At 39.3% G+C, this 140116-nt stretch overlaps 3 protein-coding genes across 6 annotated transcripts in view; 1 reads left to right on the forward strand and 2 right to left on the reverse strand.

Annotated features, from left to right (window-relative positions):
- Positions 1-7964: 7964 nt before the first annotated feature.
- On the forward strand, positions 7965-89635 carry LOC133617678 (Rieske domain-containing protein). 3 transcript variants are annotated; one of them, XR_009817050.2, is made up of 7 exons: positions 7965-8269; positions 8655-8770; positions 16919-17100; positions 28712-28807; positions 48874-49015; positions 85874-85953; positions 89087-89635. XR_009817050.2 is itself a non-coding variant. In XM_061977812.1 (3 exons), the coding sequence occupies exons 1-3, from the start codon at positions 8089-8091 to the stop codon at positions 17015-17017; spliced, it is 396 nt and encodes a 131-aa protein (XP_061833796.1). In that variant the 5' UTR covers positions 7965-8088; the 3' UTR covers positions 17018-17259. The 3 variants fall into 3 exon arrangements, 1 of the variants encoding a protein (XP_061833796.1); XR_012050946.1 differs by lacking the exon at positions 28712-28807; XM_061977812.1 differs by lacking the exons at positions 28712-28807; positions 48874-49015; positions 85874-85953; positions 89087-89635 and having other exon boundaries at positions 16919-17259.
- cilp2 (cartilage intermediate layer protein 2) lies at positions 31978-107349 on the reverse strand. The gene is made up of 10 exons (XM_061977407.2): positions 107286-107349; positions 62192-62266; positions 56764-57033; positions 56495-56677; positions 48835-48990; positions 48457-48774; positions 45186-45294; positions 42651-42808; positions 36885-39307; positions 31978-32902 (listed from the first exon to the last, which is right to left on the reverse strand). Exons 1-9 carry the CDS (start codon positions 107347-107349, stop codon positions 36897-36899), a joined length of 3744 nt encoding a protein of 1247 aa, XP_061833391.1. The 3' UTR covers positions 31978-32902; positions 36885-36896.
- A 22605-nt stretch (positions 107350-129954) lies between these two features.
- The window catches only part of yjefn3 (YjeF N-terminal domain containing 3), a 121484-nt gene continuing 111322 nt past the window's right edge, over positions 129955-140116 (reverse strand). For both annotated transcript variants that reach the window (XM_061977815.1, XM_061977816.1), the window contains exons 6-7: positions 133789-133939; positions 129955-130436 (exon numbers count right to left, since the gene is read on the reverse strand). In XM_061977815.1, the coding sequence (XP_061833799.1) occupies positions 130240-130436; positions 133789-133939 (348 nt within the window). In that variant the 3' untranslated portion in view covers positions 129955-130239. The remainder of the gene's footprint in view (positions 130437-133788; positions 133940-140116) is intronic.

The raw sequence follows: 140116 nt of genomic DNA on the forward strand, positions 1-140116 counted from the left end.
ATTTCCCAACTCATATGGAAACGGGGTTTGTATGCGGTATTTGCTTTTGTACTGTGCATCCCTCACTTATAGGGGATCAAGTCAAAAACAAAGCTTTGCAGAATCACAGTCATCCTCCATGGAATACTTGGCTAAGTTCATGAAAATAAACACCTGGTGGGTTTTTTTTCAGATTAGCCATTTTGTATGAGCCGTGCAAAGCTTGGACGACATATCTGTGCAGTCATGCCATAATATCACCACATGTTTTTCATTGTTTTCTAAATGTTTTTTTGTCTGCAGGAATGGCAGGGTTTCTTGCTGATTTAATATTAGTCAAAGATCCTCTATATGACAGGAGCACTCTGCTGTTTTTAAATACCCATCATAAGAACACTAACGTTTCGGCACGGATTACAGGCAGTTTGCAGGTAAAATGACGATTTAATCCAAAACACAAGGCGGAAATACAACCAGCTTGCCGCTGGGAAATTGACCAAGCTCTGGAAGCTAATTTAGCACAGCATGTCAAAGAAAAGAATAGGCATATGCTTTAGGCCAGTGGTTCTTAACCTGGGTTCGATCGAACCCTAAGGGTTCGGTGAGTCGGGCTCAGGGGTTCGGCGTAGGTCAAAACACACCCGACTCATCATGTAAATACAAACTTCTCCCTATCGGCGTATTACGGATACGTGAGTTTATGCACTATGTTGGTTTTGTTCTTTGAACAAGGTGATGTTCATGCACGGTTCATTTTGTGCACCAGTAAAAAAAAACATGGTAACACCTTAGTATGGGGAACATATTCACCATTAATTAGTTGCTTATTAACATGCAAATTAGTAACATATTGGCTCTTAACTAGTCATTATTAAGTACTTATTAATGCCTTATTTGGCATGGCCTTATTAGAACCCTAACCCTCTAACCCTGGCCCTAACCCTAACCAAATAACTCTAAAGTAAGTCTTTATTACTTAGAATATGTTCCCCTAGTGTCCAAAAAACTCTTCATTAAGTCTTTGTTACTTAGAATATGTTCCCCAAAGTATTACCATAAAAATATAACTTTGTTTTGAATTTGAAAAAAAACATTTTATTTTTCACTAATCAATCAATCAATCAATGTTTATTTATATAGCCCTAAATCACAAGTGTCTCAAAGGGCTGCACAAGCCACAACGACATCCTCGGTACAAAGCCCACATAAGGGCAAGGAAAAACTCACCCCAGTGGGACGTCGATGTGAATGACTATGAGAAACCTTGGAGAGGACCGCATATGTGGGTAACCCCCCCCCCTTTAGGGGAGACCGAAAGCAATGGATGTCGAGTGGGTCTGACATAATATTGTGAGAGTCCAGTCCATAGTGGATCCAACATAATAGTAAGAGTCCAGTCCATAGTGGGGCCAGCAGGACACCATCCCGAGCGGAGACGGGTCAGCAGCGCAGAGATGTTCCCAGCCGATGCACAGGCGAGCGGTCCACCCCGGGTCCCGACTCTGGACAGCCAGCACTTCATCCATGGCCACCGGACCTGTGCCCCCCTCCACAAGGAATAGGGGAGCAGAGGAGAAAAGAAAAGAAACGGCAGATCAACTGGTCTAACAGGGGGGCTATTTAAAGGCTAGAGTATACAAATGAGTTTTAAGATGGGACTTAAATGCTTCTACTGAGGTAGCATCTCTAACTGTTACTGGAAGGGCATTCCATAGTACTGGAGCCCGAATAGAAAACGCTCTATAGCCCGCAGACTTTTTTTGGGCTCTGGGAATCACTAATAAGCCGGAGTTCTTTGAACGCAAATTTCTTGCCGGGACATATGGTACAATACAATCGACAAGATAGGATGGAGCTAGACCGTGTAGTATTTTATACGTAAGTAGTAAAACCTTAAAGTCACATCTTAAGTGCACAGGAAGCCAGTGCAGGTGAGCCAGTATAGGCATAATATGATCAAACTTTCTTGTTCTTGTCAAAAGTCTAGCAGCCGCATTTTGTACCAATTGTAGTCTTTTAATGCTAGACATAGGGAGACCCGAAAATAATACGTTACAGTAGTCGAGACGAGACGTAACGAACGCATGAATAATGATCTCAGCGTCGCTGGTGGATAAAATAGAACGAATTTTAGCGATATTACGGAGATGAAAGAAGGCCGTTTTAGTAACACTCTTAATGTGTGACTCAAACGAGAGAGTTGGGTCGAAGATAATACCCAGATTCTTTACTGATTCGCCTTGTGTAATCTAAAGAAGGGTTCAGTGAATGCGCATATGAAACTGGTGGGGTTCGGTACCTCCAACAATGTTAAGAACCACTGCTTTAGGCGTAGCATGGAGCCAAACATAAACAGTCATATAAGGCGAACAAGAATCTCAAAAAAAAATTAAGTTTCTCAGTTTGAACATTAAATATCTTGTCTTTACAGTCCATTCAATTGAATATAAGTTGAAAAGGATTTGCAAATTATTGTATTCTGTTTTTACTTACGAATTACACACCGTGCCAACTTCACTGGTTTTGGGTTTTGTGACTGCTATTGCAGTGATATTCAACCTTTTTTGAGCGGAGGCACATTTTTTGTGTTGACAAAATCCGGAGGCACACCACCAGCAGAAATCATTAAACAACGAAACTCAGTTGACAGTAAAAAGTCGTTGTCGCAATTGTTGGATATGAATTTAAACCATAACCAACCATGCATCACTATAGCTCTTGTCTGAAAGTAGGTGTACTGTCACGACCTGTCACGCCGTGACTTATTTTGAGTTTTTTGCTGTTTTCCTGTGTGTAGCGTTTTAGTTCTTGTCTTACGCTCCAATTTTGGTATTTTCCTGGAGCAGTTGCAGGTCTTCCTTTGAGCGATATTTCCGATTTTGTCGATTGTCATGTCATGTTCGGATGTTACATTGTGGACGCCATCTTTGCTCCACAGTAAGTCTTTGCTGTCATCCAGCATTCTGTTTTTGTTTACTTTGTAGACAGTTCAGTTTTAGTTTCATTCTGCATACCCTTCCCTAAGCTTCAATGCCTTTTCTTAGGGGCACACACCTTTTGTTTATTTTTGTTGTAAGCATTAGACACCCTTTTACCTCCACGCTGCCTCCCGCTGTTTCTGACATCTACAAAGCAATTAGCTACCGGCTGCCACCTACTGATTTGGAAGAGTATTACACGGTTACTCTGCCAAGCTCTAGACAGCACCAACACTCAACAACAACACATCATTTACAGACTATAATTACTGGTTTGCAAAAAATATTTTTTACCCCAAATCGGCGAAATTAGATAATCTCTCACGGCGCGGCACAGTGGTTGAAAAACACTATGCTATTGGGCAAAGGTGCGTGTCCCAATCAACCAACAAGGGCCGGTGTGTTTAAATCAGCGCCCCTAGCAACCAAATATAAATAATGTGGGCTGAAACTGAACTTAAGAGAACTATAACAGGAACCTAAATAAGACATGACCTGTAGGCGCAGGTCATAACAAACATTAGTCAAAGATCCTCTATATGACAGGAACACTCTGCCGTTTCAAGTACTTACAGCAAAAACATGAGTCCAAAGAGGGGTAAAAAAAAGTTTACAGGCTTTACTTTGAAATGTGCTGGTCATTGAATTTCTTCAATGTGTCCCACACGACCCGTTTCTTTCAATAAGCAGCATCTTCCGAGAGTCAGGTTTGATCTACTGAGTCAACGATTATTTTGAAAAATGTTTCCCCAGTCAAAGAAGGCGTGACGCCTTTGACAGTGAGTTTCAACAGGAACGCCAGCTGAGACGCGGCGCTCCAAAACAGCTTGTGATGTTAAGCGGTGCAGTGGAAAGTTAAAGGCTGCCATCAACAGAACAATAACGGGCTTTATTTTGGTGAACGCGTAATTACTTTTCAACAACTATTGTTTTCTCATTTACCTCGCTCTTTAGGGATCCGGTCCAGTTTATCCAAGCAGGCCACCGAGAAAGCCTTCAGAGGGAGACTGTGTCATAGACTGACCTCCACAGAGGGACAGGAAGGGTCTGTCTGGGGGTAATAATGCAACATGTGCACTTCAGAGGAGCAGCAGCAGGCCCAAACGTTTGGGTCGTTGACCAATGTTTGGCATGCGACTGTTTTGGCTGCTGCGTGTTTTGATTTCTACACCAGCTGTTTCCCCAAAGTGCAGCAGTGAGTCTCTATCTATTTATCATTATAATGAGCTTATATTAGACACACATCTCAGACTTCTGAAAAATATATCTACTAAATAATAATAATAATAATAATACATGTTGGCCATTTATCCGCTGTCCTCAGCTGACTCATCCTTGCTCAATCATGTTTACTGTACACATGTCTATGTGCTGTTATTCCTGATTTTGTGGCTTGTTTTGAGTAGCTCTGGTTATTTTGATACAAGGCAGCCTGAGGTCCACACTGAATTACAAGAACATGTTCCGTTTTTTCCGGACTATAAGGCGCACGTAAAATCTTTTTTTTTTTGTCAAAAATCGACAGTGCACCTTATAACCCGGTGCGCCTAATGTACAAAATAATTCTGGTTTTGCTTACCGACCTCGAAGCACTTTTATTTGGTACATGGTGTAGTGATAACTGTGACCAGTAGATGGCAGTCAAACATAAGAGATACGTGTGGACTGCACTATGATGGCAATATGACGCAAGTAAACTACACCAACATTGTATATGTTCCATTGAAAATATAGAACATTACACACGGCGCTCAAAAATCTATCAAAATATTTTAGTACGACTTTGGTAAGCTATGAAGCCGCACCGCTTGATGTGCTTCTTCAAAATACAAGTATTATTGTGGTGTGTGTATAAGGTAAGACATATTATCTGGCGTTTTGTTTCGCAATATTATGAAAAGCAACTTTTCTTACCTTCTGGTACCTGCTGATCTGTATTTTGGATCTGCATAAATCCTGAAAAATTGCGCGTGTCTGCCTTTGTAGTCCGTGCCGACACCGTAGTTGATAAGCTTCGTCATTTTCTCTATCTTCTTGTTATGGGACATTCATCCTCCGCTGTTGCCATTTCTAATATAAAGTAGTGTAAAGTTCTTACTTACATCTGTCAGTAAACTCGCCATGAAAGCACTAAAACATACCGGTGTAGTGAGTTTACATTATTCACCCAAGGAACTTTAGTTATTAAAGAGTTACGGTCGGACGTTTTTTTAACGGGACACGATTCTGGTGTTTCCGGATGAGGAGATGCTGCTCCGTTATTGATTTAAGTAAAGTCTGAATGTCATTAAAACAGTTAGCTCCATCTTTTGACACTTCTTCCACCCCCGTCCTTGCACGCTACACCGCTACAACAAAGATGACGGGGAGAAGACGGCACATCCGTAAGCGACTGTCAAAAAGCGACTTGAAGATGATCTGTAAAACATAATCCATGCAACATTTTGACCAAATAACCACCATTACATGTTATGTAGACCACAAGGAAGTGTTTTCAACTTAGACAAAAATAATAATAATATGACTCCTTTAATGCACCCTATAATCCAGTGCGCTTTATATATGAAAAAAGATAGACCATCGCCAGTGCACCTTATAATCCGGTGCACCCTATGGTCCGTAAAATACGGTAGATCCCATCTAGAGTGGTACTCACTTTAGCACAGACACGACCAAGCAATCCTGGTTTGGATCAGCACTAAATTGTCCACATTAAAATAGATAAATTAGACCAAAGCTGTCAAAATTGTTTTCATGGAAAGGCTGTTTGTAACAGTAAATATATATGAATATTATTGTATAATCACCTCACAATTATACTTTTTTTGTGGGCATTGTGATGGATAACTTGTTTTTAAATCATTACTCAGATATTTATTATTATTAAACCAAGAAATTGAATACATAATATAATATATATTGTATTATTAGACAATATTAAAGTTTAAAATATATGCTATTGCATGCAGTGCATTCAGGTTTTCAAAATGGAAAAAAAAGCTAATACATTTAGCAATATATTTACAGTACCTAATTAACACACGTTATTTCCTGGCTTTTGTGTGCCACATAAAATGGTCAAGTCTGGTTCCCAGACCTTTAGTTTGACACCTGCTGGTATATACTACTTTGGACTGTGTATACAGTATATCAGAGTCTCTGCAGATTTCAACAAGCCAAATTTAAGACTTTTTAAGACCATAATGAATACAATTCAAGCCCCATTTCACATGGATACAGGCAAAAAAGTACAAAAAACTTAAAATATATGAATTTATTCACAGCTCTTTCATGATGGAATACAAAACACTTAACCTAACTAAAAACACCAGAAACCTCTCTGTTGTGAACCAAGATTTGTTTGGACGTCAGAATAAAAAAGTTGCCAAACGTTATAGGATGCTCAAAAATCGAAACATTTCAAAGCGAGACTGACATTTATGCATGTTTTAAATAAAAGTAACGTCAATAGATTTTTAAGACCTTTCAAAATCGTATTTAAGACCTTTTACGAGATTGTATTATTGGATTTATGCACCTGGGGAAATGCTGATTGGCAACACTAAATGGTCCCTAGTGTGTGAATGTGAGTGTGAATGTTGTCTATCTGTGTTGGCCCTGTGATCAGGTGGCGACTTGTCCAGAGTGTACCCCGTCTTCCGCCTGAATGCAGCTGAGATATGCTCCAGCACCTCCCGCGACCCCGAGAGGGACAAGCGGTAGAAAAAAAAATATATATATATATATTTATATATATATTAGAGATGTACCATAATATCGGGCTGCCGATATTATCAGCTGATAAATGCTTTAAAATGTAATATCGGAAATTATCGGTATCTGTTTCAAAGAGTAAAATGTATGACTTTTTAAAACGCCGCTGTAGCGCCAATAAACCTTAAAGGCACTGCCTTTGCGTGCCGGTTCAATCACATAATACCTACGGCTTTTCACACACACAAGTGAAGGCACGCATACTTGGTCAACAGCCACACAGGTCACACTGAGGGTGGCCGTATAAACAACTTTAACACTGTTACAAATATGCGCCACACTGTGAGCCCACACCAAACAAGAATGACAAACACATTTCGCGAGAATATCCGTACCGTAACACAACATAAACACAACAGAACAAATAGCCAGAACCCCTTGCAGCACTAACTCTTCTGGGACGCTACAATATACACCCCCCGCTACCCCCTACGACCCCCTCCCCACCTCAACCTCCTCATGCTCACTCAGGGAGAGCATATCCCAAATTCCAAGCTGCTGTTTTGAGGCATGTTAAAAAAAATATTGCACTTTGTAACTTCAATAATAAATGCCATGTTGGCATTTTTTTTCCATAACTTGAGTTGATTTATTTTGGAAAACCTTGTTACATTGTTTAATGCATCCAGCGGGGCATCACACCAAAAATAGGCATAATAATGTGTTAATTTCACAACTGTATATATCGGTATCGGTTGATATTGGAATCGGTAATTAAGAGTTGGACAATATGGGAATATGGGATATCGGCAAAAAAAGCCATTATCGGACATTGCTAATATATATGTGTGTGTGTATATATATATATATATATATATATATATATATATATATATATACTACAAAGTAGTATGTATGATTTTTATTTTTTTTAAAGATATCAACATAAAACTTTAACTACTTCTCAAATTATATTTTTGTCTTTTGAGTGTAGCCGTCATTTCTTTGCGGTGCATATATGTTTTTCCTGAAAATATAACTGTTATTGAAACATTTTGACGTTTTTGTCATACCATTTTGACATTGTTCACAAATTATGCATTAATTTATAATTTATTTTCATCCCATTTTCTGATTCTTCGCTATTTCATAGCAAAGCAACATTTTTTGTGTTTACTTTGTAGCCATGTTTTATTTGAACCTTTTATGATACTGTCAAGCATGTAAACAAACATCCAAGCAGGGATGCCCGGGAAATGAGTACGCGCATCATGCGCGTCCATGTGTGAGAACTCCTGTCACGTGACACTCCCGACCACTGTGCCAGCCTCGTAAAAGAACTAAGAACACATTTGTTATGGAAATATAGATAAGTGGGAGATTTCGACGCTATAAAACCTAGCGAGGCTGTTTTTAAATGGCGTCATTCCCCGCCGATAAAGAGAGCAGCGTTGCATGGCGACACATCGGCGCTGCCTCGGAGCTCTCCAGGAAGAGATGCCGACTGATGTACTCTCCCCTCGGCCGTCAGTCGGACGTGTGCCTCTTCTTCGCGAAAGGGGAGTTCTTCGCCATGGACGCCCGCTGTCCACACGCTGGTAAAGCTCCTTCAAACCCGACATTTTCCTAAGCCAGACTGTGATGTATTCCTCGCAGTCAAGCCAGCCACCACTTCGAATAACACCAGGTTGATTTATGGTGCGTGGCACTGCGTGCTTATATCCCGCATTACGGTAAAAAAAAAAAACCCTGCCAATGACGATTTCAAAATAAAATCTGACATCTCGCTAGACGTTGTCATTAAACGGTCATTTCCGTTTGAATACTGCATATTAAAACTCAAGTATATGTTTCATCTGCACTCTGACAAATACCAAACCGCATCATAATACAAAGCCAGAGTATACGAGTCCATGCTGAGTCGGCATTTCAAAGTAAAAGCTTGTTGAAATGTAGCACAAAAATAACAATGTGGCATTTCAGGAGGTCCTTTATGTGAGGGTGACATTGAGGAAGCTGACGGGATCCTGCGTGTCTTCTGTCCATGGCATGACTACGACTTTGAACTCAGGACTGGGTTGTCAGGGACATCACTAAAGGTCAGTTCCCTTTGACTTAGGCACATGTTCGATAAACGTTGGACTTAAATGTCCCCTATATTTTATTGAACAAATGTGTTTAATATTTTGGCCAATTTAACATTACACACAGTTTGAACAGTAACACTGTGTTTAAATTAAGCTTGTCCTGATACCAATATTTTGGTACCGGTACCAAAATGTATTTGGATACTTTTCAATACATTTCTAAATAAAGGGCACCACACAAATTGAATTACTGGCTTTATTTTAACAAAAAATCTTATGGTACATTAAACATATATTTCTTATTGCAACTGAAGAACAATTTTGTCCTTAAATAAAATAGTGAACATACTAGACCAGTGGTCCCCAACCACCGGGCCGCGGCCCGGTAGCGGTCCATTGATCAATTGGTACCAAGCCGCACAAGAATTTTTTATTTATTTATTTATTTATTTTTATTAAATCAACATAAAAAACACAAGATACACTTACAATTAGTGCACCAACCCAAAAAACCTCCCTCCCCCATTCACACTCATTCACACAAAAGGGTTGTTTCTTTCTGTTATTAATATTTCTGGTTCCTACATTATATATCAATATAGATCAATACAGTCTGCAGGGATACAGGCCGTAAGCACACATGATTGTATTTTTTTATGACAAAAACAAAACAACCCCCCCCCCCCCCAGTCATTTTCAAGCGTTGACCGGTCCGCAGGTACAAAAAGATTGGGGACCACTGTACTAGACAACTTGTCTTTTATTAGTACGTAAGCAAACAAAGGCTCCTAATTAGTTGGCTGACATATGCAGTAACATATTGTGTAATTTCTCATTCTATTATTTGTCAAAATTATGAGGGACAAACTGTAAAAAATTGATTATTAATCCACTTGTTCATTTACTGTTAATATCTGGTTATTTTCTGTTTTAACATGTTCTACCTACACTTCTGTTAAAATGTAATAATCACTTATTATTCTCTTCTTTGATACTTTACATTAGTTTTGGATGATACCACAAATTTGGGTATCGATCCGATACCAAGTAATATATGAATAATTTATTAATATGAATTTTAAAAAAAGGAAAAAAGAATTTGTGAAGATAAAAAATATCGATGTAATCATAGTAATATCGACTAGATACGCTCCTGTACTTGGTATCATTACAGTGGATGTTAGGTGTAGATCAACCCATGGCATTTGTTTACATTCAGGAACGGTGTCATTAGCGGTGACGCCGGTGACCCATGGTGTGTAGTGAAGCATGTTTAGCTATTCCTCGTCTTGCAGGGATAATACTTGTAAGAAACATACTTTATTTGTCGCCATGGAGGCGAGGATCGGTGATTCAAAAGTAGCTAAAACACTGCAACTGGGCGTTAGCCGCTAGCTAGCCATGTCTTAAAGCACCTCTTCCTGAGGGCGTTTCAGTGTTATAGCTTTAACTTTATCTTTAGTTTTTAGGACAAAATGCATCCATTCCCTCTTTTCTGTATACATACCGTGTCTGCTTGTAAGTACTCTGTGACTGTGCGCTGCCGAACATGCTCTTCTGCTCGTAAAACCAGCAATGTCACGACGTCATGCCCTTTAAAAAAAGTTAAAGTTAAAAAAAATTAAAATAAAAAAGTGGTGGGGGGAACGGTACTTTTTAGAGGCGGTATTGTACCGAATATGATTCATTAGTATTGCGGTACTATACTAGTACCGGTAAACCGTAAAACCCCAGTTTGAATATAGGAAAACAAAAAACTACTTTATTCAAATTATTCTTTGATGTACCAGATAGAACCCACGTACCACAGTTTAAGGATCACTGCCCTATATGATATAAAGATGAGCTTGCTCTGTGTGTAAATAAATAACCGACTCAAAGCAGGCTGTTGCTACAAACCTTAAAATGAGGTATTCCTTTATCAGTCAGTCAGTTACAGATGAAGGAGATTGATCTTACTGTTTATCTTCAGCAAAAAATGAAAACCTAGCATGATGTTGCTGGTAAAATGTGACTGTCTTGCTCACAAGCTACAAAATGCTAGTACTAACATAAAATAGGGTGTCCACACTTTTAACGAAGAGCCACTTACAGACAAATACTTAACATTACAAACGCGCATGGCATGACGTGCATAAAAATTACGGAGCTGCAACAATGCATTAAGGCTGATTGTCGCAAAGCATCAGATATTTTCTAGCATCCAACATCAACTTTTCCCTCAACTACGACCATCATTGCTCGCCTGCGACAGGAAGCTAACAAGCCAAATTCTGGAGTCTGTGAACATTGCTCCAAAGTACAGATTTTGTGATGATTTATACAAAAGTAAACAGTGACATGTGCAAAGCCAGTAATATTTGATAAAACAAGGCGGAGGTAAAGAAGTACTTCCCAGTTTATCCCTTCTTTATCACACAGGAAAAACCCGACAGGTGAACAGCTGATATTACTACTTCCGGCGCTGACGTAAGACAACCATGTGACTCGTGTCACATATGTAACCATAAGATGAACAAATATATGACAGTACTAAGACTATAGTGGCCATAAACAGTTAGCTTCTACAGCTTGGGTGCCCAAAGTGTGGTGCGTGACACGTTTGTCATTGGCTCTCGGCACATTACACAAAAAAACACCTGCAAAATTTTTTAAAACGGCAAGATGCACAATGAGAAGAAAACTAAATGTTGCAGCGGCTAATAATAACACAAAGCTTTGTTTTTTTTTTTAAAAACACAAAAATAAACTATATATATATATATATATATACCGTATTTTTCGGACTATAAGTCGCAGTTTTTTTCATAGTTTGGCCGGGGGTGCGACTTATACTCAGGAGCGACTTATGTGTGAAATTATTAACACATTAACATAAAATATCAAATAATATTATTTAGCTCATTCACTTAAGAGACTAGACGTATAAGATTTCATGGGATTTAGCGATTAGGAGTGACAGATTGTTTGGTAAACGTATAGCATGTTCTATATGTTAGTTATTTGAATGACTCTTACCATAATATGTTACGTTAACATACCAGGCACGTTCTCAGTTGGTTATTTATGCCTCATATAACGTACACTTATTCAGCCTGTTGTTCACTATTCTTTATTTATTTAAAATTCCCTTTCAAATGTTTATTCTTGGTGTTGGGTTTTATCAAATAAATTTCCCCAAAAAATGCGACTTATACTCCAGTGCGACTTATATATGTTTTTTTCCTTCTTTATTATGCATTTTCGGCCGGTGCGACTCATATTCCGGAGCGACTTATACTCCGAAAAATACGGTGTGTGTGTATATATATATATATATATATATGTATGTGTGGGAAAAAAATCACAAGACTATTTCATCTCTACAGGCCTGTTTCATGAGGGGGGTTCCCTCAATCATCAGGAGATTTTAATGGGAGCATTCACATACCATGGTTTATATAGGGCACAGAGTGGGTGGGTACAGGCTGGCGTAGGGGCGTGGTGATTGGCTCATGTGTTACCTAGGAGGTGTTTCCGTCTGTGGCGGCATGCTGTTACAATTTCGCTGCGCTTGTTGAGGGATGACAGGTCTGGACGGTAAATAATAAACAGTTTCTCTTTCAAGCATAGGTTGCATCTTTTATTACTCGGTTAATCCTACATATGTGTCGGATTAACCGAGGGGGAGTTCAAAACCAGATGGAACAATCACAAGGCTTCTTTCAGGAACCAAAACCTGCGGAATACCACAGAACTCAGCAAACACATTTGGGACCTCAAAGACAATAATGTTGAATATTCAATAACATGGCAAATTCTTGCATCCAGCACACCTTACAATAGTGGTAATAAAAGATGCAACCTATGCTTGAAAGAGAAACTGTTTATTATTTACCATCCAGACCTGTCATCCCTCAACAAGCGCAGCGAAATTGTAACAGCATGCCGCCACAGACGGAAACACCTCCTAGGTAACACATGAGCCAATCACCACGCCCCTACGCCAGCCTGTACCCACCCACTCTGTGCCCTATATAAACCATGGTATGTGAATGCTCCCATTAAAATCTCCTGATGATTGAGGGACCCCCCCCTCATGAAACAGGCCTGTAGAGATGAAATAGTCTTGTGATTTTTTTCCCACACATACATATATTGCGCTCTACTACGGTATCGAGCACTATTTTTTGGATAACCTTATTAAGACATATATATATATATATATATATATATATATATATATATATTGATTTTACGGTAAAAACAGCAGTTCAGTCACTAGAATTTTTACGTAAAAACAACAGTGGTACAATTTTTACATTTACAGTAATGTACTGTAAAAAAGAATGGCCATAGATTTTACGGTAAAAAACTGGCAGTTCAGTCACTAGAATTTTAACGTTAAAACAACAGTGGTACAATTTTTAAATGTACAGTAATTTGGTGTAAAACCCCCTTTAAATTTCACGGTAAAATTTTGGTGACTGAGCTGCCAGTTTTTTTACCAACAAAAATCTGTAGATTTTCTAACGAGTTACCATCTATTGAACCTGAACATCGTGAACCTGAATACCGTATATTTATATATGGGGGTATGAGGCTAACTTCCTCAAACGTGGTGCCGTTGCATGGTAAACATTGCTTTTTTGCCCACGGACCACTGAAACATTTTCACTTTGTCCTTGGAGGAAACAAGTTTGGGCACCCACATGCGTACTGGTCAGAGAACACAATGAAATGAATAGAATTGAAAAGAACAGGGGAACTTATGACTCCTGGTTGGTTAGTTGGTCCAGTAAAACACAACTTGAAAAAAACATTGCTGTGTCTAAATTGTAGGCAGTGCTGTTAAGTTGATTTGTCTATGAGGATGAGTGTAGAATGCAGCAACTTTGAGGCATAATGCAGCTGATCTGATGATAAACTAGTTTGAGAAGCATGTTTTTGTTTTATTCATAAGACTGCTGTACTTTTCAGTTTTGAAAACATTGACTATTGTGTGTGAAGTCCTACTTAAGGTTACATTCAGTTTAAGAATTAGGCCATTGAGTAAAGATACCGGTAAATGTTGTGATGGTTGATAGAATGTGGATGAAGGATACTTTATTTATTTTACTTTTAGTTTTTCCCAGCTGAGAGATTGCCACCTTATTGTGGTTAAGAGCTACCAGCCGGAGCTTAGTCCTCAGGTGGGACATCTAAGTTGTACAGGTGTGAAGGTAGAGGCCTGACAAAGTGCTATGTTCTTCTCCAGGTTGGAGTTGGAATCAAAATGCTTGATTTACTAAAGGTTTAAGTGTACTAAAACATGTGCAAACTTTTTAGCACAAGCAAAGCTGATGTACTAAACGTGTGCAAAGTGGATTGCTTCTCTTAAGTGAGCAGAATAAGGCATACAATCAATTTTGCATCTCTGTAGCCATTAATATGCAAAATATATGCTATATTTATTGAGCATGTGCAATGTAAAATATCAACGCTCCTCACCGCTTTGTAAAGTTAAAGTACCAATGATTGTCACACACACACTAGGTGTTGCGAAATTTGTCCTCTGCATTTGACCCACCCACTTGTTCACCCCCTGGGAGGTGAGGGGAGCAGTGGGCAGCAGCGGTTCCGCGCCCTGGAATCATTTTTGGTGATTTAACCCCCAATTCCAACCCTTGATGCTGAGTGCCAAGCAGGGAGGTAATGGGTCCCATTTTTATAGTCTTTGGTATGACTCGGCCGGGGTTTGAACCCCCAACCTACCGATCTCAGGGCGGGCGCTCTAACCACTTGGCCACTGTGAGCACTACTTTGTGTTTTATTTAGTAATTGTGCAAACTGACCGTTGCATACACAGTTATCAGTGCTCGCGCTGCACAGACAAATGATGGACAAACGACAATTCTCCGTCATATTTGTGTCAACATTTTTGGATGGTCAGAAGTAAAAAATATGAGACACTATTCAGCGACATCATTTCATAGCTGCTAAGGGACTTAAGGGCTGATTAAAACAAGTTCAATTAATGTGTTTTGGTGCCCTTTAGTATTTTTTTAATATCATTAGTTTTTTTCACGTAAAATATGTTTTTTTCACGTAAAATATATATCATTAAAATATTTTTGATATGAAAAAATACTTCTTGAAGTATGCATTTTTTGCGTATTGAGCTGAGTAAGTACAGCCTCTCTCCAATGCACCTTCAGCGGTAAAAAAAGAAAGGAAAATAATTTTTCAAAAAGGTGTCAGCGTAGATGCACTGCGCTACTGCTTCTAAAATGCCCATAAAAAGTGGTAGATGTCTCCTGCATGTTTGAATGAATGTGCAGTGTCTCAGTGGTGATGCCCCGTACACGCAAAATCCACTTCACAATTCTACACACAGTTTTAGTAAATCACAGGCAACACCCTAACAATAGTACATGCGATGTTATAGATTGCTCACGCTGTTAAGTGTGTGGTATTTGGATCTTAGTAAATCAGGCCCATACTGTAGCGAACAGCCACATTTTAATGAAGAAGGCAATGTAACTTTGTATTAGCACAGAAAAATAGTGTTGGAGCATTGTGGAACCACGTGTACACACGATGCCCCCTTCACATTTCTGACCTCCCCCTCATATATGCCCGCCTAGAACCGGCCCTCACAAAGTATTGCTTGATAAACTTATTGTCAGCATTATTTTGAGTATTCCTTTCAAGTATTCCTTTCAAATGCAATGAACTATGATTTCTCATTAGTCGTTTGTTTTTTTGTTTTAACCATTGTAACTGGAAGGTCAAAAAACAAAGAAACAAAACTATGAGAAAAAAAAAATTACTCTCAACTCTTAACTTACACTTAAATAAATATTGAACATCTTGAATTGCAGTTTTTCTCCAGATTGAAACACTAGGTCAGGTGGTGTGTTTTGTTGTCTTTTTTTTTGTTTCTGTCACTTTTCAACAAATTGGGCATACTGCTCGTTTGTCTTTGTTTATGGGCTCATTCATCTTGCTCACTCGTTTGAAGCCAAAATATTCCCACATATATATAATTTGGCTTTTCAATCATCTTTTTTCCTCCTAATTTTTGTTTCTCACTAGCGAGTTGCGACTAGCATGCTTGATGATTGATTGATTGAGACTTTTATTAGTAGATTGCACAGTGAAGTATATATTCCGTACAATTGACCACGAATAAGATTTTCAACTTGTTTGAGTCGGGGTCCACTTAAATTGATTCATGATACAGATATATACTATCAGATACAGTATATACTATCATCATAATACAGTCATCACACAAGATAATCATCAGAGTATATACATTGAATTATTTACATTATTTACAATCCGGGGTGTGGGATGTGGAGGGGGGGGGGGGTTAGGTTTGGTTGTTATCACCACTTCAGTCATCAACAATTGAGAACAAAGAAATGGACATTGAAACAGTGTAGGACTGACTTGGTAGGATATGTACAGCAAGTAGTGGACATAGAGAGAGAGAGAGAGATCAGAAGGCATAAGAAAAAGTGTCCACATTTGATTATTTACATTTGACTATTAACAATCCAGGGAGGGTGTTAGTTTAGGGTTGAAGTTGCCTGGAGGTGTACTTTTAGTGCGGTTTTGAAGGAGGATAGAGATGCCCTTTCTTTTACACCTGTTGGGAGCGCATTCCACATTGATGTGGCATAGAAAGAGAAAGAGTTAAGACCTTTGTTAGATCGGAATCTGGGTTTAACCTGGTTAGTGGAGCTCCCCCTGGTGTTGTGGTTATGGCGGTCATTTACGTTAAGGAAGTAGTTTGTACTTTGGTATCAGGGAGGTGTAGCGGATTTTATAGACTAGGCTCAGTGCAAGTTGTTTTACTCGGTTCTCCACCCTGAGCCAGCCCACTTTGAAGGCTCTCTGTTGGTGCATCATGTGTGTATAAGCTAGCAGTTCCCGCCTCCGCCCACCGAAACAAGCATTGTGGATATTGACAAGAGGATTCACTCTTCATTTAATTTTGCAATTGAATAAACGTGCTCAAGTGCTTGTTTGAAAACAAAAAACAATGAAAGCAAACACACACAAACATTAAGTTTTAACAGACGGCAAAACTATCAAGTTCATTTGATTTATCATTTGAATAATTGTTTTATTGCCCAGGCTTACCTACTGTATGTTTCCCATGTTGCTTAATTTTTGTTTCCATTTGTTCAGCAACAAGTGCACGAGGTCAAACTGGAGGACGGTGACGTGTACGTGAAGCATGCAAGCTGTCTCTCCCTGCAGCCATTTCCTGTCCATCAGAAGACCTGAGCTTCATCAGCTTCATCCACCTTCGTCGCGCCGCCAAGTCTCTTGATTACCGGGACGTCAAGTCAGTAGCAAGCACATTCAGGGTATTTATTAGACTTCCCCTCCACCCCCCACCCCCACAAATCATAGCCATCTGAACACATTACTGAGTCTTATCTGTCAGTTTTTTTTCAGACTTTGTACTTTGATTGCAAAAGAACTCAGGCAGTGACCATATCAGAGTTGTTTTAAGGAAATATCACTACATTGTTTTAATATGGACAGACCAGCTGCTCACTTTTCAAACAAAACCTGAACTCTGAATCCAACATACTGTACTTCCTCATGTTTGTACCTCACATTTTGAGCCTGACTGCATCTTTTACGGTATTAGCCAGAGTTAGATATACTCTTGATAAATCCAGATTTATCCCAGGGCAAGGTACAGTCTGTCTACTCCAAGCTATATCCAATCCAATCCACTTTATTTATACAGCACATTTAAACAACAAAATGTTTCCAAAGTGCTGCACAACAATATTAAAAACAATATTAAAATATTATCCTTAGCTCCACCAATGACTGAATAAAACCCCCCCAAAAATTAAAAAAACAATATATACGCATAGTAGGGGTATATTTTGACCTAGTTTAGACCCTCAGCTTTAGTATTTACTGTATTCTGGGTTAGTCCCCCATGCATTGCGTATGTTCAGAGATGCAAAAGTTTAGTCTAAGATTAGACTTAGACAAACTTTAATGAGCCACAAGGGAAATCGTTCCATACAGTAGCTCAGTTACAAAGGATGGAAAGGATAATCCACACAAACTTGTGGATGGACTGCAAATGTTTGTAAAATCTTCATTAGGATTTTCTTGCTCAATACATGCCGTTTTTAGAGATTACATTGTATCAAACCGCCAAAAAAGTGTAGCACATAAGAGTCCTTCAAATAAATCTAATTTCTTAGACAAACTATTAAAAAAAACTTGTATGTGTATTTTTTTCAGTCTTTATAAATGTTTACATGTTCTGTTTCTGCTACAATTACAAAACCCAAAACCAGTGAAGTTGGCACGTTGTGTAAATCGTAAACAAAAACAGAATACAATGATTTGCAAATCCTTTTCAACTTATAGTCAGTTGAAAAGACTGCAAAGAAAAGATATTTAATGTTTGAACTGAGAAACAACATTTTTTTTTGCAAATAATCATTAACTTAGAATTTAATGGCAGCAACACATTGAAAAAAGTTGGCACGGGGGTATATTTACCACTGTGTTACATGGCCTTTCCTTTTAACAACACTCAGTAAACGTTTGGGAGACCAATTTTTGAAGCTTTTCAGGTGGAATTCTTTCCCATTCTTGCTTGATGTACAGCTTAAGTTGTTCAACAGTCCGGGGGTCTCCGTTGTGGTATTTTAGGCTTCATATTGCGCCACACATTTTCAATGGGAGACAGGTCTGGACTACAGGCAGGCCAGTCTAGGAACTGCACTCTTTTACTACAAAGCCGCGCTGTTGTAACACATGCGAAATGTGGCTTGGCATTGTCTTGCTGAAATAAGCAGGGGCGTCCATGAAAAAGACATTGCTTGGATGGCAACATATGTTGCTCCAAAACCTGTATGTACCTTTCAGCACTAATGTGTAAGTTACCCATGCCTTGGGCACTAATACACCCCCATACCATCACAGATGCTGGCTTTTCAACTTTACGCCTAGAACAGTCCGGACGGTTCTTTTCCTCTTTGGTCCGGAGGACACAACGACCACAGTTTCCAAAAACAATTTGAAATGTCGACTCGTCAGACCACAGAACACTTTTCCACTTTGCATCAGTCTATCTTAGATGAGCTCGGGCCCAACGAAGCCGGCGCCGTTTCTGGGTGTTGTTTATAAATGACTTTTGCTTTGCATAGTACAGTTTTAATTTTCACTTACAGATGTAGCAACAAACTGTGGCTACTGACAGTGGTTTTCTGAAGTGTTCCTGAGCCCTTGTAGTGATATCCTTTACACACTGATGTCGCTTTTTGATGCAATACAGCCTGAGGGATCGAAGGTCAACGGCATGCTGCTTACGTGCAGTGATTTATCCAGATTCTCTGAACCTTTTGATGATATTACAGACCGTAGTTGGTGAATCCCTAAATTCCTTGCAATAGCTTGTTGAGAAATGTTGTTTTTAAACTATTTGACAATTTGTTCACGCATTTGTTGACAAAGTGGTGACTCTCGCCCCATCTTTGTTTGCGAATGACTGAGCATTTCATGGAAGCTGCTTTTATACCCAATCATGGCACCCACCTGTTCCCAATTAGCCTGTTCACCTGTGGGATGTTCCAAATAAGTGTTTGATGAGCATTCCTCAACTTCATCAGTCTTTTTTGCCACTTGTGCCAGCTTTTTTGACACATGTTGCAGGCATCAAATTCCAAATGAGCTAATATTTGCAAAAAAAATCACGTTTCTCTGTTCGATAGTTAAGTATCTTGTCTTTGCAATCTATTCAATTGAATATAAGTTGAAAAGGATTTGCAAATCATTGTATTCTGTTTTTATTTATGATTTACACAACGTGCCAACTTCACTGGTTTTGGGTTTTGTATAATAGCATTTTGCTGTCACCTTTTCCAAGCCTAACCGAAGACCTGTGTACTGATGTCATATAGCACCAAGTCCACTCACAATGAACCGACATGTCTCCGGAAGTGGATGTTTCCGTCTGCTTTTTTCTAACCCATCTGCTGACACAGTGGGATTCAAAGCAAGTTTTAAAAACGCCACAGGAAGGTAAGGTTCCCATAATTCAAATGATCCAGGGACTTAAAAACTCTGGTGTTTTTCTGTCTGTGTGCTGAATCTTTAGCGGTGAGTGCAGGCGCTATAAATTCTGTCAGCTCCATTTCCTGGCAGAGAAGCACAGCAGCGAGTCACGAAGGTGTTGGTGTCTCTGCTGCCTGATGGGAAGTTTTATTACAATCATAATTTCACCACTTAAATTCACTAGATGCCCATTTCTGGTCTTTTTTTGCAGGACTGTATTACTCATCTTGTTGCACATACCGGAGAATATTGTGTTTAACTTTGTGTTTATGCATTTATGATTTAAAATGTAAGATCTTTATCTTATTCTCATATATGCAAAGTAACAGCAACTTTTAATGTAATAGCTGTTGCGCGCAAGAACTTACTTACAGTGCATCCAGAAAGTATTGACAGCGCTTCACTTTTTCCACAATTTGTTATGTTACAGCCTGATTCCAAAATGGAATACATTCATTTGTGTCCTCAACATTCTACAGCTAATACCACATGATGACAATGTGAAAATGTTTGTTTTTTTAAAATTTGCAAAGTTGTTGATGCACCTTTGGCAGCAATTACAGCCTCAAGTCTTTTTGAATACAATGCCATAATTTTGGCACACCTATCTTTGGGCAGTTTCGCCCATTCCTCTTTGCCCATTCCTCTTTGACCATCATCATAAATGCGGCAATGTACAGAGACATCCTAGATGAAAACCAATGCTTCCCATCTAGAGTGGAGTTTGAGAGGTGCTGCTAAGAGGAGCGGGTGAAACTGCCCAAAAATAGGTGCCAAGCTTGTGGCATCTTATTCAAAAAGACTTGCGGCTGTAATTGTTGCAAAAGGTGCATCAACAAAGTATTGAGCAAAGGCTGTGAATACTTATGAACGTGTCATTTTTTCAGTTTTCTTTAGTTCTAATAAATTTGCTAAATTAAAAATATAAAGTTTCACATTGTCATTATGTGTCGAATTTTGAGCACAAAATGAATTTATTCAGATTAACATTTGTCCATAAAATACTGAGAAGCTGCAGAAGCTGTGTATCAATTTGTTGTGTCTCGCCCTGACTCAAAAAAACTGGATGGTCGAGCAATAGCTTTGGTTGACATCGCTTGTTATTCGGTGTGTATTGATTCATTTTAACAACAATTCGATTCGATATTTGTGGTTGCCGATACGATTCAGGAACAATCTCATTTTTTCAGAACGGTATGATCTGAAATGTTTCAGTGAGTTAAAATAAACTTAGTAACTGTTTAGCAAAAAAAAACAAAAAAAAAACACTGACTGTGAAATAAATAGTAGATACTGGACACTGCAGTTTCCTCTATCCCTGTTATTTCTTATAAGGGAAGTAAATATAAATGACATATGAATACAAACAAGCAAAATAAAACAATTAATGGCCAATGCATTCACATCTTATTTGAATAAAGGGACTGTTTGCTACTTGCTCACAGTTAGATTTTTCAAAAAATATAACAAGAACACATTTGTGTTAAAACTGTCTATAATTTTTACACTTACTAAGTTTATGTAATAAACATTTTTATCAGCCCGAATTAAATGATTGGTGTTTACGGCAGTCACTCCCCCTGTCTCATGCACACGTACGCGCAGAGAGCTCGTACACAGATATGAAATCAGTCCAAAAGAAGCAACGAACAATTTGCAGTTATGATATAATATACCGTATTTTTCGGACTATAAGTCGCAGTTTTTTTCATAGTTTGGGGGTGCAATTTATACTCTGGAGCGACTTATGTGTGAAATTATTAACACATTACCGTAAAACTTCAAATAATATTATTTAGCTCATTCACGTAAGAGACTAGACGTATAAGATTTCATGGGATTTAGCGATTAGGAGTGACAGATTGTTTGGTAAACGTATAGCATGTTCTATATGTTAAAGTTATTTGAACGACTCTTGCCATAATATGTTACGTTAACATACCAGGCACGTTCTCAGTTGGTTATTTATGCCTCATATAACGTACACTTATTCAGCCTGTTGTTCACTATTCTTTATTTATTTTAAATTGCCTTTCAAATGTCTATTCTTGGTGTTGGGTTTTATCAAATAAATTTCCCCAAAAAATGGGACTTATACTCCAGTGCGACTTATATGTTTTTTCATTCTTTATTATGCATTTTCGGCCGGTGCGACTTATACTCCGGTGCGACTTAAACTCAGAAAAATACGGTACACTAAACGACAGCTAACACTAACTATCTAAATCGTAATTATTAGTGTGGTAAATTATACCGTGTACATTTTTCGTATGATTGTGAACTAGCATGTATTTGTATTTGGTCACAGAATCCTTTAGAGGATTATTCTAGTGGGAAATATACCCTTAGATAGCTTCAGGTGCAGATGTCCATCACAGCTCATCCAGAGACTGGGGGCTATTGCTCCCAGGACATTGGGGGACTTAAAGGATAGCAGCAGTTGGATTTTAGGTGGAAGTGTAAACACAATAATGACATCTGGTAAGAGCCCCCACCGGTAGGAGTAGAGATCAGGGGTTGGAGGTCACCCGACACCATTGAGCAAAGGTGTTGTCTGCATTTGTACAAAAAAACTGAGTGTTGTCTAGAATCGCCGGCCCTAAGGCTATGATTACAAAGAGTAAGGGTCTTTGTGTAAAAGGTATTTCAGGACAGTGGTCCGAGAGGACATCAGAAGAGTAATCATGCCCTTACTCTTTCTCCTGGAAGCTGCAGTTCCAGTCTAAGGCTCGCTAAAACAAATAAAGCTTTTTGTTCGACGATACCTCGTTGGTGTCTTCTTCAAACTACCAACAAATATACAACATTACACTAAATTGGCCCTAATGTGTAAATGTGAGTGTGAATGTTGTCTGTCGATCTGTGTTGGCCCTGTGATGAGGTGGCGATTTGTCCAGGGTGTACACCGCCTTCCGCCCGAATGCAGCTGAGATAGGCTCCAGCACCCCCAACAACACTCAAAGCAAATGCGAGTGCATGAGGTACTGTACATACTGTACATACGTAATTACGTCATGTACAGTATCTAGAAGCCGTAAGAGGGCGGGATATAATGCTTAAAATACATTGGAAAGCTAGCGCCCTCTAGGCATCTGTGTACGTGTTGCAAATAGGCCCTTTAAGGTTTAATTAACAAGAGGAAACATTTTATGCTCACATTTGTAACATTCAAGTGATTTTCAATAAAACCACAGTAAGCAACATTTTAACAATAGACTGCTAAATAAAGTTCCCATACAGCATCTGTTTTCCACCCTGGCGCCGCCAATGAAGGACATCTCTGTTGATGGTGTTGGCTCCTTGCTTCCTAATTTCCATAGCCTACTTCATCCAGCTCTTGTATTTGTTTGTTTCTGATCTCCTTGTGTTCCGGAAGTCGGTGCGTTGACATAACTTGCGGTCGCGTATTTTGTGGCTTAATTATTGTGTTGTCATTTGCCTTTGTTGAGGCTTTTGCCATTGTGCTGTAGCTTAAAGTTGTGTTTGTTGTAATCTATGATGTTGTATTGTGGCATTCACATTGACCTTTCTTGACCACTGTATGTATCCGACATTTTTGTTTTGATAACGCCGCAGACGAGCAAATAGACTTACCGTTGAACGTCCCTATTTTAATAGTGCTAAAATTCATATAAAGGCTGCCGTTCTTAAAACCAATGTTTTCCTTCTTAAAACCAATGTTTTCCTTCTTAAAACCAATGTTTTCCTTTTTCTGGTATCGATAAAATCTATTGATTCCACACATTTACGTACTTCTTGTCATTGAATCACCTCAACAGTGTACAAAACGTGTTATTTTCTGGCGCATTTAAAAATCTATTAAAATGCATCAGCTATTAAAACATAGGTGGTACTGTCAAACATAGATGGTACTGTCAAAATAAAAATTGCAAAAAACGTATTAAAAGTGAAAAAAATAAATATTTGAACTCCCAATTTGTAGAACCTATTCGACGCCGTATAAGCCAGTGGTACCCCTCGTAGTCTGCTTATTCGAGTGGAAATGGCGGGCATTTCCCCATTTCATCACCAGAACAGCTGAGCTAGCTTCCGGGGTTGGTTCCTCGTCTCACAAGATGTAGTTTCTCTTTCAATATCCTTTTTGAAAATGGCCTTGCAAATATATATCTGCCACCTAGTCCACGTTTTGTTCTCCTTCTCTGTTATCCCAGTATGGCTACGGCGCACACTTCCCACTTTCTGCTCAATTGAAACTTGTGATTGGATACTCACTTTGGAATGACAAGTGAGTATCCAATCACAGTCTCGCTAACATCAGGCTACCTAGATAGGCTACTGTCAACAACATGTGATCTGATTGGCTATCGCAACTGTCTATCAACTAGGTCTGCAACAACTAATCGATTAAATCGATTAAAATTGATTATAAAAATAGTTGGCGATTAATTTAGTCATCGATTCGTTGGATCTATGTATGCGCATGCGCAGAGGCAACTTTATTTATTTAAAAAAAAATTTTTTAATAAACCTTTATTTATAAACTGCAACATTTACAAACAGCTGAGAAACAATAATCAAAATAAGTATAGTGCCAGTATGCTTTTTTCCCCCAATAAAATACTGGAAAGGATAGAAATGTAGTTTGTCTCTTATCCGATTAGTAATCGATTAATCGAAGTAATAATCGACAGGTTAATGGATGATTAAATTAGTTGTTAGTTGCAGCCCTACTCTCAACTCTTATGTGTTCTCAAATTCATCCGCTAACGGTCCCGATGAGTATCCAATCACAGGACGCGTAAATGTCACGTTTAACGTGAGGCCAGATAGAAGGCCTTACTGACAACTCGCGATCTGATTGGCTATGGCAATTATCTATCAACTGTATGTGTCTGTTCACTTACAGTGCACGGACGCCCACGTAGTTGATTCTGAAGGTCCTGGGCAGATTTGGTACAGCATGGCAACATAAGCTAGCTGAATTGTGATTGGATACACACGCAAACCTAAAAACAACAGCACTGGAAGGAGCATAATATGACATGAAGAGAATATGAATATTTTTAGATGAACTGATGAAATTGAAAAACCAACACCATGAATTGATTAACGTGAACAAGTTGAAAAACGTATTCGGGTGTTACCATTTAGTGGTCAATTGTACAGAATATGTACTGTGCTGTGCAATCTACCAATAAAAGTTTCAATCAATCAATCAAAAATATTTAGGGAAAGTAAATAAAAAAATACTTGTATCTTTAATTATGATCATGATTTCTGGTTATTTTAGGCCAGTAGAGAAGGCCTTGCTGGCCCTGACGGCACACCACTGACTGTACCTACGGTTTATTTACCATGACAAAGTGAGAGAACCAGCAATCGCCATCAAAAACCCTTTATTTACAGCCTTTTAATCGTACAAAGTTTGTACAATACACCATTTACACATGAAGACATAATTCCAAACAAAAAAAAGCGACAACAAGGAGACTGGTGTCATCATGCAAGGGTTACCGTTTTTATTGATTGCTTTGAAGCAGCAGTCAACGCAAACTCCACATTTTCAAAACAGGTGACATACATACATGTGGTCAAGATGACACATTTTGTTTGCCACTGTGCCAAGACACTTAAAATGAGCAAGAAAAGTTGATTATCCCTTTCAACGAAACAACTTGCAAACATGTGTATGAGATCTTCCACGCAATTAATCAATCCACAATGGACAGCAAAACATTGCTTGGATGTATTTTTTGTGCCAATGCCATTTATTTGTTGTCTTTTTACTTACACTGTCAAATTTGACCTCTTGCAAAAAAAAAAAATGGGTCCAGAATCAGAATTGTATTGATTCCACTAAAAACTGAAATGCTGTAAATATTACAGAAAATATATGTAAACCAAAATAAAATATATCTGAGTATAAGAAAAGAAGAAAATAAAATATATTACAGTAAAGTATAGAAAATGATTAGAGTATAAGATATAGATTCTTTGTTTTGACGATGGTGGCAAAGGTCTGCAGACTGGTTGCTAACTGCCGTTTTGTGTGAAGTAGTTTCAAACAGGTTCTATAGAGATCTGGAGACGGTGTGCAGGATTACACCAGCTAGTTACTATACCTAAAGCAATTAAGTTTTTACTGCTTGGATGATATCGATGTTAACTGTTTTGCAAAAACATAGGGGAAATGTGTCAATCCAACGGTGACAAGGGGAAGAGATAGTGATGATGAAAACAGAGTACCGTATTTTTCGGACTATAAGTCGCAGTTTTTTTCATAGTTTGGCCGGGGGTGCGACTTATACTCAGGAGCGACTTATGTGTGAAATTATTAACACATTACCGTAAAATATCAAATAATATTATTTAGCTCTTTTACGTAAGAGACTAGACGTATAAGATTTCATGGGATTTAGCGATTAGGAGTGACAGATTGTTTGGTAAACGTATAGCATGTTCTATATGTTATAGTTATTTGAATGACTCTTACCATAATATGTTACGTTAACATACCAGGCACCTTCTCAGTTGGTTCTTTATGCGTCATATAACGTACACTTATTCAGCCTGTTGTTCACTATTCTTTATTTATTTTAAATTGCCTTTCAAATGTCTATTCTTGGCGTTGGGTTTTATCAAATACATTTCCCCAAGAAATGTGACTTATACTCCAGTGCGACTTATATATGTTTTTTTCCTTCTTTATTATGTATTTTCGGCCGGTGCGACTTATACTCCGGAGCGACTTATACTCTGAAAAATACGGTAGATGCCAGTTTATGTAAGCAGGTCAAAGCAATCAAGAAAAACTAATGCCACAATATGAAAACTGTTTTTCATCGTCTTGAATAAGAAGTGTTTTCAAATAATAAACGTGTTGCACTGTATACAAAACAACTCCATCCACTTCAAACATATTGGATCCAAATTCACAATCCTGCATGGAAGACCATTTGGAAATCCAAAAGTATATCATCAGAATCATATAAATTAAATGTGGTTCTTGCCTTGACATTGAATGACCATAAATTCAAGTTAATGAGACATTGTGCAAATCTGTGTCGTGGTATTGATAATAAACCATGTCAACGCTTAAAAAATATGGCTAATCTCCTTATGCAACCTCTGATTAAAATACAAATAGTAATTTTAATTTGTTTAATGTTTCTAAACATTAGGAAGTTAGTATATGTATTACCTTGAACCTTTTTTGCCTTTTTTCTGTGTCACTTGCGCTGTAAAAATTAATTTCCCACATTTGGAGAACGGTTACACCAGACCTGAGCAAATTAAGCTTTTCAATCTGGCCCGCCAGACATTCCCAAAAAAAATTGTTTTAGATCTTTTAAGATGGAAAGTGTAGCTGCCATTATGATGTGCAGTGATGTTTTCAAATGACCCTAAGTCTTGAACTATACAAAGTATTTTAATGGTTGGAATCTGCGCTTTTGCATGATATACTAGTTACCATGGTAATCTAATTAGTTACTATGGTAATCTAATTAGTTACTATGGTAATCTAAGTCACAGCAGCTCAAAGGAGGCACCAAGCAATGTGGGTGGGGAGCGTTTCCACGGAGTGTCAGCTTGAAATGCGGGTGTCAGGGACAGACGCAGAAAGAGATTTTTACGACAAAGTTCTAAAGCTTGGTGATGTATCAGATTGTAGGTGAGTTTTTTTTTACCCTTTGCGTTCATATTTCGCTGTGTTTGTTGCGTTTCGCTTGATTGTAAAATATCCCGATCGAGAGGGGGTGTGACGTTCATATGTTGTCAATATTCAGTGTTTTACCGTTCATAGTTAATATTGTAAATCCCACATTCTTTATTTTCATGTGCATTCTGGGTGTCTCATTCAGTAAAAAAAAATTAAAATTCCATTCCGTTTTTTAAGGCTGGTCTGTCATAACGTTTTTAGCTTTCAGTCAGACATTATCGAGAGGTTTTGTATTAGTGTTCCTAAAAATCAGATATACCGACCACCAGACACTTTTTTTTCTCTAAATTTGGCCCCCCGAGTCAAAATAATTGCTCAGACCTGGGTTACACCACCTGTGTGTAAGGTATTCCACAGTACCGGGACATGAGTGAAGCGAAGTTTTAATGTGTCATTAGGAGCAATATATGCTGTAAAAGTCCTAATGGAATAAATATCAGAGCTTCTATTAAGACACCAATTGTGCAGGATCTCTGGTTGAAAAGGGCTTTAGAGGACAATAGAAAAGAGAGAAATGCCGTCTCGTATAAAAGCGCTACGGTGCTTGCGTCCAACGATCTACCGATGCCAAGATGATACTACACTATGATTTCTATATCAAGCAAACAGTAAATCTCCAGCAAGCCATAATTCATTCTCCTGCCTGACATTTTACGATTTCTGCAAAGTGAAAGCGCTATTCCCACGAATGCCTTTTCCCACTGAGATAAACATTTTCTTTCCACACACAATAAATCTTGTTTTTGTGTGCTTGGACCGCTTAAACTAGCATCATTTCATCCCCGAAACGCTGCAAATGTTTTGCCTCCAAAGTTGCCTTTGAAGTCCCGCAGCAGGCCCAGTTTCCCATGCGAGGCCTTGGAAGGGCTATTATTGTTACCTTGTCGTTCAAACGCCCTCTGATAAGTTATTCTCATGAATAAGCTGTCGCTGCTGTCAAAGCATTCTCCGGCAAAAGCCTTCCGGCTTCCATGTGCAAGCACTTGTGTAGCCTCTGGTGATGGACTGCGAAGACCCCCAATTACTTCACTTTTTCCCAAACAGTGTTTCATCTGCCACTAGGTCATCTTCGTTCTACTCTTGACGTTTCCTCCAGTTGCTATGCAGATGTTAATGCCAAATGACCCGACGGACCTCGCTATTGTGTGAGTTAATCCAACCTCTCCACACACCTGGATTCAATTCGTGTCTCTCTTTTGCAGGTTGGATGAAACATCTGCTGCACTTTGTTTTCATCCACCCATCAAACCCGATTGTGCTTATGATCAGAGAGGCGAGAGTGGGGTTATAACACAAAGGTATGTTTGTTATTTGCAAGGTTCGCCCTGTGACGCCATAGGTTGGATAGCCGTTTTATTCAAAATCAATAGGGTACTTGGTCTGGCATTGTGCAACAATCACTGAAAGTTAGTCAGTGGACATGTAGGACTCGTAAATAACTAAGAGATTTTGATTTGACACCTCAGCAGTATGGTTACTGATCAAAATAGTAATGATTCTTATCTGCATATACAATATATATATATATATACTGTGCCCTGTTCAAATACATAATTTCATTTAAGCGCGGCATTACTATGAAACTTTATAATTGTTTGCTTTATTTGATGACCACGTTGTAGACGTTAATTCAAAATAAACAAGATTCTTGATATGAGAGAAGAGTATTTTCTGACAAAAAGGAAATCAGCAGACAGGTGACAAGTATTGTATCAACTGCTAAGTATCGAGTTGATATCTAACTTGTCCCTTTATGGTGGGATACTACTTGAAATCACTGGGATTCTTGATTTGATATATAATGTGGAAGCTTTAAAGAACTGCGCAATGTTTTCAAAGACTACAAAATAGGTGCCTTAATACCATGTATGCTCAATGCTTTGGTGAAAATACCCCAAGAATTAGTGTACTCTGACGAACCCTCTAGATCAGACCTGGGCAAATTAAGGCCCGGGGGCCGCATGCGACCCGTTAAGCTTTTCAATCTGGTCTGCCGGACATTCCCAAATAATTTTTTTTGGTCTTTAAGATGGAAACTGTAGCTGTCATTATGATGTGCAATGATGTTTTCAAATTACCTTAAGTCTTGAACTATACAAAGTATTTCAATGGTTGGAATCTGCGCTTTTGCATGATATACTAGTTAATATGGTAATCTAATTAGTTACTATGGTAATCTAATTAGTTACTATGGTAATCTAAGTCACAGCAGCTCAGACGAGGCACCAAGCAGTGTGGGTGGGGAGCGTTTCCACAAGAGTGTCAGCCTGAAATGCTGGTGTCAGGGACAGACGCGGAAGGAGATTTTTACGACAAAGTTCTAAAGCTTAGTGATATATCAGATAGTAGGTGGGTTTTTTTTACCTTTCACGTTCATATTTTGCTGTGTTTGTTGCATTTTTGTTGCGTTTTGCTTGATTGTAAAATATGTCGATTGAGAGGGGGTGTGACGTTCATATGTTGTCAATATTCCGTGTTTTATCGTTCATACTTAATATTGTAAATCTCACATTCTTTGTTTTCATCTACATTCTGTGTCATTCAGTAAAAAAAAATTTAAATTCCATTCCGTTTAAGGCGGTCTGTCATAAAGTTTTTAGCATTCAGATATAATGAGGAAGTTTTGTAGTGGTGTTCCTAAAAATACATATACCGGCCCCCAGACACATGTGTTTCCTCTAAAGTTGGCCCCCGAAGACAAAATAATTGCCCAGGCCTGCTCTAGATAGCCCTGTTGAAAGCAGACAGTTTTGGGACGCTGTTCTACTTGTCCCTTTTAGTGCAGTTGTAGTCAGATGTAATGTAAACTAATAATGTAAACTGTATTAGATATTAGGCAGTAAAAATATGAAATGTTTGGTTTTCAACATCTTCCTTTTTCTCTGTTTTCTTGTCTTTGGCACTTGATGTTTGGACAGACCAAGCAATACAAACAAGCAATTACCATATTTTTCGTACCATAAGGCGCACCGGATAAGGCGCTTTGTCGATGAACCGGTCTATTCGGGTCTATTTTCATAGAAAAGGCGCACCGGATTATAAGAGGTCATATTCTGATTTGTTTTCCTACAATTAAGACACCTCCTTGTTGTCTACATAACATGTAATGGTGGTTATTTGGTCAAAATTTTGCTTAGATCATGTTTTACAGACCGCTTTCTGACCGTCTCTTCAGGATGCGTCCTTTGGTGAGCGGTCGTATTTATGTGCCTCCACTTCTACTGCGTCTTCTCCCCAGTCATCTTTTGTTGTAGTTTTTAGCGCTTCCATAGTGGATCTACTAACAGATTAAGATACTAACAGATTATTTAACAACAGGCATCAACCTGCAGTCCACACGTATATTTTATCTTTGGCTGCCATTTACCCGTCACACTTATCATTACACCATGTAGCACATAAAATTGTCAGTAAGCACAACCAGAATTGGACAGACCATCCAGAGACTCAAATATGTGTATGCAAGCAATTACCATATTTTTCGAACCATAAGGCGCACCGGATTATAAAGCGCTGTCTATTTTCACAGAAAAGGCGAACCGGATCATAAGGCGCATTAAACAGGTCATATTCAGATTTTTTTTTTCCAAAATTAAAACACTTCCCTGTGGTCTACATAACATGTAATGGTGGTTCTTTGGTCAAAATGTTGCTTAGATTACGTTTTACAGACCGTTTTCAAGCCGCTTTCTCACCCTCTCTTCAGGATGCAATTACTACATATGTAAGTAAGGCACCCCGTCAATTTTTTTGAAAATAAAAGGATTTTAAGTGCGCCTTAAAGTCTGAAAAATATGGTACACAATGTCAAATTGGAAGTCAATTCTCCATTAATGTCCCTTTTAGGTTTACACACATTTAAGATCTGTAAGTGTAAAGCAACATGAACCACAAAGCAAAAATGTACAAACAATAAACGCTCGGTGATGACGCAAAAGTCAGGTGAACTCCCCGAAAGGGCCTTGTTACTTTAATTAGTTTTTATCTTGAAAATGACTGAGTTTGACTGTTAGTGTTTCGCCACGGTCAAGCTGCACTAATGGCTCCCAAAGGATGGCGCGGTTTAGCTTCTAATTAACAGCTGAAATATGTTTCCCCAGAGGAGCATAGTCACCCTTGGCTTGTGTTTTTGGGGATTAGTTCAGCTTGGAAGAGGTTCTGCAAATTGTCAAATGTGCAGATAAACAAGTTAGATTGTTTTGTGTTTTGATGTTAACAAATTAAGTTACACTTAATTTGTTTAAAAACAAATGTATTCAATTAGCTGTTTGAAATAATTATTTTGAATGCATGGATGCAAGGTTACATGTACCGTATTTTTCGGACTATAAGTCGCAGTTTTTTTCATAGTTTGGCCGGGGGTGCGACTTAAACTCAGGAGCGACTTATGTGTGAAATTATTAACACATTACCGTAAAATATCAAATAATATTATTATTATATTATATAAGATTTTGTGGGATTTAGCGATTAGGAGTGACAGATTGTTTGGTAAACGTATAGCATGTTCTATATGTTATAGTTATTTGAATGACTTTTACCATAATATGTTACGTTAACATACCAGGCACGTTCTCAGTTGGTTATTTATGCCTCATATAACGTACACTTATTCAGCCTGTTGTTCACTATTCTTTATTTATTTTAAATTCCCTTTCTAATGTCTATTCTTGGTGTTGGATTTTATCAAATAAATGTCCCCAAAAAATGCGACTTATACTCCAGCGCGACTTATATATGTTTTTTTCCTTCTTTATTATGCATTTTCGGCAGGTGCGACTTATACTGCGAAAAATACGGTACATGTTTTTTCAACAGCAGCTTTTTGTATTACGTTAAAAACATGGATTTTATTACCGGCTCATAAACATTCTGGGAGAAAATATGTCAGTTTGGAACCTAATGAGCTCTTGGTGAAAAATGAAATATTGAATATCGTCGTTTATGCTGCTAGAGATGCTCGTTTGTTTTGGTGTGTCATGTCACTATAACAAAGAAAACAGCTGAAAATGTCTTTCTAGATTATGTCCGTTTGAACAGAAAGAGCTCAGTATTTGCAACTTTTCCTTGCAGTGAAGGCCAATTTTTTTTGTTTTACGTTTGGGCTCCACCGATAATAGTTTCCGGTCAATACGTCTTTCATTCATGAAATCTCACCAAAGTCTTTAAATATATGCCAGCTTTTCATATAACTACAATATGTACTGTATGTATTTCAGGAGGAACAAAAAAAATAAAAGCAGAATATTAAAAACCATTCAAGTAAGTATAAGATTATTGGTTATCTTCAGCCAGGCTCGACACATGATTTTTCCACAGTAAAGAAGAAGTGCCTTTCTATCAAAAGAATGTCAGATTTCAGTTCCTGAACATGAGTCACCTTGAGTGAAGATCTGGAAATGACAAAGAAAAGAGGAGTCAGTCAGGTCTGATTCACAATTGGCATACCATATCTTCCAAAAAAAGCATTTTTAAGACAGTTTATCTTCTCAAACGACAATACTGTAGAAATGAAACTTGGAGTAGTTAGTGTACAACTTGGACAGTAATAGTAATAGTAATTTTTTATTTTTTATTTTTTATTTTTTTATTTTTATTTTTTCCCCAAGATGGCGGCGCGCACAGACGCAGCGGCTTACGGCTCTCCATTTCAGTGCTCTTTCTTCCTTCTTTTCTTCATGTTTTTTTTCCTTTTGTGCACCACCTGTACTGCAAACACCCGGTACACCCGCCAGTCACTCTTGGATATCGGTAACTCGCACCAGATATCTGTTTCGAGCAACTTTCACCACGAGCACAACATCCCAGATGACATAGCGAGAGCACAGGGCTCTCCGTGGTTTGTTGTCGGGTCTGGGAGAAGGCGCAGACGGAGGAGGGAGAGGAAGCAGAAGCGTGGCCGCAGGTCCGGCGTCTTGCTCAGGCTTAGGAAACAACCCCACAAGCCACCTCTACCGAGCCTGTTCCTCTCTAATGCCAGATCCCTTGTACAGAAGATAGACGACCTGGAGTTACAACTTGCTGGAAACCGCTATGTTCGGGACTGTTGTGCTATGATTATCACCGAAACCTGGCTTCACCCGGAAATACCCGATGCTAGCATGCAGCTAGCCGGACGCACTCTGCTCCGCCGGGACAGAACTAAGGACTCCGGTAAGAGCAGAGGAGGGGGGCTCTGTATCTACGTGCATGAGAACTGGTGCAACAACGGGACAATCACTGAACAGCACTGTTGCCCGGACGTGGAGTACATGTCTGTTAGATGTCGGCCTTTTTTTCTCCCAAGAGAGCTGTCTGTTGTTATCATCACGGCTGTGTATATTCCACCGGACGCCAAAGTAAACACAGCGCTCTCTCTTCTGCTGAACACCGTCAACGAACAGCAGCGGGCCCACCCCGACGGTGTTCATATCATAGCAGGGGATTTTAATAAGGCCAATCTGAAGACTGTACTCCCTAAGTTCTACCAGCACGTGAAGTGTTCTACAAGGGGCAAGAACACCCTGGACCACGTGTATACCAACATAAAGCACGTGTACAGAGCTACACCCCTCCCCCAGCTTGGACAGTCAGACCATCTTTCCCTCCTGCTCTCTCCTACCTACACCCCCATCAGACGCCAGGCCAGGCCTATCACAAAGACTGTTATGACCTGGCCTGACGATGCACTCCCCAAACTTCAGGACTGCTTCCAACACACAGACTGGGACCTCTTCCAACAACAGGAGCTGGAGACAGCCACAGGAACGGTGCTGGACTACATAAAGTTCTGCATCGGGAATGTGACTGTGGAAAAAACCATCCGGGTTTACCCCAACAAGAAACCCTGGATGACCAGCCAGGTCCGCACACTCCTCAGGGCCCGCGACGCAGCCTTCAGGTCAGGGGACAGGGCACTGTACAGTGTTGCTAGAGCCGACCTGAAGAGAGGGATTAAAAAAGCAAAGGCGGACCACAGGAGGTGCATAGAGTCCCATCTGTCCAGCAAAAACTCACGGGAGGTGTGGCGGGGCATTCATGACATCACGAACTTCAGAGGCTGCAATATGACAACTGCGGATCAGAGTGCGACACTGGCAGAGGAGCTTAACTGTTTCTTTGCCCGTTTCGAAACCCCCCAGCGACACTCATCTGCTCCAGCCCTGCCCCCGCCCCCACCGGGCTCCGGCGCCACTCCACTCACTGTACAGGAGCACAGTGTCAGACGAGTGCTCCTGGCTGTGAACCCCAGGAAGGCTACCGGACCAGACGGAGTACCTGGAAAGGTGCTCAGGACGTGCGCCCACCAGCTCGCTCCCCCCCTCACCAGGATCTTCAACCTCTCCCTGGCTCAGGCAGTCATCCCATCCTGCCTGAAGTCATCTACAATAATCCCGGTGCCGAAGAAGTCTCCCATCACCAGCCTGAATGATTACCGACCAGTGGCCCTCACTCCGGTAATCATGAAGTGCTTCGAGCGACTTGTTCTCCAGCACATCAAGGACCATATCCCTCCAGACTTCGACCCCCACGAGTTCGCATACCGGGCGAACAGGTCCACAGAGGACGCCATCGCTGTTGCTCTCCACTCTGCTCTGAACCACCTGGAGCAGCAGCAGAGCTACGTCCGGATGCTCTCTGTGGACTATAGCTCTGCCTTCAATACAATAATCCCGGACAGACTCTGCAATAAACTGGACACTCTTGGCCTCCCCCCTCTCACAAACGCCTGGATAAGGGACTTCCTAACGGACCGACCCCAGAATGTGAGACTTGGCTCGCACCTCTCATCCTCCCGCACGCTGAGCATCGGCTCCCCACAGGGCTGTGTGCTGAGCCCCCTCCTCTACTGCCTTTACACCCATGACTGCAGTCCGGCCCACAGTGACAACCTTACCGTCAAGTTCGCCGACGATACCACAGTGGTCGGGCTCATCTCCAGGGGTGACGAGGCTGCCTACAGAGAGGAGGTCCTGAAGCTGACGGCCTGGTCTTCGGAGAACAACCTCACTCTCAACACCAGCAAGACCAGAGAGATCATCGTCGACTTCAGGTGGAGCAGCACCGACCCTGCCCCCCTCTACATCAACGGCGAGCGTGTAGAGAGGGTCCACACCTTCAGGTACCTTGGAGTCCACACCTCTAATGACTTCTCCTGGACAGTCAACACCACATCAATCATCAAGAAGGCTCAGCAGCGGCTACACTTCCTTAGAGTCCTCGGGAAGTACAACCTGAAGCCTGACCTGCTGCTGACCTTCTACCGCTCGTCCATCGAGAGCCTGCTGACCTACTGTATTACGGTATGGTACGGCAGCTGCACTGCAGCAGACAGGGAGAGGCTGCAAAGAGTGGTCAAGACGGCTCAGAAGATCATCGGCCGCCCTCTCCCCTCTCTGACGGACATCTACACCTCCCGCTGCCTCAACAGAGCCAGTGCCATCATCAAGGACAGCACCCACCCTGGCTCTGACCTGTTCCACCTGCTGCCCTCTGGGAAGCGCTACAGGTGCATTAAAACCAAAACAAACAGGCTAAAGAACAGCTTCTTCCCCAGGGCCATAACCATCCTGAACGGACTGCCCCATTGTCCCTCATAACTGCCTTCTCTTCGGTGCAATAACCCATTCCACCAACCACCCTGTTTTTGTTTTGTTTTTTCATGTATATATTTATTTCACACCATATTCATTGCACTTCTACATTTTTTAAATTTTTATATATTTGCACATTGTTTTTCTAGCATGCACACATCGCACTGTATGGAATGGCCTCAATCTCGTTACCTTGCGTAATGACAATAAAGCTGATTCTGATTCTGATTCTGAAAAGGCCATGTTTGTCTAAATAGCTAGCAACACAAGTACAAAGACAAGTGTGTATTGCCTACAGTCAAGTGTTGCTGTTGTGGTAGCATCATGGTCTGGGGCTGCATGCCGCAAACCTTAATTTCAGCATGAATGGTGACATTACGAAGCTAAAATTGGGCCTCATGGAGGTTTTTAAACATAACTTGGAGGAATGTGAGAAGTTTCAAGTAAAAAACTGTGCAGCTTGTCTGGTTTCCATGCCCAAGAGGATCAAAGTTGTGCTAGATAACAATGGTGCTCACTTTAAAAATATTCACACTTTGGATACCATTTTTTTTCACTCTGAGGTGTACTCACTTCCTGTTGTAAGCTATTTAGGCAATAATGGCTGTGAGATCATTTTCAGATGATAGCAAATCTATAATGCTACACAAGCTGTGCACTGACTACTCTAAATATATATATAATTTTCATAGTATGGTCTCTTGAGAAGATGTAAAAGTGGTTGCTGAAAGGAGAGTGGTGCATTTTCTTACTGTATTGTATTACTGTGTAATACTTTTCTCAGATTTTCATTTCAACCTACCTCCTGACTCTGTTATTGGGGTCGTGTGCGAACAGCCGCCCTGCTCCTGCTTGTACTGCCAACCCTACGATTCTGGATCCTGACCCGTGGCTCAGAAGGATAGGCCACCACTCGAGTGGATGATCTCCGCACCTGCATGCCTTCCATCTCTCTCATGTCCCTCGCCATCTGTGACAGCGTCTGACCTGGGTTGGTCTGCAGACGCTGAAAGAGGCTTTCTCTATTAATTTTCCTCTCTGGGCAGCTGAAAGTCAAAGCCACCCCGGAGTTAGACTTCATCTCTCTGGAGAAACCATCCGAGGTGCCGTCAAAGCAGCGGCCAATGGCGATTTCTTTTGCAACTCTGGGATTCTGGTCTGTGACGGTATATATGCCATAATTGTGCCCCAATGGATCCACAGGGGCTAACATGCTGAAGGCATTGGAGTCGTTATTTTGCGCCACCGGAGGGTGTTTGATTAGGTACTCCTGCAGGAGGTTGTTGGTGGCGATCTTGCGACAGTTCCCCTGTGCAAGGATTGATATGAGGGATCTATCCACCTCAGCTTGATCAAACAACATGCCGCTGCATTTGAACTCCACGCAAGCTGCTGAAGTATTGGCCTCTCGCATGTCCCGAGTGCTGCGTATATCTCGGATGCCGTAAAGTTTGTTTTTGGTTTCTGGATGTGTTCCTCCTAAGTTCTTAGACCTGACCATCACTTCCTTTTGTCCCTGGACTTTCACCTTAATGAAGCAAGCTCTGAACTCTTGAGGGTTAGGCCACCAGGAGAGGTAGTCTCCTGTCCAGGTTGTCAGATCATTTTCCTCAAAAGGCACAACATTGTATTCATACTTGTCTTTTTCCACCCTAAAGAATCTAAAATGGTTTGAATCAACTGGAGCATTTTCACAGGCTATTAAATTCTGATATGGATATATGGGTCCATTGGTCTCATCAAGGTTGTTTTGGTTGGGCTTTGCTAGATTAATTCTGAAAGCTGTTTTCTTCAGAGCTGGATCTTCATGGTCTGAGCGCTGGTAGTCAATCTTATCCAGGTATGGCTGAGATACTCCAATGATATTCGGATTCATCTTTGGTGAGGAGGGGGCTGCTTCCAGTTCCTCGCCACCCATCATGGCTGTTACATAAGCGGTGTAGGCATCAGGCCTCTGGGCGTCACAGAAAGCAGGTAAACAGGCCCCATTATGGCCAGTAATGACGCTGTCGAAGCGGCCCCATGCTCTGGGGTTGGAGGAATAACCAGGTTTGGGTTCCAGGTTTATCAGGCTGACCACAACGCCTTCCAGCTGTTCAACGGGAAGAAACTTGTCACTCATGTAGGCACGGACTTTGACATAGCAACGTCTGTTTTCAGGCACGTCCAAGTTAAAGAGTCTACGCTCTCTGATCTCCATGTTGCCTATGAGGAAGGTGCGCTCCTCTCGTTTGCTCCGGCCGTGCCCACCTGTGGTTGTGGTGCTGGAGAAGTCACCCTCCTCCTCCCAGACTCCAGTGTCAGGATTTAAAGACCACAGTTTCATTTTGGGGATGTGCTCTTGCATTTTGACGTGCTGTGTGTCGAGAAGGACTTGAACCGCTCCGGCGCCAAGCACCTCCTTGTTGCTCTCGTCACGGAAGTCAACAGAGAACATGCCGTAGGTCCTTAAAGGGAGCATATCACCTTCGTTGTCCACAAAGTTGAGGTCACCAGGTGTAGCAGAAGCCGTGGTGATATTTCTTGGGTCAATGAAAGTGACACTGGCTTTTACAGTTCCCTCGTAAATGTCTCCATTGTCTTTGTGGAAGGAATTGGCTGGAATAACCAACTGTCCAATAGGGTCTTCCCCTTTTATCTCTCCCAGGTTAATAGAATTAGTCTCTCCCGCATTGATGTCAATCGGAGCCTGCTTCCTCATCACCTTGACGTCATGGTAGATGGATCCACCCTTCTTGTCCAAGATAAAGACCTTAGGAGTGTCGATAAACTTCTCAGTGGGGTCCACAAAATTCACCACCAATCTCTGTGTGTCAGGAGGAACTTGCAAGGTGAAACCTCCCTGGTATCCAGTGGTGCCCACCCTCTCTTTGCCAATGTAGATGTGGCCAAATCTTAGTGGGTCACCATTCTCAGCTGTGACCACTCTGCCACGCACTAGCACTGTTGGCTGTGCGCACTTCTGACATTTGCATTGGGATACAGCCTTGATTGGGAGGTTGTAGCTCCCACAGTCGATGGTCCGAGTTTCCATTGCTTGGACACCACAGCAAAAGCCTTCTCCATCCCGGCAGCGCATATCATAGTCTAGCGAGCCAGCACATTTGTTATGAGGGCAGCGGCCAGCATTGTAAAACTTGGAGTTAGTCCCAGGTTGAACGCAGTCCAGTGGGAGTCTGATCAGATGCGCCTCGGGGGTAGAATTGCATGCTGGAGTTCCTTTTGCTGTGAATTTGCCATAAAAACACAAAGTGAGTTTTGTTGATATGATACATAAAAAAGATAAATGGCCCACTTGACACATATTAAACATTAAAGACTACGTGTTCTAAAGCACACTGAGAAAAGTCAGTGCACAAAAACTGCATTTCACACTTCATAAACCAAGATCCTCATCATAGCAACACTGGTTCTTCGCTTATTGAATACAGTGGAACCTTCAAACCTTCCAAGTTGTTCTCATTTCAAAATAAAATGTATATAGTAGATAATGTTCATTTATTCATTATTTCCAGATTTAAAGTGTTTTTATCATTTAGCCAATGCATGAGCAATATTTAATTTTAATTGTAACATTCCTAACTTTCATACAACAATAGACAGAAGTTGTAGAATAGAAATTAAATAAAGTAAAACAATGTAATTCATTGACAACTCAATGCAGAGGAAATTAATTGATACTCAACATTATTGCACAGCATAAACCTGCTCTTTTTATCGTGACTTCCGTGCTAGACAGTAGCTTGCTTTGTAAAATTAATGTAATTGGCATTTATTTAGGTAATTGTTCAGCCAAAAGGAGCTTTCCTATGTCACCGTTAACTTACATTTCCTGTTCGATGGTTATAATCATAACCCTTCTCTAAAATCGGTAGCCATTTGTGGTAGCATCAGAAAAAACACCAACATCTTGACGCCATGCATGATGTTTTTTTGTTGTTGTTTTTTTTTAATTACAAGCCAAAAGTTTGGACACACCTACTCATTCAATGTGTTTTCTTTATTTTCATGACTATTTACATTGTAGATTGTCACTGAAGGCATCAAAACTATGAATGAACACATGTGGAGTTATGTACTTAACAAAAAAAGGTGAAATAGCTGAAAACATGTTTTATATTCTAGTTTCTTCAAAATAGCCACCCTTTGCTCTGATCACTGCTTTGCACACTCTTGGCATTCTCTCGATGAGCTTCAAGAGGTAGTCACCTAAAATGGTTTTCACTTCACAGGTGTGCCTTATCAGGGTTGATTAGTGGAATTTCTTGCTTTATCAATGGCTTTGTTGTTATCAGTTGTGTTGTGAATGAGAAGGCGTGTCCACACTTTTGGCCTGTACTGTATGTTTTGGCATAGTTTCTATAAATGTTTCGTTAAACTCCAAATTGTGCCACTTTTGGAGGTTTCCCTGCACAGTATATGCCTGTGTCAGACGAACTTTGTGTGTAATAACTAAATTAAGTTTTGTACCCACGTTACAAGAATGTTTATGCATGCATATACTGTCGTGGTCAAACGTTTACATACACTTGTAAAGAACATAATGTCATGACTGTCTTGAGTTTCCAATCATTTCTACAACTCTTATTTTTTTTGTGATAGTGATTCATGAAGTTTGGTTTGTTTATGAATTTATTATGGGTTTATTGAAAATGTGACCACATCTGCTTGGTCAAAAGTATACATACAGCAATGTCAATATTTGGTTACATGTCCCTTGGCAAGTTTCACTGCAATAAGGTGCTTTTGGTAGCCATCCACAAGCTTCTGGTTGACTTTTTGACCACTCTTGATCAAATTGGTGCAGTTCAGCTAAATGTGTTGGTTTTCTGACATGGACTTGTTTCTTCAGCATTGCCATCACGTTTAAGTCAGGACTTTGGGAAGGCCATTTTAAAACCTTAATTGTAGCCTGATTTAGCCATTCCTTTACCACTATTGATGTGTGTTTGTCCATGTGATGTCAGATGAAACAAAAATTGAGCTGTCTGACCACAATACCCAGCAAAAGGTGAAGCCTTTAATCCCAGAAACACCATTCGTACCGTCAAGCATGGTGGTGGTAGTATTATGCTCTGGGCCTGTTTTGCTGCCAATGGAACTGGTGCTTTACAGAGAGTAAATGGGACAATGAAAAAGGAGGATTACCTCCAAATTCTTCAGGACAACCTAAAATCATCAGCCCGGAGATTGGGTCTTGGTCACAGTTGGGTGATCCAACAGAACAATGACCCCAAACACATGTCAAAAGTGGTAAGGAATGGCTCGAATTAAGGTTTTAGAATGGCCTTCCCAAAGTCCTGACTTAAACGTGTGGACAATGCTGAAGAAACAAGTCCATGTCAGAAAACCAACACATTTAGCTGAACTGAACCAATTTTGTCAAGAGGAGTGGTCAAAAATTCAAGCAGAAGTTTGTGGATGGCTACCAAAAGCGCCTTATTGCAGTGAAACTTGCCAAGGGACATGTAACCAAATATTAACATTGCTGTATGTATACTTTTGACCCAGCAGATTTGGTCACATTTTCAGTAGACCCATAATAAATTCATAAAAGAACCAAACTTCATGAATGTTTTTTGTGACCAACAAGTATGTGCTCCAATCACTCTATCACAAATAAATAGGAGTTGTAGAAATGATTGGAAATTCAATACAGTTACAAGTGTATGTAAACCTTTCACCACGACTGTATATTGACACTGTGACAAGTATCATGCCTGCGTGGGTTGCGTAATTAGACGTTCGCGGGGAAATAAGACAGGAGTTGGAAAGACAGGCGTATTAGTCACCCGTATAGTATAATTAAATATGTATGATACCACAGATGAGTTTCCAGTCTAGTCTCATCAGTCATCACTTAACTCCCCCAAGTAATTTGCATGCTATACCTTGATGGCTCTAACTCTCAGCTTCCTAATAAAGTATGCAAAGTCTGACATATGGGTGATTAAGTTCGGTATACTATGCTGTACAATATAAAAAAAAAGGCCCTAGATACTCATAAAAGCTCCCAACATAATAACTTCTGGGGTGTGGAGATGCATCTAAGTGCTTTAACCTGGTTCTTAATCCTCATTTTAGCTAACAAGCACCTAGAGAATATGTGCAATGAGTAGCCACCACCATTAAGAGTGTTATTGTTGGATGTTAGCTCCATGTTGGCCGCCCTAGAGGAGCATCCATTATTATTATTATTATTATTATATAATGAAAGAGAAAAGCTTGAGTCGCAAGCAAGTCATGTTTTCCCTTCCTCTAAGATGTTTTATCGTCCTCTTAATGCATTGACACAGCTCACAGATGAGGCCTTAGCTCTGAGGTCACTTCCTCTTCAAATGCAATTTTCAGTCTCTGAGATGTTGCGCCCGAGAGACTAAAATGAATTGTGCTCTCTTCTTGATCCTGTGAAGGACTTAAACTAAGAGTGGGGCGGGTTGTCACATTTATTGTACAACTTTGCACCAAAAAAGGCGTGTTTTTATCAGTCGCATGCTGCTTTTGGCCGCATTTCCGTGTCGAAAAAGTAAGAAACACATCCAGTAGCTGATAGAGATTCAAGACTTACCGATGACAGTGAGGGATGCTGGCGAGGACTTAATGCTGCCTGCTGGGCTGCTGGTTTTGCAGTAATACTGTCCAGACTGCTCTGGCTTCAGGTCCTTCAGTACAAGGTCTTCTTGATAGTTGTACACCTTTCTGTCCAGCAGAGTCCCATTGTGGTACCTTGATGGCAAAAATGCATAATGTAACAACAAAAAAAAGTCAATGCAAATAAGGACATGCAAAATATGTACCGTATTTTCCGGACCATAGGGCGCACCGGATTATAAGGCGCATTAAAGGGGTCATTTTTTTTTTTTTTTTCTAAATGGAAAACACTTCCTTGTGGTCTACATCAGTGTTTTTCAACCTTTTTTGAGCCAAGGCACATTTTTTGTGTTGAAAAAATTCGGAGGCACACCACCAGCAGAAATCATTAAAAAACTAAACTCAGTTGACAGTAAAAATTCGTTGTCACAATTGTTGGATATGACTTTAAAGCATAACCAAGCATGCTATAGGTCTTGTCTCAAAGTAGGTGTACTGTCACCACCTGTCACATCACACCCTGACTTATTTGGACTTTTTTTGCTGTATTCCTGTGTGTAGTGTTTTACTTCTTGTCTTGCACTCCTATTTTGGTGGCTTTTTCTCTTTTTTTGGTATTTTCCTGTAGCAGTTTCATGTCTTCCTTTGAGCGATATTTCCCGCAACTACTTTGTTATAGCAATCAAGAATATTTCAGTTGTTTTTATCCTTCTTTGTGGGGACATTGTTGATTGTCATGTCATATTTGGATGTACTTTGTGGACGCCATCTCTGCTCCACAGTAAGTCTTTGCTGTCATCCAGCATTCTGTTTTTGTTTACTTTGTAGCCAGTTCGGTTTTAGTTTGGTTCTGCATAGCCTTCCCTAAGCTTCAATGCATTTTCGTAGGGGCACTCAACTTTTGTTTATTTTTGGTTTAAGCATTTGACACTTTTTTACCTGCACGCTGCCTTCCGCTATTTCAATCCAATCCAATCCACTTTATTTATATAGCATATTTAAACAACAAAATGTTTCCAAAGTGCTGCACAACAATATTAAACACAATTAAAAACAATATAAAATAAATATGATTAAAAACAATTTTAAAGGGTAAAACCAATTAAAACAGTAAATAGTAAACTTTCCGACATACAAAGCAATTAGCCTGCTGCCTCCTACTGATATGGAAGAGTATTACACGGTTACTCTGCCGAGCTCTAGACAGCACCGACACTCAACAACAACACATCATTTGCAGACTATAATTACTGGTTTGCAAAAAATATTTTCAACCCAAATAGGTGAAATTAGATAATCTCCCACGGCACACCAGACTGTATCTCACGGCACACTAGTGTGCCGCGGCACAGTGGTTGAAAAACACTGGTCTACATAACATATAATGGTGGGTCTTTGGTCAAAATGTTGCATAGATTATGTTTTACAGAACATCTTCAAGTCGCTTTCTGACAGTCGCTTCAGAATGCGCCGTTTTGTGGGCGGTCTTCTCCCCGTCATCTTTGTTGTAGCGGTGTAGCGTGCAAGGACGGGAGTGGAAAAAGTGTCAAAAGATGGAGCTAACTGTTTTAATGACATTCAGACTTTACTTCAATCAATAACGGAGCAGCATCTCCTCATCCGTGGGTCACTAGTGCAACAACGCCGGGAATGTGTCCCGTGAAAAAACGTCCAACCGGAACTCTCTAATGACTAATGACTAAAGTTCCTTGGGTGAATAATATAAACTCACCACGCTTCCATAGGGAGATATAAGTTAGAACTTTACGCTACTTTATATTAGAAATGACAGCAGCGTAGGATAATTTTCCCATAACAAGAAGATAGAGAAAATCGACTACGGTGTCAGCACGGACTACAATGGCGGACGTGCGTAAATTTTCAAGACTTATGCAGATCTCAAATACACATCAGCAGGTACCAGAAGGTAAGAAATGTTGGTTTTGCATGATATTGTGAACCAAAACGCCGGATAATATGCCTGCTAATGGGTTCCATTTTGCGGTCCTTATACACACACCATAGTAATACTTATATCTCTGACTACGGTAGCCGTAATGGGCCGATGATCCATCAAGCGGTGCGCCTTCAAAGTCGTACTAAAACATTTTGACAGATTTTTGAGCGCCGTGTGTAATGTTCTTTATTTTCAATGGAACACTTAAAGATCTGGTGTTGTTTACTGGCGTCATATTGCAGTCTACATGTATCTCTTATGTGTGACTGCCATCTACTGGTCACACTTATTACACCATATACCAACAAAAATTGCTACGAGGTTGGTAAGCACAACCATATTTTGATTTTTGAGAAAATTAAAGGATTTTATATATATATATTTTATAGTCCGAAAAATACGGTACTGTTGCTCACAATGTTAATAAATCAACAAAAAAGGCTATATTTGTCTTTTCACTTTCTCATGCACTCCAAATAATTGTTTAGGTTCGACATAAGTAAGAGGAAATACTGTAAATAGTGGAGCTCAGGCTGCCGTACATGCTCGTCTCACCAGTTGTACTTTTCAGGCGTCGGCGATCCTGTTGCCTTGCAGCACAACATCGCCCGCCCGCCCTCGTATCGCACCTTGTCCTCCGGGTGCTTCACAACGTAGGGTTTCTCTGTGGAAGCCGAGAGGAAACGTTCAGAGGTCCAATTGTTCACTTACACAAGATTCCCACAGCCAGCCAGTGTACTTTTGAGGAATGATTGCTGATGAAAGTCAGCCTTTTAAAAGCAGCACAGGGTGTACTTTTATTTTGGGCCTTTAGGTAACATATTGGTTGTACGGTATACCGGTATTGGTATGGTATCGCGATACTAATGAATCATATATATATACCGTCTCTAAAAAGTACCGGTACCCAAATTTGTGGTATCATCCAAAACTAATGTAAAGTATCCAAACAACAGACGAATAAGTGATTATTACATTTTAACAGAAGTGTAGATAGAACATGTTGAAAGAGAAAGTAAGCAGATATTAACAGTAAATGAACAAGTAGATTAATAATTCATTTTCTACCGCTTGTTCTTAATAATTTTGACAAAATAATAGAATGAGAAATGACACAATATGTGCACTGCAAAAAGTCAGTGTTCAAAAACAAGAAGAAGAAAAAATTAGGGGTATTTTATTTGAACTAAGCAAAATTATCTGCCAATAGAACAAGATTCGGCAAGTAAAATTAGCTAACCTCAATGAACCCAAAAATACCTTAAAATAAGTATATTCTCACTAATAACAAGTGCACTTTTCTTGGTAGAAAAAAAGAGACCTTTTTGCTCAATATGTTGAAAAATATTCTTAAATTAAGTAAATGATAGTGCCATTATCTTGACATAATGATATGCGCTCGGCATCAAGGTTTTTTTTTTTTCATGCTTAAAGTAAGAAATTATTACTTTAAAAAAGTAGTTTTATACTTGTGAGTGTTGATGACACAGCTTTGCAACAGTTGATATTCTAATTTCAAGCATGTTTTACTCAATATAGGTCATAAAATCTCAGCAACAAGCTGTAATATCTTACTGAGATCATTTAGGACCAAAACACTTAAAACAAGTAAAACACTAACATAAAATCTGCTTAGTGAGAAGAATTATCTTATCAGACAGAAAATAAGCAAATATCACCCTTATTTGAGATATTTCATCTTACTTAGATTTCAGTTTTTGCAGTGTGCATATGTCAGCAGTTAAATTAAGAAGCTGTGTTTGCTTACTACTAAAAGACAAGTTGTCTTGTATGTTCACTATTTTATTTAAGGACAAACTTGCAATAAGTCCTGTGGGGAGTGCTCAGAGAGTATGGGGTAACGGACTGTCTGATTGTGGCGGTCCGCTCCCTGTACGATCAGTGTCAGAGCTTGGTCCGCATTGCCGGCAGTAAGTCGGACCCGTTTCCAGTGAGGGTTGGACTCTGCCAAGTCTGCCCTTTGTCACCGATTCTGTTCATAAATTTTATGGACAGAATTTCTAGGCGCAGTCAAGGCGTAGAGGGTATCTGGTTTGGTGGCTGCAGGATTAGGTCTCTGCTTTTTGCAGATGATGTGGTCCTGATGGCTTCATCTGGCCAAGATCTTCAGCTCTCACTGGATCAGTTCGCAGCCGAGTGTGAAGCGACTGGGATGAGAATCAGCACCTCCAAGTCCGAGTCCATGGTTCTCGCCCGGAAAAGGGTGGAGTGCCATCTCCGGTTGGGGAGGAGATCTTGCCCCAAGTGGAGGAGTTCAAGTACCTCGGAGTCTTGTTCACGAGTGAGGTAAGAGTGGATCGTGAGATCGACAGGCGGATAGGTGCGGCGTCTTCAGTAATGCGGACGCTGTATCGATCCGTTGTGGTGAAGAAGGAGCTGAGCCGGAAGGCAAAGCTTTCAATTCACCGGTCGATCTACGTTCCAATCCTCACCTATGGTCATGAGCTTTGGGTTATGACCCTAAGGACAAAATCACGGCGGCCGAAATGAGTTTCCTCCGCCGGGTGGCGGGGCTCTCCCTGAGAGATAGGGTGAGAAGCTCTGTCATCCGGGAGGAGCTCAAAGTAAAGCCGCTGCTCCTCCACATCGAGAGGAGCCAGATGAGGTGGTTCAGGCTTCTGGTCAGGATGCCACCCGAACGCATCGTAGGAGGTCACGGGGAAGACCCAGGACACGTTGGAAGACTATGTCTCCCGGCTGGCCTGGGAACGCCTCGGGATCCCTCGGGAGGAGCTGGACGAAGTGGCTGGGGAGAGGGAAGTCTGGGCTTGCTTGCTTAGGCTGCTGCCCCCGCGACCCGACCTCGGATAAGCGGAAGAAGATGGATGGATGGATGGATGGATGGATGGAGGCGAGGATTAGTGATTTAGAAGTAGCTAAAACACTGCAGACTGTGGATGGATGTTAGCCGCTAGCTCGCTAGCCGTGTCTTAAAGCGTTTCAGTGTTATAACTGGGGATGTCCAATAATGGCTTTTTGCCGATATCCGATATTTCGATATTGTCCAACTCTTTAATTACCGATACTGATATCAACCGATACCGATATCAACCGATATATGCAGTCGTGGAATTATTAACACGTTATTATGCCTAATTTGGACAACCAGGTATGGTGAAGATAAGGTACTTTTAAAAAAAATTATAAAATAAAAAACATTTTTTTGAATAAAAAAGAAAGTAAAACAATATAAAAACAGTTACATTGAAACTAGTAATTAATGAAAATGAGTAAAATTAACTGTTAAAGGTTAGTACTATTAGTGGACCAGCAGCACGCACAATCATGTGTGCTTACGGACTGTATCCCTTGCAGACTGTATTGATATATATTGATATATAATGTAGGAACCAGAATATTTATAACAGAAAGAAACAACCTTTTTGTGTGAATTAGTGTGAATGGGGAAGGAAGGTTTTTTGGGTTGGTGCACTAATTGTAAGTGTATCTTGTGTTTTTTATGTTGATTTAATAAAAAAAACAAAAAAAAACGATACCGATAATAAAAAAAACAATACCGATAATTTCCGATATTACATTTTATTGCATTTATCGGACATCTCTAGTTATAACTTCACCTTTATCGTTAGTTTTCAAGCCAAAATGCGTCCGTTCTCCCTTTTCTGTCTACACACTGTCTGCTTGTAAGTACTCTGTGAGTGTGCGCTGCCGAACATGCTCCTCTGCTCGTAAACCAGCAATGACACGACGTGACGTCATGCCCGGTAACCGCTACTTTTCAAACAGAGTATAGTACCATTTTTGATTCATTAGTACCGCGACTATACTAGTACCGTCCACTCACCAGCCGATTTGAGGACAGCGGACACCCAGGACACGCCTGTGCTGTTACTGCTGGAGGACACCACGACAGGTGCATATTTGTCCTTCCTGATGGTGAAGGAGATGTCATCAGACGAGCAAACTCCTTTGAGTCGGAATTGACCGTCGGCGTCCGTTCGGGCACGGATGACTTTGGGGTGACTGGTGAACGCCACCCAGGCCTCTGATACAGGGGCCCCGGTCACACTGTGGACTTCGCCGCGCAGAACGTGGCCCTCGCACACACAGCGTCTGCAGTCTTCATCGGGACGGCCCTCGGCACACACACGTTGACATTTCACTGCGGAGACGGCCACGGGAAGTCATAAAGAAGCGACGGGAAAAAGACGTCTTGCGTTACCTGGACATGAACTCTTGCCGCATTTTTGTGTTTCCACAGGTCGTCCGGTGCACTGCATTGTCGTCGAGGTCCTCACGCAGCTCCTCCTCCTGATTCTGCGACCCCCGCCGCATGTCACAGTGCAGGACCCCCAGACACCCCATGGACTCCACTTGGCTGACCCCACAGAGACAAATACATGGTATTGTTAGATTCGGTTTTCATTCTGTTTACAATGACTGGAGTCCAGTCAGCATTTTAACTATCATGTCTGTATTCTGGAGCAGTGTTTCTTAACCCCCGACATCAGGGGTCCCCAAACTACGACCGTCCAAAATCCGGCCCGCGGGATGTCCCAGGTTGATAAATGTATTTTTTTTTTATTTTTTATTTTTTTTTAAATCTGGACTTTCTAATCCATTTTCTACAGCTTGTTACTCTCGGTGTCTCCTAGCCGCTCAGGCAAATCATATTGTCTAAAAATGCATTTTCCCATCGATAACATAACATTATCGCGCGGACTATATATATATATATATATATGTGTGTGTATTTATATATGTGTGTGTATATATATATATGTATATATATATATATATATATATATATATAGTTTTATATATATATATATATATATATATGTATATATATATATATGTGTGTAAATATATAGTCGTGGTCAAAAGTTTACATACACTTGTAAAGAATATAATGTCATGGCTGTCTTGAGTTTCCAATCATTTCAACAACTCTTATTTTTTTGTGTGATAGTGATTGGAGCACACACTTGTTGGTCACAAAAAACATTCATGAAGTTTGGTTCTTTTGTGAATTTATTATGGGTCTACTGAAAATGTGACCAAATCTGCTGGGTCAAAAGTATACATACAGCAATGTTAATATTTGGTTACTTGGCAAGTTTCACTGCAATAAGGCGCTTTTGGTAGCCATCTACAAGCTTCTGGTTGAATTTTTGACCACTCTTGAGAAAATTTGTGCAGTTCAACTAAATTTGTTGGTTTTCTGACACGGACTTGTTTCTTCAGCATTGTCCACACGTTTAAGTCAGGACTTTGGGAAGGCCATTCTTAAACCTTAATTCTAGCCTGATTTAGCCATTCCTTTACCACTTTTGACGTGTGTTTCAAGTCATTGTCCTGTTGGAACACCCACCCTACTGCGCCCAAGACCCAACCTCCGGGCTGATGATTTTAGGTTTTCCTGAAGAATTTGGAGGTAATCCTACTTTTTCATTGTCCCATTTACTCTCTGTAAAGCACCAGTTTCATTGGCAGCAAAACAGGCCCAGAGCATAATACTACCACCACCATGCTTGACGGTAGGGATTGTGTTCCTGGGATTAAAGGCCTCACCTTTTCTCCTCCAAACATATTGCTGGGTATTGTGGCCAAACAGCTAAATTTTTGTTTCATCTGACCACAGAACTTTCCTCCAGAAGGTCTTATCTTTGTCCATGTTACGTCAGATGAAACTAATTTTTTTAACCCATTGCGGCCCCCGAGTCGAAAAGTTTGGGGACCCCTGCCCTAGATGGTCACCAAAAAATATCTGCTTCTCAACTCTGGTCTGTATGGGCCGCAGCGATACTCAGTTGTAATCAAGGTTTCCACCACTTGTGGCAGTAATGACAGTATTCAACAAACAGAAGACGTCTTGAGCTAAAGTCATAGAAAGGTTTCTTAAGCACAAAAATGATGACTAAAGTGGTGAAGTTGTGTTTTCAATTGCACTTGAATTTTATTGAAAGTGTATTTATTTAGATAGCACTGTGTAATTGTACGTACATTTATTTTATTTTTAATCAGTTTGTAGGAGTAGCTTCTATTGCAATATACTTTATTATTATCCTTGATAATAATCTTTGAGATTAACACATGGTTTTGTATCAATGGACAAGGTTTATCCTGTTCAAAGTTAAGTCGGTTAGATACGATTATTGAATATGATTAAAATCAAAAGTAAGATTACTAATTCAGTGTTAATATTTGACTGGACTCTGGGCTCCTCCGTAGTGGAAAAGTTGGGCCTCGGGGTCAAAAGGGTTAAGAACCGCTGTTCTGCAGTTCCTTTAACAACATCCAATCTATCCTCCAAACAGATCTTAAGACATTAAGAACTTTCTACTGGGCTTTTTTATGTGAATTTGGTAAGAAAAAGTGGGAAAATAATGTTGAAAGCTAACCAAGGCTTTACGTTAACATGTACCGTATTTTCCGCACTATAAGGCGCACCGGATTATTAGCCGCACCTTCTATGAATTACATATTTCATAATTTTGTCCACCAATAAGCCGCCCCGGACTATAAGCCGCGCCTACGCTGCGCTAAAGTGAATGTCAAAAAAACGCTGCGCTAAAGTGAATGTCAAAAAAACAGTCAGATAGTTCAGTCAAACTTTAATAATATATTGAAAACCAGCGTTCTAACAACTCTGTCCCAAAATGTACGCAAATGTGCAATCACAAACATAGTAAAATTCAAAATGGTGTAGAGCAATAGTAACATAATGTTGCTCGAACGTTAATGTCACAACACACAAAATAAACATAGCGCTCACCTTCTGAAGTTATTCTTCATTCGTAAATCCTTCGAATTCTTCGTCTTCGGTGTCCGAATTGAAAAGTTGCGCAAGCGTGGTATCCAAAATGGCCGGTTCCGTCTCGTAGAAGTCATCGGGAGTCAGTGTCGCTGTTGTTCTGTGAATCCTGCCTTCCGGAAAGCTCGGACCACAGTTGTGACCAAAATATCTGCCCAGGCATTTACGATCCACTGGCAAATGTTGGCGTATGTCGTCCGAGGCTGTCTGCCCGTCTTAGTGAAGGTGTGTTCGCCTTCGGAGCTGTGTGAAAAAAGCCACCCGGCCTCTTCGCGTAAACTTCCCTTAACCACTCGCTCATCTTTTCTTCATCCATCCATCCCTTCGAGTTAGCTTTTATGATGACGCCGGCTGGAAAGGTCTCTTTTGGCAAGGTCTTCCTTTTGAATATCACCATGAGTGGAAGTTAGCATGGCAAGCTAGAACCACAGTGAAGGATGACTTCATTCCCTGTGGTGCGAATATTCACCGTACGTGCTCCCGTTCCACAGTGCGGTTCAGTTGCTGTGAAATACGGTAGTAATCCGTGTGCGGATGGAGAGATTGCGTCTTTTTATGAACCGGATCACTTAGTAGGAGCCATTTTGTGGTCTTTACAGATGTAAACAGGAAATGAAACGTACGGTGATATCCGCGCGTTTTTTCTTCTTCTTCCGGGGGCGGGTGAAGCGCTTCCTGTTCTATGGGGGCGGGTGAAGCGCTTCCTGTTCTATGGGGGCGGGTGCTTTCCTTGGCGGTTGCTTGCGTAGAAGAAGAAGCGCTTCCTGTTCTACCGGGAAAAAAGATGGCGGCTGTTTACCGAAGTTGCGAGATCGAAACTTTATGAAAATTAATCGTAATAAAGCGCACCGGGTTATAAGGCGCACTGTTAGCTTTTGAGAAAATTTGTGGTTTTTAGGTGCGCCTTATAGTGCGGAAAATACGGTATAACTTGTTTTTGCCCTTATAGTACAACTACAGTACTTGATGTTGTACATAAAAACAGTACAGTATTTAAGTTTTAAGTTGCAACTGGGACAAATGGATCACTTGTTAGAGTTAAGGTTAACTTTTATTGAGTTTTGCACTCACTGTGGGTTGCTAGTGTTTGTTCGGTGTGTTGCTTATACAGAGCAATTACCGTATTTTTCGGACCATAGGGCGCACCGGGTTATAAGGCGCATTAAAGGAGTCATATTATGATGTTTTTTCTAAATTTAAAACACTTCCTTGTGGTCTACATAACATGTAATGGTGATTCTTTGGTCAAAATGTTGCATAGATTATGTTTTACAGATCATCTTCAAGTAACTTTCTGACAGTCGCTTCCGGATGCGCCGTTTTGTGGGCGGTCTTATTTACCTGGCTCACCTACGGCAGCGTCTTCTCCCTGTCATCTTTGTTGTAGCGGTGTAGCGTGCAAGAACGGGCACTAATACACCCCCATACCATTACAGATGCTGGCTTTTCAACTTTGCGCCTATAACAATCCGGATGGTTCTTTTCCTTTTTGGTCCGGAGGACACGACGTCCACAGTTTCCAAAAACAATTTGAAATGTGGACTCGTCAGACCACAGAACACTTTTCCACTTTGTATCAGTCCATCTTAGATGAGCTCAGGCGCAGCGAAGCCGACGGCGTTTCTGGGTGTTGTTGATAAACGGTTTTCGCCTTGCATAGGAGAGTATTAACTTGCTCTTACAGATGTAGCGACCAACTGTAGTTACTGACAGTGGTTTTCTGAAGTGTTCCTGAGCCCATGTGGTGATATCCTTTACACACTGATGTCGCTTGTTGATGCAGTACAGCCTGAGGGATCGAATGTCACGGGCTTAGCTGCTTACGTGCAGTGATTTCTCCAGATTCTCTGAACCCTTTGATGATATTACGGACCGTAGATGGTGAAATCCCTAAATTCTTTGCAATAGCTGGTTGAGAAAGGTATTTCTTCAACTGTTCAACAATTTGCTCACGCATTTGTTGACAAAGTGGTGACTCTTGCCCCATCCTTGTTTGTGAATGACTGAGCATTTCATGGAATCTACTTTTATACCCAATCATGGCGCCCACATGTTCCCAATTTGCCTGTTCACCTGTGGGATGTTCCAAATAAGTGTTTGATGAGCATTCCTCAACTTTATCAGTATTTATTGCCACCTTTCCCAACTTCTTTGTCACGTGTTGCTGCCATCAAATTCTAAAGTTAATGATTATTTGCAAAACAAAAATGTTTATCAGTTCGAACATCAAATATGTTGTCTTTGTAGCATATTCAACTGAATATGGGTTGAAAATGATTTGCAAATCATTGTATTCCGTTTATATTTACATCTAACACAATTTCCCAACTCATATGGAAACGGGGTTTGTATGTAAACTGACTACAGTTTTTAGCGCTTTGATAGCGAGTCTACTGACAGATGTAAGTAAGAACTTTACACTACTTTATATTAGAAATGGCAACAGCGGAGGATGAATGTCCCATAACAAGAAGATAGAGAAAAAGAAGAAGCTTATGACTACGGTGTCGGCACGGACTACAATGGCAGACTCGCGCAAATTTTCAGGATTTATGCAGATCCCAAATACAGATCAGCAGGTACCAGAAGGTAAGAAAAGTTGGTTTTACATGATAATGCGAAACAAAACACCAGATAATATGTCTGCTAATAGGTGCCATTTTGCAGTGCTTATACACACACCATAATAATACTCATATGTTTAATGCACCGACAATCCATCAAGCGGTGCGGCTTCATTGCTTACCGAAGTCGTACTAAAAACATTTTGACAGATTGTTGAGTGTGTAATGTTCTGTATTCTCAGTGGAACATTTAAAGTTTTGGTGTTTACTGTCATATCTCGTATGTGTGACTGCCATCTACTCTGTCACACTTATTACACCATGTACCAAATATAATGGCTTCGAGGTTTCGAGGTGGGTAAGCACAACCAGAATAATGCCGTACATTAGGCGCACCGGGTTATAAGGCGCACTGTCGATTTTTGAGAAAATTTAAGGATTTTAAGCTCGCCTTATAGTCCAGAAAATACGGTAGTTGCTCCATTCCAGGACTATTCAAATAAATTGTCGTACGGGCCACATTTCAGAAAAATTAACAATCGGAGGCCCAAATTTCTCCTCTGACTTATTTTGAGAACCAGCATTATGTGCATAGTTGAAATTTTTTTTGGTCTATTTCTTTTGACAGAATTACACATTTCAGAAAAGAACTAGCCCTGTTATGCAAAATTGATGTCCAAAGAATAATTTTATACTATTTTAATACTCCATGTTTCCATACTTTATTTAATTAGATTCATACTTTGGAGCTCAGTATGATTTTTTGCAGATGCAAAAAAAAATGTACATAATTGAGCAAGTCTTTCAGACGCTACTCCCACCGGGGGATGAAACCCAGTATTCGTGGCTCACAAAATTGCGCCCTGCAGGTGGCGGTATCATTAGCAAGGGAAATGCGCTATTATATCCTAAACAGTGACAGTGCAGGAAGGGGCTAGAAATTAGTTTGCGATAAAAATTTTGTAAGAAGCTCCTTCCATCCATCCATCTTCTTCCGCTTATCCGAGATCGGGTCGCAGGGGCAGCAGCCTAAGCAGGGAAGCCCAGACTTTCCTCTCCCCAGCCACTTCGTCCAGCTCCTCCCGCGGGATCCCAAGGCATTCCCAGGCCAGCCGGGAGACATAGTCTTCCCAACGTGTCCTGGGTCTTCCTCGTGACCTCCTACCGGTCGTTCGGGTGGCATCCTGACCAGATGCCCGAACCACCTCATCTGGCTTCTCTCGATGTGGAGGAGTAGCGGTTTTACTTTGAGCTCCTCCCGGATGACAGAGCTTCTCACCCTATCTCTAAGGGAGAGCCCCGCCACCCGGCGGAGGAAACTCATTTCGGCCGCCTGTACACGTGATCTTGTCCTTTCGGACAGGAGGATGGGAACGTAGATCGATCACTAAATAGAGAGCTTCGCCTTCCGGCTCAGCTCCTTCTTCACTACAACAGATCGATACAGCGTCTGCATTACTGAAGACGCCGCACCGATCCGCCTGTCAATCTCACGATCCACTCTTCCCTCACTCGTGAACAAAACTCATAGGTACTTGAACTCCTCCACATGGGGCAGGGTCTCCTCCCCAACCCGGAGATGGCCCTCCACCCTTTTCCGGGCGACAACCATTGACTCGGACTTGGAGGTGCTGATTCACATCCCAGTCGCTTCACACTTCGCAGCTGAATCCTGGCCAGATGAAGCCATCAGGACCACATCATCTGCAAAAAGCAGAAACCTAATCCTGCAGCCACCAAACCAGATCCCCTCTACGCCTTGACTGCGCCTAGAAGTTCTGTCCATAAAAGTTATGAACAGAATCGGTGACAAAGGGCAGCCTTGGCGGAGTCCAACCCTCACTGGAAACAGATCCGACTTCTTGCAGACCAAGCTCTGACACTGATCATACAGGGAGCTGACCGCCACAATCAGACAGTCCGATACCCCATACTCTCTAAGCACTCCCCACAAGACTTCCCGAGGGACACAGTCAAATGCCTTCTCCAAGTCCACAAAGCACATGTAGACTGGTTGGGCAAACTCCCATGCACCCTCAAGGACCCTGCCGAGAGTATAGAGCTGGTCCACAGTTCCACGACCAGGACGAAAACCACACTGTTCCTCCTGAATCCGAGGTTCGACTATCCGGCGTAGCCTCCTCTCCAGTACACCTGAATAGACCTTACCGGGAAGGCTGAGGAGTGTGATCCCACGATAGTTGGAACACACCCTCTGGTTTCCCTTCTTAAAGAGAGGAACCACCACCCCGGTCTGTCAATCCAGAGGGTACCGCCCCCGATGTCCACGCGTGAAGCATCTTATTTGACAAAGAGTGATATGCATATAGAGGCTGGCCTGTAAGAGGTTAAAATTTCCACGCAAGGATTTGCCACTGTTTTTAAACTGGTCCAAGTTCCTCTATACAACAGTGTGGTGTCATTCCTGGGCTGAATGTGGCCCGGAGGGGGGCCGCCAATTTAGTCGCCCTGCTCTATTCATGACACTTGACAGGGATTACCTGTACATGGAGGGTTGGAGCACTCCCTCCTCTCTGAATGGTGTCCCTGGCAGGCGGGGACCAAGAGTAGCGGCAAAGGTTGCGTGCTCATGCATCTCCTCTGGCGCACTTGAATGCCCACATCGTTGCAAACGGTGGTCGTGCACGGACCCCACTCTCCCCACTGTGTCCAGTAACTCTGATCTGCACACACACACACACACACACACACACAAAAATCATAGTAGCGAAGCTGCAAAAGAGTGAAGACATATTTTTAAGGACTTTACCTGGGGTGCACTGGAAGCGGACGTGGTAGTTGGAGCAGATGTTTCCGTGGGGTTGCTCCTTGTTGATGCACCAGAAGCCCTTCTCCAGACTGGAGTGGACGACTTCCCCAGTGTCTGCCGCCGCCACCCAGTCTGTAGTGCGGGCCTCCATTGCTGTGGGTCTTGCACATACTCTCTCCCGATAGTAGAAGCGGATGGCCTCCAGGCGCTCGTAGTCACCGTTTCCCCCAGGGTGGTCGATATTAAACCAAGACGTCCACTCTGTCACCTCTGCAGGCAAAATAAAGGGGACATTTAAATGGCTTTAAGAAAGAAGACACATTTGTTTTGTCTTTATTTTAAACCTAACCCACTTCAGGGACAGGACAAATGTTGGTTGGTTGGTTGGGACTTTTATTAGTAGGTTGCACAGTGAAGTACATATTCCGTACAATTGACCACTAAATGGTAACACCCGAATAAGTTTTTCAACTTGTTTAAGTCGGGGTCCACTTAAATTGATTCATGATACAGATATATACTATCATATATACTATCATCATAATACAGTCATCACACAAAACAATCATCAGGGTGTATACATTGAATTATTTACATTATTTACAATTCGGGGTGTGGAGGGGGGGCGGGGGTTAGGTTTGGTTGTTATCATCAGTCATCAACAATTGAGAACAGAGAAATGGATATTGAAACAGTGTAGGTCTGACTTGGTAAGATATGTACAGCAAGTAGTGGACATAGAGAGAGAGAGAGAGATCAGAAGGCATAAGAAAAATATCTGCATTTGATTGTTTACATTTGATTATTAACAATCCGGGGAGGGTGTTAGTTTAGGGTTCAAGTTGCCTGGAGGTGTACTTTTATTGCGGTTTTGAAGGAGGATAGAGATGCCCTTTCTTTTATACCTGTTGGGAGCGCATTCCACATTGATGTGGCATAGAAAGAGAATGAGTTAAGACCTTTGTTAGATTGGAATCTGGGTTTAACGTGGTTAGTGGAGCTCCCCCTGGTGTTGTGGTTATGGCGGTCATTTACGTTAAGGAAGTAGTTTGACAAGTACTTCGGTATCAGGGAGGTGTAGCGGATTTTATAGACTAGGCTCAGTGCAAGTTGTTTTACTCTGTCCTCCACCCTGAGCCAGCCCACTTTGGAGAAGTGGGTAGGAGTGAGGTGGGATCTGGGGTGGAGGTCTAGAAGTAATCTGACTAGCTTGTTCTGGAATGTTTGGAGTCTAGATTTGAGGGTTTTGGAGGTGCTAGGGTACGTAGATATGGTACATGCGCCATTATGTATTTCAATACTTTTAGGTACTTTTCGATACTTTTCTAAATAAAGGGGACCACAATAAATTGGCTTTATTTTAACAAAAAATATAAGGGTACATTAAACATATGTTTCTTATTGCAATTTTGTCCTTAAATAAAATAGTGAACATACAAGACAACTTGTCTTTTAGTAGTAAGTAAGCAAACAAAGGCTCCTAATTTAGCTGCTGTGTCATTTTCCATTCTATTATTTTGTCAACATTATTAAGGACAAGTGGTAGAAAATGAATTATTAATCTACTTCTTCATTTACTGTTAATATCTGCTTACCTTCTTTTAACATGTTCTATACCATTAGAAGAAGACAGCCTGTCGTTTCCTTTAACTTGGACACACACATCTATACCTTTGGTAATTCTAAGCCAGTAATTTCCAGGCGTTCTCATCCTCTGACAAGCCTCCGTTTTACTAATATTTTACAATGTTTTCAAAATGTGTTGAATAAGTATTACATTTCAACATTTCTGTCAGCCTGCGACACACCAGGCGGGCGGTTGTTGCAAACAAAAACAAAAAAAACGTGTGCAAGCATATATTGTCAAACATAAACAGTAGGGGTGTGGGGGGAAAATTGATTCGAATTCAAATTGCCATTCTCACGTTGTACGATTCAGTATCGATTCTCATTTTTCAAAAATCTATTTTATTTTATTTATTTATTTTTTTATTAATCAATCCAACAAAACAATACACAGCAACACCATAACAATGCAATCCAATTCCAAAACCAAACCCGACCCAGCAACACTCAGAACTGCAATAAACAGAGCAATTGAGGGGAGACACAAACACAATCCAAAAGTAGTGAAACAAAAATGAATATTATCAACAACAGTATCACTATTAGTAACAATTTCAACATAGCAGTGATTAAAAAAAAAAAAAAAAATTAACAACAGTGTCACAGTGGCTTACACTTGCATCGCATCTCATAAGCTTGACAACACACGGTGTCCAATATTTTCACAAAGATAAAATAAATCATATTTTTGGTTCATTTAATAGTTAAAACAAATTTACATTATTGCAATCAGTTGATAAAACATTGTCCTTTACAATTATATTAGCTTTTTACAAAAATCTACTACTCTGCTTGCATGTCAGCAGACTGGGGTAGATCCTGCTGAAATCCTATGTATTGAATGAATAGAGAATCGTTTTGAATCGGAAAAGTATCGTTTTTGAATCGAGAATCGCGTTGAATCGGAAAAAAAAAATCGATGTATAATCGAATCGTGACCCCAAGAATCGATATTGAATGGAATCGTGGGACACCCAAAGATTCGCAGTCCTAATAAACAGCATCAAATCCAAATACCGCACCCGCCTCACAGATAAGAGCTTGAAGTCTAATATAGCTAATATCGACATTTACATCATGTGTTGCTTTCATTATAAGACTTATATGAGGCTTTTAATTTTTGGGGGCTCCTGGAAGGTTAGTCTTTTGTATTTTTGGTCCAATATGGCTCTTTGAACATTTGGGGTTGTTGACAGGTCAATTCCGATTTTTTTTTTGGCCCGTACGCAACCTGTATCGTATTTTTTCGTGTCAGTGTGAACAGTGCAATTCCAAATTTTTCATATCCGACCCAGGCCTTTTTTGTTTGCGGCTATAAATCGGATTTGTATGCATTCATCCGACCAGAACTTCGTCAAAAAGCGATAAGTGTTACAATTTTTCGCCAAAATAGACGGTTACAAAATCAATAGTGGACAACGGAGCAGAAAACAGAAAAAAATAGGGATGTCCGATAATGGCTTTTTGCCGATATTCCGATATTGTCCAACTCTTTAATTACCGATACCGATATCAACCGATACCGATATCAACCGATATATACAGTCGTGGAATTAACACATTATTATGCCTAATTTGGACAAGCAGGTATGGTGAAGATAAGGTACTTAAAAAATTTTTATAAAATAAGATAAATAAATTTAAAAAAAATTATTGAATAAAAAAAAAAAAGTAAAACAATATAAAAACAGTTACATTGAAACTAGTAATTAATGAAAATGAGTAAAATTAACTGTTTAAGGTTAGTACTATTAGTGGACCAACAGCACGCACAATCATGTGTGCTTACGGACTGTATCCCTTGCAGACTGTATTGATATATATTGATATATAATGTAGGAACCCGAATATTAATAACAGAATGACACAACCCTTTTGTGCGAATGAGTGAGGGGAGGGGAGGTTTTTGGGTTGGTGCACTAATTGTAAGTGTATCTTGTGTTTTTTATGTTGATTTGATAAAAAATTTAAAAAAACGATACCGATAATAAAAAAAACGATACCGATAATTTCCGATATTACATTTTAACGCATTTATCGGCCGATAATATCGGCAGGCCGATATTATCGGACATTTCTAGAAAAAAATATTTTTAGGTACCATTCCCACAGACAAGCTCTTCAAGCTTCTCTTCAAGAACCAAAAAATCCCGTAAAACTGCAAGAGCCAAAATACTTTGCCTTCTTAATCTTCTACACACAATAATTTGGTTCGGAAAATGTTGACTTTGACGGCACAGAATCTTTTGAAATCGCCACGAATGCGCCAGTACTGAGACTATCTAGAGTTGAAGCCATTTTTACGTCTGTAATCACTGCAGTGCTTGTGTCATCACGACGTCATGGCGTCACACGCATGCGGTCAGATTGCATTCACAATAAAAATCACTTTTTTTGTGGAATGTGAACGGTCACTAAAAAGATCGGATTTGACCAAAAAAAAAATCTGAATTGTACATCTGACCCTGCAGTCTTTGGTAGGATCTTACCGGGTTTATTCTGACAATCACTACGAGAACCAGCATTGGGGAGACTTATATCTCAAATGAGGGTATACCGGTACTAGTATAGTATCGCGGTACTAATGAATCAAAAACGGTACTATACTCTGTTTGAAAAGTCCCGGTTCGCCATATTTGTTTTTTACAGGGATGACGGAGCGTCGACATTGCTGGTTGTATGAGCAGAGGAGCATGTTCGGCAGCGCACAATCACAGAGTACTTACAAGCAGACACAGTGTGTAGACAGAAAAGGGAGAACGGACGCATTTTGACTTAAAAACTAACGATAAAGTTGAAGATATAACACTGAAACGCCCTCAGGAAGAGGTGCTTTAAGACATGACTAGCTAGCTAGCCGCTAACATCCATCCGCAGTCGGCCGTGTTTTAGCTACTTCTAAATCACTAATCCTCGTCTCCATGGCGACAAATTAAGTAAGTTTCTTACAAGTATCATCCCTGCAGGACGAGGAATAGCTAACCGGCGTCAAAATGTAAACAAACGCCATGGGTGGATCTACACCTGACATCCACTGTAATGATACCAAGTACAGGAGCGTATCTAGTAGATACTACTATGATTACATCAATATTTTTTATCGTCACAAAATATTTTTTCTTTTTTTTTTTAATTCATATTATATTTATAAACTCAGGAAATATGTCCGTGGACACATGAGGACTTTGGATATGACCAATGTATGAGCCTGTAACGACTTGGTATCGGATCGATACCTAATTTTGTGGTATCATCCAAAACTAATGTAAAGCATCCAAACAACAGAAGAATAAGTGACTATTACATTTTAACAGAAGTGTAGATAGAACATGTTAAAAGAGAAAGTAAGCAGATATTAACAGTAAATAAACAAGTAGATTAATAATCCTTTTTAATGTTGACAAAATAATAGAATGATAAATGACACAATATGTTACTGCATATGTCAGCAGCTAAATTAGGGGACTTTGTTTGTTTACTCACTAATAAAAGACAAGTTGTCTCGTATGTTCACTATTTTGTTTAAGGACAAAATTGTTCTTCGATTGCAATAAGAAACATATGCATTGCCATTTTTTTGTGCTCCCTTTATTTACAAAAGTATCAAAATACATTTTGGTATCGAGACAACCCTACCTCAAATATATACTGACAACTTCTAGCATAAATAAAAATAAAAAGCCCGCTCAAAATTCTCATATGTCGGGGTATTCGTAAGGTATAACTCATTCATTACATTTTCTACAATAGTAACATTTCCTACACAATATTGGCGAAAAAAACGGCATCCATGGTGTAGTACCTGTGGCTCGCGCGTCCGTAAAAGTGTTTGGTACCGCTCTCCTGTTCCTGTATGATGGACGCTTGCTTTCAAAACCTGCAAAAAAAAGAAAGTGTATATTAAATATGGGTCTCTAGAATTAGTCCTGGGAGATATTAGCTTAAATTAGAATCTCAATTTTTTTTTAACCAAAAATTGTTCCTAATCTTTTTTTCTACTTCATAAAGAAAACAATAAATACAAACGACAGATAATTCCAAACAAGATTTGCTTTTATTTTATTACAAACCCCGTTTCCATATGAGTTGGGAAATTGTGTTAGATGTAAATATAAACGGAATACAATGATTTGCAAATCCTTTTCAACCCATATTCAATTGAATGCACTACAAAAACAACATATTTGATGTTCAAACTCATAAACTTTATTTTCTTTTTGCAAATAATAATTAACTTTAGAATTTCATGGCTGCAACACGTGACAAAGAAGTTGGGAAAGGGCATGTTCACCACTGTGTTACATGGCCTTTCCTTTTAAAAACACTCAGTAAACGTTTGGGAACTGAGGAGACACATTTTTTAAGCTTCTCAGGTGGAATTATTTCCCATTCTTGCTTGATGTACAGCTTAAGTTGTTCAACAGTCCGGGGGTCTCCGTTGTGGTATTTTAGGCTTCATAATGCGCCACACATTTTCAATGGGAGACAGGTCTGGACTACAGGCAGGCCAGTCTAGTACCCGCACTCTTTTACTATGAAGCCACGTTGATGTTACACGTGGCTTGGCATTGTCTTGCTGAAATAAGCAGGGGCGTCCATGGTAACGTTGCTTGGATGGCAACATATGTTGCTCCAAAACCTGTATGTACCTTTCAGCATTAATGGCGCCTTCACAGATGTGTAAGTTACCCATGTCTTGGGCACTAATACACCCCCATACCATCACAGATGCTGGCTTTTCAACTTTGCGCCTATAACAATCCGGATGGTTCTTTTCCTCTTTGGTCCGGAGGACACGACGTCCACAGTTTCCAAAAACAATTTGAAATGTGGACTCGTAAGACCACAGAACACTTTTCCACTTTGTATCAGTCCATCTTAGATGAGCTCAGGCCCAGCGAAGCCGACAGCGTTTCTGGGTGTTGTTGATAAACGGTTTTCGCCTTGCATAGGAGAGTTTTAACTTGCACTTACAGATGTAGCGACCAACTGTAGTTACTGATAGTGGGTTTCTGAAGTGTTCCTGAGCCCATGTGGTGATATCCTTTACACACTGATGTCGCTTGTTGATGCAGTACAGCCTGAGGGATCGAAGGTCACAGGCTTAGCTGCTTACGTGCAGTGATTTCTCCAGATTCCCGGAACTCTTTGATGATATTACGGACCGTAGATGGTAAATAAATAAATAAATGGGTTATACTTGTATAGCGCGTTTCTACCTTCAAGGTACTCAAAGCGCTTTGACAGTATTTCCACATTCACCCATTCACACACACATTCACACACTGATGGCGGGAGCTGCCATGCAAGGCGCTAACCAGCAGCCATCAGGAGCAAGGGGTGAAGTGTCTTGCCCAAGGACACAACGGACGTGACTAGGATGGTAGAAGGTGGGGATTGAACCCCAGTAACCAGCAACCCTCCGATTGCTGGCACGGCCAATCTACCAACTTCGCCAGATGGTGAAATCCCTAAATTCCTTGCAATAGCTGGTTGAGAAATGTTGTTCTTAAACAATTTGCTCAGGTATTTGTTGACAAAGTGGTGACCCTCGCCCCATCCTTGTTTGTGAATGACTGAGCATTTCATGGAATCTACTTTTATACCCAATCATGGCATCCACCTGTTCCCAATTAGCCTGTTCACCTGTGGGATGTTCCAAATAAGTGTTTGATGAGCATTCCTCAACTTTATCAGTATTTATTGCCACCTTTCCCAACTTCTTTGTCACGTGTTGCTGGCATCAAATTCTAAAGTTGATGATTATTTGCAAAAAAAAAATGTTTATCAGTTTGAACATCAAATCTGTTGTCTTTGTAGCATATTCAACTGAATATGGGTTGAAAATGATTTGCAAATCATTGTATTCCGTTTATATTTACATCTAACACAATTTCCCAACTCATATGGAAACGGGGTTTGTAAAAGGGGTTTGAAAGAAGACAACCGATGCCACAATTTACAGAGACACATGGCATTAACATGCACTGCATCTTACTCTGAGCAGAGTTAAAAGTGATTCTTTTTAGAACAAATATAAATTGCACTTTGTTTAGACTCATTTTCAAAAAACTAAATAAAGAGCCTGCTGTGGGAGGCAAAATGTATGTCTTGAATCAAATACTTGTAAATAAATAAATGTAACATTGCACTTTACATGCAAATAAATGTATTGATCAATAAAGCGCAAACTTAAATCTATTGTTTTGAATAAAAATGTAGCATTGTACACAAATAAATGATCAACTCCAACATTGAGAGGGCTCTGTAGTTTTAGTAAGTGGATTAACACAGGCTTTTGGAGATCTTCTTTCAGTCTGTTGTGGCCAGTGCCCTGTACTTTGCAGTAGTTTGTTGGAGGAGCAGCACCAGCAAAAAGGGACTTAAACCGGATTGATAAACTGATCCGGAAAGCCGGCAAAATCATTGGTACGCAGTTTTAGGCGTTTGTGTCAGTGAAGGACAGGAGGACACTGGACAAACTGCTCGCCATCATGGACAATCCTGCTCACCCACTCCACCTGACAATTGAGGGACAGTGGAGCTCATAGTCCAACAGGCTCCTTCAGCTTCGTTCCCACAGTGTTCCATTCAAGAATTCCTTCAATCTGTCAGGCTTGTCCCTGACAGTTTGGTCACGTTTTAGTTTTTCCTGCGTCTATCTTTATTTCCTGTTAGCGCTCTTATTTTGTCTTTATTTCCTGCTTGTATCCCTGAGTGTTTTTTCCCCTCAGCTGTGGCTGATTGGCACCGGCCCACACTTGGTGTCAATCAGCCAGCTGCTATTTAGATCTGCTTTGTCCTCCAGTCAGGGCTGGATTATTGTCGCTACTACCTGTCATTAATACTTGTCGTTGTAGCTGTGTCTACTTCTGTTCACTCTGCTCATGCCATAGTCTCGTTTCTTGCCAAGTAAGTGTTTGTTTTTTCACGTCACAGTAAGTGTAGTTTTTCATGTCCATAGTTTCCGCCTAAGTGTTAGTTTTGTTCACAGCCAAGTTTGTTCTCCGCCTTGTGAGCGCCTTTTGTTTGTACCCTTTTGTTTGTTTTTGGTTATAGTGTTAAATTAAATCATGTTTTCCTGCTCAATGCCTGCCGCCATCTCTGCATCTTGGGGTTCGTCACCAACACACTCTGACACAATCCGCACTGCAGGCGGCTGTGGCCTGCGGGCCGGTTCTAATACTAATCAAATATCATCCCGTAGATAATTCAAGGCCTTGACTTTGACACCACTGGCTCAGACCTACACTATATTGCCAAAAGTATTTGGCCACCCATCCAAATGATCAGAATCAGGTGTCCTAATCACGTAGCCCGGCCACAGGTGTATAAAATCAAGCACTTAGGCATGGAGAATGTTTCTACAAACATTTGTGAAAGAATAGGCCGCTCTCAGGAGCTCAGTGATTTCCAGCGTGGAACTGTCATAGGATGCCACCTGTGCAACAAATCCAGTTGTGGATTTGCCATCTGGCAATCTGATGGATGAGTCTGGGTTTGGAGGTTGCCAGGAGAACGCTACATTTTGGATTGTGCAGAGTGTGAAATTTGGTGGAGGAGAAATTATGGTGTGGGGTTGTTTTTCAGGAGTTGGGCTTGGCCCCTTAGTTCCAGTGAAAGGAACTTTGAATGCTCCAGGATACCAAAACATTTTGGACAATTCCATGCTCCCAACCTTGTGGGAACAGTTTGGAGCGGGCCACTTCCTCTTCCAACATGACAGTGCACCAGTGCACAAAGCAAGGTCCATAAAGACATGGATGACAGAGTCTGGTGTGGATGAGCTTGACTGGCCTGCACAGAGTCCTGACCTGAACCCAATAGAACACCTTTGGGATGAATTAGAACAGAGACTGAGAGCCAGGTCTTCTCGACCAACATCAGTGTGTGACCTCACCAATGCGCTTTTGGAAGAATGGTCGAAAATTCCTATAAACACACTCTGCAACCTTGTGGACAGCCTTCCCAGAAGAGTTGAAGCTGTAATAGCTGCAAAAGGTGGACCGACATCATATTGAACCCTATGGGTTAGGAATGGGATGGCACTTCAAGTTAAATGTGAGTCAAGGCAGGTGGCCAAATACTTTTGGCAATATAGTGTACTTAGAATAGTTGGCGATTTGATTGAGAGGAGTCTGGTTCGACTTTCAACCCCGCAGATCAATCGTAGTACTGTTGGAACACCCTTGCCCCATTGTGGTAGGGGGGCGAGGGGAGTACCCAAGGCCCCCTCCCTCCGATACAGCAGGTGTGTTGGGAAGTTCCCTAACAGGATGAGTCGCTGTCCAATCAACATTTTGTTATAAATACTCCAAAGTGATTCAAACACCGCTCGGGCCGCCGGGGAAACACTTTCTGTCAGGGTAACACAAATTGGCATGACAGCGGCCCCAGCAGGGCCAATTTGAATCCATACCTTACCATGTTTGTCGGAGTGTTTTAGCCTCTTTTTTTTTTTATAAGGAAACGGTCACAAATGAGGCCTTTTTATTTCAAGGAATTCCCATTAGCTGTGCTCTTCCAAAAAAAAAAAAACATTTTGTCCATCATAACAAATCAGATTCGACCATGAAAATCCTTAGTCGAAGATGGACTAAATTTTAAGTACCGTATTTTCCGGACTATAAGGCGCACTTAAAATCCTTTCATTCTCTCAAAAATCGACAGTGTGCCTTATAACCCGTTGCGCCTAATGTACGGAATAATTCTTGTTGTGCTTACCGACCTCAAAGGAATTTTTTTTGGTACATATTGTAATGATAAGTGTGACCAGTAGATGGCAGTCACACATAAGAGATTTGTGTAGACTGCAATATGACGCCAGTAAACAACACCAAAACTTTAAACGTTCCATTGAAAATAAAGAACATAACACACACGGCGCTCAAAAATCCGTCAAAATGTTTTAGTACGACTTCGAAGCTGCACCGCTTGATGGATTGTCGACACCTTACGTCTACCGTAGTCAAAGATACAAGTATTATTATGGTGTGTGTATAAGGGCCGCACAATGGCACCCATTAGCAGATATCTGGCATTTTGTTTAACAATATTATGCAAAACCACTTTTCTTACCGTCTGGTACCTGCTGATGTGTATTTGGGATCTGCGTAAGTCCTGAAAATTTGAGCACGTCCGCCACTGTAGTCCGTAGTTGATAAGCTTCTTCTTTTTCTCTATCTTCTTGTTATGGGACATTCATCCTCCGCTGTATATAAAGTAGCGTAAAGTTTTAATTTATATCTGTCAGTAAACTCGCTATGAAAGCTCTAAAAACTACCGGTGTAGTGAGTTTACATTATTCACCCAAGGAACTTTAGTTATTAGAGAGTTCCGGTCCGACGGTTTTTCACAAGAAGATACTGCTCCGTTATTGATTTAAGTAAAGTCTGAATGTCATTAAAACCGTTAACTCCGTCTTTTGACACTTCTTCCACTCCCGTCCTTGCACACTACACCGCTACAACAAAGATGACGGGGAGAAGACGCTGTCGAAGGTGAGCCACGTAAATAAGACCGCCCACAAAACGGCGCAGAAAGCGACTTGAAGATGGTCTGTAAAACATAATCTATGCAACGTTTTGACCAAAGAACCACCATTACATGTTATGTCGACCACAAGGAAGTGATTTAAATGTAGAAGAAAATTATAATATGACCCCTTTAATGCGCCTTATAGTCCAGTGCGCCTTATATATGAAAAAATATCAACAATAGATCATTCATCGGCAGTGCGCCTTATAATCCGGTGCGCCCTATGGGGCCCAGCGAAGCCTGCAGCGTTTCTGGGTGTTGTTGATAAATGGCTTTCACTTTGCATAGTAGAGTTTTAAAAATACGGTAATACTTTTTTATGATCGGTGCCAGTTCGGTTTGCGTCTAATAGGTTGGATAGTTGCTAACTCACATGCACATCAGGACATTAGGTAGGTATTGTAATTCAACAATAACACACACACATGCATAACTTAGTTTCCTACTAAATATAGCACAAGCGTGGAATTTCATGTGTGGATTTCGTTTGAAGCAGGCAGCAAAACGTCACGGCCCATAAAAGAAACAAAAAGAGGTTTAAGTGCAGTATGCGTGTGTGCGTGTTCAAGTTCCCAGCTAAGAGGTGAGCATCACTCCCAGTGGCTTGACGCTTTTATGGCTTCACTTCAAGCTTTTCTTAGGATGCCAGCAGCACATTTCTGTGAGATGGCGACAACACCCGTCGAAGGCCAAAATGCAGCAACTGACAAAACATTTAGATTCTGTTGTGGTCGGGAACCAGAACAACAAACATAACAAGAAAAAAAAAAACACGAGGTAAATCACAAGTTTGAAGATAGCGTAAACAAGTGATTAACACGCTTTGTGGTTAACACGTGTTTTACCACAGGAATATATACAGTGGAAATTCTCAATGTGGTACAATTTAGAATTGACCACTCTTTTTTAGATTAAACACTTTAATTGCTCTCATAATAGTCGGGGCATGTATTTATTTAAACCAGAAAGAGGCTGTTATTTCTAAATATTAAATAACGTTTTTTCTAACTTTAATGTTGATGTGGAGTGCATGTGGAAGTAAAAAGGAAAAGGTAGCTCTTTGACCATATATGGTCATTACTCCAAAAGTATTGTACCGTATTATCCGGACCATAGGGAACACCGGATAAGGCGCACTGCCGATGAATGGTCTATTTTTTTCCTTTTTTCATATATTAGGCGCACCGGATTATAAGGCGCATTAAAGGGGTCATATTATTTATTTTTTTATTCTAAATGTAAAACACTTCCTTGTTGTCTACATAACATGTAATGGTGGTTCTTTGGTCAAAATGTTGCACAGATTATGTTTTACAGATCATCTTCAAGCCGCTTTCTGACAGTCGCTTCAGGATGCGGCGTTTTGTGGGCGGTCTTATTTATTAATAAGTGTCAAAAGGTGGCGCTAACTGTTTTATTGACATTCAGACTTTACTTAAATCAATAAGGGAGGAGCATGTCCTCATCCGGATACGTCCCGTGAACCGTCCGACCGTAACTCTCTAATAACTAAAGTTCCTTGGGTGAATAATGTAAACTCACTACACCGGTATGTTTTAGCGCTTTCATGGCGAGTTTACTGACAGATATAAATAAGAACTTTACACTACTTTATATTAGAAATGGCAACAGCGGAGGGTGAATGTCCCATAACAAGAAGATAGAGAAAAAGTAGAAGCGGACAAGCGGAATTTTTCAGGACTTATGCAGATCCCAAATACAGATCAGCAGTTACCAGAAGGCAAGAAAAGTTGCTTCTGCATAATATTGCGAAACAAAATGACAGATAATGTCTTACTTTATACACACACCATAATAATACTCGTATGGTAAAGCACAGTACAATCCATCAAGCGGTGCGGCTTCATAGCTTACCAAAGTCGTACTAAAACATTTTGATGGATTTTTGAGCGCCGTGTGTAATGTTCTATATTTTCAATGGAATATAAAATGTTGGTGTTGTTTACTTGAGTCATATTGCAGTCTACATGTATCTCTTATGTGTGACTGCCATCATATTGCAGGATACACGTATCTCTTATGTGTGACTGCCATCATATTGCAGTCTACACGTATCTTATGTGTGACTGCCATCATATTGCAGGCTACACGTATCTCTTATGTGTGACTGCCAATCTACTGGTCACACTTATCATTTCACCATGTACCAAAAAAAATAGCTTCGAGGTCGGTAAGCACAACCAAAACTATTCCGTACATTAGGCGCACCGGGCTATAAGGCGCACTGTCGATTTTTGAGAAAATTAAAGTATTTTAAGTGCGCCTTATAGACACACAAACACATTCTATACATGCCCCGCCCCCCTCTTTAATATAGCAAATTTAGAATATCATTATTATCCCATATTACTATTTTGAATATTACCTTTTTACTCTCATATCTGTTACCTTTTTTGTCAGTAAACATCCAACTTTTCATTTAGTGATACATCTGACTTCCCCCTTCCTCTTGTACACCACTGTTCCGTCAATTGTGTTTTAGGATGCCCCCTCACCTTTATAAATATGCACGTTATTGAAATAAAGTTGTTGTCTTTTTTTAAGTATATTGCACAACACAGCAGCAACAGAACCAGTGTTGTAATAGCAGTAAAGAGCAAACTGCTCAGATCACATTAATATAGTTTATGAGGGCCACCCCTCCCTGCACGCAGATCAGGGGCCCTTTTGGGGCCCCATTTTGTAACGCATGTAAAATGTCAGTTAATGAATACCGTAAACGTATTCCTTGCCACGGAATATAATAGAAAGAAAATCCACCCCTACCCTCACCAGAAAATGCTAACTTTCCAATATGTTTCAAGTATTGCAAAACCCAAATGTCCGGAGGACACGACGTCCACAGTTTCCATAAACAATTTGAAATGTGGACTCGTCAGACCACAGAACACTTTTCCACTTTGCATCAGTCCATCTTAGATGAGCTCGGGCCCAGCGTTTCTGGGTGTTGTTGATAAATGGCTTTTGCTTTACATAGTAGAGTTTTAACTTGCACTTATAGATGTAGCGAAGAACTGTAGTTACTGACAGTGGTTTTCTGAAGTGTTCCTGAGCCTAAGTGGTGATATCCTTTACACACTTTTTGACGCAGTACCACCTGAGGGTCGAAGGTCCGTAATATCATCGCTTTTGATGATAATACGGACCGTAGATGGTGAAATCCCTTATTTCCTTGCAATAGCTCGTTGAGAAATGTTGTTCTTAAACTGTTTGACGATTTGCTCACGCATTTGTTCACAAAATGGTGACCCTCGCCCCATCCTTGTTTGTGAATGACTGAGCTTTTCACGGAAGCTGCTTTTATACCCAATCATGGCACCCACCTGTTCCCAATTAGCCTGTTCACCTGTGGGATGTTTTAAATAAGTGTTTGATGAGCATTCCTCAACTTTCTCAGTCTTTTTTGCCACTCGTGCCAGCTTCTTTGAAACATGTACGCAGGCATCAAATTCCAAATGAGCTAATATTTTGCAAAAAATAACGTTTTCCAATTCGAACATCAAGTATCTTGTCTTTGCAGTCTATTCAATTGGATATAAGTAGAAAAGGATTTGCAAATCATTGTATTCTGTTTTTATTTACCATTTACACAACGTGCCAACTTCACTGGTTTTGGGTTTTGTATATCCCGCCCTCATACAGCTTTTAATGACGTAACTATGCCCATACGTAACACATGCATGCACATTAGTTTTTTTTATGTTTTTAGCTAGTGACAACGATTTGGCTAGCGAACGTTCGCTACCATTGAATTTGTAGTCTATCGTCACAACAACAACACTGCAAATGTCATATTGAGTAAAAAAAAATAACTAACTTGTGTCTTTGCAAACCTTACAAAAGATCATTATTCTAGTAGAACTAACAAAGATACATTTCTCCAGGCATTATTAGCCATTTTGCATGTGTTGTTTAGGAGTTATGTTTAAATAACTGTCATATTGAGTGTGACAGTATACTGTCATTGTGAGTAAAACCTATTTTTTTGTATTTGCAAACCTGACAAAAACAACTGATTCTAGTAAACTCACACAGATACAATATTACAGGCATTTTTAGACATAATGCACGTTTGGTTTTGGAGTTATGTTTATGTAACTTTCATACATACTGTAGTATGACAGCTATACTGTTATATTGAGTAAAAAAAACTAACTTGTGTCTTTACAAACCTTACAAAATATGTTTTCACAGTAAAACTCACAAAGATACATTTCTCCAGGCATTATTAGCCATTTTGCATGTGTGGTTTAGGAGTTATGTTTAAATAACTGTCATATTGAATGTGGCAATTATACTGTCATTATGAGTAAAACCTCATTTTTGTATTTGTAAACCTTACCAAAATACCTGATTCTGGTTAAACTCACACAGATACAATATTACAGGCATTTTTTTGACATAATGCATGTTTGGTTTTGGAGTTATGTTTATGTAACTTTCATATATATTATGACAGCTATACTGTTATATTGAGTAAAAAAAACTAACTTGTGTCTTTACAAACCTTACAAAATATTTTTTCACTGTAAAACTCACAAAGAGACATTTCTCCAGGCATTATTAGCCATTTTGCATGCGTGGTTTAGGAGTTGTGTTTAAATAATTGTCATATTGAATGTGGCAATTACACTGTCATTATGAGTAAAACCTATTTTTGTATTTGTAAACCTTACCAAAATACCTGATTCTGGTAAAACTCACACAGATACAATATTACAGGCATTTTTTAGACATAATGCATGTTTATATAACTTTCATATTTAGTCATATTCGTGTAGCAAACAAATTCCTCAGACAGACGAACAATTTTTTTATTCGATATAATCAGTCATTTTGAAAAATTTAGACAATTAAAGCAAAGTTTTAAAAAGCACTAATGGTAAGATAACCTAACCTGTGGTTTTTTTTTAAAATTTTTATTTATTTATTTATTTATTTTTTACATCTAAATGGTTCATATATGTATTTTCTCCGCTTGTAAAACAAATGTTACAGTTTTGCATTGCGTTCTGAAGTTGTCAGAGTTTGTAAACATCCTGGAGAATACTTTTTTGGCCCCGGTACAGTTGGCCATATAGTGTCAATCAAAAGCAGGCTTTGTGTTGCGGTCCAAACACGTTAATTTCTTGGCTAGTTAGGGAAATTATAGCTGATTAGCTGCTTGTTATCATTTCAAGATGTTTTTTTTTTCTGGCAGACACTGGAACTTTGTCAATTGTTAAGACTTTTACAAGGTTCTTAACGTTTGTAAAAAAAAAATTAAAAAAAACTTGGATTAGCTATAGTCAAGGCCAAGTCTTTCTGATTGAAGACACTTTTTTTTTTAATGTGCATTATTGAGGTTAGCTCAAATGCAGCACGTGTACAGTACATGATATGTATCTTATTGAGGTCGAATAGAAGCCAGTTTAAAGGCCTACTGAAACCCACTACTACCGACCCAGCAGTCTGATAGTTTATATATCAATGATGAAATCTTAACATTGCAACACATGCCAATACGGCCGGGTTAGCTTACTAAAGTGCAATTTTAAATTTCGCGCGAAATATCCTGCTGAAAACGTCTCGGTATGATGACGTCAGCGCGTGACGTCGCGGATTGTAGAGGACATTTTGGGACAGCATGGTGGCCAGCTATTAAGTCGTCTGTTTTCGTCGCAAAATTCCACAGTATTCTGGACATCTGTGTTGGTGAATCTTTTGCAATTTGTTCAATGAACAATGGAGACAGCAAAGAAGAAAGCTGTAGGAGGGAAGCGGTGTATTGCGGGCGGCTTCAGCAACACAAACACAGCCGGTGTTTCATTGTTTACATTCCCGAAAGATGACAGTCAAGCTTTACCATTGGCCTGTGGAGAACTGGGACAACAGAGACTCTTACCAGGAGGACTTTGAGTTGGATACGCAGACGCGGTACCGTGAGTACGCATGCAGCTGCGGCTTCCAAACATTTGATCGCTTGCCCATACGTGCGTGCCACCATGTGCATGTCACGTACATAACTTTGGGGACTTTGGGGAAATATATGTGCTGTATGAACTTTGGGGAGGTGAACGGTACTTTGGGACTGCAGGTGTTTGAGGTGTATTGGCGGGTTATATGGACGGGAGGGGGGAGGTGTTTGTTATGCGGGATTAATTTGTGGCATATTAAATATAAACCTGGTTGTGTTGTGGCTAATAGAGTATATATATGTCTTGTGTTTATTTACTGTTTTAGTCATTCCCAGCTGAATATCAGGTCCCACCCGCCTCTCACAGCATCTTCCCTATCTGAATCGCTCTCACTGCCCTCTAGTCCTTCACTCTCACTTTCCTCATCCACGAATCTTTCATCCTCGCTCAAATTAATGGGGAAATCGTCGCTTTCTCGGTCCGAATCGCTCTCGCTGCTGGTGGCCATGATTGTAAACAATGTGCAGATGTGAGGAGCTCCACAACCGGTGACGTCACGCTACTCGTCTGCTACTTCCGGTACAGGCAAAGCTTTTTTATCAGCGACCAAATGTTGCAAACTTTATCGTCGATGTTCTCTACTAAATCCTTTCAGCAAAAATATGGCAATATCGCGAAATGATCAAGTATGACACATAGAATGGACCTGCTATCCCCGTTTAAATAAGAAAATCGCATTTCAGTAGGCCTTTAAGAAAAGTTAAATTTCTCAAGAACAGTTTTTTTCCCTAGAGCTATAACCACGATGAACTCTCATAGGCACTGATTTTATAATTTAGCACCTCTCTGTGTGTCATTTTTACTTTCCACCCACAGTCTGAATGCTTCTGTGTAAATGTACCGTATTTTTCGGACTATAAGTCGCAGTTTTTTTCATAGTTTGGCCGGGGGATGCGACTTATACTCAGGAGCGACTTATGTGTGAAATTATTAACACATTACCATAAAATATCAAATAATATTATTTATCTCATTCACGTAAGAGACTAGACGTATAAGATTTCATGGGATTTAGCGATTAGGAGTGACAGATTGTTTGGTAAACATATAGCATGTTCTATATGTTATAGTTATTTGAATGACTCTTACCATAATATGTTACGTTTAGAGATGTGCCGATATTATCGGCCGATAAATGTGTTAAAATGTAATATCGGAAATTATCAGTATCGGGTTTTTTTTCATCGGTATCGTGTTGTTGTTTTTTTGTACAGGAGTCTAATTTGAATGCTAATGCACTAAATCCAACTGAGTTCATGTTTGAGTGGGTGTAAAAAAGAAAAGACGAAACTCATTGTCTCTTCATTTCCACTACTCCAGGGGTGTCAAACTCATTTTCATTGACGGCCACATCGCAGTAATGGCTGCTTTCAGAGGGCCGTTTTTTTCAAAATGAATTTACATTATGCATGCGGGTAATAACCTGTGATTAATCATGATTAATCGAAATGCATACGCGTTTGATTATTAGATTTTTTCAAATGTATAAGTTGCTTTAAAATCATAAATAAAGGTGGCAAGCAGATATTTAATTATTTGTTTTTATCTCACAAAAATTGTTTTGCAATACAGTATATAATACAATTGGCATGATCAGATAATATTAAAGTTCAAAATATGCATTTTTTTTCTGCCAAAATTGAAAGAATGAATGCATTTAGTTAAAAAAAAAAGAAAGAAAAAAAAAAAGTATTTTATTGAAACTAAAGATGTCCGATAATATCAGCCTGCCGATATTATGGGCCGATAAATGCTTTAAAATGTAATATCGGAAATTATCGGTATCGGGGTTTTTTTTATCGGTATCGGGTTTTTTTTTTTGTTGTTTTTTTTTTTTTTATTAAATCAACATAAAAAACACAATATACACTTACAATTAGTGCCCCAACCCAAAAAACCTCCCTCCCCCATTCACACTCATTCACACAAAAGGGTTGTTTCTTTCTGTTATTAATATTCTGGTTCCTACATTATATATCAATATATATCAATACAGTCTGCAAGGGATACAGTCCGTAAGCACACATGATTGTGCGTGCTGCTGGTCCACTAATAGTACTAACCTTTAACAGTTAATTTTACTCATTTTCATTAATTACTAGTTTCTATGTAACTGTTTTTATATTGTTTTACTTTCTTTTTTATTCAAGAAAATGTTTTTAATTTATTTATCTTATTTTATTAATTAAAAAAAAAAAGTACCTTATCTTCACCATACCTGGTTGTCCAAATTAGGCATAATAATGTGTTAATTCCACGACTGTATATATCGGTTGATATCGGTATCGGTTGATATCAGTATCGGTAATTAAAGAGTTGGACAATATCGGAATATCGGATATCGCCAAAAAGCCATTATCAGACATCCCTAGTTACGTTAACATACCAGGCACGTTCTCAGTTGGTTATTTATGCCTCATATAACGTACACTTATTCAGCCTGTTGTTCGCTATTCTTTATTTATTTTAAATTGCCTTTCAAATGTCTATTCTTGGTGTTGGGTTTTATCAAATACATTTCCCCCAAAAATTGCGACTTATACTCCTGTGCGACTTACCGTATTTTTCGGAGTATAAGTCGCACCGGAGTATAAGTCGCACCTGCCGAAGATGCATAATAAAGAAGGAAAAAAACATATACAAGTTGCACTGGAGTCTGGCCAAACTATGAAAAGAACTGCGATTTATAGTCCGAAAAATACGGTATATATGTTTTTTTTCCTTCTTTATTATGCGTTTTCGGCCGGTGCGACTTATACTCCGGAGCGACTTATACTCCGAAAAATACGGTATGTAGTATAATATTTAGACAACACATTCAGAACATTCGTTCTCAGGACTGGACTGTGCACCTTACCTCCTTTTGCACTATTTTTCTTTTCTTTCCTTCCTATGTTTTGCATATTTATAGACTGTCGCACTGATACTGGAGTTGCTTTTAATCTCATTGCACCTGTGTATAGTGACAATAAAAAGGCATTCCATTCTATTCTATGCTATATCTTTTTAAAGCTGTCACATACTTTAGTTTTGTCGTCGCTTTTTGTTTATGTATTTCACCTTAAAAGTCTCATGCGGTCTAACCTACGACCTGCACATTTCCACAGATATGTCAAAAGAGTTCAAATAGAGCATTGACATTGGATGTTCATTGTGACCTCTCATAAACTGGAAAGAAAAAAGAAACACTAAAGAGGTGTCAAAGGCTGTGTGTGATGTAAATGTGGGGTCTGGTTAGAAGCTTAGTTCTGCTTTTAGCCTGGTTGGTGACACTTGCGTTCCACGTAAACAACTGGATGACCATTCTTTTGACATCTTAACCCGTGACAACTGCCACTCTTATTTTAGAAGTTTTACCATTTAGAGATGTGTCACAGTGGCTCTTTTTTGGGGGGGTGAGAAAAAAAATTAAGTCTAAGCCTGGGCCCCTGGAAAGGGGATCCAGACTGAGGCCAAGGGGAAAAAAACCTCATAGCCATTGCACACATAAACATGCGTGTAAGAGGGAAACCTCAAAGAAACACAAAGGGCATTAAAGACATTAAAAGAGCAGAGCTGTTGCAACCAGCCACTTCTATACACAGATAAAAAAGCAAAACAACAACAAAAAGGAGCAGACCCAACAAAGCAACCAAGAGAGCCGACTCCACCCTTGGCCGCCCACCATGGATGAGCGGTGGATACGTCCAAGGAGACCGTATCCTTATGTACTCAACAAAAAAAGGTGAAATAACTGAAAACATGTTTTATATTCTAGTTTCTTCAAAATAGCCACCCTTTGATCCAATTACTGCTTTGCACACTCTTGGCATTCTCTCGATGAGGCTTCAAGCACACCTGTGAAGTGAAAACCATTTCAGGTGACTACCTCTTGAAGCTCATGGAGAGAATGCCAAGAGTGTGCAAAGCGGTAATCAGAGCAAAGGGTGGCTATTTTGAAGAAACTAGAATATAAAACATGTTTTCAGTTATTTCACCTTTTTTTTGTTAAGTACATAACTCCACATGTGTTCATTCATAGTTTTGATGCCTTCGGTGACAATCTACAACAGGGGTCCCCAAACTTTTTGACTCGGGGGCCACATTGGGTTAAAACAATTTGGCCGGGGGCCGGGCTATATATATATATATATATATATATATATATATATATATATATATATATATATATATATATATATATATATATATATATGTATATATATATATATATATATATATGTATATATATATATATATATATATATATATATATGTATATATATGTATATTAGGGATGTCCGATAATGGCTTTTTGCCGATATCCGATATTCCGATACTGTCCAACTCTTTAATTACCGATACCGATATCAACCGATACCGATATCAACCGATATATACAGTCGTGGAATTAACACATTATTATGCCTAATTTGGACAACCAGGTATGGTGAAGATAAGGTACTTTAAAAAAATAAAAAATAAGATAAATAAATTAAAAACATTTTCTTGAATAAAAAAGAAAGTAAAACAGTTACATAGAAACTAGTAATTAATGAAAATGAGTAAAATTAACTGTTAAAGGTTAGTACTATTAGTGGACCAGCAGCACGCACAATCATGTGTGCTTACGGACTGTATCCCTTGCAGACTGTATTGATATATATTGATATATAATGTAGGAACCAGAATATTAATAACAGAAAGAAACAACCCTTTTGTGTGAATGAGTGTGAATGGGGGAGGGAGGTTTTTTGGGTTGGTGCACTAATTGTAAGTGTATCTTGTGTTTTTTATGTTGATTTAATTAAAAAAAAAAAAAAAAACGATACCGATAATAAAAAAAACGATACCGGTAATTTCCGATATTACATTTTAACGTATTTATCAATATGCCGATATAATCGGGACATCTCTAATATATATATATATATATATATATATATATATATACACACACATACATATAGATACATACATACATATATATACATACATACATATATACACATACATATATACACATATATATACATACATACATATATACATATAGATACATACATACATATATACACATATATATACATACATACATATACATATATTTATACACACATATATACATACATATATACACACTAATATATATATATATATATATATATATATATATATATATAATTAGTGTCTACATATGTATACATATATATGTATATAATTAGTGTGTATATATGTGTATAAATATATAGTGTGTATATATGAGTGTATAAATATATGTATATTTGTATATAAAAATGTGTATATATGTATATATACTGTATATCTATGTATGTATATATATATGTGTATATATGTATGTGTGTATATATATGTATGTATGTATATATGTGTATATATGTATGTGTGTGTGTATATATATATATATATATATATATATATATAGATATTCCTCGTGCACTAATTGACTAAAAGAATGCGCACTTGATGTCACGTTATCGATGAAAAAATGCATTTTTAGACAATATCCTGGGCGCGGCCACTGCTCCCCTCACCTCCCAGGGGGTGATCAAGGGTGACTGGTCAAATGCAGAGAATAATTTCGCCACACCTAGTATGTGTGTGACAATCATTGGTACTTTAACTTTAACTAATATGATTTGCCTGAGCGGCTAGGAGACAGATTTTATTTAAAAAATTATTTAAATTTTGAATTATTTTTATTTATGTTTCAACTTGGGATTTTGGACGCTGGCGGTCCGTAGTTTGGGGACCCCTGATCTACCATGTAAATAGTCATGAAAATAAAGAAAACACATTGAATAAGGAGAAGGTGTGTTCAAACTTTTGGCCTGTACTGTACATTCTGCTCCTGTAATGGTGCTAATAAAGAAAAGGGTAACGTGCGGAAAATGAGCTTTTTCTTCTTTTTTTTTAACTACGGCGCTACTGCAGCCTTGATGCTTTTCTGTCACATGGGGTATGGTTGTGCAGATGTACAGTATGGAGGCCTGCAGCATGTTGAATATATTCCAGGAGAAGTAACGTGTAGCATAACTCGCCGGACCAGGTGAAGACTGCCAAAATGGCGAGGTTATAGTATTGCTTAAAGCAGACCGGCTGACGATCTCTTCGTGCCGCGGCGTGAGGGCAACCATGGCAGAAGTGTGATCTCCCTGCCATGTCATATGGAAGCTCTTTACGCCTTTGGCCGGCGTGTTCTCCGATGTGTGCGTGGCCGCAACAATGTCTGCTCTTTTATTTTTCCTTTCGCTCAAATCTCCCAAGTTTGGATTCCTAAAGCATCTGTGCCTCATTAAGATGTGCAATTTTGCCCCTGACATTAACTAATGATGCATCAGCTGGACCATTTTTAAGGTTTTTGTCAAGTATTTTCTGTGCACAGCTTTAATCCCCAATATATATATATATATATATATATATATATATATATATATATATATATATATATATATATATATATATATATATATATACATACATATATACAAACGTGCTTTAACTGCTGCACCTGTGATCCCCATAATGTATCATTGCACCTGTCAATCACAAATAACGTGTTCTGATGAGAAAATTCCATTCAATAACATCCAGGTATTTTTCCATTGTCCTCACCATTAACTACACTGTCCCAGCTTGTGTACTGCAGCTTGCCAAAACATTGTAATAAACTTAATAAAGCAACACAAATATGAACAATCAACACAAGCCCTTTATACACAGCCTTTTTCGACTTGTCGTTCTGTGTAAAAAGGTCGGGCCGGTAATCTCAGGGTACCACACGATGACGATATCTCAATTTGGCGATACTGCAAATTAGGGTTGTCCCGATACCAATATTTTGTAAATGTATTTTCGATACTTTTCGATACCTTTTGATACTTTTCTAAATAAAGGGGACCACAAAAAATGTCATTTTTGGCTTTATATTATTAAAAAATCTTAGGGTACATTAAACATATGTTTCTTATTGCAAGTTTGTCCTTAAATAAAATAGTGAACATGCTAGAAAACTTGTCTTTTAGTAGTAAGTAAACAAACAAAGGTTCTTAATTAGTCTGCTGACATATGCAGTAACATATTGTGTCATTTTCCAATCTATCATTTTGTCTAAATTATGAAGGACAAACTGTAAAAATGAATTATTAATCCACTTGTTCATTTACTGTTAATATCTGCTTACTTTCTCTTTTAACATGTTCTATCTACACTTCTGTTAAAATGTATTAATCACTTATTCTTCTGTTGTTTGGATGCTTTACATTAGTTTCGGATGATACCACAAATTTGGGTATCAATCCGATACCAAGTCGTTACAGAATCATACATTGGTCATATTCAAAGTCCTCATGTGTCCAGGGATGTATGTTTTTAAACGGAACATAAACATACTATGTAAACAAAGTAGTATCGACTAGATACGCTCCTGTACTTGGTATCATTACAGTGGATGTTAGGTGTAGATCCACCAATAGCGTTTGTTTACATTGTGGCGTCCCCGGAAGAGTTGGTGCTGCAGGGAATCCTGGGAATTTGTTGTGTAGTGTTTATGTTGTGTTGCGGTGCAAATATTCTCCCAAAATGTGTTTGTCGTTGTTGTTTAGTGTGGTTTCACTATATGGCACATGTTTATGACAGTGTTGGCGTTGTTCACACGACCACCCTTAATGTGACATGTATGACTATACATGCCCTTCATTCACATGTGATTAGTATATTTGAAGGTAAGTCAATTACCTTAATGGTCAATGATTAGTTATGATGAAAATTAGTTTTGAAATTATCAATCATAGTCAAAAGTTAATACAACTACTATCATGACTCCGGTGTGCTGAGGTGTGTAAGGATGCATGTATAGTAACCGTGATGCAGTTGGGAGAGTGGCCGTGCCAGCAACCTGAGGGTTCCTGGTATGATCCCCACATTCTACCAATCTCATCACGTTCGTTGTGTCCTTGAGCAAGACACTTCACCCTTGCTCCTGATGGGTGGTGGTTAGGGCCTTGCATGGCAGCTCCCGCCATCAGTGTGTGAATGGGTGAATGTGGAAATAGTGTCAAAGCGCTTTGAGTACCTTGAAGGTAGAAAAGCGCTATACAAGTATAACACTTTTTTTTTTACTTGTTCCTAATGGTTGATTCTTGACATAAACGTACTTGATTTGTCTCCATGACTTTGAAGCAGTTAAAACAGTGCTGACTGCGGACAGACGTAGCTGCTGTCGTTGCGTCTTAAAGCCGAAACGCAACGACGACGGGTGGTGTACCGGTACTTTTTAGAGGCGGTATAGTACCGTATATGTAGGGATGATGTTTGATAAGAAATTATCGAGTTCGAGCCTATTATCGAATCCTCTTATCGAACCGATTCCTTATCGATTCTCTTATCGAGTCCAGATAGGTTGTTTTATATGGAAAAAAACACACAATATTTGGTTTAACAAAAGCTCCCTTTTATTATATAAGAAAAAAATAAAATCTAATAAATAAATAAATATTGACTGTTGTTACCCAAAGTATATTAAGTGGGATTTTTCAGAAAAACAAATATATACAGTAACACAAAAACAACCTGTCTCTGTGATCACTATAGGTGTATAAATACTAATATAGTGTTAAATAAAATCAGTCCCTTGGGCACAAAACTTAAAATAATACAGCTCTCCAAAAAGTGCACTTCTGCTGCTATTTGACATAACTGTTTGTTATGAGGTGGCGACTTGTCCAAGGTGTACACCGCCTTCCGCCCGATTGTAGCTGAGATAGGCTCCAGCGACCCCGAAGGGAATAAGCGGTAGGAAATGGATGGATGGATGTTTGTTATGATGCTTTGACATTTTTGCACTTTTTTTCTTTATTGAAAGAAAATTCTATGAAGAGAAAAGTTGTTTGCAAATGTGGTTACAATGCTAAAAAATGAAAAGTTAAAGCTAAAAAAAGAAATACACTTTATTGAGTTAACATTATTTCTTTATAGGGGGAAAGATGTGATGTTATGAGCTAGGGAATATAACAACTACACTACCCAGCATGCAACGGGAGTGACGAGCATGCGCAGTAGCCCCGAAAAGTGTTGTTGCATGTCGCCACCCGGCAGCTAAGAATGAGGTTATGAGCACGCTGTGAAAGTAAACGTCAAGAACTCAGCCGACACGCCTCGTCTGCATTATTTATAATTAGACAGACAACACATATACAGTGTGATTTTGTTTTGTTTACAAGGAAAGAAAAACAAAAGTTAAAAAAGGGAGATATGTTGTATATATATGTATGTGCTGCGGTTGCTTTAAGAACGTTGCGACAGCTGCCGTAAAGGAGGTGCGTTGCTAGCCTGGTTGCTATGTTTCCGGTTGGTCGTAAAAGTGTTCATGTGTTTGTACCCTGCTCAAATCGCTCAGTAAAGTTATTCATTGGATTATACCTTTTGTTTTGAACTTTATTACACCTTGGAGCGCTTTTTCCGGTCCATTGTTTTTCCTGCTTTCCCTATCTGCGCCTAATGACTGAGCTACGTGACGTCATTTCTTGTGATGTCTCAAAGGGCATTTCTGGTCGGGATGGGATTCGTTCCCAGGGATTCGAATAAAGAACCAACTCTTTTTCTTTACTATAGTGGTCTCGATAACGGGTACCGGTTCTCAAAAAGGGATTCGAGTCCGAGGACACGGTTCTTTTCTTATCGAACAACCGGGAAAACCGGTTTTGAGTATCATCCCTACGAATATGATTTATTAGTATCGTGGTACTATACTAATACCGGTATACCGTACAACACTACTCCAAAGTACTACCCATCTTTGTCCCAACCACACTGTAAATGCCCAAAGTGAGTCCGCACTTTCGATGAGATGCATCAATTTAACTTCACCGCATATTTTTCTTCCATCTGTAATCGGCAGTGTTGCAGCTACTTCTAAATCAGGGGTCTCAAACACGCGGCCCGCGGGCCACTTGCGGCCCGCGAGACGTTATTTTGTGACCCGCACCTTAATATGAAAATTTAATGTTAGTGCGGCCCGCAAATTTTATATGAATGGCGCTTGACAGCGTCATACTTGTAAACCTTCCCGATTTTTCCGGGAGACTCCCCAATTTCAGTGCCCCTCCCGGAAATCTCCAGGGGCAACCATTCTCCCGATTTTTTGCCCGATTTTCACCCAGACGACAATATTAAGGGCGTGCCGTCACGGCACTGCCTTTAGCGTCCTCTACAGCCTGTACAAACAGCGTGCCAGCCCAGTCACATGTTGTATTTGGCTTCTGTAGACACATACAAGACATACTTGATCAATAGCCATACAGGTCACACTGAGGGTGGCCGTATAAACAACTTTAACACTGTTACAAATATGCGGCCACACTGTGAACCTACACCAAACAAGAATGACAAACACATTTCGGGAGAACATCCGCACCGTAACACAACATAAACACAACAGAACAAATACCCAGAATCCCATGCAGCCCTAACTCTTCCGGGCTACAATGTATATATATATATATATCTTTTCTTGCGGCCCAGCCTCACCCAGTTTCTGCATCCAGTGGCCCCCAGGTAAATTGAGTTTTAGACCCCTGTTCTAAATCACTAATCCTCGCCTCCATGGCGACAAATAAAGTAAGTTTCTTACAAGTATCATCCCTGCAGGACGAGGAACTTCTCCTTGAATGTCTCGTTCATGTCTTTCTTCAGGTCTTTTATTTTATGTCGTCATAGAATACGTGACATGCTTCACTACACACCGTAGCTCACCGGCGTCACAATGTAAGGAAACGCCATTGGTGGATCTACACCTGACTACTGTAATGATACCAAATACAGGAGTGTATCTAATACTTTTTTAGTTTAAAAAAAAATTCATATTACGTTTATATACTCAGGAAATATGTCCCTGGACACATGAGGACTTTGAATATGACCAATGCATGATCCTGTAACGACTTGGTATCGGATTGATATCCAAGTTTGTGGTATCATCCAAAACTAATGTAAAGTATCAATCAACAGAAGAATAAGTGATTATTACATTTTAACAGAAGTGTAAATATAACATGTTAAAAGAGAAAATAAGCAGATATTAACAGTAAATGATCAAGTAGATTAATAATTCATTTTCTACCACTTGTCCTTAATAATGTTGACAACATAATAGAATGATAAATGACACAATATGTTACTGCATACGTCAGCAGCTAAATTAGGAGCCTTTGTTTGTTCACTATTTTATTTAAGGACAAACTTGCAATAAGAAACATATGTTTAATGTACCGTAAGATTTTTTGTTAAAATAAAGCCAATAATGCCATAATTTGTGTTCCCCTTTATCGAAATACATTTTTGTACCGGTACCAACATTTTGGTATCGGGACAAGCCTACTGCAAATTTATATTTGTGTGCTTATAAGTGTGAAACAAAAATAACTTGCATACTCCAAAGTACTACCCATCTTTGTACCAACCACACTGTAAATTCCCAAAGTGCCACACTTTCAATTTGAATGATGAGATGCATATATATTCTTCTTCGGTGCCACTTGCGCGAGAAATGCCCTGAACATGTAAAACCGTGACTGGACTGGCTATAGAAAAACCAGGTAAGTAGCTCACAGCAAAGTAGCTCAATAATTGAATCATCAGGTGAAATATGATTCACCAAATTGCACTCCTAATAAAAGGCACTGGGAGGAAAACCGAGGCTACAGGCACTCACTTATTCTATCCTTTTGTGTTGAAAGCAATTGTTGCTGTCTGCTGAGTATTTTATTGGTCACACCAGAAACTGGGTCTTTCGTCTATATGCATCTAATTGTCTGATTGCCGGATGACGTGCAGACGCAGAAATGGGCAGCATGATGAATGCAGTTATGCTGCCATTTTGCAGGCTTCAGAGAGTTATGGTCTGATGTTTGTAACGGCTGAAGCAAAAGTGCTTTTTTTTTCTAACGACCCCTCTCTTATCCCATTTTAAGCCGTCAGTGACATCAGATGACTTGGATTTGACGCTGGTTACCCTCTGGACATGCAAACCTTCCCTGTGCAACTCTCAAAGGTACTCCAGCTACACACTGAAAAAATGTTGGGTTAAAAAATAACCCCATTTTTTAACCCTTATTGGAGATATTTTAACTCAACATTGTGGGGAAATTTTTTTCAACCCAACTTTTGCGTTGAAATATTTCACCAAAAAGTGAAATATTTTATGCTAACTTAATGTTGGGTTTTTCCCAACCAAACTATTGGGTTGAATTATTTAACCCAAAAGTTGAGTTTTGCTAACTTAATGTTGAGTTATTCCCAAGCAAACTATTGGGTTGAATTATTTAACCTAAAAGTTGAGTTATGCTAACTTAATGTTGGGTTATTCCTAAGCAAACTATTGGGTTGAATTATTTAACCCAAAAGTTGAGTCATGCTAACTTAATGTTGGGTTTTTCCCAACCAACCAAACTATTGGGTTTAATTATTTAACCCAAAAGTTGAGTTATGCTAAATTAATATTGGGTTTTTCCCAACCAAACTATTGGGTTGAATTATTTAACCCAAAAGTTGAGTTATGCTAACTTAATGTTGGGTTTTTCCCAACTAAAGTATTGGGTTGAATTATTTAACCCAAAAGTTGAGTTATGCTAACTTAATGTTGGGTTTTTTTCCAACCAAACTATTGGGTTGAATTATTTAACCCAAAAGTTGAGTTATGCTAACTTAATGTTGGGGTTTTCCCACCTAAACTATTGGGTTGAATTATTTAACCCAAAAGTTGAGTTATGCTAACCTAATGTTGGGTTTTTCCCAACCAAACTATTGGGTTGAATTATTTAACCCAAAGGTTGAGTTATGCTAACTTAATGTTGGGGTTTTCCAAACCAATCTATTGGGTTGAATTATACAACCCAAAAGTTGAGTTATGCTAACTTAATGTTGGGGTTTTCCCAACCAAACTATTGGGTTGAATTATTTAACCCAAAAGTTGAGTTATGCTAACTTAATGTTGGGTTTTTCCCAACCAAACTATTGGGTTGAATTATTTAACCCAAAAGTTGAGTTATGCTAACTTAATGTTATAAATAAATAAATAAATGGGTTGTACTTGTATAGCGCTTTTCTACCTTCAAGGTACTCAAAGCGCTTTGACATTACTTCCACATTTACCCATTCACACACACATTCACACACTGATGGAGTGAGCTGCCATGCAAGGCGCTAACCAGCACCCATCAGGAGCAAGGGTGAAGTGTCTTGCTCAGGACACAACGGACATGACGAGGTTGGTACTAGGTGGGGATTGAACCAGGGACCCTCGGGTTGCGCACGGCCACTCTGCCACTGCGCCACGCCGAGTTATGCTAAATTAATATTGGGTTTTTCCCAACCAAACTATTGGGTTGAATTATTTAACCCAAAAGTTGAGTTATGCTAACTTAATGTTGGGTTTTTCCCAACTAAAGTATTGGGTTGAATTATTTAACCCAAAAGTTGAGTTATGCTAACTTAAAGTTGGGTTTTTTTCCAACCAAACTATTGGGTTGAATTATTTAACCCAAAAGTTGAGTTATGCTAACTTAATGTTGGGGTTTTCCCACCTAAACTATTGGGTTGAATTATTTAACCTAAAAGTTGAGTTATGCTAACTTAATGTTGGGTTTTTCCCAACCAAACTATTGGGTTGAATTATTTAACCTAAAAGTTGAGATATGCTAACTTAATGTTGGGTTATTCCCAAGCAAACTATTGGCTTGAATTATCTAACCCAAAAGTTGAGTTATGCTAACTTAATGTTGGGTTATTCCCAACCAAACTATTGGGTTGAATTATTTAACCCAGAAGATGAGTTATGCTAACTTAATGTTGGGGTTTTCCCAACCAAACTATTGGGTTGAATTATTTAACCCAAAAGTTGAGTTATGCTAAATTAATATTGGGTTTTTCCCAACCAAACTATTGGGTTGAATTATTTAACCCAAAAGTTGAGTTATGCTAACTTAATGTTGGGTTTTTCCCAACCAAACTATTGGGTTGAATTATTTAACCCAAAAGTTGAGTTATGCTAACTTAATGTTGGGTTTTTCCCAACCAAACAATTGGGTTGAATTATTTAACCCAAAGGTTGAGTTATGCTAACTTAATGTTGGGTTTTTCCCAACCAAACTATTGGGTTGAATTATTTAACCCAAAAGTTATGCTAACTTAATGTTGGGTTTTTCCCAACTAAACATCCATCCATCCATTTTCTACCGTTATTCCCTTCGGGGTCGCGGGGGGCACTGGAGCCTATCTCAGCTACAATCGGTCGAAAGGCGGGGTACACCCTGGACAAGTCGCCACCTCATCCCAACTAAACAATTGGGTTGAATTCATTAACCCAAAAGTTGAGTTATACTAACTTAATGTTGGGTTTTTCCCAACCAAACTATTGGGTTGGTTGATTCATAACCCAAAAGTTGAGTTATGCTAACTTAAAGTTGGGTTTTTCCCAACCAAACTATTGGGTTGAATTATTTAACCCAAAAGTTGAGTTATGCTAACTTAATGTTGGGGTTTTCCCAACCAAACTATTGGGTTGAATTATTTACCCCAAAAGTTGAGTTATGCTAACTTAATGTTGGATTTTTCCCAACCAAACTATTGGGTTGAATTAACCCAAAAGTTGAGTTATGCTAACTTAATGTTGGGTTTTTCCCAACCAAACTATTGGGTTGAATTATTTAACCCAAAAGTTGAGTTATGCTAACTTAATGTTGGGCTTTTCCCAACCAAACTATTGGGTTGAATTATATAACCCAAAAGTTGAGTTATGCTAACTTAATGTTGGGTTTTTCCCAACCAAACTATTGGGTTGAATTATTTAACCCAAAAGTTGAGTTATGCTAACTTAATGTTGGGCTTTTCCCAACCAAACTATTGGGTTGAATTATTTAAACCAAACGTTGAGTTATGCTAACTCAATGTTGATTGATTCATAACCCAATTATTGGTTTGATTTTATTCAACAAAAAAACTGAGTTATGTTCACAACAATGTTGGGTTATTCCAAACTCAACTATTGGGTTACGCAATCTAGCGCTCCTTGACACAATAGTTGGTTAAAAATTATACATTTTTGTCCTACTCCTTCCCAACTACTGATCAAAATTATTTTTATTCCATTAAAATATACTCAAAGTGATTTTTTTTTTTTTTACAAGAAATGCCGTGTATGGTCAAAGTTGTCACGGCGGGGTCGCATTTTACTGCGTGGATCGTTCTCCCAGGATGCAGGCGGGACTCCGGAGGCAAAGTGCAGGTAAGGAAATGATTTATTGTCCATAAATCATGCGGGATACAAACAAAATCGGTATGGCGAACAAGAAAAGCTTAGCATGTAAACAGGCAAACAAAAAGGCGAAGCTTAGCTCAGGGATCAAATTAGTAGCCGTCGTAACTGTTGCGTGCAAGCAAATAAAGACTTAAGACTTAGACAAACTTTAATGATCCACAAGGGAAATTGTTCCACACAGCAGGTAACATGGAAAGGATATAAAGTCGACTAAAAATGTACCATAGTAGTAATATAAAATATAACATACATGTAATATTTACATATTATATATACAGTATATATATATACTGATATATTAAATTATATTATATTTTTAGATAATATATATAAGGGTATTATTTTAACTCAGTTTCTGGGTTTTCAAAACTATGAACCATTTTGGGGTTGTTTTTCAATGACTAACGCATTTTTGGGTAAAAGGCTTTTTTTTTATTAAAAAGGTAGTTTTTTCTTGAGGGGAATTTTATTAAGGATTAATCTCATTAACATTATTTACAATCACACATCTTATGTACATGAAAATCTTTGAGCATGCTGTATAGAACTACTATTGTCATGATCCGATTCTTGTAAACAGCTTTGAAAGCCAGACTGAGTTGTGGCGAAAAGCAGGGAATAAGTAGCTCTCTGATTAGTGCCTGGAAGCAGGTGAGCATCCCGAACACTAATCAGACCAGAGGCAGGTGAAAACTATCTGCAGTCATGGCAACTAAAACACAAACCCAGGGGTGCTCAAAAAAGGAACTGAGGGAGTCAAAAACGAAACAAACATGACAATGGTAGTTCTGTACAGCATGCTCAAATATGTTCATGTACATAAGATGTGTGATTGTAAATAATCTTAATGGGATTATTCCTTAATTATATTCCCTTCAAGAAAAAAGTAGCTTTGAAATAGAAAAAAGCCTTTTACCCAAAAATACGTTAGGGTGCTCTGCATTAGACCGGGCCCCGAAGCACCCACAGGATCCGCGCCTATGCATATTATTATATACAAACCCCGTTTCCATATGAGTTGGGAAATTGTGTTAGATGTAAATATAAACGGAATACAATGATTTGCAAATCATTTTCAACCCATATTAATTGAATGCACTACAAAGACAACATATTTGATGTTCTAACTCATTAACTTTTTTTGCAAATAATAATTAACTTAGTATTTCATGGCTGCAACACGTGCCAAAGTAGTTGGGAAAGGGCATGTTCACCACTGTGTTACATGGCCTTTCCTTTTAACAACACTCAGTAAACGTTTGGGAACTGAGGAGACACATTTTTTAAGCTTCTCAAGTGGAATTCTTTCCCATTCTTGCTTGATGTACAGCTTAAGTTGTTCAACAGTCCGGAGGTCTCCGTTGTGGTATTTTAGGCTTCATAATGCGCCACACATTTTCAATGGGAGACAGGTCTGGACTACAGGCAGGCCAGTCTAGTACCCGCACTCTTTTACTATGAAGCCACGTTGATGTAACACGTGGCTTGGCATTGTCTTGCTGAAATAAGCAGGGGCGTCCATGGTAACGTTGCTTGGATGGCAACATATGTTGCTCCAAAACCTGTATGTACCTTTCAGCATTAATGGCGCCTTCACAGATGTGTAAATTACCCATGCCTTGGGCACTAATACACCCCCATACCGTCACAGATGCTGGCTTTTCAACTTTGCGCCTATAACAATCCGGATGGTTCTTTTCCACTTTGGTCCGGAGGACACGACGTCCACAGTTTCCAAAAACAATTTGAAATGTGGACTCGTCAGACCACAGAACACTTTTCCACTTTGTATCAGTCCATCTTAGATGAGCTCAGGCCCAGCGAAGCCGACGGCGTTTCTGGGTGTTGTTGATAAACGGTTTTCGCTTTGCATAGGAGAGTTTTAACTTGCACTTACAGATGTAGCGACCAACTGTAGTTACTGACGGTGGGTTTCTGGAGTGTTCCTGAGCCCATGTGGTGATATCCTTTACACACTGATGTCACTTGTTGATGCAGTACAGCCTGAGGGATCGAAGGTCACGGGTTTAGCTGCTTACGTGCAGTGATTTCTCCAGATTATCTGAACCCTTTGATGATATTACGGACCGTAGATGGTGAAATCCCTAAATTCCTTGCAATAGCTGGTTGAGAAAGGTTTTTCTTAAACTGTTCAACAATTTGCTCATGCATTTGTTGACAAAGTGGTGACCCTCGCCCCATCCTTGTTTGTGAATGACTGAGCATTTCATGGAATCTACTTTTATACCCAATCATGGCACCCACCTGTTCCCAATTTGCCTGTTCACCTGTGGGATGTTCCAAATAAGTGTTTGATGAGCATTCCTCAACTTTATCAGTATGTATTGCCACCTTTCCCAACTTCTTTGTCACGTGTTGCTGGCATCAAATTCTAAAGTTAATGATTATTTGCAAAATAAAAAAAGTTTATCAGTTTGAACATCAAATATGTTGTCTTTGTAGCATATTCAACTGAATATGGGTTGAAAATGATTTGCAAATCATTGTATTCCGTTTATATTTACATCTAACACAATTTCCCAACTCATATGGAAACGGGGTTTGTATATTATTATGTATTGTCAACTTTGTACTTTTTTATGTCATTGCCTGAAATAAATAAATAAATGAAAAAAATGAATGAAGGAGTCAAAAACGAAACAAACGGATCGTTACAGCTAAGGACCGTCTCTAGTGAGGGTGTTGAAAAGGCCTCAAAGTTAGGTCCTCTTTTAGCTCTTTAGCTGGCATAAGCAGCTGGCCACCTTCAAATAGCAAAACAACTCGTAAACCTTGAAGTTTAAAGGTGCACCGGTGGAGTAAAAAGTGGGAGCAACTTGTGGGAAAAAAAAGCCTATTCCTTTCTTCCATTTTCTCATTTAGGACTCCAGGCCAGCAGGTGGCATTTGGGTTTATGGCTATTGTTCCCAAGGTGACTGGATTAATATAGAACGGTGCTACTGACTCTGCATTGAGAGGGTGAACCGAGGATAAATTAAACTTCACTGCAACTTTTACTATCGATTTCCTGCTTAGGGTGCCAATGCAATTTTAAGTTTGGAACTTGTCCTGCCTCGGGTGACTATTTAGGGACTCACTTCTTCCAATCTGGTCATTCATTAATGGCCTTTGTGAAATGTTTGCTTAGGTCTTCAAATCCAGTTAGACTTCACTACATTTGTATTTTTTATTCAATGTTTTTATTATTATTAGAAATTAGTGCGAATTTTATTAAAACCCAAATAAAATATTTGTTTTCATTGCAGGCCACATCGTCAGGTTTTCAATGCGAAAAAATATCAATTGTTATTTATTCATGCAAAAATTAAAATGACTACTGCATTAATTAAGCAAGCTAAATAAGTGAGTCTATTGCGCAATAATATGACCTGATGGAATGAATGTGGCCTGTGGGCCTTGAGTTTTGGTACCTGGAATCTAGAATAGTACATCCACAAATGTATTTTAACTGGAACATTCACCCAGTAACTTGTTGCTAGGCAGAGCTTGTAAAGAGCAAACAAACAAACGTTGTGCTAAAAACAGCACCATACATATTTTTATGAGGCATGTTTATACATACTGTATGTATAAACATGCCTCATAGAAATATGTATGGTTGTATACATTGATGTGTATAAGAAAAATATATATATATTGGTATTAAATAAAAAGAAAAATAAGAAGAACAAAACCGTCTAGAGGGGCACTTTAAAAAAAAAATAAAAAAAATATTTTTTACACCAAAGTTTTTATTGAATAAAAAACAAATGTTTGTGTTTGCAAACCTTATAAAAGCACATGTTTCTAGTAAAACTCACAAAGATACATTAATACAGGCATTATTAGACATATTGCATACCGTATTTTTCGGACTATAAGTCGCAGTTTTTTTCATAGTTTGGCCGGGCTCCAGTGCGACTTATATTTGTTTTTTTCCTTTCTTATTATGCATTTTTGGCAGGTGCGACTTATACTCCGAAAAATACGGTATTTGGTTTAGGAGTTATGCTTGAAGAATTGCTTCAATCGCATTGTCTCAGGATTCTAAGAACATTACTGTCACATTGAATAAAAAAACAAATGTTTGTGTTTGCAAACCTTACAAAAGCCCATTTTTGTAGAAAAACTCACAAAGAAACATTGATAAATGCATTATAAGACATATTGTATGTTTGGTTTAGGAGTTATGCTTGAAGAAATGTTTTATGGCTTCATTTGCATTATCTCAGGATTCTAAGAACATGACTGTCATATTGAATAAAAAACAAATGTTTGTGTGTTTGCAAACCTTACAAAAGCACATGTTTCTAGTGAAACTCACAAAGATACATTAATACAGGCATTATTAGACATATTGCAAGTTTGGTTTAGGAGTTATGCTTGAAGAAATGTTTTATTATCTCAGGATTCTAAGAACATTACTGTCATATTGAATAAAAAACAAATTTGGGGGTTTGCAAACCTTACAAAAGCAATTTTCTACTAAAACTCACAACGATACAATAATACAGGCATTATTAGACATACTGCATATTTGGTTTAGGAGTTATGCTTGAAGAAATGTTTTATTGCTTCATTTGCATTATCTCAGGATTCTAAGAACATTACTGCCATATTGAATGAAAAATAAATTTTTGTGTTTGCAAACCTTACAAAAGCATATGTTTCTAGTAAAACTCACAAAGATACATTAACACAGGCATTAAACATATTGCATGTTTGGTTTAGGAGTTATGCTAAGATTTTTTATTGCTTCATTTGCATTATCTCAGGATTCTAAGAACATTACTGTCATATTGAATAAAAAAACACATTTTTGTGTTTGCAAACCTTACAAAAGCACATTGTTCTAGTAAAAGTCAAAGATACATTAACACAGGCATTATTAGACATATTGCATGTTTGTTTTAGGAGTTATGCTTAAAGAAATGTTTTATTGCTTCATTTGCATTATCTCAGGATTCTAAGAACATCACTGTCATATAGAATAAAAAAACACATTTTTGTGTTTGCAAACCTTACAAAAGCACATGTTTCTAGTGAAACTCACAAATATACATTAATACAGGCATTTTAAGACATGGTTTAGGAGTTATGTTTGAAGACAATTTGTATTGGTTCATTCGCATTTTCTCAAGATTCTAAGAACATGACTGTCATATTGAATGTATGTATGTATGTATATACATATATATGTATGTATATACATGTGTATGTATATACATGTGTATGTATGTATATACATGTGTATGTATGTAAGTATGTATATACATGTGTATGTATGTATGTATATGTACGTATGTATAGACATGTATATGTATGTATGTATGTATGTATATATGTATATACCCGTATATGTATGTAAGTATGTATATACATGTGTATGTATGTATATACAGTACATGTATATGTATGTATGTATGTATGTACATACATTTATATGTATGTATGTATATACATGTATATACATGTATGTATGTATATACAGTACATGTATATGTATGAATGTATGTATGTATGTACATACATTTATATGTATGTATGTATATACATGTATATACATGTATGTATGTTTATACATGTATATGTATGTGTGTATGTACATACATTTATATGTATGTATGTATGTATGTATGTACGTACGTACGTACATTTATATGTATGTACATACATGTATGGGTATGTATGTATGTATGTACATACATTTATATGTATGTATGTAGGTATATACATGTATATGTATGTATGTATGTATATACATGTATATGCCATCCATCCATCCATTTTCTACCGCTTATTCCCTTTGGGGTCGCGGGGGGCGCTGGAGCCTATCTCAGCTACAATCGGGCGGAAGGCGGGGTACACCCTGGACAAGTCGCCACCTCATCGCAGTATATGTATGTATGTATATACATGTATATGTATGTATGTATGTATGTATGTATATGTGTATATATATATATATATATACATATACATATGTATGTATATACATGTATATGTACGTATGTATAGACATGTATATGTATGTATATATGTATATACACGTATATGTATGTATGTATATACATACATTTATATGTATGTATATACATGTATATACATGTATGTATGTTTATACATGTATATGTATGTGTGTATGTACATACATTTATATGTATGTATGTATGTATGTATGTATGTACATACATTTATATGTATGTATGTATATACTTGTATATGTATGTATCTACATACATTTATATGTATGTACATACATTTATATGTATGTATGTATGTATGTATGTATGTATATATATATATATATATATATATATATATATATATATATACATATACATATGTATGTATATACATGTATATGTGCGTATGTATAGACATGTATATGTACAGGTAAAAGCCAGTAAATTAGAATATTTTGAAAAACTTGATTTATTTCAGTAATTGCATTCAAAAGGTGTAACTTGTACATTATATTTATTCATTGCACACAGACTGATGCATTCAAATGTTTATTTCATTTAATTTTGATGATTTGAAGTGGCAACAAATGAAAATCCAAAATTCCGTGTGTCACAAAATTAGAATATTACTTAAGGCTAATACAAAAAAGGGATTTTTAGAAATGTTGGCCAACTGAAAAGTATGAAAATGAAAAATATGAACATGTACAATACTCAATACTTGGTTGGAGCTCCTTTTGCCTCAATTACTGCGTTAATGCGGCGTGGCATGGAGTCGATGAGTTTCTGGCACTGCTCAGGTGTTATGAGAGCCCAGGTTGCTCTGATAGTGGCCTTCAACTCTTCTGCGTTTTTGGGTCTGGCATTCTGCACCTTCCTTTTCACAACACCCCACAGATTTTCTATGGGGCTAAGGTCAGGGGAGTTGGCGGGCCAATTTAGAACAGAAATACCATGGTCCGTAAACCAGGCACGGGTAGATTTTGCGCTGTGTGCAGGCGCCAAGTCCTGTTGGAACTTGAATTCTCCATCTCCATAGAGCAGGTCAGCAGCAGGAAGCATGAAGTGCTCTAAAACTTGCTGGTAGACGGCTGCGTTGACCCTGGATCTCAGGAAACAGAGTGGACCGACACCAGCAGATGACATGGCACCCCAAACCATCACCCAACCATGCAAATTTTGCATTTCCTTTGGAAATCGAGGTCCCAGAGTCTGGAGGAAGACAGGAGAGGCACAGGATCCACGTTGCCTGAAGTCTAGTGTAAAGTTTCCACCATCAGTGATGGTTTGGGGTGCCATGTCATCTGCTGGTGTCGGTCCACTCTGTTTCCTGAGATCCAGGGTCAACGCAGCCGTCTACCAGCAAGTTTTAGAGCACTTCATGCTTCCTGCTGCTGACCTGCTCTATGGAGATGGAGATTTCAAGTTCCAACAGGACTTGGCGCCTGCACACAGCGCAAAATCTACCCGTGCCTGGTTTACGGACTATGGTATTTCTGTTCTAAATTGGCCCGCCAACTCCCCTGACCTTAGCCCCATAGAAAATCTGTGGGGTATTGTGAAAAGGAAGATGCAGAATGCCAGACCCAAAAACGCAGAAGAGTTGAAGGCCACTATCAGAGCAACCTGGGCTCTCATAACACCTGAGCAGTGCCAGAAACTCATCAACTCCATGCCACGCCGCATTAACGCAGTAATTGAGGCAAAAGGAGCTCCAACCAAGTATTGAGTATTGTACATGCTCATATTTTTCATTTCCATACTTTTCAGTTGGCCAACATTTCTAAAAATCCCTTTTTTGTATTAGCCTTAAGTAATATTCTAATTTTGTGACACACGGAATTTTGGATTTTCATTTGTTGCCACTTCAAATCATCAAAATTAAATGAAATAAACATTTGAATGCATCAGTCTGTGTGTAATGAATAAATATAATGTACAAGTTACACCTTTTGAATGCAATTACTGAAATAAATCAAGTTTTTCAAAATATTCTAATTTACTGGCTTTTACCTGTATGTATATACACGTATATGTATGTATTAGAGATGCGTGGATAGGCAATTATTTCATCCGCAACCGCATCAGAAAGTCGTCAACCATCCGCCATCCACCCAAACTAACATTTAATCAGAACCGCATCCGCCCGCACCCGCCCGTTGTTATATATCTAATATAGACGATACAAGGCATTAGTGAGGTTATAAAGCTTTTGCCTGTTAAAGAAAGGAGACTGATCCAATGCAGTACAGACATTCGCGTGCCACGCTGTCACGGCCCAGACGCACACCAGTGCGCAATCATATGGGAGCCGCGCTGAGCGCACCTCCAAGCGCATCTCGCTGCCGGCGACGGCCGGGTATGGGCCCGACGCTCCAGCGCCATCCATTTTCAGGGCTAGTTGATTCGGCAGGTGGGTTGTTACACACTCCTTAGCGGGTTCCGACTTCCATCTATGTATGTATATGTACGTATGTATAGACATGTATATGTATGTATATATGTATATACACGTATATGTATGTATGTATATACATACATTTATATGTATGTATATACATGTATTAAAGTTAAAGTTAAAGTACCAATGATTGTCACACACACACTAGGTGTGGCGAAATTATTCTCTGCATTTGACCCATCACCCTTGATCACCCCCTGGGAGGTGAGGGGAGCAGTGGGCAGCAGCGGTGGCTGCGCCCGGGAATCATTTTGGTGATTTAACCCCCAATTCCAACCCTTGATGCTGAGTGCCAAGCAGGGAGGTAATGGGTCCCATTTGTATAGTCTTTGGTATGACTCGGCCGGGATTTGAACTCCCAACCTACCGATCTCAGGACGGACACTCTAACCACTAGGCCACTGAGTAGGTTGTATGTATATGTATGTATGTATGTATGTACATACATTTATATGTATGTATGTATATACATGTATATGTATGTATGTATGTATGTATGTACATACATTTATATGTATGTATGTATGTACATACATTTATATGTATGTATGTATGTATGTATAAACATGTATATGTATGTATATACATGTATATGTATGTATGTATGTATGTATGTATATACATGTATGTATGTATGTGTATATGTATGTATATACATGTATATACATGTATGTATGTATGTGTATATGTATGTATATACATGTATATGTATGTATGTATATACATGTATATGTATGTATGTATATACATGTATATGTATGTATGTATATACATGTATGTATGTATATACATGTGTATACATGTATGTATGTATGTATGTATATACATGTATATGTATGTATGTACATACATTTATATGTATGTGTGTATGTACATACATTTATATGTATGTATTTATGTACATACATTTATATGTATGTATGTATATGCATACATTTATATGTATGTATGTATGTATATACATGTATATGTATGTATGTATGTATGTATGTATGTATGTACATACATTTATATGCATGTATGTATGTATGTACATACATTTATATGCATGTACATACATTTATATGTATGTATGTATAAACATGTATACGTATATGTATATACATGTATATGTATGTATGTTCAACAAAAACTCCTCAAAACAGCCCACTACCTATAATATGGGCTTCTTAAACATAAGATCATTATCTTCCAAAACGTTATTAGTTAATGAGGTCATTGGAGACAATAATCTTGACGTCATTGGTCTCGCCGAGACCTGGCTCAAACCAGACGATTTCTTTGCGCTGGGTGAGGCGTCTCAATCTGGCTATGCGGGAGCGCATATTGCCCGTCCCATTAAAAGGGGTGGGGGAGTTGCACTCATACACAATAAAAACTTTCATCTTACCCCGAACCTAAATAATAAATATAACTCGTTTGAGGTGCTTACTATGAGGTTTGTCACACCGCTGCCTCTCCACCTGGCTGTTATCTACCGCCCCCCAGGACCCAATTCGGACTTCATCAGTGAATTTTCAGAGTTCGTTGCTGATTTAGTGACGCACGCCGACAATATAATCATAATGGGGGACTTTAATATCCATATGAATACCCCATCGGACCCTCAGTGCATGGCGCTCCAAACTATAATTGATAGCTGTGGTCTTACACAAATAATAAATGAACCTACGCATCGCAACGGTAATACGATAGATCTAGTGCTGGTCAGGGGTGTCACCACCTCCAAAGTTACGATACTCCCGTATACTAAAGTAATGTCCGATCATTACCTTATAAAATTTGAAGTCCTGACTCTTTGTCAACAAACTAATAATAATAACTACTATAGCAGCCGCAACATTAATGCTGCCACAACGATGACTCTTGCTGGCCTACTGCCTTCGGTAATGGCACCATTCCCAAATTATGTCGGCTCTATTGATAACCTCACTAACAACTTTAACGACGCCCTGCGCGACACCATTGATAGTATAGCACCGCTAAAGCTTAAAAGAGCCCCTAAAAGGCGCACCCCATGGTTTACAGAAGAAACTAGAGCCCATAAATTATCATGTAGAAAGCTGGAACGCAAATGGCGCGCTACTAAACTTGAGGTTTTCCATCAAGCATGGAGTGATAGTTTAATAACTTATAAACACATGCTTACCCTAGCTAAAGCTAAATATTACTCAAATCTCATCCACCTCAACAAAAATGATCCGAAATTTTTGTTTAGTACAGTAGCATCGCTAACCCAACAAGGGACTCCTCCCAGTAGCTCCACCCACTCAGCAGATGATTTTATGAATTTCTTTAATAAGAAAATTGAACTCATTAGAAAGGAGATTAAAGACAATGCATCGCAGCTACAACTGGGTTCTATTAACACAGATACGACTGTATCTACGAAGGATACCGCCCTCCAAAATAGTTTCTCTCTCTTTGATGAAATAACATTAGAGGAATTGTTAAGATGTGTCAATGGGACAAAACAAACAACATGTTTACTTGACCCATTTCCTGGGAAACTTATTAAGGAGCTTTTTGTATTATTAGGTCCATCAGTGCTAAATATTATAAACTTATCACTTTCCTCTGGCACTGTTCCACTAGCATTCAAAAAAGCGGTTATTCATCCTTTGCTCAAAAGACCTAACCTCGATCCTGACCTCATGGTAAACTACCGGCCGGTGTTGTAAATAGTCAACGGGAAGAATTTTAGTAAGATATAAGCCATGAGCACTACAGAGCCAGAAAAAAACCTAGGCAGGACAAGTAAAAATATTGGGGCAAGTAGATTTGAGAAAAAAATTAGGGCGGAGGGAACAGGTGAGACTCAGCAAACACTGAAAAATAAAGCAGGGTCAGATCAGAAATGCACTTTTCTCATGAAAAGGGTCCTAATTGATATTCTTATGTGCCTTATAGAGGACCACGAAAAAACATACACCTCTGCCTCTGTTTCACTTTATGTTGCTGGTAAATAATATGGTTGTAGTAGTAGGCTAAAGTTAAATTATTTAGTATTCACTAATTAAAGGGGCAGAGCTTTAAGAGACATTTTAGCTTTTATATTTTATAAGATATATTTTTTGTAAGAACCACAATTAATAAATATATTTCAGTGAATAACTAATTGTTCAAATCTGTATATAAATATGTACATTAAGTGTTGTAATTATATTCCAACTCAGCGTTCTTCTTGGTCATAGCCGCTGCCGCCGCCACCCCCCTCCCCCAACCACACCACCACAAATAGATGCCTGCCCTGTGGGAAACACTGACATGTATATACATACATACATGTATATACATACATACATACATATAAATGTATGTATGTACATACATACATACATATACATGTATATACATACATACATATAAATGTATGTACATACATACATACATACATACATACATACATATACATGTATATACATACATACATATAAATGTATGTGCATACACACATACATATACATGTATAAACATACATACATGTATATACATACATACATATATATAAATATATGTACATACCTACGTATAAATGTATGTACATACATACATACATACATATGTATATACATACATACATATACATGTATATACATACATATAAATGTATGTACATACATACATACATACATATACTGTATATACATACATTATGTATATACATACATACACATGTATATACATACTTACATACATATACGTGTATATAAATACATACATACATACATATATATATACATACATACATACATACACACACACACATGTATATACATACTTACATACATACATACATATATATACATACATACACATGTATATACATACATACATGTATATACATGTATGTACATACATACATACATACATACATACATACATATGAATGTATATACATACATACATACATATAAATGTATGTACATACATAAAAATGTACATACATACATATACATGTATATACATACATATATATAAATGTATGTACATACATACATACGTATAAATGTATGTACATACATGCATGTACTGTACATACATACATGTATATACATACATACACATGTATATACATACTTACATACATACATGTATATACATACATACACATGTATATACATACTTACATACATATATGTGTATATACATACATACATATACATGTCTATACATACGTACATATACATACATACATATACATGTATATATATACATACATACATATAAATGTATGGACATACATACATACATACATATAAATGTATGTACATACACACATACATATACATGTATAAACATACATACATGTATATACATGTATATACATACATACATATATATATATAAATATATGTACATACCTACGTATAAATGTATGTACATACATACATATGTATATACATACATACATATACATGTATATACATACATACATATACATGTATATACATACATATACATGTATGTACATACATACATACATACATACATATACTGTATATACATACATACATACATGTATATACATACTTACATACATATACGTGTATATAAATACATACATACATACATATATATATATATACATACATACATACACACACATGTATATACATACTTACATACATACATATATACACATGTATATACAAACATACATGTATGTACATACATACATACATATAAATGTATGTACATACATATAAATGTATATACATACATACATACATATACATGTATATACATACATATATATAAATGTATGTACATACATACATACGTATAAATGTATGTACATACATGCATGTACTGTATATACATACATACACATGTATATACATACATACATATATGTGTATATACATACATACATATGCATGTATATACATACATACATATACATGTCTATACATATGTACATATACATACATACATATACATGTATATATATATACATACATACATGCACATGTATATACATACATACACATACATATATATACATACTTACATACATATACGTGTACATACATACATACACATGTATATACATACTTACATACATACACATGTATATACATACTTGCATACATATACATGTATATACATACATACATACACATGTATATACAGACATACATATACATGTCTATACATACATATACATGTATATGCATATACATGTATATACATACATGTATATACATACATAAATATACATATATACATACACGTGTATACATATATACATACACATGTATATACATACATATACATGTATATACATACATACACATGTATATACATACTTACATACATATGTATATACATACTTACATACATATAGGTGTACATACATACACACATACATACATACATACATATACATACATCCATCCATCCATCCATTTTCTACCGCTTATTCCCATTGGGGTCGCGGGGGGCGCTGGAGCCTATCTCAGCTACAATCGGGCGGAAGGCGGGGTACACCCTGGACAAGTCGCCACCTCATCGCAGGGCCAACACAGATAGACAGACAACATTCACATTCACATTCACACACTAGGGCCAATTTAGTGTTGCCAATCAACTTATCCCCAGGTGCATGTCTTTGGAGGTGGGAGGAAGCCGGAGTACCCGGAGGGAACCCACGCAGTCACGGGGAGAACATGCAAACTCCACACAGAAAGATCCCGAGCCCGGGATTGAACCCAAGACTACTCAGGACCTTCGTATTGTGAGGCAGATGCACTAACCCCTCTGCCACCGTGAAGCCTACTTACATACATATACATGTATATACATACATATGTATATACATACATACATTTACATGTATATACCTGTATGTACATACATACATACATACATACATACATACATACATATACATGTATATACATACATACATATACATGTATATACATACATACACATGTATATACATACATACATGTATATACATACATACGTATATACATACATACATACATACACACACACATGTATATACATACATACACACATACATACATACATACATACATACATACACATGTATATACATACATACATGTATATACATACATACATACATACGTATATACATACATACATACATACACACACACATGTATATACATACATACATACACATGTATATACATACATACATACACATGTATATACATACATACATACACACATACATACATACACATGTATATACATACATACATACACATGTATATACATATATACATACACACACATGTATATACAAACATACATGCACATGTTAGGGATGTCCCGATCCAGGTTTTTGCACTTCCGATCCGATACCGATATTGTTTTTGCACTTCCGATCCGATACAGATACTGACCGATACCGATACTGACCGATACTGGCCTATCCGAGCATGTATTAAAGTTTAAAGTTATTTAGCCTACTTAGTTGTCAGAATCATGTTGAAAAGGGTTTTAGTATTCTTGATAACAACTAGCCAGCTGAATTAGGGGAGTTTGAATAATACACAATGGTTGGTAACAAGAAACTGACCTGTTTATTCAACGATAAACACAAAATAGACAAAATTATACATGACAAACAGAAATGGCATCATTGAACTAGGGCTGGGCGATATGGCCTTTTTTTAATATTGCGATATTTTAAGGCCATATTGCGATACACGATATATATCTCGATATTTTGCCATAGCCTTGAATGAACACTTGATGCATATAATCACAGCAGTATGATGATTCTATGTGTTTTGATTGATTGATTGAGACTTTTATTAGTAGGTTGCACAGTGAAGTACATATTCCGTACAATTGACCACTAAATGCTAACACCCGAATACGTTTTTCAACTTGTTTAAGTCGGGGTCTACTTAAATTGATTCATGATACAGATATATACTATCAGATATATACTATCATCATAATACAGTCATCACACAAGATAATCACATTGAATTATTTACATTATTTATAATCCAGGGTGTGGAGGGGGGCGCCGGATGTAAGTGTCAAAAAGACAGCCAAAAGAGTTTGATATGAGAATAAATCTAAAGTTAAAATATAGGGTAGAAATGCACCCATTTGCAGGAAATGTAGTCTTGATTTTCAAAATTTTCTTTCAAGGCTTGCATGTCTACATTAAAACATTCTTCTTCATACTGCATTAATATATGCTACTTTTAAACTTTCATGCAGAGAAGGAAATCACAACTAAAAATATCACTAATTTTTTCATACGGTGTTGATCTGGAAATTTTTGCCTCTGCATTTTAGTGTGGGCGTGTGGCACCCAATGGAGATAAGCGTCTCGACAGACGTTACAATATTTGAACAATGATGACGAAAACTGTTTTCTCTGTCGTGTCCTTGTGTCGAAAATTGTTATGCGCTTATTTTTTTATTTGATTTTGTGCGTGGCATATAATTGCTGTGCGCAGAGGACGCTTAAGCAGTGCGCAATTACACAGGCGCGCACCTTAGAGGGAACGTTGGTCACACGGCTGCGCTAGCATCACAGCTAACGTGAGCCATGCTGCTACCTCTCTGCTGGGAGAGGGCGTATACGTATGTGACGTTGTGTAATGCCAGCAGCTAAAAGCAACTGCGTGAGATTCCACAGACCTGTGGATGTGTTGAAGGTGTGCTGGAAAATGCGGAACGGAAATTAGGGAGCAGCAGAAAAGTGGAATGTATTATTTAAATCGGTGCGTTGGAAAACACGGACCGGAGTTTTTTTTTAAACTGGATCTGGATTGGCATTTTCCCATGCCTTGCCGATACGCATTTTTTGGCAAATATCGGCGGCCGATCCGATCCAAATATCGGATCGGGACATCCCTAATATACATACATACATACACATGTATATACATACATACATACATACATACACGTATATACATACATACATACATACATACATACATACACATACATACATACACATGTATATACATACATACACATGTATATACATACATACATACACACACACATGTATATACATACATACATACACACACACATGTATATACATACATACATACACATGAATATACATACATACATGCATACACATGTATATACATACATACATATACATATAATTACTTTACAGATAAATATATTGCACTTTTTCACATGTTCACATTATCTCAGGATTCTAAAAATATTACTGTCATATTGAATAAAAAAAGAATTTTTGTGTTTGCAAACATTACAAAAGCATTTTTTTCTAGTACTGTATTTTTCGGAGTATAAGTCGCATCGGAGTATAAGTCACACCTGCCGAAAATGCATAATAAAGAAGGAAAAAAACATATATAAGTCGCACTGGAGTATAAGTCGCATTTTTGGGGGAAATTTATTTGATAAAACCCACCACCAAGAATAGACATTTGAAAGGCAATTTAAAATAAATAAAGAATAGTGAACAACAGGCTGAATAAGTGTACGTTATATGACGCATAAATAACCAACTGAGAACATGCCTGGTATGTTAACGTAACATATTATGGTAAGAATCATTCAAATAACTATAACATATAGAACATGCTATACGTTTACCAAACAATCTGTCACTCCTAATCGCTAAATCCCATGAAATCTTATACATCTAGTCTCTTATGTGAATGAACTAAATAATATTATTTGATATTTTACGGTAATGTGTTGATAATTTCACACATAAGTCGCTCCTGAGTATAAGTCGCACCTTGGCCAAACTATGAAAAAAACTGCGACTTATAGTCCGAAAAATACGGTATATATCATTTATATTTATTTATTCATGAAAGAGACATTTTTGTTAACAAGTTAAAGGTGTTTAATGATAATACAAGCATGTTTAACACATAGATTCCTATCTTTCATGAAGACAAGAATATAAGTTGGTGTATTGCCTGATTCTGATGATTAGAGTCGTGATGATAACGTCCACATTTTCAAATTGAGGAGAAAAAATTTCCTCCTTTCTGTCCAATACCACATGAAAGTGGTTGTTTTTTGGCATCTTATTTGTCCAGTCTCGTCTCTTACGTGAATGAGCTAAATAATATTATTTGATATTTTACGGTAATGTGTTAATAATTCCACACAAGTCGCACCCCCCGGCCAAACTATGAGAAAAAACTGCGACTTATAGTCCGAAAAAGAGGGTAAAACTCACACAGATACATTAATAAATGGCATTATTAGACATATTGCATGTTTGGTTTAGGAATTATACTGAAATGAACAGAAATTATATTCCAGTATACTGCTGTTGTATTATGAATAATTGTATCGATAATGGTAATGTAGTGATTGAAGTGTAAAACGTGTTTTCTAAAGATTACATTAGAAATGAACACTGTTTAAATGTTTAAGAATGTTTGCACAATTATATGCCTTTCATTGTGTGTTTCCCCCTGCTGGTAAACACGACCACTGCTCCCAGTTCCTACGATATCAGCACGTGTTGTTATTTTGCCTGCTGGTGGAGCGCACATATTGGAGAGCACGAGCCAAAATACCATGCTCACGCTCTTCATCCTACGGGCTTACCACTAAACATTTCTCAAGAGCCCCCTCCCAGTGAGGGCATCTAAAACGGGCATTCACATGAGGGCACTTACCTTGACACAGAGCCACGGAAACCACGCAAGAGAGCAGTAAAGTCGCTGTTGTTAATCCCGACATGGTGCCTCTCTGATGATTCTGCTCTGCGATCCCACAGTGGAGGCTCCGGCAGAGAGAACGTGTCCTCCCCCGCCCCCCGACCTCGTCAGGTGTGTGAGAGAAAAGTTGAGAGGTGTCGTTGCCGCTCAGCAGAGAAGTTGTCCAGTGGCGGGCTGGAGGCCGGTGGTTTTTAAAAAGATGGAGCAATGTGGGCTCGTGCCAATCCGGCCCCTCTCTGCTAACCATTGGTCAGTCGTAAGCAACATCTGGGTGCCTCGTATCATCTTCCACAAAAAGGTTAAGAGGAGGTGGGAGCAAGGAATCAGGGTGTTGAGACACACTCATAATAAAGAGTGAGAGGGTGGATGCTAAAAATAAGAGTGTTTTTCAAATGTTCACATTTTTAGCAACCAGTGACAAAAACTGTATACCGTATTTTTCGGAGTATAAGTCGCACCTGCCGAAAATGCATAATAAAGAAGGAAAAAAACATATATGTCGCACTGGAGTATAAGTCGCATTTTTGGGGGAAATGTATTTGATAAAACCCAACACCAAGAATAGACATTTGAAAGGCAATTTAAAATAAATAAAGAATAGTGAACAACAGGCTGAATAAGTGTACGTTATATGAGGCATAAATAACCAACTGAGAACGTGCCTGGTATGTTACCGTAACATATTATGGTAAGAGTCATTCAAATAACTATAACATATAGAACATGCTATACGTTTACCAAACAATCTGTCACTCCTAATCGCTAAATCCCATGAAATCTTATACGTCTAGTCTCTTACGTGAATGAGATAAATAATATTACTTGATATTTTACGGTAATGTGTTAATAATTTCACACATAAGTCGTTCCTGAGTATAAGTCGCACCCAAACTATGAAAAAAACTGCGACTTACAGTCCGAAAAATACGGTACGTATGCTGTATACCAGGGCCGGCCCGTGGCATAGGCCGTATAGGCAAATGCTAAGGGCGCCGTCCATCAGGGGGCGCCACGCCAGTGCCACAAATGTTGGAGAAAAAAAAAAAGAAAAAAAGTTGGTACTATTATTTCTAAATACAAAAAATAATCCCACGTTAATTAAAATGCAAAGTAAAGCCTATTTAATAGAAATATGCGCCCCCTCCCTTCCCGTATCATGACTCTTTTTGGACGTCACCACATCAAAAAATCAACACAAGATGTCAAAACGGCCAAAACTGTCAGGTGCCCAGGGAAGAAAAAAGAGAAAAGAAGAGGAGGAGAAACGAGAAAAGACAGAGGTAGCAGGTAGGTAACGTTAGCCTACATGAAATTATTTGTCTGTTACAGAATGTGATAGTAACCTGGCTTTTTAGCATTAAGCTAATGTTACATGATTCGGCAATTGCTAATCAATAAATAGCTAGTTCTGTTTTAACGTCGGGTTAATATTGTGGAGGGGGCTAAATTGTTATGGAAAATAATAATGTAACCTTAGGTAATTACAGTACTCCCACCTTACATTCGTCAGGGACATTTGTATTAGATCTTTTAAGCAGGTGTTTTTTGTTTACATTGTTATTGCCTTCTGGTTAGCTAATGTTTGCCCTGCAGGTAATAGTCACTTTTCCACCCCTTTATATATTAGGTATAGTTGTAAGTAAAAAAAAAAAAGGTCAAAGACAAAGCTATTCGGTTTCTTGTGAGTATATACACTTCACTGCCGATGTGGGGGGGCGCCACCTAAAATCTTGCTTAGGGCGCTAGATTGGTTAGGGCCGGGCCTGCTGTATACTGATATATTAGAGCAGTGGTTCTTAACCTGGGTTCGATGGAACCCTAGGGGTTCGGTGAGTCGGGCTCAGGGGTTCAGCGGAGGTCAAGACACACCCGACTCATCGTGTAAATAAAAACTTCTCCCTATCGGCGTATTACGGATACGACAACAGCAGAAGTCAGACTGATTTGCAGGTGTGTAATTTGTTGTGAGTTTATGCACTGTGTTGGTGTTTGATTGTGAGGCATTAAAATGAAACGGGTCCATCAGACCCACAAACACTGGCTGAGTAACAACAATATGAACGTTGCACAAGGGTTAATTTAGAGTTATTTGGACACTAGGGGAACATATAAGGGTTAGGGTCATGGTTAGGGTTACTAATAAGCAATAATTCTGAGGTTATTGAGGAAAGACTGTTAGTTAATGACTTACTGGTTGTATAATAAGGCCATGCAGAATAAGGCAATAATAAGTACTTAATAATGACTAATTAAGAGCCAATACGTTACTAATTTGTATGTTAATAAGCAACTAATTAATGGTGAATATGTTCCCCATACTAAAGTGTTACCATAAGGCAGGGGTCGGCAACCCGCGGCTCTAGATGCGGCTCTTTAGCGCCGCCCTAGTGGCTCTCTGGAGCTTTTTCAGAAATGTATGAAAAATGGAAAAAGATGAGGGGAAAACAATCTATTTTTTGTTTTAATATGGTTTCTGTAGGAGGACAAACATGACACAAACCTCCCTAATTGTTATAAAGCACACTGTTTATATTAAACATGCTTCACTGATTCGAGTATTTGACGAGCGCCGTTTTGTCCTACTAATTTTGGCGGTCCTTGAACTCACCGTAGTTTGTTTACATGTATAACTTTCTAGGACGTGTTTTATGCCACTTCTTTTTCTGTCTCATTTTGTCCACCAAACTTTTAAGGTTGTGCATGAAAGGTGAGTTTTGTTGATGTTATTGACTATGTATATACATGTTATTGCTAATCAGACATATTTGGTCACTGCATGACTGCAAGCTAATCGATGCTAACATGCTATTTAGGCTAGCTATATGTACATATTGCATTATAATGCCTCATTCGTAGCTATATTTGAGGTCATTTAGTTTCCTTTAAGTCCTCTTAATTCAATTTATATCTCATGACACACTATCTGTATGTAATATGGCTTTTAATTTTTTTGCGGCTCCAGACAAATTTTGTTTTTGTATTTTTGGTCGAAGATGGCTCTTTCAACATTTTGGGTTGCCGACCCCTGCCATAAGGCATTAATAAGTACTTAATAATGACTAATTAAGAACCAATATTGTCAGAATAATTGTATCTAAGTTATCACAAAACGTTGTGTCTCGATGAGTTCCCGGCGAGCAGACAAAAGCTGTCTTTAATCCTACCAAGCAAAAGGCTTGTAAAACTCCACTGTGTAGGATGGGAAGCAACATGAAGGTGTTCTGTTTCTTTCATGTATTGTAATCAACAGAAATATATTGTCTTGACCCAAGAACTACAAAGCGAAGAGGAAGCAGGACCTTACTCCCCTACAGGGACTTCTTCTTTGAACAGTTTTACGACCTTTTCTGTGAACTGTTTACGACCTTTTCTTTGAACTGTTCTGTAACCAAAGGCGACGGCTGTTTACGACCCCCTCCCTTACGAACAGCTGTTGCTATGTAATCAGGGAAAGTCCAAATAAAAGAGGAAGCGTACAATCTTTCGACAGAGCGTGCTGGAGACGTACAAGAGTACAGCCCAGACGTTTCTCCTCAAATTGAGCCAAATTTAATTCTGTCTCTGTTTAATTCCTTGCTTCTTGTCTCGTTTAATAGATGTCATCAGTGTTTGTCCTTTCTTTTTCTCAAAAAACCCGGTGCGCCTAATGTACTGAATAATTATGGTTTTGCTTACCAACCTCGAAGCTATTTTATGTGGTACATGGTGAAATGATAAGTGTGACCAGTAGATGGCAGTCACACATAAGAGATACGTGTAGACTGCAATATGACTCAAGTAAACAACACCAACATTTTATATGTTCCATTGAAAATATAGAACATTACACACGGCGCTCAAAAATCTATCAAAAATGTTTTAGTACAACTTTGGTAAGCTATGAAGCTGCACCGCTTGATGGATTGTACTGTGCTTCAACATACGAGCTTTATTATGTTGTTTGTATAAGGTAAGACATTATCTGGCATTTTGTTTCGCAATATTAAGCAAAAGCAACTTTTCTTACCTTCTGGTACCTGCTGATCTGTATTTGAGATCTGCATAGGTCCTGAAAAATTGCGCGTGTCCGCGTTTGTAGTCCGTGCCGACACCGTAGTCGATAAGCTTCTTCTTTTTCTCTATCTTCTTGTTATAGGACATTCATCCCCCGCTGTTGTCATATCTAATATAAAGTAGTGTAAAGTTCTACCATGCCCCTTTCATTGTAAATAAATTATTAGACTGTGTTTTTCCCTTTAGCTTGGTGCTGTCACGCCAAATTTCTTCCCCCTACAAAAACCTTCCCCCCCATTTACTTCTGGGGTCATTTCCTCTTACGTCATTTCCTCTTACGTCATTGACAGCGATCGATAACACTTCGGCTTTGACACAGGACAGCAGCACACACAATATTGTAGTGACATGGTTTCAACAATAATGTTGATTTAAATTACAGACATTTAACAGTATTATATATTAATTAATATTTTTTTAACGTTACCACGAAGACAGAAGTTAAAGTTAAAGTACCAATGATTGTCACACACACACTAGGTGTGGCGAAATTATTCTCTGCATTTGACCCATCACCCTTGATCACCCCCTGGGAGGTGAGGGGAGCAGTGGGCAGCAGCGGTGGCCGCGCCCGGGAATCATTTTGGTGATTTAACCCCCAATTCCAACCCTTGATGCTGAGTGCCAAGCAGGGAGGTAATGGGTCCCATTTTTATAGTCTTTGGTATGACTCGGCCGGGGTTTGAACTCACAACCTACCGATCTCAGGACGGACACTCTAACCACTAGGCCACTGAGTAGTAAGTTCCCAGCAGCGGCCCTAACACTCCGCCTGGAATTTTTCGAAGCCTGCTGGTGTTTGACATAAGTCCCCTGGGAAAGATAAAGACAAATGTAATTCAGTGACACCACCATTTTCAGGAGATTTGGATTCTATCAATCGCTGTCAATGACGTAAGGTTTTTGTAGGGGGAAGAAATTTGGCGTGACAGTGCCAAAACACAAGGCGGAGAAGTCCAACGTTTGAGGTTAGAAACAAACAAATAATACCAAGACATATACATTAGATTATTAACTAGAAACTGTAATTATGTTATTGAAACATAAAACCATTGTTCATATTGAATGCAATAACTGGAACATACCAAAGTCCACCTGTACAAGCAGTCCAAAGCTATGCTGAGACTTTTTTACTATCCAGAACCCGAATTTTGTAAACAGAGCCGCTCATCCCCGTGCCCTTCAGCTCGCTGTCTAAACTTTGTTTATGCAACGTGAGGTCGTGTTTACAGTGCGGCCACCAATTACAGTGTTAAAGTTCTGGCAACGTCCTAGCTGGGTCTCCGTGCAACATTATACATGAGAGGTAGATGTTGGTACATGTTTAATTACATTGTTCTGTGTACCACAGTCGTTATCATTGAAGTAGTCTACATTGGAGGGTTTAAATCCTTAGGCAGCTGTCAACCAAAGTTTGTTAATACAGTATTATTTGCAAAAGAGCATAAAAAAGTTTCCCACTCTTTTACTAAAAATATTTCCCGGAACATTTTTAGCCGCTATAGAGATAAGTTTTCTCCTCGTTCACTGATACATAAATAAAGACACAAAATATTTAACCCTATGCTTCTGACTCAATTGAGAACATAGAGACAGCTGTGGCTGCAGAAGCAGTGTTGATTTTGACAGTGGTTTTCAATTTAGTTTTAGTCATAGTCTTTTGACGAAAATGTATTGTAGTCATATTTTACTCATCTAAATTGATTTACCGTATTTTCCGGACTATAAGGCGCATTTAAAATCCTTTTTTTTCCCTGAAAACTCGACAGTTGCCTTATAACCCGGTGCGCCTAATGTACGGAATAATTCTGGATTTGCTTACCGACCTCGAAGCAATTTTATTTGGTACATGGTGAAATGATAAGTGTGACCAGGAGATGGCAATCATACATAAGAGATACAGTATGTGTAGACTGCAATATGATGGCAGTATGACTCAAGTAAACAACACCAATATGTTCAATTGAAAATAAAAAAAACATTACACACGGCGCTCAAAAATCTATCAAAATATTTTAGTACAACTTTGGTAAGCTATGAAGCCGCACCGCTTGATGGATTGTACTGTGCTTCAACATACTAGTTACCGTATTATGGTGTGTGTATAAGGTAAGACATATCATCTGCTGTTTTGTTTTGCAATATTATGCAAAAGCAACGTTTCTTACCTTATGGTATCTGCTGATCTGTATTTGGGATCTGCATGAATCCTGAAAAATTGCACGCGTCCGCCTTTGTAGTCCGTGTCGATAAGCTTCTTCTTGTTATGGGACATTCATCCTCCCATGTTGCCATTTCTAATATAAAGTAGTGTAAAGTTCTTACTTATATCTGTCAGTAAACTCGCCATGAAAGCGCTAAAACATACCGGTGTAGTGAGTTTACATTATTCACCCAAGGAACTTTAGTCATTAGAGAGTTCCGGTCGGATGTTTTTTCACGGGACACATTTCCGGCATTGTTTTTGTTTACGGATGAGGAGATGCTGCTCCTTTATTGATTTAAGTAAAGGCTGAATGTCATTAAAACAGTTAGCTCCATCTTTTGACACGTCTTCCACTCCCGTCCTTGCACGCTACACCGCTACAACAAAGATGACGGGGAAGAGATGCTGCCGAAGGTAAATAAGACCGCCCACAAAATGGCGCATCCTGAATAGGGATGTCCCGATCCGATATTTGGATCGGATCGGCTGCCGATATTTGCCAAAAATTGCGTATCGGCAAGGCATGGGAAAATGCCGATCCAGATCCAGTTTAAAAAAAAACTCCGGTCCGTGTTTTCCAACACACCTATTTAAATAATACATTCCACTTTTCTGCTGCTCCGTAATTTCCGTTCCGCATTTTCCAGCACACCTTCAACACATCCACAATTCTCACGCACTTGCTTTTAGCTGCTGGCATTACACGACAGGCTCTTCTCACTCTTTCCTGTGTCTCCCTCTCACAGACAGCAAGTGCACCTTCTTACACACGTCACATACTGTCACGTCATACGTCACATACGTATACGTCCTCTCCCAGCAGAGAGCGAGGTAGCGGCATGGCTAACGTTAGCTGTGATGCTAGCGCAGCCGCTAAGGTGCGCGCCTGCTCAAGCGTCCTCTCCACACCATCGAAATGCAGAGGCAAAAATTTCCACATCAACACCGTATGAAAAAATTAGTGATTTTTTTAGTTGTGATTTCCTTCTCTGCATGAAAGTTTAAAAGTAGCATATATTAATTCAGTATGAAGAAGAATGTTTTAATGTAGACATGCAAGCCTTGAAAGAAAATTTTAAAAATCAAGACTACATTTCCTGCAAATGGGTGCATTTCTACCCTATATTTTAACTTTAGATTTATTCTCATATCAAACTCTTTTGGCTGTCTTTTTGACACTTACATCAGGCGCCCCCCTCCACACCCTGGATTATAAATAATGTAAATAATTCAATGTGATTATCTTGTGTGATGACTGTATTACGATGATAGTGTATATCTGATAGTATATATCTGTATCATGAATCAATTTAAGTGGACCCCGACTTAAACAAGTTGAAAAACGTATTCGGTTGTTACCATTTAGTGGTCAATTGTACAGAATATGTACTTCACTGTGCAACCTACTAATAAAAGTCTCAATCAATCAATCAAAACACATAGAATCATCATACTGCTGTGATTATATGCATCAAGTGTTCATTCAAGGCTAAGGCAAAATATCGAGATATATATCGTGTATCGCAATATGGCCTTAAAATATCGCAATATTAAAAAAAGGCCATATCGCCCAGCCCTAGTTCAATGATGCCATTTCTGTTTGTCATGTATAATTTTGTCTATTTTGTGTTTATCCTTGAATAAACAGGTCAGTTTCTTGTTACCAACCATTGTGTATTATTCAAACTCCCCTAATTCAGCTGGCTAGTTGTTATCAAGAGTACTAAAACCCTTTTCAACATGATTCTGACAACTAAGTAGGCTAAATAACTTTAAACTTTAATACATGCTCGGATAGGCCAGTATCGGTATCGGTCAGTATCGGTATCGGATCGGAAATGCAAAAACAATATCGGCATCGGATCGGAAGTGCAAAAACCTGGATCGGGACATCCCTAATCCTGAAGCGACTGTCAGAAAGCAACTTGAAGATGATCTGTAAAACATAATCTATGCAACATTTTGACTAAAGAACAACCATTACATGTTATGTAGACCACAAGGAAGTGTTTTACATTTAGAAAAAAAAAATAATAATATGTCTCCTTTAATGCACCCTATAACCTTATATATGAAAAAAGATAATTCATCGGCAATGCGCCTTATAATCTGGTACGCCCTATGGTCCGAGTACGGTAGTTTTAGTCTAGTTTAGTTTTGGTCGACTAAATTCCTCAACGTTTTAGTCGGCTAAAATTACAGTAAATATTGTCAACTAAATTTAAAGTGGAACGCATATTTGAAGATATTTTGAAACCCCTTTTATGAAGGTTATTGCAAAGCATCGCAAAAACTAAATTCACAACAAAACCTGCATGAATATAGCAATAAATACATTTCACACTAAACATACTGTGTATTATTATTCTAGCTAAAATCAAGCATTTAAAAAATTTTTTGGAATAATATATGAATAAAATGGTCATATGAAGAAACTAACCAGTTTTAGTCTGTATTGTGTATAATTACATTGGGTGTACACAATTAGTGTCTTCGCCACTGTTCCGTTTAAATACAGCAACCAGTGTTATAAATCCAGAACGCGTATATGTATATACTAGGGTTGTACGGTATACCGGTATTAGTATACTACCGCGATACTAATGAATCATATTCGGTACTATACCACCTCTAAAAATTACCGGTCCTCCAACCGCCCACCCCAAGTGTTGTAGCTACTTCTAAATGACTAATCCTCGCCTCCATGGTGACAAATAAAGTAAGTTTCTTACAAGTATCATCCCTGCAGGACGAGGAATAGCTAAACATGCTTCACTACACACCGTAGCTCACCGGCGTCACAATGTAAACAAACGCCATTGGTGGATCTACACCTGACATCCACTGTAATGATACCAAGTACAGGAGCGTATCTAGTCGATACTACTATGATTACATCGATTCTTTTTAGCATCACAAAATCTTCTTTAGTTTTTTTAAAATGTATATTATGTTTATAAACTCAGGAAATATGTCCCTGGACACATTGAATATGACCAATGTATGATCCTGTCACGGCTTGGTATCGGATCGACCTAAATTTGTGGTATCATCCAAAACTAATGTAAAGTATCCAAACAACAGAAGAATAAGTGATTATTACATTCAAACAGAAGTATAGATAGATTATGTTAAAAGAGAAAATAAGCAGATATTAACAATAAATGAACAAGTAAATGAATAATTAATTTTCTACCACTTGTCCTTAATAATTTTAAGAAAATAATAGAATGATAAATGACAATATGTTACTGCATATGTCAGCAGCTAAATTAGGGGACTTTGTTTGTTTACTTACTAATAAAAGACAAGTTGTCTTGTATGTTCACTATTTTATTTAAGGACAAACTTGCAATAAGAAACATATGTTTAATGTACTGTAAGACTTTTTGTTAAAAAATAAAGCCAATAATGCCATTTTTTATGTTCACCTTTATTTAGAAATGTATTGAAAAGTATCAAAAAACATTTTGGTACCGGTACCAAAATCGGGACAACACTGGTATATACTGTATATATCTGCATCACATACCTGTCTTTCTTTGTGTGTTATCTCGAAAAATGACAAATCTGGAGTTTTTGGTTGTCAATTTGTGCGATTCATAGTTGAACGGTGTGCCGAGTACATCGATTGAAGTGCACTGTACGGGTATCTTGGCTTATTAAATTGGCGGCCAAGATCGCCCATTGTGTACAACAAAAGTAAGCGGTCTTGCTCCTGCGCTACTGTCTTTAATGGTAACAGTAATTCCGTTGAGTACGAGTAATTTCGAAACCTTAGCTTTGGCCTACTTATTGTTGCGTAGGTGTACAGCTGGTTAGCCTGCAGACATTGCGTCCAAATGTCGTCTCTTTCTTCCAGGTGTAGAAGACATATTGTATTGAAGTGTGTAACAATACAGTAGGGATGTAACGATATGTGAATTTCATATCACGGTTATCGTGTCCAAAATTATCCCATTGTCATTATTATTGTGGTATCGTTGAATATGCTTAAAAAGTGCCTAAACACACAAAAATATTTTGAAATATTTTTTTTTTTTTTTAAACAAAACTGAAATAAATAGACACAACTTTGCATTTCTTGTGTTTCTTATTCTTCACTGATAGTGTTTTAGTCTTATCATTTTATCTGTTTTATTGGCCAAGCATTTAGCGCAGGGGTGTCAAACGTACAGCCCACAGGTCGGATCAGGCCCGCGAACAGGTTTTATCCGGTCCTGCGGGATGAGTTTGCTAAGTATAAAATTGAGCCAAAATTTTTGAAAGAAAGAAACTGCTGTTCTAAATGTGTCCACTGGATGTCGCAACAGCAACTCTTTGTATATTTGTAGAAGATGCTACACATGTACAAAATAAACCACATGATGTTAGTATATCAGTCGAGGAAAATGATCAAACTACATAAATAACATCGTGTAATTTGATTTTGATATTATTTTTTTATCTTGATAGATTGAAAATGAACACCAATGATTTGACTGATGAACATTATCACATCATTTATTCAGAAAGTATAAATAATGACAAATAAAGGTACAAACCCCGTTTCCATATGAGTTGGGAAATTGTGTTAGATGTAAATATAAACGGAATACAATGATTTGCAAATCATTTTCAACCCATATTCAGTTGAATATGCTACAAAGACAACATATTTGATGTTCAAACTGATAAACATTTTTTTTGTTGCAAATAATCATTAACTTTAGAATTTGATGCCAGCAACACGTGACAAAGAAGTTGGGAAAGGTGGCAATAAATACTGATAAAGTTGAGGAATGCTCATCAAACACTTATTTGGAACATCCCACAGGTGTGCAGGCTAATTGGGAACAGGCGGGTGCCATGATTGGGTATAAAAACAGCTTCCCATAAAATGCTTAGTCTTTCACAAGAAAGGATGGGGCGAGGTACACCCCTTTGTCCACAACTGCGTGAGCAAATAGTCAAACAGTTTAAGAACAACGTTTCTCAAAGTGCAATTGCAAGAAATTTAGTGATTTCAACATCTACGGTCCATAATATCATCAAAAGGTTCAGAGAATCTGGAGAAATCACTCCACGTAAGCGGCATGGCCGGAAACCAACATTGAATGACCGTGACCTTCGATCCCTCAGACGGCACTGTATCAAAAACCGACATCAATCTTTAAAGGATATCACCACATGGGCTCAGGAACACTTCAGAAAACCACTGTCACTAAATACAGTTCGTCGCTACATCTGTAAGTGCAAATTAAAGCTCTACTATGCAAAGCGAAAGCCATTTATCAACAACATCCAGAAACACCGCCGGCTTCTCTGGGCCCGGATCGTCTAAGATGGACTGATGCAAAGTGGAAAAGTGTTCTGTGGTCTGACAAGTCCACATTTCAAATAGTTTTTGGAAATATACATACATATAATATACATCTGTGAAGGCACCATTAATGCTGAAAGGTACATACAGGTTTTGGAACAACATATGCTGCCATCTAAGTGCCGTCTTTTTCATGGATGCATTTGTTCACAAAGTGGTGACCCTCGCCCCATCCTTGTTTGTGAATGACTGAGCATTTCATGGAAGCTGCTTTTATACCCAATCATGGCACCCACCTGTTCCCAATTAGCCTGTTCACCTGTGGGATGTTCCAAATAAGTGATGAGCATTCCTCAACTTTCTCAGTCTTTTTTGCCACTTGTGCCAGCTTTTTTTAAACATGTCACAAGCATCAAATTCCAAATGAGCTAATATTTGCAAAAATAACAAAGTTTACCAGTTTGAACATAAAGTATCTTGTCTTTACAGTCTATTCAATTGAATATAAGTTGAAAAGGATTCGCAAATCATTGTATTCGGTTTTTATTTACCATTTACACAACGTGCCAACTTCACTGGTTTTGGGTTTTGTATAAGACCTTGCTTTTTTAATAACCTTTTTAAATTTAAGACATAATCAAGTTCAAAAGACTGGGTTTTCAATATGATTGAAATAAATATATAATATATTCATGTCATTGGATCTCTCCAAGTTACTGGTGTCTTGGAGTGGTAGGAAGAAAAGCTCTGACTCGTATAAGGATAGGTCGTTAGATCCATCGATCCATCCATCCATCCATCTTCTTCCGCTTATCCGAGGTCGGGTCGCGGGGGCAGCAGCCTAAGCAGGGAAGCCCAGACTTCCCTCTCCCCAGCCACTTCGTCCAGCTCCTCCCGGGGGATCCCGAGGCGTTCCCAGGCCAGCCGGGAGACATAGTCTTCCCAACGTGTCCTGGGTCTTCCTCGTGGCCTCCTACCGGTCGGACATGCCCTAAACACCTCCTTAGGGAGGCGCTCGGGTGGCATCCTGACCAGATGCCCGAACCACCTCATCTGGCTCCTCTCGATGCGGAGGAGCAGCGGCTTTACTTTGAGCTCCCCCCGGATGACAGAGCTTCTCACCCTATCTCTAAGGGAGAGCCCCGCCACCCGGCGGAGGAAACTCATTTCGGCCGCTTGTACCCGTGATCTTGTCCTTTCGGTCATAACCCAAAGCTCTTGACCATAGGTGAGGATGGGAACGTAGATCGACCGGTAAATTGAGAGCTTTGCCTTCCGGCTCAGCTCCTTCTTCACCACAACGGATCGATACAGCGTCCGCATTACTGAAGACGCCGCACCGATCCGCCTGTCGATCTCACGATCCACTCTTCCCTCACTCGTGAACAAGACTCCGAGGTACTTGAACTCCTCCACTTGGGGCAAGATCTCCTCCCCAACCCGGAGATGGCACTCCACCCTTTTCCGGGCGAGAACCATGGACTCGGACTTGGAGGTGCTGATTCTCATCCCAGTCGCTTCACACTCAGCTGCGAACCGATCCAGTGAGAGCTGAAGATCCTGGCCAGATGAAGCCATCAGGACCAAATCATCTGCAAAAAGCAGAGACCTAATCCTGCAGCCACCAAACCGGATCCCCTCAACGCCTTGACTGCGCCTAGAAATTCTGTCCATAAAAGTTATGAACAGAATCGGTGACAAAGGGCAGCCTTGGCGGAGTCCAACCCTCACCGGAAACGTGTCCGACTTACTGCCGGCAATGCGAACCAAGCTCTGACACTGATCATACAGGGAGCGGACCGCCACAATCAGACAGTCCGAAACCCCATACTCTCTGAGCACTCCCCACAGGACTTCCCGAGGGACACGGTCGAATGCCTTCTCCAAGTCCACAAAGCACATGTAGACTGGTTGGGCAAACTCCCATGCACCCTCAAGGACCCTGCCGAGAGTATAGAGCTGGTCCACAGTTCCACGACCAGGACGAAAACCACACTGTTCCTCCTGAATCCGAGGTTCGACTATCCGGCGTAGCCTCCTCTCCAGTACACCTGAATAGACCTTACCGGGAAGGCTGAGGAGTGTGATCCCACGATAGTTAGAACACACCCTCCGGTTCCCCTTTTTAAAGAGAGGAACCACCACCCCGGTCTGCCAATCCAGAGGTACTGCCCCCGATGTCCACGCGATGCTGCAGAGTCTTGTCAACCAAGACAGCCCTACAGCATCCAGAGCCTTAAGGAACTCCGGGCGGATCTCATCCACCCCCGGGGCCTTGCCACCGAGGAGCTTTTTAACTACCTCAGCAACCTCAGCCCCAGAAATAGGAGAGCCCACCACAGATTCCTCAGGCACTGCTTCCTCATAGGAAGACGTGTTGGTGGGATTGAGGAGGTCTTCGAAGTATTCCCTCCACCGATCCACAACTTCCGCAGTCGAGGTCAGCAGAACACCATCCGCACCATACACGGTGTTGGCACTGCACTGCTTCCCCTTCCTGAGGCGGTGGATGGTGGTCCAGAATCGCTTCGAAGCCGTCCGGAAGTCGTTTTCCATGGCTTCCCCGAACTCCTCCCATGTCCGAGTTTTTGCCTCCGCGACCGCTGAAGCCGCACACCGCTTGGCCTGTCGGTACCTGTCCGCTGCCTCAGGAGTCCCATGAGCCAAAAGAACCCGATAGGACTCCTTCTTCAGCTTGACGGCATCCCTCACCGCCGGTGTCCACCAACGGGTTCTAGGATTACCGCCACGACAGGCACCAACTACCTTGCGGCCACAGCTCCAATCAGCCGCCTCGACAATAGAGGTGCGGAACATGGTCCACTCGGACTCAATGTCCAGCACCTCCCTCGTGACATGTTCAAAGTTCTTCCGGAGGTGGGAATTGAAACTCTCTCTGACAGGAGACTCTGCCAGACGCTCCCAGCAAACCCTCACAATGCGTTTGGGCCTGCCAGGTCTGTCCGGCATCCTCCCCCACCATCGCAGCCAACTCACCACCAGGTGGTGATCGGTAGAAAGCTCCGCCCCTCTCTTCACCCGAGTGTCCAAAACATGAGGCCGCAAATCCGATGACACAACTACAAAGTCGATCATAGAACTGCGGCCTAGGGTGTCCTGGTGCCAAGTGCACATATGGACACCCTTATGCTTGAACATGGTGTTCGTTATGGACAATCCGTGACGGGCACAAAAGTCCAATAACAAAACACCACTTGGGTTCAGATCCGGGCGGCCATTCTTCCCAATCACGCCTCTCCAGGTTTCACTGTCGTTGCCAATATGAGCGTTGAAGTCCCCCAGTAGAACGAGGGAATCACCCGGGGGAGCACTCTCAAGTACTCCCTCGAGTGAATCCAAAAAGGGTGGGTACTCTGAGCTGCTGTTTGGCGCGTAAGCGCAAACAACAGTCAGGACCCGTCCCCCCACCCGAAGGCGGAGGGAAGCTACCCTCTCGTCCACCGGGTTGAACTCCAACATGCAGGCTCTGAGCCGGGGGGCAACAAGAATTGCCACCCCAGCCCGTCGCCTCTCACTGCTGGCAACGCCAGAGTGGAAGAGAGTCCAGCCCCTCTCGAGAGAACTGGTTCCAGAGCCCTTGCTGTGCGTCGAGGTGAGTCCGACTATATCCAACCGGAACTTCTCTACCTCGCGCACTAGCTCAGGCTCCTTCCCCCCCAGCGAGGTGACGTTCCACGTCCCAAGAGCTAGCTTCTGTAGCCGAGGATCGGACCACCAAGTGCCCTGCCTTCGGCTACCGCCCAGCTCACATTGCACCCGACCTCTATGGCCCCTGCTATGGGTGGTGAGCCCATTGGAGGGGGGACCCACGTTGCCTCTTTGGGCTGTGCCCGGCCGGGCCCCATGGGGACAGGCCCGGCCACCAGGCGCTCGCCATCGTGCCCCAACTCCGGGCCTGGCTCCGGAGGGGGGCCCCGGTGACCCGCGTCCGGGCGAGGGAAATCTGAGTCTCGGTTCTTGCATTTCCATAGAAGTCTTCGAGCTGCTCTTTGTCTGATCCCTCACCTAGGACCTGTTTGTCTTGGGAGACCCTACCAGGGGGCATGGAAGCCCCCGGACAACATAGCTCCTAGGATCATTGGGACACGCAAACTCCTCTACCACGTTAAGGTGGCAGCTCAGGTCGTTAGATCCCGAATATAAAACGACCCTTTGTTTTCAGACTTTTGAGCAAACATTTTCATATTTTCTATATATACTGTATATACAGTACTGTCCAAAAGTTTGGACACACCTTCTCCTCATTCAATCCTTTTTCTTTATTTTCATGACTATTTACATTGTAGATTGTCACTGAAGGCATCAAAACTATGAATGAACACATGCGGCCTTATGTACTTAACAAAAAAAGGTGAAATATTTTAAAACACATTTTATATTCTAGTTTCTTCAAAATAGCCACCATTTGCTCCGATTAGTGCTTTGCACACTCTTGGCATTCTCTCGAAGTGAAAACCATTTCCTGTGACTGCCTCTTTAAGCTCATCGAGAGAATGCCAAGAGTGTGCGAAAAAGTAATCAGAGCAAAGGGTGGCTATTTTGAAGAAACTAGAATATAATACATGTTTTCAGTTATTTCACCTTTTTTTTTGTTAAGTACATAACTCCACATGTGTTCATTCATAGTTTTGATGCCCTCAATGACAATCTACAAGGTGTGTCCAAACTTTTGGCCTGTACTATATATATATATATATATATATATATATATATATATATATATATATACAAACCCTGTTTCCATATGAGTTGGGAAATTGTGTTAGATGTAAATATAAACGGAATACAATGATTTGCAAATATTTTTCAACCCATATTCAGTTGAATATGCTACAAAGACAACATATTTGATGTTCAAACTGATTAACTTTTTTTTTTTTTGCAAATAATCATTAACTTTAGAATTTGATGCCAGCAAACGTGACAAAGAAGTTGGGAAAGGTGGCAATAAATACTGATAAAGTTGAGGAATGCTCATCAAACACTTATTTGGAACATCCCACAGGTGAACAGGCAAATTGGGAACAGGTGGGTGCCATGATTGGGTATAAAAGTAGATTTCATGAAATGCTCAGTCATTCACAAACAAGGATAGGGCGAGGGTCACCACTTTGTCAACAAATGCGTGAGCAAATTGTTGAACAGTTTAAGAAAAACCTTTCTCCACCAGCTATTGCAAGGAATTTAGGGATTTCACCATCTACGGTCCGTAATATCATCAAAGGGTTCAGAGAATCTGGAGAAATCACTGCACGTAAGCAGCTAAGCCCATGACCTTCGATCCCTCAGGCTGTACTGCATCAACAAGCGACATCAGTGTGTAAAGGATATCACCACATGGGCTCAGGAACACTTCAGAAACCCACTGTCAGTAACTACAGTTGGTCGCTATATCTGTAAGTGCAAGTTAAAACTCTCCTATGCAAGGCGAAAACCGTTTATCAACAACACCCAGAAATGCCGTCTGCTTCGCTGGGCCTGAGCTCATCTAAGATGGACTGATACAAAGTGGAAAAGTGGTCTGTGGTCTGACGAGTCCACATTTCAAATTGTTTTTGGAAACTGTGGACGTCGTGTCCTCCGGACCAAAGAGGAAAAGAACCATCCGGATTGTTATAGGCGCAAAGTTGAAAAGCCAGCATCTGTGATGGTATGGGGGTGTATTAGTGCCCAAGACATGGGTAACTTACACATCTGTGAAGGCGCCATTAGTGCTGAAAGGTTTTGGAGCAACATATGTTGCCATCCAAGCAACGTTACCATGGACGCCCCTGCTTATTTCAGCAAGACAATGCCAAGCCACATGTTACATCAACGTGGCTTCATAGTAAAAGAGTGCGGGTACTAGACTGGCCTGCCTGTAGTCCAGACCTGTCTCCCATTGAAAATGTGTGGCGCATTATGAAGCCTAAAATACCACAACGGAGACCCCCGGACTGTTGAACAACTTAAGCTGTACATCAAGCAAGAATGGGAAAGAATTCCACCTGAGAAGCTTAAAAAATGTGTCTCCTCAGTTCCTAAACATTTACTGAATGTTGTTAAAAGGAAAAGCCATGTAACACAGTGGTGAACATGCCCTTTCCCAACTACTTTGGCACGTGTTGCAGCCATGAAATTCTAAGTTAATTATTATTTGCAAAAAATAAATAAGTTTATGAGTTTGAACATCAAATATCTTGTCTTTGTAGTGCATTCAATTGAATAGGATTTGCAAATCATTGTATTCCGTTTATATTTAAATCTAATACAATTTCCCAACTCATATGGAAACGGGGTTTGTGTGTGTGTATATATATATGTATATATATATATATATATTAGGGCTGCAACTAACGATTAATTTGATAATCGATTAATCTGTCGATTATTACTTCGATTAATAATTGGATAAAAGAGACAAACTACATTTCTATCCTTTCCAGTATTTTATTGAAAAATCTGGCATACTGACATTAGGGGTGCAGCATACAGCAATAATAACACAGAAATGTAACTCATCAGATCAGAACTGAATCAGATATTGTACATGTTTTTGTTGTGATTAATAAAGGATTCATTTTAGGCTGCCTCTGAATAATAGCATGAAATGTTCCATGTTAGTTATACTAAAGCGTCACTCAAATCTAAATATATTTATATAGCTTTATCGGGCCCGGCTGCGTTGATCCATGGCATTATGAAACCAACCTGAGATATTTCTGTCTGTTACGTTTATTTCCAAATTGGTAACCGTGCGTTTTCTCTCTCAAAACGGAGTCAAATGTGCCGGAGACACATTATCAGCCCCGCGTTGCAACAAAGACATAACGTTAACGTTACTCACAAAAAAGCTGAACTCATGAATGCTTGTTGCCACTATGGACTTAAAAAGTTACGTACCGTGAGTTCTTCCCTTCATCCATGGCTCCAACATGTTTCCTCTTCAGGTGCTCCTGAAGCAATGTTGTACTTCCGTGCCGTTTTGCAGGAAATGCTCTTCTTTGAAGTCTTTAAAGTGAAGTGTTCCCACACTTTAGACGACGTAGGTCGTACACTTTTCTCCATTGAAGCAATAACCTCAAGATGTTTCTCCGCTGAACTATCCGTACTGTTTTCCTGCGCCATTTTTCAAATGCTTCCGCAAAGGAGACGGCGTGGTCACGTGAGCTGCACGTGACACATTATTGGCTAGCTTACCTCCACCTAATGAGACGTAGCCTCAGCACCGCCCTAGCGCTGTTTTGTACTGATTTTGATTATTGCTTCTCAGCTGTTTGTAAATGTTGCAGTTTATAAATAAAGGTTTGTAAAAAAAATAAAAATAAATAAATACATTAAAAACACTTTTTTTAAAAGCCTCCGCGCATGCGCATAGCATAGTTCCAACGAATCGATGACTAAAGTAATCGCCAACTATTTTGATAATCGATTTTAATCGATTAGTTATTGCAGCCCTAATATATATATATATATATATATATATATATATATATATATATATATATATAAAATCGATTATCAAAATAGTTGGCGATTAATTTAGTCATCGATTCGTAGGAGAAGGTGTACTGAAACATGTTATATTCTAGTTTCTTCAAAATAGCGACCCTTTGCTCCGATTAGTGCTTTACACACTCTTGCCATTCTCTCGAAGTGAAAACCATTTCCTGTGACTGCCTCTTTAAGCTCATCGAGAGAATGCCAAGAGTGTGCGAAAAAGTAATCAGAGCAAAGGGTGGCTATTTTGAAGAAACTAGAATATAATACATGTTTTCAGTTATTTCACTTTTTTTTGTTAAGTACATAACTCAGCTAGATATAGTCGGACTCACTTCGACGCACAGCAAGGGCTCTGGAACCAGTTCTCTCGAGAGGGGCTGGACTCTCTTCCACTCTGGCGTTGCCGGCAGTGAGAGGCGACGGGCTGGGGTGGCAATTCTTGTTACCCCCCGGCTCAGAGCCTGCACATTGGAGTTCAACCCGGTGGACGAGAGGGTAGCTTCCCTCCGCCTTCGGGTGGGGGAACGGGTCCTGACTGTGGTTTGCGCTTATGCGCCAAACAACAGCTCAGAGTACCCACCCTTTTTGGATTCACTCGAGGGAGTACTTGAGAGTGCGCCCCCGGGTGATTCCCTCGTTCTACTGGGAGACTTCAATGCTCATGTTGGCAGCGACAGTGAAACCTGGAGAGGCGTGATTGGGAAGAATGGCCGCCCGGATCTGAATCCGAGTGGTGTTTTGTGATTGGACTTTTGTGCTCGTCACAGATTGTCAATAACAAACACCATGTTCAAACATAAGGGTGTCCATATGTGCACTTGGCACCAGGACACCCTAGGCCGCAGTTCCATGATCATCTACCGATCACCACCTGGTGGTGAGTTGGCTGCGATGGTGGGGGAGGATGCCGGACAGACCTGGCAGGCCCAAACGCATTGTGAGGGTTTGCTGGGAGCGTCTGGCAGAGTCTCCTGTCAGAGAGAGTTTCAATTCCCACCTCCGGAAGAACTTTGAACATGTCACGAGGGAGGTGCTGGACATTGAGTCCGAATGGACCATGTTCCGCGCCTCTATTGTCGAGGCGGCTGATTGGAGCTGTGGCCGCAAGGTAGTTGGTGCTTGTCGTGGCGGTAATCCTAGGACCCGTTGGTGGACACCGGCGGTGAGGGATGCCGTCAAGCTGAAGGAGTCTTATCGGGTTCTTTTGGCTCATAGGACTCCTGAGGCAGCGGACAAGTACCGACAGGCCAAGCGGTGTGCGGCTTCAGCGGTCGCAGAGGCAAAAACTCGGACATGGGAGGAGTTCGGTGAGGCCATGGAAAACGACTTCCGGACGGCTTCGAAGCAATTCTGGTCCACCATCCGCCGCCTCAGGAAGGGGAAGCAGAGCACTATCAACACCGTGTATGGTGAGGATGGTGTTCTGCTGACCTCGACTGCGGATGTTGTGGATCGGTGGAGGGAATACTTCGAAGACCTCCTCAATCCCACCAACACGTCTTCCTATGAGGAAGCAGTGCCTGGGGAGTCTGTGGTGGGCTCTCCTATTTCTGGGGATGAGGTTGCTGAGGTAGTTAAAAAGCTCCTCGGTGGCAAGGCCCCGGGGGTGGATGAGATCCGCCCGGAGTTCCTTAAGGCTCTGGATGCTGTGGGGCTGTCTTGGTTGACAAGACTCTGCAGCATCGCGTGGACATCGGGGGCGGTACCTCTGGATTGGCAGACCGGGGTGGTGGTTCCTCTCTTTAAGAAGGGGAACCGGAGGGTGTGTTCTAACTATCGTGGGATCACACTCCTCAGCCTTCCCGGTAAGGTCTATTCGGGTGTACTGGAGAGGAGGCTACGCCGGATAGTCGAACCTCGGATTCAGGAGGAACAGTGTGGTTTTCGTCCTGGTCGTGGAACTGTGGACCAGCTCTATACTCTCGGCAGGGTCCTTGAGGGTGCATGGGAGTTTGCCCAACCAGTCTACATGTGTTTTGTGGACTTGGAGAAGGCATTCGACCGTGTCCCTCGGGAAGTCCTGTGGGGAGTGCTCAGAGAGTACGGGGTATCGGACTGTCTGATTGTGGCAGTCCGCTCCCTGTATGATCAGTGCCAGAGCTTGGTCCGCATTGCCGGTAGTAAGTCGGACACGTTTCCAGTGAGGGTTGGACTCCGCCAAGGCTGCCCTTTGTCACCGATTCTGTTCATAACTTTTATGGACAGAATTTCTAGGCGCAGTCAAGGCGTTGAGGGGATCTGGTTTGGTGGCTGCAGGATTAGGTCTCTGCTTTTTGCAGATGATGTGGTCCTGATGGCTTCATCTGGCCAGGATCTTCAGCTCTCACTGGATCGGTTCGCAGCTGAGTGTGAAGCGACTGGGATGAGAATCAGCACCTCCAAGTCCGAGTCCATGGTTCTCGCCCGGAAAAGGGTGGAGTGCCATCTCCGGGTTGGGGAGGAGATCTTGCCCCAAGTGGAGGAGTTCAAGTACCTCGGAGTCTTGTTCACGAGTGGGGGCAGAGTGGATCGTGAGATCGACAGGCGGATCGGTGCGGCGTCTTCAGTAATGCGGACGCTGTATCGATCCGTTGTGGTAAAGAAGGAGCTGAGCCGGAAGGCAAAGCTCTCAATTTACCGGTCGATCTACGTTCCCATCCTCACCTATGGTCATGAGCTTTGGGTTATGACCGAAAGGACAAGATCACGGGTACAAGCGGCCGAAATGAGTTTCCTCCGCCGGGTGGCGGGGCTCTCCCTTAAAGATAGGGTGAGAAGCTCTGTCATCCGGGGGGAGCTCAAAGTAAAGCCGCTGCTCCTCCACATCGAGAGGAGCCAGATGAGGTGGTTCGGGCATCTGGTCAGGATGCCACCCGAACGCCTCCCTAGGGAGGTGTTTAGGGCACGTCCCACCGGTAGGAGGCCGCGGGGAAGACCCAGGACACGTTGGGAAGACTATGTCTCCCGGCTGGCCTGGGAACGCCTCGGGGTCCCACAGGAAGAGCTGGACGAAGTGGCTGGGGAGAGGGAAGTCTGGGCTTCCCTGCTTAAGCTGCTGCCCCCGCGACCCGACCTCGGATAAGCGGAAGAAGATGGATGGATGGATGGTACATAACTCCACATGTGTTCATTCATAGTTTTGATGCCTTCAGTGACAATCTACAAGGTGTGTCCAAACTTTTGGCCTGTACTATATATATATATATATATATATATATATATATATATATATATATATATATATATATATATATATATATATACATACACGTTAGTGAGGAAAAAACACTGAGGCTATTTCATCCCTCCAAGCCTGTTTCGCAGTATTCTCTGCTCTTCGGGGGATTTCCGCTTTACCCTGGTATTGAGCACTGTATAACGGATAAACCATAGAAACCTCGACTATATTTATACATATATATATATATATATATTTATTTATTTTTTTAATATATATTATCTATCATATAATCAGTTCAATACAGTATTCAAATATTTAAACGGGCCTTGGCCAACATTAAAGTTGATATTTTATTATTCGACAACATTTTTTTCTTGTAAAAGCAAAACAAGGGAAACAGAAATAATGCCAATATATCAATCAATATATTTCAAACAAACAAAGAACAATAGCCCACTTCAGTATCAAACATAAAGTATATTGCTACAGTTCTTACGCGGAGACGGACACAGAAACACCCCCTAAAAAGACGTCAGGTAACAATGTTCTACTGCAAATCCCCCTCCTGTCCCTGAACAGCAAATGTGGCTTCATGCCCCAAACACACAAACAACATTCTCATCTGTAAAGATGCAAAACAATGAGAATGAACTAGCTGGACTTTCTCCCAAAAATGTTTCCCTATGCATTACAGTTCGATGAGAGAGTCTGTGCCCGGGTACTCGGGAAGGTTGAGGTCGTACTTTTTCTGGATGTCGTAAGGCAGGAAGCGACCGGCCAAGAAATGCTTCCCTGAAAAACTCACGGCGCACTTCTTCGGTGCTGTCAGCGAGATAAGCACTTCTGGGCTTATCCCATCCTGACTTGCCTCCTCAACGTCCCAACCTGGGTCACAAAAAAAGGTAAAAAAAACAAAAAAACAAGAGGATGAGGACTTGACCAGACTTTTTCAACGATGGTGCACCAAAGAAAACTATTCTGAACCACTACAAAAGCTATATAAGCAATATAAAATATAAAATATTACAAAGATGTGCTACTACGGTACATTTTTAGTCTACTTTATACCTGCATTATCCTTTCCATCCTTTATTAGTGAGCTACTGTGTGGAACAATTTCCTTTGTGGATCAATAAAGTTTGTCTAAGTCTAAATCTAAGTTCATTCAATGTACTTGGGGTGTGACGATACACTCATTTCACGAAAACGAGATAACACACGGTATTTGTTTGGACTAGTTTTTAACATTGATTTTAGTGTGATCAGATTTGGGACAATTCCAAGCGACAACAGGCAACCCACCAAGTTGGTTAAAACATAGGCCACTTCATGGTATACATTAGGGGTGTGGGAAAAAAAATCGATTTGAATTCGAATCGCGATTCTCACGTTGTGCGATTCAGAATCGATTCTCATTTTTAAAAAATCGATTTTTTTTAATTTAATTAATTTATTTTTTATTTTATTTTTTATTTATTTTATTTTTTTATTAATCAATCCAACAAAACAATACATAGCAATACCATAACAATGCAATCCAATTCCAAAACCAAACCCGACCCAGCAACACTCAGAACTGCAATAAACAGAGCAATTGAGAGGAGACACAAACACGACACAGAACAAACCAAAAGTAGTGAAACAAAAATGAATATTATCAACAACAGTATCAATATTAGTTACAATTTCAACATATCAGTGATTAAAAATCCCTCATTGACATTATCATTAGACATTTATAAAAAATAAAAAAAAGAACAATAGTGTCACAGTGGCTTACACTTGCATCGCATCTCATAAGCTTGACAACACACTGTGTCCAATATTTTCACAAAGATAAAATAAGTCATATTTTTGGTTCATTTAATATTTAAAACACATTTACATTATTGAAATCAGTTAATAAAACATTGTCCTTTACAATTATAAAAGCCTTTTACAAAAATCTACTACTCTGCTTGCATGTCAGCAGACTGGGGTAGATCCTGCTGAAATCCTATGTATTGAATGAATCGTTTTGAATCGGGAAAATATCGTTTTTGAATCGAGAATCGTGTTGAATTGAAAACAAATTGATTTTGAATCGAATCGTGACCCCAAGAATCGATATTGAATCGAATCGTGGGACACCCAAAGATTCACAGCCCTAGTATACATACCGTATATCAGTGGTGTGCCGTCAGGTCCAGCAAGGCCTAACATATCCAGAAATCATGATCATAATTAAAGATTAAATTATTTTTTTATTTTCTTTCCCTATTGCCTGCGTATACATACTCTCTTCATGTCATATTATATATATTGTTTTTAGTTTTAGTTTGTATCCAATCAGAATTCAGCTAGCTTATGTTGCCATGCTGTACCAAATCTGCCCGAGGCCTTCAGAATCAACAATGCGGGCGCCCGTGCACTGTAAGTGTACGGACACATACAGTTGATAGACAGTTGCGATAGCCAATCAGATCATGAGTTGTTGTCAGTAAGGCCTTCTAGCTGGCCTCACGTTGAACGTGACATTTACTCGTCCTGTGATTGGATACTCATCGGGACCGTTAGCGGATGAATTTGAGAACACATACAGTTGATAGACAGTTGCGATAGCCAATTAGATCACAGGTTGTTGACAGTAGCCTATCTAGGTAGCCTGATGTTAACGAGACTGTGATTGGATACTCACTTGTCGTTCCAAAGTGAGTATCCAATCACAAGTTTCAATTTAGCAGGAAGCAGGAAGTGTTGCGCCGTAGCCAGACTGGGACAGCAGAGAAGGAGAACAAAACGTTGATTATATATTTGCAAGGCCATTTTCAAGAAGGATATTTAAAGAGAAACTACATCTTGTGAGACGAGGCACCAACCCCCGTAGCTAGCTCAGCTGTTCTGGCGATGAAATGCTCGCCATTTCCACTCGAATAAGCCGACAACGAGTGGTACCACTGGCTTATACGGCGTCGAATACGTCCTACTAATTGTTAGTTAAAATATTTAATTTTTTCACTTCTAATGTGTTTTCCAATTTTAATTTTGACAGTACCACCTAAGATATGTTTTAATTGCTGATGCGTTGCAATGGATTTTTAAATGCGCCAGAAAATAACCCGTTTTGTACATGTCAACACGTGGACTATCTTGCAGCTTACTGCAAGAAATGTTTTCTCCTGGTGCAAACAGACTTGGCTGGACATCAGATGAAGGTAGGAACATGATTTAATTACTCAAAAGTACAAACAAAAGGCGCGCACAAGGCGGAGACACAAACTTAGCGTAGGGTACAAAACTAACACTTAAGACAGAAACTATGGACATGAAACAAAACTACACTTACTGTGACGTGAATCGAGCATGAAAACTATGGCATGGAATACAAGCATCGAAAGTCGGGAATCATGGCATGAAGTGAGCAATGTCGCCAGGCCAACGACCTGGCAACTATAGGCTTAAATAATAATGACATCATTAACACAGGTGCGTGAGTCCAAACAAATGAGGCAGGTGAAACTAATGAGTTGACATGGTAACTGAAACAATGGAGCGTAAACAGGAACTAAAAGAGTCCAAAAAACAACAGAACATAACCAAACAAAACATGACCACAGAACATGACAGTACACTGTTGATGTAATTCAATGACCGGTAGTGCGTAACTGTGTTCCTGTATAGTATTTCTCCAGCAATGGTCATGTGGTGACATAAATGATGGTATTTTGAGAGGTAATCATTGAAGTCGGACATCACTGAAGGCCTAGGTGGGAAACGCACGGCCCGCCACTGGTATTTACAGTCAACAAAAATAAATGAGCTCTGTTCACTCAGCATTTATGCAGTGAATTTAGTACAGTGTAGTTCCATGTCATTGTTCGGATAATAAATTGACCGAGCTGATCAACAGCATTGACTGATATCTGACATCTACATAGCAGCTATTTTCAGATAATTTATTTCTCTTATCTCGTTGTGCTATCCTGTCATTGGCGTTAATATTTATGAGCTGGAATCTCGCAAAACACTTTCTACATGGGGTCTAATCTAGTACTTTGGTGCTCTTCTAGTAAAAACAGGAACTTCCCAAAGAGAATCAAAACCAGCTGTAACGATTTGACTTGTAACCATTTTGGACCATGTTCGGAGGATACAAAGTGTAGTGGTAAAAAAAATGGCTAGGTCCACTTTATCCCCCCTTAGAGACACCAGAAGGTCATCATAGCGTGTGTTTGTGCAGTTTGTCTGAAACACTCACCCGAGGGCATGTCCACACTGGCTATAGGGATCTTAACCTGCTTGAGGGTGACCAGAATCCCAGAGTAGGGCTCTCTAATGTTGATGGAGTCATCCTGGGGGCCCAGCATGGCGTCAATCACCAGGTTGTAGGCGTCATTTATGAGCTGGACCTGTAAAGAAAAAAGAAAAAGAAAAAAATTATTTCCAATGTGGCTTTAATATTTTGATTGTCGACTAGCCATCGACTATCTTAACAATTAGTCGACTAATCGGTTTTTTAAATAATTTCAGGCAAAGATATTTCAGGCATGTGCTTACAAACAACAAAGGCGACTTAATTCATTCATAAATATTTATATATGCTGTGATTGTGCTGCTGATGAGGCTGTGACAAAATAAAAATATTGTATTTTTCAGACTATAAGGTGCACTTAAAATCCTTTCATTTTCTCAAGAATCCACAGTACGTATCATAGGGTTGGCCCAATACCAATATTTTAGTACCGATACCGGTACCAAAATGTATTTCCATACTTTTTGGTACTTTTCTAAATAAAGGGGACCACAAAAAATTGCATTATAAGTTGCACCGGCCGAAAATGCATAATAAAGAAGGAAAAAAACATATATAAGTCGCACTGGAGTATAAGTCGCATTTTTGGGGGAAATGTATTTGATAAAAGCCAACACCAAGAATAGACATTTGAAAGGCAATTTAAAATAAATAAAGAATAGTGAACAACAGGCTGAATAAGTGTATGTTATATGAGGCATAAATAACCAACTGAGAACGTGCCTGGTATGTTAACGTAACATATTATGGTAAGAGTCATTCAAATAACTATAACATATAGAACATGCTATACGTTTACCAAACAATCTGTCACTCCTAATCGCTAAATCCCATGAAATCTTATACGTCTAGTCTCTTACGTGAATGAGCTAAATAATATTATTTGATATTTTACGGTAATGTGTTAATAATTTCACACATAAGTGAGTATAAGTCGCACCCCCGGCCAAACTATGAAAAAAACTGCGACTTATAGTCCGAAAAATACGGTATATATCATTTATATTTATTTATTCATGAAAGAGACATTTTTGTTAACAAGTTAAAGGTGTTTAATGATAATACAAGCATGTTTAACACGTATAGATTACTTTCTTTCATGAAGAAAAGAATATAAGTTGCTGTATTGCCTGATTCTGATGACTTGCATTGATAGGAATCAGACAGTAGTGATGATAACGTCCACATTTTCAAATGGAGGAGAAAAAAAAGTCCTCCTTTCTGTGCAATACCACATGAAAGTGGTCGATTTTCGGCATCTTATTTGTCCAGCTTCCATACTCCTTCTTATACACTTTAAAATACATTGCCGACAGAGACTCTTATTTTGTTAGCGCAGGCAGGATGAAGCAGCTCTTTTATTGTGAAGACAGGAACTGTGCGGTCGGCCTTTAGAGTTTTGACGGCAGGTACGGCGCAAGAGTCTGTTGAAATAAAAAGTGTTTCTCGCCTTCCTGTCGGTCATTTTTTCTTAATAATGATCTGCGTCATCTCACAAGACCCTCGGGTGCCGTGAATGTCAATCAAGTGACGAAAGTGACGTCTTGGTGAAGATTGATGATTGCTAATCTTTAGGTCAATTTTTTTTAATGCCTGGCTGGCGATCGACTGACACACCCTCCGCCATCGACCGGTAGCTCGCCTCCACCGCTTTTAATGCTTCTGTATCAAATATGTAGTTGAATAAAAACAAGATCTGCTTTGCTAAATGAGTAAGGTATTCATGTTTTCAACAAGAATAAGAGGAAAACACGAGCGATGGCGTCACGACTATTGTCGACATATTTATTTGTCGCAACAAATTTTACTGTCGGTATTTGTCAACAATGTCGACGAATCGCTGCATTCCTATTTTAGGCCCGAATGACCAATGGCAGATCAGCTAAAAATGTAGTTGACATTTTTGCTTAGTAAATTTGGAATAGACGCCAGTCCCTTGCAAATGTGAACAGAATAATCGGTGTAAAACAGGGGTCCCCAAACTTTTTGACTCCGGGGCCGCATTGGGGTAAAACAATTTGGCTGGGGGCCGCGCTATGTGTGTGTGTATATATATATATGTATATGTATATGTGTATATATGTGTATATATGTATAACTATATGTATATGTGTATATATGTATATGTGTCTATATGTGTGTGTGTGTATATATATATATATATATATATATATATATATATATATATATGTATATGTATGTATTCATACATATATATTCCTCACGCACTAATTGACTTAAAGAGCGCACTTGCTGCATGTCACGTTATCGATGGTAAAATGCATTTTTAGACAATATGATATGGAAAAAAATAATAATAATACAAAAAAATATATATATATTTTTTTATTTTATTTTATTTACTTGGGACTTCCCGCGGGCCGGATTTTGGATGCTGGGGGGCCGTAGTTTGGGGACCCCTGGTGTAAAAGAAGGTTGTCAAACTCATTTTAGCTCAGGGGCCACATGAAAATGTATTCCCAAGTGGGCCTGACTAATAAAATCATGGCACGATAACTTAAAAATAAAGACAACTTGAGTTTGTTTTCTTTGTTTAAAAACAGAGCAAGCACATTCTGAAAATGTTAATATGTTATTGAAACATTATGTTATTATATTATATGTATGTATATATTATATGTTAATATAACATGTTAATAGTATTCTATCTTCATGTGTGGCTATTAATACATTCAGAAGGAATTATGTGATAATATTCAACAGTCAAATAGGTCGAATTGAGTCTGGCAGAGATTTAAAATGTTCTCATTGGTGTTCATTTTTAATCGATCAGAAGATAAAATCAATAACAATGTCAAAATCAAATTACAGGATGTTATTAAGGTAATTTGCTAATTTTCCTCAACTGATGTTCTAACATGTGGTTTATTTTGTACATATGTAGCATCATCTTTAACAAAACTTGTGAATTTAGACTCTTTTTTTCGTTATTCACACATGAAGTTAGAAGGGGATACATATTATTCCAGTATATTTATGTGCGCCCAGAGAATGTGTCCCTCTTAGTGTTGTCCCGATACCAATATGTATTTCGGTACTTTTCTAAATAAAGGGCACCACAAAAAATGTCATTATTGGCTTTATTTTAACAAAAAATCGTATGGTAAATTAAACATATGTTTCTTATTGCAATTTTGTCCTTAAATAAAATAGGGAACAAGACAACTTGTCTTTTAGTAGTAAGTAAACAAACAAAGCCTCCTAATTTAGCTTCTGACATATGCAGTAACACATTGTGTCATTTTCCCTTCTATTATTTTGTCAACATTATGGCAGAAAATTAATTATTGATCTACTTGTTCATTTACTGTTAATATCTGCTTATTTTCTCTTTTAACATGTTCTATCTACACTTCTGTTAAAATGTAATAATCACTTATTCTCCTGTTGTTTGATACTTTACATTAGTTTTGGATGATACCACAAATTTGGGTATCAATCCGATACCAAGTAGTTACAAGATCATACATTGGTCATATTCAAAGTCCTCATGTATGCAGGGACATATTTACTGAGTTTATAAACATAATATAAATAAATAAAAAATTCAAGAAGAATTTGTGATGTTAAAAAATATCGATGTAATCATAGTAGTATCGACTAGATAAGCTATTGTACGTGGTATCATTACAGTGGATGTTAGGTGTAGATCCACCAATGGGGTTTAATTATATTGTAGCGTCCCGGAAGAGTTGGTGCTGCAGGGAATTCTGGGAATTTGTTGTGTAGTGTTTATGTTGTGTTGCAGTGCAAATATTCTCCCAAACTGTGTTTGTCATTGTTGTTTAGTGTGGTTTCACTATATGGCACATATTTATGACAGTGTTGGCGTTGTTCATACTGTCACCCTTAGTGTGACATGTATGGCTGTTGACTAAGTATGAGCTTCATTCGCTTACATGTAGTATGATCAAAGTCAAGATAATCTTTGTGATGGTTCATGATCAGACTAAGTGAAATTTTGTCTTGACTTTGCCAAATATAGAGCATATTTATTGCATCCAATTGTATGACTTCGCTGTGTAATAAAGCATAAATATTAGTAGTAGTGGCATAAAACACATCCTAGAAAGTCGGAGTAAAGTTATACACTAAGGTGAGTTCAAGGACCGCCAAAATTAGTAGGACAAAACGGCGCTCGCCAAATACTCGAATCAGTGAAGCATGTTTAATATAAACAGTGTGCTTTATAACAAGTAGGGAGAATTGTGTCATGTTTGTCCTCCTACAGAAACCATATTAAAACAAACAAAAAAAATGTTCCCCTCATCTTTTTCCATTTTTCATACATTTCTGAAAAAGCTCCAGAGAGCCACTAGGGCGGCGCTAAAGAGCCGCATGCGGCTCGCCGACCCCTGTACTATACTAATACCAGTATACCGTACAACCCTAGTCCCTCTTACCAACAACGTCTTTGACAATCAAGTAAGAAGGTAACAATTAGAGATGTCCGATAATATCGGCCTGCCAATATTATCGGCCGATAAATGCATTAAAATGTAATATCGGAAACTATCGGTATCGTTTTTTTTATTATCGGTATCGGTTTTTATTTATTTATTTTTTATTATTATTTTTTTTTATTAAATCAACATAAAAAACACAAGATACACTTACAATTAGTGCACCAACCCAAAAAACCTTCCTCCCCCATTTACACTCATTCACACAAAAGGGTTGTTTCTTTCTGTTATTAATATTCTGGTTCCTACATTATATATCAATATATATCAATACAGTCTGCAAGGGATACAGTCCGTAAGCACACATGATTGTGCGTGCTGCTGGTCCACTAATAGTACTAACCTTTAACAGTTTATTTTACAAATTTTCATTAATTACTAGTTTCAATGTAACTGTTTTTATATTGTTTTACTTTCTTTTTTATTCAAGAAAATGTTTTTAATTTATTCGTCTTATTTTATTTTATTAATTTTTTTTTTTTAAGTACCTTATCTTCACCATATCTGGTTGTCCAAATTAGGCATAATAATGTGTTAATTCCACGACTGTATATATGGGTTGATATCGGTATCAGTTGATATCGGTTTCGGTAATTAAAGAGTTGGCCAATATCGGAATATCGGATATCGGCAAAAAGCCATTATCGGACATCCCTACAATTTTTTTTTTTTTCCCCCCTCATCTTTTTCCATTTTTCATACATTTTTGAAAAAGCTCCAGAGAGCCACTAGGGCGACGCTAAAGAGCCGCATCTAGAGCCGTGGGTTGCCGACCCCTGTACTATACTAATACCAGTATACCGTACAACCCTAGTCCCTCTTACCAACAACGTCTTTGACAATCAAGTAAGAAGGTAACAATTAGAGATGTCCGATAATATCGGCCTGCATCGCGATATTATCGACCGATAAATGCGTTAAAATGTAATATCGGAAATTATCGGTATCGTTTTTTTTATTATCTGTATCGGTTTTTTGGGGGGGTTTTTTGTGTTTTTTTTATTAAATCAACATAAAAAAACACAAGATACACTTACAATTAGTGCACCAACCCAAAAAACCTCCCTCCCCCATTTACACTCATTCACACAAAAGGGTTGTTTCTTTCTGTTATTAATATTCTGGTTCCTACATTGTATATCAATATATATCAATACAGTCTGCAAGGGATACAGTCCGTAAGCACACATGATTGTGCGTGCTGCTGGTCCACTAATAGTACTAACCTTTAACAGTTAATTTTACAAATTTTCATTAATTACTAGTTTCAATGTAACTGTTTTTATATTGTTTTACTTTCTTTTTTATTCAAGAAAATGTTTTTAATTTATTTATTTTATTTTATAAAATTTTTTTAAAAGTGCCTTATCTTCACCATACCTGGTTGTCCAAATTAGGCATAATAATGTGTTAATTCCACGACTGTATATATGGGTTGATATCGATATCGGTTGATATCGGTATCGGTAATTAAAGAGTTGGACAATATCGGAATATCGGATATCGGCAAAAAGCCATTATCGGACATCCCCACAAAAAATAAAAGATTTTCCCCTCATCTTTTTCCATTTTTCATACATTTTTGAAAAAGCTCCAGAGAGCCACTAGGGCGGCGCTAAAGAGCCGCCTGCGGCTCGCCCACCCCAGTACTATACTAATACCAGTATACCGTACAACCCTAGTCCCTCTTACCAACAACGTCTTTGACAATCAAGTAAGAAGGTAACAATTAGAGATGTCCGATAATATCGGCCGATAAATGCATTTTTTTTTCTTATTAAATCAACATA

The sequence above is a fragment of the Nerophis lumbriciformis genome, linkage group LG18, assembly GCF_033978685.3.
Source record: "Nerophis lumbriciformis linkage group LG18, RoL_Nlum_v2.1, whole genome shotgun sequence".
Taxonomy (NCBI): Eukaryota; Metazoa; Chordata; class Actinopteri; order Syngnathiformes; family Syngnathidae; genus Nerophis; species Nerophis lumbriciformis.

What these genes read in the sequence shown, in the direction of transcription:
- LOC133617678 (XM_061977812.1), top strand. Translation starts at nt 8,089, where the DNA reads ATGGCGTCATTCCCCGCCGATAAAGAGAGCAGCGTTGCATGGCGACAC. An exon ending in CGCCCGCTGTCCACACGCTG is followed by an intron (nt 8,270 to 8,654) that starts GTAAAGCTCCTT and finishes GTGGCATTTCAG; the next exon opens with GAGGTCCTTTATGTGAGGGT. An exon ending in TGTCAGGGACATCACTAAAG is followed by an intron (nt 8,771 to 16,918) that starts GTCAGTTCCCTT and finishes CCATTTGTTCAG; the next exon opens with CAACAAGTGCACGAGGTCAA.
- cilp2 (XM_061977407.2), bottom strand. Translation starts at nt 107,349, where the DNA reads ATGTCGGGATTAACAACAGCGACTTTACTGCTCTCTTGCGTGGTTTCC. An exon ending in TTCCGTGGCTCTGTGTCAAG is followed by an intron (nt 62,267 to 107,285) that starts GTAAGTGCCCTC and finishes TTTTTTTTGCAG; the next exon opens with GTTTTGAAAGCAAGCGTCCA. An exon ending in AGCATCCCTCACTGTCATCG is followed by an intron (nt 39,308 to 42,650) that starts GTAAGTCTTGAA and finishes GCAAATTCACAG; the next exon opens with CAAAAGGAACTCCAGCATGC.